Source organism: Theropithecus gelada, chromosome 8 (genome assembly GCF_003255815.1).
Source record: "Theropithecus gelada isolate Dixy chromosome 8, Tgel_1.0, whole genome shotgun sequence".
In the NCBI taxonomy this organism is placed as follows: Eukaryota; Metazoa; Chordata; class Mammalia; order Primates; family Cercopithecidae; genus Theropithecus; species Theropithecus gelada.
The window spans coordinates 14661163-14805341 of record NC_037676.1 but is presented as its reverse complement, the minus strand read 5'-3'; the positions used below and the strand labels follow the sequence as shown (position 1 = coordinate 14805341).

Sequence of the window (144179 nt, the reverse complement as noted above, 5' to 3'; positions counted from 1 at the left end):
GGGTTTTACCTGGACATAATTGTTCCCCCCCGACTTTGACCCCTTGACATTTTTCTCTTGGGAGGCACCTTTTTTTTTTTTTTTGGGAGATGGAGTCTCACTCTGTCGCCCAGGCTGGAGTGCAGTGGCGTGATCTTGGCTCACTGCAAGCTCCGCCTCCCGGGTTCACACCATACTCCTGCCTCAGTCTCCCAAGTAGCTGGGACTACAGGCGCCTGCCACCATGCCCGGCTAATTTTTTGTATTTTTAGTAGAGACGGGGTTTCACCGCGTTAGCCAGGATAGTCTTGATCTCCTGACCTCGTGATCCGCCCATCTCGGCCTCCCAGAGTGCTGGGATTACAGGTGTGAGCCACTGTGCCCAGCCTGGAAGGCTCCTTTTAGGGACTCTGATGTAGGTGCACTGATGGTTTTACCATTCGGGAAATGATTGATTCTAGACAATTATTTTTGGAGAAGTCCACTTGCGGTGGAAATTATCTTTCTAAAATAATTTCTCAAATTATTACTATTATTTTACAAGTTTTAATAATATCTAGTTGCCCATGGGGTATTATCTTAATATGTTACGTGTTATAAACACGTCATTTCACACACTAATGATTCTTTTAACTTTCACCACTGGCCCCGCAATCAACCCTAAGTTTAATCACATGAGTTTTGCATGCTTCACAGTTTTGCTCATTTTATTTCTCCTCTAAAGCTTTTTAAGGTAACATTAAGTGACCTCTTTTCTTTGAAGACTTCCATGACTTCAGACCCCAGGGAAAAATGAATCTCTTCCCCCATAGTTTCCCATAGCACCAACATTAGGGAAGGTGGCACTAGTGGCCATAGCCATATTATATGCACCAAGCACGGTATCTGGGCTAGTGGTACCATATGGTTTGGTTCTGTGTCCCCACCCAAATCTCATCTTGTAGCTCCCATAATTCCCACATGTTGTAGGAGGGACTCAGTGGGAGATGACCGAATAATGGGGGGCGGATCTTTCCCCTGTTGTTCTTGTGACAGTGAAGGGGTCTCCTGAGATCTGATGGTTTTAAAAACGGGAATTTCTCTGCACAAGCCCTCTCTTTGCCTGCTGCCATCCACGTAAGATGTGAATTTCTCCTCTTTGCCTTCTGCCGTGATTGTGAGGCCTCCCCAGCCATGTGGAACAGTAAGTCCAATAAACCTCTTTCTTTTGTAAATTGCCCAGTCTCGGGTATGTCTTTATCAGCAGCATGAAAACAGACTAATACACGGTATCAGCCTTGTGATAGCATTAATCCTCAGGCCCACACTGTGTGAAGCAGATATTGTTTCTACCACCATACAGTGAAAGAAATGGACACCCAGAAAGGCAATGTGTATTCTAAAAGTTAAAAGCTATTTTAAGAGGGGCAGCTATGATTCACCATCACTTTTGACATATTTTGCACCCTGTTTTTTAATGCAGTTTCATCTGATTATATTTTATTAAGATCATTTTTTCCAGTTGCCTTAGTAGGCCCATTGAATGTTTGTGAGTGCAAAGAGATTCATATATTTATATTTGAAATATTTAAAGTTCTAAATTATCTCTCATGCACAGAGGAGGTTCAGCCCGAGGCCCTGCAGCCAGCTCCACCAGCATCACCCTCATCCTGCTCAGGCTAAAGCTAAAAGTGCAACTTCTACTACCTCTCATCTCCCTCCAGCCCTGTGACCTGTGAGCCTCAGGGGTACCCGTTATTGGCTGGGACAGAGTAGAATAAAGGTGGCCTGGGCCTAGGGTGAGAACTGCCTGAACCAGGATGTGGGGCTGGGAGCCAAGTCTTTTTCCATCTTTCCAACTTCCCTTTTTAAACAGGTTTTCCAGGCAGTTCTAAATGCCTCCCAAACAACCGCCATCTGGGCTGAGACAAGGGCAGAAACATGATGATCTTGGGAGATGGCCAGCTTAGATACCTGCATTGGGGAATTTGGGGTGGTTGGATGTAAACGACATGGTTATCCTCTCTCTGACCACTCTTAACACCTCCCCACTCGTCTTCATTTTCCTCACCCAGTCCTCCCCATCCTACTGCCTGGGGAGATACACTTCTGCGCACCGTTATTTTCTTTTGGTTCAACAGGTTGCTAAATGGTTCCATAACTGTCTCACAAAAACATCTTTTTAAGTCCTTATGTTTCCAAGCTTGTGAACTTTCTAAGACTTGGGACACAGGAAAGGAACCCCTGGTGACCAGGTCTGGAAGTGTCACTAAACTTAGCTAGATGCTGATTATAGGTACTGGGTTTTAGTCATCTTTTTACAGTCCTTGAAAAGTATTAAGGGCTGAATGATTGTTAAATAAATTTTAATGAGATAAATTATGCTTTCCATTTTAATCATCATTAATAGAGAAGTTGTTTTATCCCCAGGGACGCATACATAGCAGATTCATAATTTCAGAGATGTTTAATAGTCACTTAAAAATTCACATGCTGCTCCTTCTGACTCATAGGTCTTGTACATTGCTGTTATATTTTGGTCATGTTCTTCCTGTTTTTCCTTTTTATTTTCTTTTGTATATTTTTGCCAACAGGAGAGTTAATTGGCATTGCTCAAATGACTTCTCCAGATTACCAAAGATGTCCCGGTACTTATGCAATATATATACAGATATATAGGTTTGTTCCACTTAAAAATACTACTCATTCTTAAACATACAATTCCACAGATTCTTCACAAAACCACTTGCTATTGAGGAATTCATTCATTCATTTAGTCATTTTACAAATACTGAGCACCTGTTCTATGCTAACCACTGAATGTACAGCAGTAAACAAAACACTGTTCTTATTGATCTTTATTCCCCAGACCCCCTTACAATCCATTCTCCTCAGAACATCAAAGATGATATCTTAAAAACATATATTGGAGAATGGAGAATGTTATTCCCATGTTTCAACTCTCCAATGCCTTTCTAATACATTAATCTAGGCTCCCCTATCTTCTAGGCTCTTGCTGATCTCTGGTTTGTTTTTGTTTTTTTTGTTTTTGTTTTTGTTTTTTTTTTTTTTAAGACAGGGTCTCACTCTGTCACCAAGGCTGGAGTGCAGTGGAACCATCATGGCTCACTGCAGCCTCCACTTCCTGAGCTCAAGTGATCCTCCCACCTCAACCTCCCAAGTAGCTGGGACTAAAGGGAGTAACCACTATGCGTGGCTAATGTTTGTATTTTTTATAGAGATGGGGTCTGGCCATGTTTCCCAGGCTGGTCTCGAACTCAAATGATCCTCCCACCTCAGGCTCCTAAAGTTCTGGGTTTACAGGCATGAGCCATCGCACCTGGCCATTGGGTCATTTTTAATCTCTGCTGCCATTTTCTCACCACTTTCCAGACACTCTGGTCTTTTTGCCCTTTAATACACCAAGCTTGTTCCTGTCTCAGTCCCTTTGTATGTGAAGTTCCTCGGTCTGGAGATGTTTCTCCCAAACTGTCACAGTGCCCCAAGTCTCAACTATAAAGTTACCTCCTCAGAGATGCAATACCTAATCTACCTTTCACAAATTGTCCTTCACCCATACCTTAGTCCCCTCAGTCACTTGGTAACATATATTTTTGTTGAAATGGCATCTCATTCTGTTGCCCAGGCTGGAGTGCAGTAGCACAATCTTGGCTCACTGCAGCCATGACCACCTGGGCTCATGTGATCTTCCCACCTAAACCTCCTGAGTAGCTTGGACAACAGGTACAGGCCACCATGCCTGGCTAATTGTTTTAATTATCTGTAGAGATGGAGTCTTGCTATGTTGCCCAGGCTGGTCTCAAACTCCTGGGCTCAACTGAGCCTCCTGCCTTGGTGGTAACATATCTTATATTCTGCATAGCAATCACATGTACATGAAAGTCTCTTAAAAATGATGAATACCTTATAGTCTCTTCTACAGAGAACTTATTTCTAAGTTCAAACAAGGAAATCTGTGACAGTGGTTTGGAGTTAAGCAAAAAATTGCGTTTTCTGAATCAATAAATGCTGAGTTGATATCATCACATGGAGATGAGAATAAGGACACCTTTTACCAAAAATATGCTATAACTCCACAGCTGTAATTTCAGGAAATGCCTGTATTAGTTCATTTTCACACTGCTATAAAGAACTGCCCAAGATTGGGAAATTTATAAAGGAAAGAGGTTTAATTGACTCACAATTGAGCATGGCTGGAGAGGCCTCGGGAAATTTACAATCATGGCGGAAAGCAAAGGGGAAACCAAGCACCTTTTTCACAGGCAACAGGAAGGAGAATGAACCCAGGAGGAACTACCACACACTTATAAAACCACCAGGTCTTGTCAGAACTCACTCAATATCACAGTAACAGCATGGGGGAAACCACCCGCATGATTCAGTTAACCTCTACCTGGTCTCTCCCTTGACTTGTGGGAATTAAGGAAATTACAATTCAAGGTGAGATTTTGGGTGAGGACACAGCCAAGCCCTATCAATGACACTTTATATAGTTCAATGATTTCAGCTTTGTTTTTCCCATGTCGGTTACTCTGAATATGGGGTTCCTTTTATCCTTTTAGTTGAGGTGTTTTGCTGTCTTTGACTTGAGCTAGTAAATGCTTGTTTCATAATTACTTGCGGATATCTATGTGTGTGTCAGTGGACATTTAAAAAATTTTTAATGTGCAACTCAATGTGTATTTGAAAAGACATTATTTAACTTCAAAAATGCAGAGAATCCTGCTGAAGATCTCTGGTAACCACTTAATGCTATCTGTTATGGTTTATTAAGGAGATAGATCCTGAGGGGAGGCAGTGGAAATACTCAAAGGCACGTAATGTGCTAAGACTAAAAGCGACAACAGTTTTACTGGTTTCCTCAGGAGGATATTACGTTTTGGAGTTAGTTGCCCTTGGTTATGTACTTTTTTTCTTTATGTTTGTAATCTTCAACTTATGGAATACTATGTTTTTTTCTCAAAATGCTTTGCCTACTTGTAAGGAGTTAGTTACAGATAATTCATATCTTTCAATCTAATTGTGTTTCTAACCTTTTTTTCTTGGATAGTGGCCTTTATATTTTAAAGAATTGCCTAAAAAGTAAAATAATATATCTAAAAAATATCAAAATGTTTGGTAGGTTATTTCTGAAAACTGATTATGCTTGAGAACTGGTGGAAAGTTTGGGGGGGGGTTCATTTGCCTTTTAAAAAATCTCTATATCCTTTAAAATTTCCAGGTAAATTTTTATATTGGCTATATTAATATGCTAGGGCTGTGAAAATGAGGCACCACAATCTGAGTTACTTATATAACGAAAATTTATCGTCTCACAATGCTACAGGCTATAAGTCAAAAATCAAGATCTTGGGGCTGGGTTGTTTCCTTCTAAGGGCTGTGAGGGAAGGAAGGATCTTTTCCAGACCCTTCTCCTTAGTCTGTAGATAGGTGTCTTCTCATCTCCCCGCTATGTGTGTCTGTCTTCAAATTGTCCCTTTTGATAAAGATGCCAGTTATATCAGATTAGAGGTCACCCTACTCACCTCATTTGAACTTGCGAACCTCTGTAAAGACCCTATGTCCAAATAAGGTCACATTCTGAGTTACTAGGAGTTAGGACAATTCAACCCATCACATTGGCTTATTACAAAATTCTAATTTGTCACATCAACTGACTTTTTAAAAATGATGAATGTGTTCATGCTATTTTGAATATGTTCCAAATTAATTCATGTTTTATCTCCTACATAGTCTCAGTATGGAAGTGGAAACAAAATTCCTGCTGACACACTGATGTTTCTCAATGGTCTTGTATAGGAAGCAGGTTCTCTGAAATCGAAGCTATGTGACGTGAGAAGTGGAGTCGGGGAGACATTAAGTTGTCCTTTCCTTTGCTCAAGTAGTTTCACCTCCTCACCCTTTATCTCTTTCTGTAGTTATCATGTTTGTTTTCATATAATGTCTTTCCTAGCTACATGAGCTATAAAAATTTATTAACTAAATCTCATAAAAATTTTCTTATCAGTGACAAAGTCAATGTGTGAAGATTTGACATCACATTCCTTTAAACATCAATTGACAGGGTTACGCTTTGTCTTCTTCATCACAAACCAAGAAAAGTTCTTCAATTTGTCAGAAGGCAGAGCCAGCAGTTTTAGATCTGGCAGTTGGGATTTACCTCAAGTCATCTTACACTCCTTTTCAGGTTTTAACTATTTCCCAGAAGAACCTAATGGAAACAACTCATTTTATTGTTAATATTTTATGTATTATTTATATATCATATTTATATATTTGATATGTTATCTAAAATAACATGTTGCATATAATATATGTTATATTAATATGTTATTTTATACATAAACTATTTTAACATATATATGTTATCCTAATAGGTAACTTTTTTTCTGGAAGGTTCATCCTCCATCAACACTGAACATTCAATTTGTGATTTAAAGGCATTATTTCGGTCTCTATATTTTGTCCATTTAGGAATCTTTTCTGCTTTCTTTTCTTAGTTTATTCTCTTATGTTTCAATATTTTTAACAAAAATAATAAATTTTATTTACAAATGTAAAGGATAATTACTGGTGAAAATTAATCCTACGAATAAAATAAGAAAGAAGAAAGTTAAGATTTATTTTAAACCTACAATGCAAGGCAAATATTGTAAACATTTGGGTCAACATAATTTCAGATATTAGCTACATATCCATCTACCTGTATCTCTACCTATGTATCTACAAAAATTGTAATGGTTATGAACCCTCTTTTATAATAATAAGTAGGCTTTTTTCACTATATGCCAAGAAAATGTTACATGCCAATAAGTGTACACACATACACAACACATGTACATATAGTTATATATTTTTAAGAATCCATAATATGTATACACACATATATGTAAAGATATATATGAACACAGAGACATATATTGCCTTTTTAATGACTGGATATTTTATTTTTATTATGTTAACTTTGAAATATGTAATAATTATGTTATAATGAATATAATAGAGTTTAATAATAAATCATCTATATGCCCAAAACACTCCTAAAAAATAAATTATTATTCATAATGCCCCAAATTGGGAAGCATCCAAAATTTTCTTCAACAGGTGAATGGATAAACAAACTGTGGTCACTCATATAATGGAATATTATTTCGTGATAAAAGCCAATGAGCTATCAAGTCACAAAAAGACGTGGGGGAACTGTAAATGCATATTGCTTAGTAAGAAAAGCCGATCTGTTTACACACTGTATTATTTTAATTTTATGTCATTCTAGAAAAGACAAAACTATGGAGAATATTTTAAAAATCAGGAGTTAATAAGGGGTTGGAAGGAAAGGGGAGCGATAAATAAATGGACTACAAATAATTTTTAGGGCAGTGAAATGCTTCTGCATAATATAATGATGGTGCATGTCATGGGACAGTGTGAAAACTCACACAAGGTAGAGAGTGAAACCTACTCTAAATTGTAAACTTTAGTTTATAATAATATATGAATATTGGCTAATCAGCTGTACCGCACGTACCACGTAAAGCAAGATACTAACAATAGGGAAAAACGGGAATGGGAGGGTGCCGATAAGAGGCTTTAGTACTTTCTGCTCAATATTCTGTAAATCTAAAACTGTTCTGAAAAATAATCTGTTTTGAGACAAGTTCTCATTCTGTTGCCCTGAATACCTTTAGTTATCCCATCCTGTGCAATCAATACACGCCAGTACAGTTTTATGTCTAGAAAATCTGATTTTGTGCTATAAACAATTATATCCATTTTTAACAATTTCTAGTTTTAATATTAGTAATATCTAACATTTATTAAATACTTATGTATGAGATATTGTTCTAGATAACTTTTAGTTATTAATACATTTGATCCTCAAAACAACATTTCATGCAGGTAAAAAAAAGTTGTTTTATTATTACCAATTTTCACATAAGGAAATACAAGTCCAGATGTCATAAGAAGTTTATTCGTCCAGTTTACACTTGTTAGTTGAGATATGAACCACAGCACTTGGGCTCTAAGGTCTATGTACTACCCCTCCATTCTCTGGTGCCTAATATGATGTGGTAGCAGAATTTTAAAAATTTGTCTCCACCTAAAATTACAAAAATATCTGTACATAATTTTTCTCCTATCCTCACATCTTCCATATTAAATTATTGTTTGTAGTTTCTTAAATTTGTATATATTCTATTACCAACTTATTTTATCTTTATCTTTTGCTCTACAGAGAAAACCTTCCTCTATCCCGTAATCGTTTTTTTATTAAGTTAATTCTGCTTTTTACTCAAGACTCTCCCTTTTCCATAGCAGACATTCCATAATGTCCCATTATATGTTTCAGTGGCGAAAACTGCACACCTGTGTCATAGCACACATAATGGTGGGGTTTAATTTTCTTTTTTCCCTATTTTCTCCTAATGCATATTTTACCTCTAAAATGTAAACTCCTGAGGTCAGGATTATGCCTTACTTTTTGCGTCTAAAGGGTCCAGCAAAATTTCTGGGACATAGTACTTGTTCAATAAATATGTGTTAACCGTGAGTATGCCAGGGTTTACATTTCTATTTAAATAATTCTGCCTCTTTTTGACAAGTATTATGGGTTTTCTTGTTATTTGGTCATTTATTATCCCTGCCTCAATCAGATACTACCACCTGTTTATGTTAATTTTTCTTTGTACAATAGCAACCACCAAACCATCAATAGTCATTTGTTTTTTAGTTTAAATAAATGTGGCATGAAATACTATATAAAAATAATTAACCTAAGAGGATTAAACAAACAAACAAAAATCAGACATAAACTTGTATTTAGTGGATGTTAAAAACTTACTGTTTTTAAAGAGGAAAAAAATAAATTCCAAAGGCCCTACTTTAATGAGAATGCTGGGTTTCCTCTTCTTCTCTGGACTTTAAGATATGTCTCTTTTATCTCATTCCAAAAGTATGCACTCTGAATTTCCTAAAGAATATTGCAAATGATCTCTTCTTTAAGAAGGAAGATGAGAATCTTAATGAACACAACTAGGTTGGTCTATTAATTATGCTGGCCTTAGAATGCTAGGCCTTGAATTAATGAGTTGAGGGATCAGGTTGAACTGGCTTTAGTCAAACATGAAATCCTTAGGAAGCCAAATAAATTCTGAGCTGGTTTAAGAGTCAATAACCCAGAGATTTTAGACCCTGTTGTCTTATGTAACATCCTTGCAATAGATGGATTGTTTAGCACGTAGTAGCCCCAGTTATGGGTAGAACTGGTCTTACTACATTCATTTAGCCTTGATAGAACCCAATCCTAGTACTTACTGACTTTGACTATAATGGAAGCCACATATTGGCAGAGAGAGCACAGCCAAGTCATGTACAAGAGGGACCATGAGCATCATTTGGACCAATAAGAAAAACATACTTAATTGTAAGCGTTTCTCATGCCCTAGCCAAGTGAGAGAACAGTGCCACCTCCTCTGCTTTATTAATAGACCGCATTGCCTCATTGTAATACGATGTAACCATATAGTAGGATCCATTCTTACCAATTCAGTAAATTTATATTAAATATTTATTACTTTAAAAAGTTTTTCTTACTGTCTTTCCCAAGTGTCAGCACTGACCCCTAAATCAATGCAGAATATATTCCAGCAGTGCTTGTTCTCTGGACACTCAATCCAGATTTCACTAGGTCATGTCAGTATGCTGGCCTTATGGGAAGGAGAAAACCAAGGCATTAAATATCCCTGCCCATTAGATCTAGCAGTATTGAAGCTGCTTCCCTCAGGAAGTACAAGATGAAGGATTCCATGACACAGCTCAACTCTCACCTGCAAAAATTCTATGATCCAAAGTACTTTTTTTTCTCCTGAAGTAGTCCTAAAGTCTGGGACTCCACTGGCTTTCTCCACAAGCTTCAGTTCTACGTCTCTGTTGGATCTCTTTCTTTTGTCTTTTTTTTTTTTTTTTTTTTGAGATGAAGTCTCACTCTGTTGCCCAGGCTGGACTGCAGTGGCGTGATCTCAGCTCGCTGCAACCTCCACCTCCCAGGTTCAAGCGATTATCCTGTCTCACCCACCCAAGAAGCTGGGATTGCAGGCACGTACCACCATCCCTGGCTAATTTTTTGTATTTTTAGTAGAGACAGGGTTTCATCATGTTGACCAGGCTGTTCTCAAACTCCTGACCTCAAGTGACCCACCTGCCTCGGCCTCCCAAAATGTTGGGATTACAGGCATGAGCCATAGCGCCTGCCCCAGATCTCTTTCAAGAGCACTTCCTTCCCTTAAACTAGTGGGTCCAGATCTTTGACTCTTGGTTTCCCTCTGCAACTCATCCATCCAGACAGTTCCTTGGCACCACTGTCAAAACACTGTGGTCGTGCACATTTCTGGATCTTCAGGGCAGAATAATCCTGAAGTTTTTGTAACTGTTCCAAGGAAGGAGTTCTGGAAAACATGACTATAATTTTGAGACTGGGATGAAATTAAGTGAGCTTTCCTGATAGGAATCCATACAAGTCTTTAATGGCAGCTTTCTTTCCTGAGCCTTTTTCCCCTCAACATCAGACTTTTGTAAGGACTTATTATACCCAAGACCTGTGCTAAGCACTCTATAGGAAAGGATCTGATGAACTCCTTCGGAAACACTATGTGACCAATTTGTTAATATCTCTGTTTTAAAGATGAGGAAACTGATGCTTATAAATAGAGTGTCTCTATTTTGTTTCAAATTCTTATTCAGCCTTTAAACTTAACCCTCAAGAGGTTAAGATTTTAAAATAGAAACTTTTTTTCCAATGGGATGCTTCAAAATACCAAATTAGCTGTGAAAAATTTAAAAATATCATCATCATAAGAGAATTATGGATCATAGGGTATATTTTATGATGCATTTGTTTTATTTCAGCTTCTGCCTCAGCAAATATATCTCGATTACAATAAACAAACTTGAAGGTGAATTAATAAAAGTTTACTTGATTACTATGTAGGAGAAGGGATGGGTATAATTATTTGCCTCGATGATACAAATTTAGACAAAAAGAGAGGTAAGAGGTCTGAACTTATTAACTACTCTTCATGCTCACGTTCAACCAGTATTAATCCCAGTAACTACCATCTGTTCTTCTTCCAGTCAATGCCTGTCGATTAGGAGAAGCTGCAGATTCAGCCCAGGAGTATTTTCATGTTAGATATGGTTGCGTGATGACTGGCAGAAAATGCTATAGAGTGAGGTAAAAAGATTATGATTCTCCTCTACTTACCAAGGTGTCCCACAGTGACAAACCTAGTGATCAGGAAACCCAGACTCCCTTACCATCACCTCAATTTTGTTTGACCATTTCATAGCCTGACAAGCATCAAAACATGGACTCCCATACATTGGAAAAGTAGCTGGATCTTCCTCCAGTGTTGTAAAGGCCACTGTGGTCAAAGTTTTCAATCAGAATTACTAAGATTGACCGAGACAGGAGGCTCACTGAAGACCAGGAGTTCGAGGCCAGCCTGGACAACGTAGCAAGACCCTGTCTCTAGAGAAAAAATAAAAATTAATTACTAAGATCATACTTACTGGAAAACTGGTTCTCAATCGTCATTGAAAAGAAGTCCTTGTTATTTTAAATGCTTCTGTATCTTCCGTTGAATTTAGTGAGACTTACCTTCTCATTTCTTCTACATTAATATAACCTAAAATAGTCCCTGTTCTTGATTTCAAGTCAGTTGAAATTCAGCATTCTATAGGCAGGAAATGTGGATTGATTGCCTGGCCTCATTTAATGTGGGAAACATATCGATTTGCTTAGATTTACTCATTTATTCTTAACATACGCTATATTTTCTTAAAGCTAAAAAAATTACTGAATACCAATTTTGACTCAATTGAGAAAATAACAGAGTAAATCATGCTGCAAATTTCCATTTTAATAAAAGTCTGAAGGAGAAAATCAGCATTCATTTCCCCCCTCAGATGACTTCATTCTTTCAGATCAGTTCTTTCAATCACCAACTATTTGTTATTAATGATAATGGGAAGGGAATGCATATAAAGTATACAATTCTATACAAGATTGTTGTTTTCTGTGAACATGAATTAATATTACATCATTTATTTTTATTTGATTCTTCATATTTAGACCATCACACTAATAGTTTTCATGCAGAATCAATCAAACAGGCAATAGGCACTCTAGTCTAATAACTACATTTAGGTGTACTTTGGTCTGAATAACATGTTTATGAAATTCTTAAGAGATTTCTCTAGATCTTTTTTTTAAAGAAATCTTTACAAAACTATAGAAGCACACACAAAATAGGGAAAGATACTATTGTAAAAAGGTTGAGGGCAGGATTGTACAATTCTAGGATAAGGATTTTTTTTTTTTTTTTTTTTAGACAGAGTCTTGTTCTGTTGCCTAGGCTGAAGTGCAGTGGTGTTATCCAAGCTCACTGCAACATCCACCTCCTGGGTTCAAGTGATTCTCCTGCCTCAGCCTCCGAAGTAGTTGGGATTACAGGCACGTGCCACCACGCCCTGCCAATTTTTATATTTTTAGTAGAGATGGGATTTCACCATGTTGGCCAGAGTGGTCTCGAACTCCTGACCTCGAGTGATCTGCCCGCCTCGGCCTCCCAAATTGTTAGGATTATAGGTGTCAGCCACCACAACCAGCCAGGACATTTTAAAAGAGGGGATTATTAGTGGGTAAAAGACCTGGTGTTAAAGAGCAGTTCTCAGCCACAACATTTGAAAACAGAACAAAGAATATACAGCATTAACAACTGCCTTTCCTCCCCACCATATCCCAGTTTCTCCCACTGTCTGCTGAGTTGCTTGCGGGTTCCACGATAGTCTCTGCTTTAACCACTCATGCTTCTCCCTGCACTTCAGGCTGAAAATTCTCTTAAGACAATAAGTAGAGGCAAACCTGGGGCTCATCTTCTAGGTTCCCCTCTCTGAGGAATCACTGTCTTGTGCCGCCTTGTGTCAGATGTTTGAAAATCATTGTCATATATTTTACCCAGTTACATGGTTGTTTCAGGCAAGAGGGTAAATTCAGTCTCTATTACCCCATCATGACTATAAATCAAAGTTGTATTTGTTTTATTAAAACTCTAATTTTAAAAACAGACAAAATTTAAATTTCTATTGATAGTTTATATGCAGATCAAAATTGGCCATCTCCATTGCTCCTTACATCCTACGCTGTGTCAGGAGTCATCTTGAGATAAAAGCCTAAGTTTCTTAATGCAAGAGGTTTGGCAATGACATCATTTCCCTTTCAGTATATAAAGTTAACATAACTGGCCAGGCACAGTGGCTCATGCTTGTAATCCCAGCACTGTGGGAGTCCGAGGTGGGGGAATCACCTGAGGTCAGGAGTTCGAGACCAGCCCATCCAATATGGTGAAACTCTGTCTCTATTAAAAATACAAAATTAGCTGGGTGTGGTGGCAGTTGCCTGTAATCCCAGCTACTCAGGAGGCTGAGGCAGGAGAATCGCTTGAACCCAGGAGGCAGAGGTTGCAGTGAGTTGAGATCATGCCATTGTACTCCAGTCTGGGCAACAAGAGTGAAACTCTGTCTCAAAAAAAAAAAAAAAAGAAAGAAAAAAAAGTAACAGGTAATGTAACATTTCTAAATAAGGAGATCTACAGTTTCTATTATCTAGAGTTAAGCACATTGAATGGTCAAATATTCAAAAAACATTTACCAAGACAAGTCACATGTTGAAGATAACTAAGAACAAGAGAATAATGAGTAAATTATTTATCTGTCATGTGATAAAGACTGTGAATTCTTCATCAGCCACATTATCAGGCAATAATGATGATCTAATTGAATATGAGATGTTGCAAAAAAGTTTAACGATTGAGTATCCTGAAATATGCATTTACATTTATTATTTTGAAAAATGAATTGCATTATAAATGGGTTCCTTGAGATATTAGAAATAGTACTTTGAAAACACCATGATTAGCATGACATTTTAACAAATACAACAGAAAGGCTGGTAAAACAGAACAAGAGCCCAGAGAAAGACCCATGTGTAGAGGGTCATTTGATTTTTTGACACAGATTACACTGCAATGCTGTTGAGATGGGAATGTCTTTTTAGTAAGTGGTGCAAGGTTAATTAGATATCTACATAGGAAAGAGCAAATCAAACCTCTGTGGTACAATGCACAAAAGTCAGTTCTAGCAATGTTGTAGATCTAACATTAAAGTGAAAAATAAAGCTTTTGGAGGAAACCATAAAAGAATACCCTCAAGACCTTGGTAGAAGCAAAGATTTCTTCAAAAGGGATAAACTTAAAGAGAGTTGAGAGATAAAAGCCAACTACCATCTTAAAAGAAGATATTTACTATCTATTTTTGAGAAAGGATTCATACAGAATATAGAACAATCTCCTATAAATGCAAAAGATAAAGTGTCAACCCAGTAGAAAAATGGACAAAAACCCCAAACAGCATTTTATAAATTATGATATCCAAAAGCCAAAAAAACATATAAAATGATTCTAAAATGTATTAGTCATCAGGGAAATGTGAATTAAAGCCTCATACGTAACATATTGACTAAAATGAAACAGACAGGAAACACTAAGTAAGAACGAGGAGTACCTAAAAAAAAAAAAATTTCCCTGCTAGTGTGAGTATAACTTGGTATCAACATTTTGGAAGGGAGATTATTATCTAAAACCTGAAAATGTGCGTGCCTTGTTATCTGTGAATTCACTCTTTCATAATCACCTTAAAAATGTGAATATTAATATGCATCTGTACATAGTGGGAACATACTAAAACACATATGCAAGAATGTTCATAGAAACATCTTTTAAATTAACCCAATGTGAAAAGCAACCTAGAAGTTAATTTACAGTGAAATGGACAAATTAACTTGTATTCATACAATGGAATACTACATAGCAGTTGCTATTGTTGAATGAACTACAACAGAATGTCTCAGTAATTCAACTAACTCACCATAGGTTCTTCAAGAAAATTCAAAAAGTAAATGAATGAATGAATGAATAATTCATAACTCGTTCATAATTACTTAAATAGAATGAGTAGTCAGAATTGTGTTTTGTGGTACTTATTTTTATAGAGTATTTTTTTATTCTCGAACTTTGATATTAATGTGCTGCAAACAATGTTTTCTCATGCTTGCTCACTTTTCAAAAAATTACACCCTTTATAAAACATAGAATCTGTTGTGCACGTATGTGAACCTTGAAAACGTCATCTTTATTAAGGAATTCTTCAAGCATTTTGAATGCATTCTTTTATGCAACAAGTTGATTGTTCCCTAAGCCCACATGATGTGCCACATAAGTAGCGTATAAGAATAATTCTCGGCTGGGCATGGTGGCTCACATCTATAATCCTAGCACTTTGGGAGGCCGAGGTGGGTGGATCACTTGAGGCCAGGAGTTCAATACCAGCCTGGCCAACATGGTGAAACCCCATCTTTACTACAAATGCAAAAATTAGCCAGGCATGGTAGTGCATGCCTGTAATCCCAGTTACTTGGGAGGCTGAGGCAGGAGAATCGCTTGAACCCAGGAGGCAGAGGTTTCAGTGAGCCATGATCGCGCGCCACTGCACTCTAGCCTGAGTGAGACTCCATCTCAAAAAATCATAATTCTTAGAAACTTTTATTTTTGTGATATGCATTCAGAAAGAAAACGCAATAACCCACTAGGGCTTTAGTCAAACATTTTCTAGAATGAAGAATTTTTTTTTTTTCTTATAGCCTTAACCAAAAATTCAACTAGAATTTCTCAAAAACTTACTTATACTTGTGTATGTAGACACAATTCAGGATGGTCCTAAAATCATCTAATTAAGCACCTGCAAAGTGTATTTTCTATTAATATTTCCTGGTACTAAGGGATGATGTTGTATGACACATAAAGCCAAAGGTAAATATCTGGAGTCTTACATTCACTTCAGAAACACATGTAAATATATAGAATCTACACTGTATTCACCACCTTTGGGGGTATGAAAAGGGGAAGAAAAGAAGGAAGAAATGGAGACACTGTAGAGCTCATAGGTTTAAGGGGTTGTTTTAAGATCCTATTTTAAAGTACTTCATAAAAGGGAGATTAAAGTTCAGGATAGATTCATTTCCTATTAATACGGACAGGCCCACATAAAACTTCACAAATAGGCTAGGGCTTAGGAAAAATTTCATAATAAAATTTTCCTTCGCTATCTATATATGACCTTGTAAAATTACTTCTCCCTTCTTCTTCCCTCAGGCACCTGACATCCTCTTGCTATCTAACTCATCTATCCCGTCTTCACAGAAGCCATGTAGGGGAGAGTTAAGGTCTCTCTTGCCCAAGGTCCTGAATTTCCTGCTGATGCCTCACATGGATTGCTGCTGCTTTATCCATTCATCCTATAGCTTGCCCCAAACACCCTCCTGTGCCCCATACTGTTGGTGATGGAGAATCATTTACGATGCATCTACTGCTTAGCAATACTCTGCAGAATGTCTTCTGCGCTCTGATGTCAGTCTGGAATGGAGCTCCATCTGTTTCCCAGTATTCAAGGTATCCTCTCAGTTTTTCATGTTCCAAGTTCTTAGCTCTCTTACAGCGGTCATTGATTTTTCCCCCACTTCTGTTTGTACTTATTTGTATCTGGTGTCAGAGGGGGAGACTTCAGCAGTGATCCGTCTGCTATCTTGAATTCAAAGTGTTGTCTGTGCTCCTTGAAAAAGACACAACTAAAAAAGTGGCAAGGTGTAGCGGTTGTGAAAACACCCCTTTCAGATCTGTGACTACAAGAAGTGGAATGACTGAGGCCCAAATTCTCTGTTAGTCACATTCACCCGCGTTCACGCAGCGTATGGACTCCCAGCCAATGACAGTGACATGGAGGCTTGCTGCTCCAGAAAGATGCAGGGCACCTCTGACCTGCAACTATTGCCTGATGTTTTCCACAATGACTTTGCTGAACTTTATTTACAATATCACTAATATCTAAGATGCTCCCATACAGCCTTCCTTTTCTGTCTCCTCTGGGATCCCTCCTCCAGCCTCTTCTGGCTCCCCTCCCATTTTTTCTCACTGGCATTTTCCTACTACATTTCTTGTGTAATTTATCCTGTTTCTGTATCTGCTTATCAAGAACTTGGAGAAACACACAAAGACATGAATACATATATACACATATGTTATGTATGAAAGCTGAGAGGAATCTAGCATGGAAGTTTGCTGTATTTTGAGCACAGGAACAGGCTGAGGAGTTGGGTAGGGAGTAGTGGGGACCAAAGGTTCACCTACCTAGTGGACAGATAAGCCAGGCTTCTCTACGGCATAAAACTGAAGGCTGAGGAAGAACTCCACTTACGTGAAACCTAAAACACATGGGAACTACTGCCCAGACTGTAGCTCCATAGAAATGCTTAGCTACAGTGGATGGGAGAGCAACGGCAACACCTCAAACAGAAGCAAACTCAAATCCCACCCTGGCTCAGTGGCGGATGAATCCACTGTCATTGCAATTGGGATTCTGTGACTACCAGGATAAGATCTGAGTTTAGACTGTACTTCTTGATGACTTGTAGGGAACCACGAGATTTCTAGACAAAAGAGATCAGTAGAAAAAGACAGAGGACTCACATTTGTATTAAAATATGCTTTTAAGCTAAAGTTACAAATCATATTAGGAAAACTGACAGCAAGGAAGACACAATATCAAAAATAAGAAGGTAAGTTTATTCAAAATGAATTTTTTTCTGAAAGCACAATGCCAAATAACTTTAAAATAAATATGCTTTGCATTTTTAGAAAGAAAAGAAAAACATCTGTAAAAATTTAAAAAAATGAAAAAATTATACTAAATACAGGTGTTATATATTTATTTACTCTATAATTTTTAAGGAGATAGGTAAATATAAAAAAGCATTAAGATTGTACAGAAGATAGACATAGCAGTTCCAATATACATCTGAGAATAGTTTCAGGAATGGAGAACAGTATTTGAAGAGTTAATGTTAAAGATTTCCAGAATGATAGGAGTCTTGCAGGAACTCACCGAGGAATGAGAAGGATTAAAAAAAATCACGCTGAGACATATCATAGACATATCTATGAAACATCAAGAATAAAGAGAGACTGTTAAAAGCTCTCAAGGACAAGTGAGATTACCAAAAAAACAAAAACCAAAAAGCTCAATGATTGAAATATATCTTATTATTATGACACAATCTTCTAGAATACAAGAGATTAGCTTATTCTATGAAGTAACAATATAAGTTAGAATGTTTCCATAAAAATTATCATTCAAGAGTCATTGTGAGTAAAGCATTTATGAATATTTAAGAAAAACTAAAGTATTCGAACACTTAGAGAATGTGCTTTCAGCAATAAGTAAAGTAAGTCTGGAGGGAAGGAGTAAAATGCAAGAAGCAAGTGTGAGGGATAATACCATATAAAATATAAATCAGATGGTACAAAATATAGAGTATGTAAAATTTCATATAAACTATATTTATATTCTGCTTGTTTATTTTTTATGTTAAAAATGATATGACTTCAAATTTTATACAGACATTACAAGAAGGGAATGATAAATAGATAACTAAAGAAAATCCATGTATTTTCTTGTGTAGCAATATAGTAGTGATACCAAAAATAGAAACTTTTCTTTAAAAATACAGTATTAAGCATTATGAGTTACTGCTAGATGAAGAAAAATGCAAAACTTCCAAATCAAGAAAGGGCAAAAAGGGACAATTTAGAAAAAACTGCTTACCTTCTTTCTTTTATGATTTTTTCCTTTCCTTGAGTCAAACTCTTCACTTCCCATCACTTTAAAGGCTCCCAGAACTGGGGATGAGTGGAGAAGTGTTACGGTCTCAATGTTGGCATATCCCCTCAAAATTCATATGTTAAAACCCACTCTAAGGTTGTGGTATGAAGAGGTGGGGCTTTGGGAGGTGGTCAGGTTATGAGGCTAGAGCCCTCATGAGTGGGATTAGCACCTTTAGAGCTGAAAGAGATTGGCTGTCCCTTCTACCATGTTGAGGACACAGCTAGAAGGCTCTGTCTCTGAAGCAGAGAGCTCTCACCAAACACTGAATCTTCAGGCACTTTAATCTTCCTAGCCTCCAGACCCATGAACAATAAATTTCCACTATTTACAAATTACCCAATCAAAGATATTTTGTTATAACAACCTGAATGAACTAAGACCTAAGATGGGGAGGGAGGCAGAATCCATTCCTATCGTTGCAATTTTACTAATATTTGGGTTTTAAAACCAGAAATAAAAATAAAATAAATTTAAAAGATTTGATGTGAAATTCTAGAGTCCACTTTAAATGTTTACCTAGCAAGGGAATTGATTTTACAAAGGAGTAGACACAATGTAAGACATCCTTAGAAAGGAAGGAAAAGTCTGTAATAAACAGGTATCTGAGCAGAAATCGGAGCTTGACAATTGTATGACATCAAGGTAGACTGGGGACAATGCAACTTCAGAAGCTAGGGAATTGAAACCTGACTTTTGTCTTTTAACCTATGTGCACACATCTGCAAAATGTTGAGCAAATGCTATAGTGGTACCATGGGAAACTGTCAATATTGATATAGCCTATGGATAAAGGGAACTCACAATTTAAAAACAGACTAAGCAAACCAACTTCACTATGTCAAAGAATTCCAATTACAATCATTTTTAAGAACTGCCCCATGTGAATATCTATTTGTCATGCCTCTCACTAAGATTATCATCAAATCTACATCTTTTAATTTAATTATAATTTGTTTGATTTTTTAAAACCATGTGGTCTTTTTTAGCTTCTTGGTCATGCTATCTCAGATCATAACTTATAAAATGATACCATCTTACTGGAGAGTTCAATCAATCAGAGCAATGTGTTTAATTAAAGTTTTCTTTCTATTTTTCTGTCTTACTTTAGAAGAAAATTGTCTATAGATTTCTTCCTGTAGATTTTCATTATTATACCTTAATTACTGCCATATTTTCAGAGCATGTACAGCCTGTTACCTGGATAAAAAAGCAATTCACTGTCTTCTAGACTCACCTACTTTAAATATAGACAGTCCTTGCTTTGCATGGTAGTATGGGACAATAAAATAATTGAAGTTGAACATGTGATAAGTAAACTTGGTCATAAAAAAATGGAGATTGTCCCATTAACTTTAAAATGTTTTTTACAAACATTAAAAATCCTTTTACTCTCCACTATAAATGTATAAAAAAGTTAAAAAATAGTAGTTTAATACACTGTAATTTAAAACATTAGAAACTGAGGACTTAAATGTTTTACTTGCTCGTAAAAAAAGTTAGGAGTAATTTGAAAGTGTTTTCATTGTATAATATATAGTATAGAGAAACACTTTTATCATGTTTTAGCAATTTGTCATACTCTTTTCTAAGTCTACTTTAAACAGTGTATCCTTTTGCCTTCCAGTTGTGAAATATCCCTCAGTTTCTTTAATGTGAAGTTTTTGTCAGCATCAGTTCCTCTCGAATGTCTTAATTCTTTTTGTTACAACCACTTTACTAATTTTTGTTATATTTGACTTCACTATGGTCCTCTAGCCACATATCTATAGTCTCTTGAAATATGACAGTTTTTATATTCCCATCGTCAGTTACTTCTCCTAGAACTTCGTTTGCATTTTGTTTGAACTTTGCTTCTAGCATTATCACTTTTTGTTTCCTGGCTACATTTTTATCTTTCTTGGGCAGGTTCCTCTCTCGGTATTCATTTTAGTAAAATGTCATGTGGGTTTATCACTGGACAGCAAGGAGGAAATATAACTACATGCTTTGCTGTCTGTACATGAAATTAACAACATATGTTCTGTGACCAATCAACAAAATACTTTGAAAGAAGTGAACATATATTATTTAATACAGTGACTGTGGACTAAAGAGTTTCTATCAAAGTTGTGCCTTATGAAATTACTCACAGTTGAATACACTATGGTAACTGAAATGTGAACCATGCTGTTGAGGAAGTAACATTTAACTAAATGCTGATACATGAGAACCGTTCATATGAGAATCGTTCAAAGTGAAGATGACTGGTACAAGAACACTATTAGGTTACAAGTTTAAGGATAGAAAACAGTTTTCCATATCAGGACACACACAAATGCACACTGGCTAATATCAATATTAACAAGAATAAGAGAGCTCTTTCACAATAATATGATAAATTCAGGACATAACATAATAAATACATAAAAAACTAAAATGAGAGATACAAAGTACATGAAGCAATCGTGTTATAGCTGGAAGAAGAAATACTGAAATCCAGTATTGATGGAGATTTCAATATCCTCTTTCAATGATTACAGAATGAAATAGATAGAAAATTGTTAGGAACACTCAAACTATGAAAAAGCTAGACCTAGTTGATATCTATAGAGCACTTTCACCCAATGACAGCAGAATATACATTTTTTAAAAATTTGCCCAGAACGTGTATCAAATGTGGGGCCATAAAAGAAGTCTCAATACCTTTAAATTAGAAAGTACTGAAATCATAAAAATATGTTTTCTAATAACAATAAGATTGAATTTAAAAACAAAAATGAAAGATATCACTAAAATTCCCAAATATTTACAAATTAAACAGCATAACTTTGCATAATCCATAGATTAAAGAGAATATTATGTCTAAAATTTGAAAATATATTGAATTTAATAAAAATAATAACACAAACATCAAAAAAATTGAAGAATGCAGCTAAATTGCCCTTAGAAACAAATGTGTATCATTAAACATTAGAAAAGAAGAAGAAACTTATTCCAAAAAATGTAGAAAAAAGTAATACAGATAAGACTAGAAATCAATGAAACTGAAACAGAAAAAATAGAGGTGCCTTTGTTTTGTGCTGCTATAATGGGATTCCTGACACTGGGTAATTTGTAATGAACACAAATTTACTGGGTCACAGTTTTGAAGTCTAGGAAGTTCAAGATCAAGGGGCCAGAAGCTGGCACAGTCTTCTTGCTGTATTATCCCATGATATCCCATCGTATGTCTGTTTTGTGCTGCTAGAACAGAGTACCTGAGACTGAGTAATTTAAAAAGAACAGAATTTCGTTCTTACAGTTCTGGAGGCTGGGAAGTCCAAGATCAAAAAGCCGCACCTGGTGGGGGCCTTCTTGCTGTGTCATCCTATGGTGGAAAGCAAAAGGGAAAAATACCATGTGCAAGAGGGAACAAGAGAGGGCTGAACTCACTTTTATAACAAGCCCACTCTTGCAATGAACCCACTCACACAGTAACGACATTAATCCATCCATGAGGGTGGAATCCTCATGACATGATAACCTCTTAAAGGTCCTACCTCTCAACACTATAGCATTAAGGATTAAGTTTTCAATACTGAAACCTTCCAGAACACATTCAAGCCACAGCAAGAGGAAATCAATAAAACCAAAAGCTTGTTTGACTACTCTAGCCAAACTAATCTGTATAAAAAGTGGAAACATAAAATATCAATGAGAGAGAAGACATCCCTCAATATTCTAAAGGCTTTAAAAAATAATTAGAGAATATCATGCCAATATATTTGAATGCTTAGAAAACAGTAAATTTCATGGAAGACACAAACTAACAAGATTCATACCACTAAAACCATATAACCTGAAAGGCTCTATTTCTATCATAAATATTTAGTTTCCAGTTAAAGCTTTTCCGCAAAGTAAATTCATTACAGGTATCTACACCGTTGAATTCTATCAAATATTTTAGTAGGAAATATACCAATAGAGGTCAAACTATGTCCGAAAATACAAATGGAGAAGACAATTGCCATCTCATTCAATGAAGTCAACATTATTCTGATACCAGAACCAGAAAAATACATTACAAAAAAGGTAAACTACAGGTTAATAGTCGTCATAAAACTTATTACAAAAATTCTCAACAAAACATTAGCAAAATTTAATCTAGACATAAAAATAACATCATGACTCAATGGAACCTACCTATGAGTGCATGCTTGATTTAAATTTCAAAATTAGACAATATGATTAACAGATTAAAGGTGAAAACCATATTTTCATTTCAATAAATGTGAAAAAAAGCTAAACAGATTTATGATAAGAATTCTAGGCAAAATTGGAATGCACAGGAAAAATTTCCTTGTTTATAAAAGGTAATTACAAAAAAGAAAGAAACCTATAGCTAAGGCCAGATTTAATAGTGGAACACTTAATTCTTTACCCCTAAGTTTGTTAGCAAAGCTAAGTTTTTCATTCTCACAACTTCTATTAAATACCACACTATAGATCATGTGTAGCAAGTGGAAAAATAAAGTGATAAAATGGATATTAGAAAGAAGAAGTATGATTATATATAGAATACATAATTTCTTATAGAAAAACTTAGGAAATCTGTGCAAAAATCACTGAACTTTTATGTCAGCAAGGTTATGAGAGTCAAGGTCAATATACAAATATCAAATGTATTTCTATATACTAGCAATGAATGATGTGAAACTAATGAGAAAAAACACTTTTTACAGTACGTCAAAAAGAAAAAATTAAAGGAAAATGTTAAAAAATTTAAAAGAGGAAAAATTAAACAAAGGCTGCACCAAACCTTTCAACTGAAAACTGTAAAGCATTGCTGAGAGAAACTTCAAAAGACCTATATAATGTGTGAGCTATACCATGCTCATCGAGCAGGACACTTAATATTGTTAAGATGCTATTTCCCCCAATAAGTCTATAGATTTTACAAAATCTAAATCAAAGTTCCAGTAAGCATTTTATAAAATTGGCAAGTTTATTCTAAAATGTATATGAAAAAGCAAAGTATTAATAACTAAAATATGCAACTCATGCTTAAAAACCAACAACAAATTTTGCAGAAAACATAACTGTTATAATAAGATTAAAAAAATGAGTGTCATAGTCTGCTCAGGCCAACATAACAAATTACCATAGGTTCAATATCTTAACCAAGAGAAAGTTATACCTCACGTTTTTGGAGGCTAGAATTCCAAGACCAGGATACCAGCATGGTTAGGTTCTAATGACAACTTTCTTCCTGGCTTACAGACAACTATATTCTCGCTGTATTCTCACGTGGCAGCGAAAGAGAGATGAAGAGAGATCTCTGATCTCTCTTCTTATAAGGGTATCAGTCCCAACATAAGGGCCCCATCCCCTGACCCCATCTAAACCTATTACCTCGCAAAGTCTCCATCTCCAGATACTGTCATATTGGGGATTAGAGTTAGGGCTATAACACATAAACTTTGGGGGAGACATAATTCAGTCCATAGCAGTAAGCTAAAGTTAATCATAATCTGTATATTAGAAATGTGTACATTAGAAACTTCATTAGCAAAAGTGAATGGTGTTTATTGCATCATTGTTTTAAACAATATTTTCATGATCTATGAAAAGGATATTTTGCAGCCTAGTTATTTTGAGAAGCATATGTCTTAATATTCATTTGTTCATTTATTTATCTATTTAAACATGTATTCAACATCACTGAGAGATCCTATGGTGTTGATTTAAGGGCCCAGTCTCTGGAGGTGAGCACACAGGGCCTGAATCCCGTATCTGCCACCTAATAGCTGAGTGACCTTGAATAAGCTTTATTAATCTCTCTCTGCCTCAGTTTACTAATTTATACAATGAAAGTGATAATGGCACCTATCTCAAAACTGTTATGAGTATTAATTGCCACAGAGTGTCAGATATGTATTAGATTAACTAAAAAAATTAATTCATATTATTAAGTAGTTATGAGCATATACTATAGGCCAGTAATACTATGTGACTGCACATTAACAAAAACACAACTTGAAGCAAAAAAAATTTTGATGACAATTCCTTATCCAAGTTTTTCTTCTCATCATTTTTCACCACTTGAGTTGCTCATTTATATCTAGATGTTTTTAATATCTTGTGACTGTCAAATATGGACCAGATTTTTAAAAGTTTTATAATACGTGGCAGGATGTATTGCAAGTAGTTTCCAGAATTGGTAAGAGAAAACAAACATATCAAATTTCCTTATATTTTAAACATGCATTTGAAAAACTTGTAGCAGATATTTACTGACTTCATATATTTTGGTCCTAAAATTTTTATCGTAATGTCATTGAGTATTTTTCTTTTTCTTTTGAGGTTTCTTGATTATATTTTTTTGTTGTGGAAAAAAAGGCACTGTGGTTCATGTCTGTAATCCCAGCACTTTGGGAGTCCGAGGCAGGCAGATCACTTGAGGCCAGGAGTTTGAGACCAGCCTGGTCAACATGGGAAAACCTCGTGTCTACTAAAAATACAAAAATTAGCTGGGCATGGTGGCAGGCACCTGTAATACAACCTATTTGGGAGGCTGAGGCAGGAGAATTAGGAGAATTGCTTGAACCTGGGAGGCGGAGGTTGCAGTGAGCCAGATTGTGCCATTACACTTTAGCATGGGTGACAAGAGCAAAACTCCATCTCACACACACACACACAAAAGCGTTCCGTGATGCATACATGCTGACATTTCCTTCCACCGCATTTTGTTGACGTTTTTTACTTTACATTTTAATTCATCTAAAATTTGTTTTGATTTAAGTGGTGAGGTATGGTTTTGACTTTGCTATTTTCAATATATGGCTAGCTATTTGTTATCATGTTACTAAAACATCAATATTTCTTCTTTCTTTCTAAAATGGAAAGATGTTTCTATTGTTTAACTATAACAAATGGAGAAGAATGACAACACTTACCGAGATGGGAAAATGCAAAAGAATAAGAATATTTTGAAAGAAGGAGTAGAAATGATATATTTTGAAAATGTTTTATTAAAGATACTATTAATCATACAAGTAAAGTTGTCCAGTTAAATGTTCTGGAGGTTACATTAAAATTTTAAAACTTTGTCAATGGGAAAAGATGAATTGGATTAAAAGGTGATTAATTAGACTGGGCGTGGTGGCTCACGCCTGTAATCCCAGCACTTTGGGAGGCTGAGGCAGGCAGATCATGAGGTAAGGAGATCGAGACTATTCTGGCTAACACGATGAAACTTTGTGAAACCCCGTCTCCACTAAAAATACCAAAAAAAAAAAAAATTAGCTGGGCATAGTGGCAGGCACCTGCAGTCCCAGCTACTTGGGAGACTGAGGCAGGAGAATGGCATGAACCCAGAATCCAGGAGGCAGAGCTTGCAGTGAGCCAAGATCGCGCCACCGTACTCCAGCCTGGGCAACAGAGCGAGGCTGTGTCTCAAAAAAAAAAAAAAAAAGTGATAATTAGTCACTGGACTTTGTTATAAGGGTAAGAGTAATTTCAGTGCAGTTTTAAGAACAAGTCTGTTTAGGAAACAACCCAATGCCCATAACTGGTAAATGGATAAGCAAAATGTAGTGCATTTGATGCAGGAGAGGCAAACCCCCACATTGGGCCTTAGCTTGAGAGGGTTCCTGGCTTCACCCAGGAAAGAATTAAAGGGCAGGTCAGTGTTAAACAGCAACTGTTATTGAAGTAGCAGTCAGTATACAGCATCAGCAGAGGCATTGCTCCTTGCAGAGTAGGGCTGCCCCATAGGCAATGTGCCCAGAGCAGAATCTCAGAGGCAATTCTGCAGTCATATTTATACCCACTTTTAATTATAAGCAAATTAAGGTGTAGATTATGCAGAGACTTCCAGAAAAAGTATGGTAACTTCCTAGTCATTGGGTTATTGATATGGAAAGGGACAGTAATTTTCAGGTGTTGCCATGGCAATTGCAAACTGACATGACACACTGGTAGGCATGTCTTATGGAAAGCTATTCCTTCCCTGGCCCTGTTTCAGCTAGTACTCAATCTGGTCCAGTGTCCAAACCTCATCTCTGGAGTCAGGTCCCACCTCCTGAGTAGAATTCTGCTTTCTATCTCATTTTCCTACACTGGAACACTATATAACAATAAAAAGGAGTGTATTACGGATATTTGTTTCAACATGAATAATTTCTTTTTAGTTTTGCTAAGTGAAAAAGAAAGATGAAAAAATACTACATAGTTTATAATTTGTTTATATAAAATACCCAGAGAGGGACTTCCTGATTGGAGCTGCCAGCCACTCTGGTCGATGCTCTGTGGCCAATAGAGATTTTAAAATTTCCTGGGACAGAGCTCCTAGAGGGAGGAGAGGGCCACCATCTTTGCTGTTTTGGCAATTTAGCCATACCAGCTTCTTGGCTTTGGAGAGCCCAATCTGACCAAGGGCAGGGCAGTACACGTTACAACAGAGTTGCTCTGTGAAATTATGGCTAGATTGCTTCTTTCAGCTGAACCCTGATCCCATTTCTTCTAACTAGGTGAGACCTCCCAACTGGGCTCTCCATCCACCTCCTACAGGTGTGTTTGGGCTGGCAACAGGTCCATACCTTGGTGGGATGGAGTTCCCAAAGAAGGAGGCAGGCTGCCATCTTTGTTGTTTCACAGGCTTCGTTGGTGATACCTGTAGGTACTGGAAAACCCAAGGCAAATTGTGTCTGGAGCTCACCACTAGCAAACCACAGTAGCCCTATGGTAAAGTGGCCTGACTGTTAAAAGAAATAAAAATGCTATCCAAAGGAAAGCAACCTCAAAGATTGAAGGTAGATAAGTTCACAAAGATGAGAAAGAATGAGCACAAAAATGCCAAAAACTCAAAAAGGCAGAGTGCCCTCTTTCCTCCAAATGACTGCAACACCTCCCCAGCAAGGGTTTGCAACTGGACTGAGGCTGAGATGGCTGTAATGATAGAAATAGACTTCAGAATGTGGATAAAAATGAACTTTGCTGAGCTAAAGGAGCACAATGATTTAAACCCAATGAAAGGAGGCTAAAAATTATGATAAAACAATGCAGAAGCTGACAGCCAAAATAGCCAATATAGAGAAGAACATAACTGACCTGATGGAACTCAAAAACGCACTATAAGAACTTCATAATGCAATCACAAGTATCAACAACAGAATAGACCAAGCAAAGGAGAGAATCTCAGAACTTGAAGACTTTCTGAAATAAGACAGGCAGACGAGAATAGAGACAAGAATAGAGAAAAAAGAATGAAAAGAAATGAACAAAACCTCCAAGAAATATGAAATTATGTAAAGAGACCGACTCTACAACAGCCTGGGATACCTGGAAGAAATGAGGAGAATGGAATCAATTTGGAAAACATATTTCAAGATATCATCAAGAACTTCCCTAACCTAGCTGTACAGGTCAACATTCAAATTCAGGAAATGTGGAGAACCCCAGTAAAATACTCCATGAGAAGATCATCCCCAAGACACATAATCATCAAATTCTTCAGGATCAAAATGAAAGAAAAAATGTTAAGGGCAGTCAGAGAGAAAGGCCAGGTCACCTATGAAATGGAAGCCCATAAGCAAAGGAAAAATAAGATCTTTTTCAGACAAGCAAATGCTGAGGGAATTTGTCACCACCAGACCTGCCTTACAAAAGCTCCTGAAGGAAGCACTAAATATGGAAGGGAAAAAGTATTACCAGCCACTACAAAAACACTCTGAAGTACACAGACCAGTGATACTATAGAGAAACCACATGAACAAGTCTACCAAATAGCCAACTAGCATCATGATGACAGGATCAAATCCACACATATCAATACTAACCTTAAATGTAAATGAGCTAAAAGCCCCAATTAAAATATAGTGTTGCAAGCTGGATAAAGAATCAAGACCCAGGCCAGGCATGGTGGCTCACACCTGTAATCCCAGCACTTTGGGAGGCCGAGGTGGGCAGATCATGAGGTCAGGAGATCAAGACCATCCTGGCTAACAGGGTGAAACCCCATCTCTATTAAAAATACAAAAAACGTAGCCGGGCGTGGTGGCAGGTGCCAGTAGTCCCAGCTACTGGGGAGGCTGAGGCAGGAGAATGGCGTGAACCCGGAACCTGGGAGGCAGAGCTTACACTGAGTCGAGATGGCGCCACTGCACTCCAGCCTGGGCAACAGAGCGAGACTCTGTCTCAAAAAAAAAAAAAAAAAAAAGCATCAAGATCCATTGGTATTCTGTCTTTAGGAGACCCATCTCATATGCAAAGATACATATAGACTCAAAATAAAGGGATGGAGGAAAATTTACCAAGCAATGGCAAACAGAAAAAAAAAGGATTGCAATCCTAATTTCTGACAAAACAGACATTAAGCCAACAAAGATTAAGAAAGACAAAGAAGGGGTCAATTCAACAAGAAGACCTAACTATACTAAATATATATGCACCCAACACAGGAGCACCCAGACTTATAAAGCAAATCCTTGGAGCTCTTCAAAGAGACGTAGACTGCCACATAATAACAGTGGAGGACTTTAATATCCCACTGACAATATTAGACCGATCATCAAGATAGAAGATTTCCAACGATATTCAGGACCTGAATTCAGCTCTGGAGCATATGGACCTAATAAATATTTACAGAATTCTCCACCCAAAACAACAAAATATACATTCTTCTCATTGCCACATGGACATACTCTAAAATAGATCACATAATTGGAGGTAGAATACTCCTCAGCAAATGCAAAAGAACTGAAATTATAAGTCTCTCAGACCACAGCACAATCAAAATAGAACTCAAGAATAAAAAATTCACTCAAAACCATAAAACTACATGGAAATTGAACAACCCACTCCTAAATAACTTTTGGGTAAATAATGAAATTAAGGCAGAAATCAAGAAGTTATTTGAAACTAATGAGAACAAAGAAACAAAGAAACCTAGTTGCCATGGATTTTTCAGTGCCTGGAAGTATTACCAATGAAGCCTGTGAAACAGCAAACATGGCAGCCTGTCCTTTCCTCTGGGAACTCCATCTTAGCAGGGTATGGACCTGTTGCCAGCCTGAACATACCTGTAGGAGGTGGCTGGAGACCCAAGTTGGAAGGTCTCACACAGTCGAGAGGAACGGGATTGGGGGCTTGCTGAAACAAGCAATCTAGCCACAATTTCATAGAGCAACCGTGCTGTGCTGGGTACCATTCTGCTCCTGGTCAGCTTGGGTGCTCTGATGCCTGGATGCTGGCATGTACCAGAATCTCTGGGACACAGCTAGGGCAGGGTGAAGATAAAAATTTACAGTACTAAATGCTGACATCAAAAAGCTAGAAAGATGTCAAGTTAACTATCTAAGTTCACAACTAAAAGTACTAGAGAACCAAGAGCAAACAAAACCTAAAGCTTTCAGAAGACAACAAATAACCAAAATCAGAGCTGAAGTGAAAGAGATGGAGACATGAAACACGATTCCAAAGATCAACGAATTCAGGAGCTGATTTTTTTAAGAAAATAATAACAAAATAGATTGCTAGCTAGCCTAAGAAAAAGGGAGAAGATTCAAATAAACACAATCAGAAATGATAAAGGGGATATTACCACTCACCCTACAGAAATACAAACAACAATCAGAAAATACTTGAAACACTTCCTATGCACATAAACTAGAAAACCTAGAAGAAATGGATAAATTCTTGGACACATATATCCTCCCAAGGCAGAACCAGGAAGAAATGGAAACCCTGAACAGACCAATAATGAGTTCTGAAATTGAGGCATTAATAAATAGGCTATCAGCCAAAAAATGTCCATGGTCAGGTGGATTCCCAGCTGAATTCTACCGTATGTACAAAGAAGAACTGGTACTATTACTACTGAAACTATTCCAAAAAGTTGAAAAGGAGGGATTCCTCCCTAACTCATTCTATGAGGCCTGCATCATCTTAAATGCATCTTAAAACCTGGTAGAGATACAACAAAAAAGACAACTTCAGAGATACAGCAAGAAAAGTCAACTTCAGAGATCCAGCAAAAAAAGACAACCTCAGGCTAATATCCTTACTGAATACGAATGCAAAAATCCTCAACAAAGTACTGGCAACCCAATCCAAAAGTACACTAAACAGCTTATCCACCATGAACAAGTAGGCTTCATCTCTGGGATGCAAGGTTGGTTCAACATACAGAAATCAATAAAAGTGATCCATCACATAACAGAAGTAATGATAAAAAGCACTTGTCATCTCAATGGATGCAAAAAAAGGGCTTTTGATAAAATTCATCCCTTCATGTTAAAAACTTTCAATAAACTAGGTATCAAAGGAACATACCTCAAAATAATAAGAGCCATATATGAAAAACCAACAGCCAATATCATACTGAATAGGCAAAAGCTGGAAGCATTCCCCTTGAAAACAGGCATGAGACAAAGATGCCGTTTCTCACCACTCCTTTCAACACAGTATCAGAAGTTCTGACCAGGGCAATCAAGCAAGAGAAAGAAATAAAGGTATTCAAATAGGAAGAGAGGAAGTCAAACTATCCTTGTTTGCAGATAACATGATCCTATATCTAGAAAACCCCATCATCTCATCTCAGCCCCAAAGCTGCTTAAGCTGATAAGCAACTTCAGCAAAGTCTCAGAATACAAAATCAATGTAAGAAACTCGCTAGCATTCCTATACACCAACAACAGTCAAACTCAGATCCAAATCATGAATTAACTCACATTCACAATTGCCACAAAAAGAATAAAATACCTAGGAACACAGCTAACAAGGGAAGTGAAGGACTTCTATAAGGAGAACTACAAACCACTACTCAAATAAATCATAGATGATACAAACAAATAGAAAAACATTCCATGCTCATGTATAGGAAAAATCAATATTGTGAAAATGGCCATATTGCCCAAAGCAATTTATAGATTCAAGTTATTCCCTTTAAACTACCATTGACATTCTTCACAGAAATAGAAAAAAAATCATTTTAAAATTTATTTAAAATTTATTCAAGGTAATTCTAAGCAAAAAGAATAAAGCTAGAGACATCACAATACCTGACCTAAACTATTTAACAGGGCTACAGTAACCAAAACAGCATGGTACTGGTATAAGAACAAACACGTAAACCAATGGAACAGAATAGAGAACACAGAAATACAACTACACACCTACAACTATCTGGTCTTCAAGAAAACTGACAAAAATAAGCAATGGGAAAATAAATGGTGCTGTGATAACTGGCAAGTCATGTGCAGAAAATTGAAACTGGACCCCTTTCTTACATTATGTACAAAAATTACATGAAGACAGCTTAAAGACTTAAATGTAAAACTCAAAACTATAAAAAAAAACCTAGAAACAAACCTAGGCAATACCGTTTAGGACATAGATATGGTCAAAGATTTCATGAGGAAGATTCCAAAACCAATTGCGAAAAAAGCAAAAATTGACAAATGGGATCTAATTAAACTAAGGAGCTTCTGCACAGCAAAATAAACTATCATCAGAGTGAACAGACAACCTACAGGATGGGAAAACAATTTTTGCAAACTATGCATCTGACAAAGGTCTAATATCAAGCATCTATGAGGAACTTAAACAATAAAAAAAAAAAAGCAAGAAGAAAACCAAACAACCCCATTAAGGAGGGCATAAAGGACATGAACAGACACTTCTCAAAAGAAGACATGTGTAGCCAACATCATACAAAAAAACAGATCAACATCACTGATTATTTGAAATACAAATAAAAACCACAATGAGATACCATCTCACACCAGTCAGAATGACTACTACTAAAAAGTAAAAAAATAACAGATGCTGGCAAGGTTTTGGAGAAAAAGGAACACTTTTACACTGTTGGTGGGAGTATAAATTAGTTAAACTATTGTAGAGGACGCTGTGGCAATTCCTCAAAGACCTAGAGACAGAAATAACATTCAACCCAAAGATTCCATTACTGAGTATATACTGAAAGGAATATAAATTATTCAGTTATAAAGACATATGCACACGTATGTTCATTGCAACACTATTCCCAGAGGACATTATCCTTAGCAAACTAATGCAGGAACAGAAAACCAAATACTACATGTTCTCACTTATAAATGGGAGCTAAATGATGAGAACACGTGGACACATAGAGGGAAGCAACACACACTGGGGCCCACTGGAGAATGGAGGATAAGAGGAGAGAGAGGATCAGGAAAGACAACTAGGAGATATTAGGCTTAATACATGGATGATGAAATGATCTGTACAACAAACCCCCAGGACACAAGTTTACCTCTGTAACAAACTTGCACATGTATCCCTGAACTTAAAATAAAACTTTAAAAAAAAAAACCAGAAAGGACAAATCTATAGAGACAGAAAATTGACTATTGGTTGCTGGGAATGAGAATTAACTGTAAACCAGCAGTTAGAGTTACAGAGAGGTAACAGAAATGTTCTAAAACTAGATTGTGGTGATGGTTACACAATACAGTAAATTTATTAAAAATCAGATAAATATTTAAAATGGGAATTTTCTAGTATGTAATTTATATCTAATAAGTATGGGTTTTTAAAAAGTATATGATTACAGAAACTGGAGTATGACTATAAAGACTGCTCTTAAAGAATTATTATGGTTGTAAGTTGGGTGTGGTGGCTCACACCTGTAATCCCAGCACTTTGGGAGGCGGAGGCGGGCGGATCACGAGGTCAGGAGACCGAGACCTTCTGGCTAACACAGTGAAACCCTGTCTCTACTGGAAATACAGAAAATTAGCTGGGCATGGTGGCAGGTGCCTGTAGTCCCAGCTACTCGGGAAGCTGAGGCAGGAGAATGGCGTGAACCCAGGAGGCGGAGCTGGCAGTGAGCTGAGATCGCGCCACTGCACTCCAGCCTGGGCGTCAGAGCGAGACTCCATTTCAAAATAAATAAATAAATAAAAGAATTATTATGGTTGTAAAGGCAAATAGAGAAATAAGGGATTTGTAGAATTTATGTTCTCAGTGGTATAGATTTTTGTTTTGTTTTAGTTAGTTATGAGAAGTTTTACAACTTTTACCTTATGTCCCCTTCAGTTAGGGCATTTTGTAGGGGCACAGGTATTTTTCTAATTATACATATCTCAGGGTTCTTGAATTTCTGCCTTTGTGAAAATATCTGTCTCCTTTACAACTAGTAACAACTAGGAAGAGTAAAAAAATCATTGAGTCACAGTAATTTCACTGGGGACTCCGAAGACATTACTGTTATTTTAGCGTTAAAGGGGAAGTGGAAAATTTGTTAAGGGGAAAGTAAAACTCTTTAATACGTGACTTGATTTTTCAACTGGGTATCCTATAGGATTGCTACTTTTATAGTTAATTACCATTACCAGTAATTAACTATGTTGATCTTCATTGACATTCATTTTTTATTCAATACTTCCTCTGGAAATGAACATTACAAACTATAGATTTCTATTTTTAATTTCAAAAGACTGAATGTTTTGGCCATTTGATTTGTTCTATTGTTTTACTTGTTAGGATACTAATTATGTCTATGTTGTGTATAGTTTTAACTCCTTGCTCTTCACTCACTTATTTTGACCAAATTCTTCTTCCTGTGATTAACTGTGCTATCTGTGGAATGTGTTCATATTTCTCCTCTGTTCTAGAATAGCCTTGATTTTTAAATCATTTTCTCATTGATTTATGGCAGATTACTATTTGTTGTTTAAAATAACTCTCCTCTTTGAGGTTTTATGTCTCTTGTTTGAGCTTTTGTTTCAGCTAACAGGTTTTCTTTAATTTATTTGATTTGTTGGAGTAATGCTTATTCATAATATTCACCCATTTTCTCATGAATTTTTTACATATTCATTTGCCATTTGTTTCCATGGTTCTATCAGTGCTTTTTCTTGTAGTCCTCACATGCATCCATGTTGAACGCCTTCCAGATATAACTTATCATTGAATGGGGGATTTTTATATTAAATATTTATTAAAAGATGGAATGAAGCAGGGGTCAGGAGAGTGAAGTGCCCTTTATATCTCATATGCTTCATTCTGTGTTCTCTAAATTTAACAACAATCAGTTTAGGTATCACTTTGCATTAGTTTAGTTTTACTAAACCTCCGTGGCTTTAACTAAAGCTCTGTCTTTCCATGTGTCTTAGTACAATTTTTTTTTTTTTTTTTTTGGCTGTAAGAGAATATCACAAATTGGGTAACTTATAAATAATAGAAGTTCATTTCGCTCACAGTTCTGGAGCTGGGAAGTCCAAGACTATGGTACTGACACCTGGCAAGGGTCATTCCACAGCGGAAGTATCGCATGGCAAGAAAACATGTGAGAGACAAAGAGAAAAGTGGGGCTAAACTTCCATGGTAACAGCATTAATTCATTCATGGGGATAGAGCCTTCATGACTTAATCATTTCTGAAAGGCTCCACTTGTTAACAATGGTACACTGGCAATTAAATTCTAACGTGAGATCTGGAGGAGACATTCAAATCACAGCACTATATTTATTCTTTTTATTTTGTGGGGTATCTTCCACAGACCCTGCTCGACGGATGACATGAGTACTCAGACATAGGTATGCAGTATAAGAGCAACTAGGTGACTGCCGAGCTCCAGTGGCCAGAGAGCAGCAGCCCCAGTAGCAGCAGCCACGAGAGCTTGCTTTTTATTCAGTGCAGGCACAATGCCGAAAATCTGGAGCCCACACAACCTGTAGGTAATTAACATTCATTGTTCCCCTTTCAGGGAATGTCATGCCCTCGGGATGATCAAAGGTCAGTTCATGGTCAACATAAGTTAACAAACCTGTTTAAGATAAATCCCCACAATACTCCCTTGTACCTGCTCCTTGCCCTCTGCCTCAGGGTTATAGAACAACTGCCTTCAATTATTCTTCCCCGGGGCTTTGCAGAACCTTCCCACCTTTAGGAGGTTTGCATCCTCTCTCTGTAGTTTTTCCCAACACTCTAACTGATCCCTCACATTATTTTTTATTTATTTTATTCTTTTAATTAAGAAAGTCTCTCTCTGTCACCTAGGCTGGAGTGCAGTGGCATGATCATGACTCACTGCAGCCTTCCACTCCTGGGCTCAAGCAATCCTCCTGCCTCAGGCTCCCAAGTAGGTGGAACTGTAGGTGTACATCACCACACCTGGCAATTTTTTTTTTTTTTCAGTAGAAATCAGGACTTGCTATGTTACTCAGGTTATTGTTTATTATTTTTATTCCTTGCAAGATCGAGGAGACTGTGTTGTTTATATTATAGTTTTGGTCCCATAGTCTCCATTATCCTATTCCAGCAGCCTGCTTTACATAAAAATTATTCCTCTGTTTCTCACGTTTCAAGTTAGTAATACAAAATAAAGATCTAACATGTGGCAAGCAGCATAACTACTCAGTCAGATTCTTTTTTCCAAGTGAGGGAATTCTGATGGAGCTCATGATATGATGTCTATTTTGGGGTAACTTTCTGAGTTAGTAATTGTGTGTGCCTTCTCTCCATCAAGGAAAAATTTTACTAAAATTCACAATCCTATCTTTAGAGATTGTAATTAGGAGCTATGATTGTTTTCTTATTTTGTCAAAGGTGCAGTCATCATTTTATGAAGTTGTTTTCCCTTGATTTTCAGAAGGAGAGAGATTACTTTTTCCAACATTTTGTATTTGAACGACTTAAAGTTTTGTAAATGTTAAATTTAAAATACTTTCAGGAAATTGAAAGGTGAAAATATCCAGAAAAAAATATGTATGTGAATTTCAACTTATACGGTCAAAGTAGTGTGTGAACTCTGGACCCAGAGACATGAATGAAGGCCTTTTTTATGGAAGTGCTTTTAAGAATCACGAAATCCCTGAACTTGCATAGGTAGAGAGCATTTTGTGAAAAGTAAAGCAAAAAATAAACCAAAAAATAGTTAATGAAATTGGCTGAGAAAGAAGATTCAATGGTATGGGAGAGAAACAAGTTAAAGGAGGAGAAATTTTTAATAAGTGATTTTAGGCTCAGTGGTGACTTTAGAACGTTTTCTCTGATGATAAGGATGAAGGCACATTGCAATTGATTGAGAAATCATGCGGTGGTAAGAATGAAAAGGAAAAGGAATGAAATAGATTGAGGAGAATGTCAACTAAAGACATTTTAATTTTAAAATATTTATTTGCTTTTATGAAGACATTTTCATAAACCAAGGAGAAGGTGCTGGAAGAAGTAGAAAACGGAAAAAAAAAAATCAAAAAAGAAAGCACAGTTGATTGGAAAGACTTATGAGGCTACAGAAAGGTAGAATTCAGGTCAGAAGGGAATATGTTTTTATCTCTGAACAGCAGGGGTTGTAGGGATAAAGTCACCCTCTGGCATTAGTGGCAAGCCTGACGAAAGCGTATCTAGGGAAGTGTGCATGTTTGAGTCCATATCTGGAGGAAAGTCAAGTTTCTTCATCTCGTTTTTCTCAGGAAGGCATGAAATTTGATATTTTGCTGAGTGTAAAGGAAAAGGGAAGTTCAATTGGAGCTTGAAGAGATTACTAAATAGCTTAGATTAGATACTGAAGGGATAAATAACAAGTAAAGATATTGGCCTGTTAAGGGGCCTTAATCACATTGGAAATAATAAATTTGTAGTGCAGACCCTGTAGCATCTCACATGTCCTTCACTGGCAGCTCTGGAGTAGAAACCAAAAGTTACATCACAGGTTTGATGAAAATTGGAGATTTGAAGGACAGCACACTCAAAAGATAATGAAAAGTTTGGTGAACCTGTGATCAAGTAGTTCTAATTGTTAAACTTTGCCTCCTGGATTGTCAGGAAGAAGAGGAACCAACACTTGGAGAAAATTTAAAGACCAAGTGGTGGATTGCCTACAAGGTATAATAATTTATAATTGGTCTTAGGTAAACTTCTGACAAATTCTTTCATTCTCAATTCCAACTACTGAATCTTAATCTGTGTCCCATGTTGTCCGTCAAACATTTTTAAATGAAGATATACCCTCTGAAATATTATAGGACCACATTTTAAAACTTTATGCATTTATGTCTAGAATGTGTACACCTGAGTGGTTGTTTTTTAAAATGACAGCGTGACAATTATTTATGAATAGCATTCCCAAATCAGAGGAATTCATATGCAAATATAGTTAAGTTGCACATAGGTATCCCAGATTTTTGAAAGGCATCAGTGAAATGTGAAAAAAGCAATTTAGAAGTTTCCAGCCCTTTAAGACTTAAATGACTACTTGAAATGTGATATTGAAACAAGAGTACAGCTGGATTACTTAGGTTTAAGAGTATTTGAGCCAGGTGCAGTGGCTCAAACTTCTAATCCCAGGACTTTGGGAGGCCAAGGTGGGTAGAAAGCTTGAGCCCCGGCGTTTGAGACCATGCTGGGCAACATACGGAGACCATATCTCTACAAATTACAAAAATTAGCTGGACTGAGTGGAACACGCCTGTGGTCCCAGCTATTTAGGAGGCTGAGGCAGGAGAATCACTTGAGCCCAGGAGGATGAGGCTGCGGCGAGCAGAAATAGCACTACTGCACTCCAGACTGAAATACAGTAAGATCATGTTTAAAAAATACATATATAAAAGAATAGTTGAGGGTAAAGATAACTAATCATGAGAAGGACCATTTATTTTATGTCGAATAATGAAAAGTTTTCACTCTTTTCATTCCAAAGTTGAAACTTCTATATCTTAATGCTGATAATCATGCTACTGTATTTAAAATCATTGTTAAACAGTTCTTATTCCATCTGGAAAGACTATAAAATGTGTATGTTATAATGTCAGTATTATATATATTTTTTGTTTATGGATGGTACAATTGTGTTGTTCCCCTGTCTATGACTCTGCTTAGATTGGTGTGCATGCCAAATCTGGTTACTTCTTACGCTCTGATTTAAGAAACTTTATATTTATTTCTGAGAGTGATGCACATCATTATGTCAAATTTAGAATACACGGCTATTAACTTTATTGCTCCCTAGCTCAAAGTCAGCAGTTTTTCAGTTTGTTGGATTTACAACCCACCCTTGTAAGACTTGAGATGACTACATTCATCAGACAACAGAAGGAATCAATATTATTAAAAAATGGATGGCAGGAAAAGAAAATTCACCTCTAGAACAGAGGTTGGGTTAACCGTTAAAATACTTCCCTTAAACATCTTATTTCTCTCTTTTAAAATCTAACAAGAATACAAAGTATATTCTTATGCTTCTAAGCTACATTCATGGCTTATGATAGGAGTTAAAATTGGATACAGTTTGATTCTATTTGTGCTCCACTCAGAAAAGTTTTCAAAAATTATGTGTCTGATAGCTCAACAGAAACTTAAAATACTAAGAATATTCTATTTTTGGAAAGACTAAGAGTTTACTAGCTTCAACCCTGATACAGATGTTACCTCATAGTAATTATAACCATTTTTGCTTACCTCCTGATTTATTAACATTGACATTTTGTCAATTTGAAGACTCTGTAGTTCTAGCTGAGCTTATTCTCAGCATCATCTAAAATTTTAGTGTCAAAAGATTACCAAATGATTATTTAGTCAGAATCTATTTCAAAATTGTGCAATTTTAAACAAGATAATTCACTTTTTTTGTTTAGAATGTATTTTTTCACATGTACTATAGATCCTATGGTGACAAACTATTAAATAATTTAGTGACTTTTTTATATATCCAGAAAGTATTGGGGTTTTTTTTGTTTGTTTTTTGTTTTTTTGAAGAAAATGTTTTGAGTGAATATCAGAGACCCACATTTACCTGGCTTACTCCAGAACCACAATATGTGACTTTTTCACAGCAAACGCTACATTTCTGAAAACTTTTATTTTCCTCCTAATATTTTAATGATTTCTTTCCTGAATCCTCATAGTAGCCTTCTCAGATTTAATTATTGCATTCTTTTCACAGCCTTATTTCTAAATCAAATGTTCTCCAACTCGCTGTCTTTACATGCTTACTTCCCTGCTTTCATTCTGTCCTTCTCAGCTACAGCAATTCTGCCTGTGATGTAAGCGTCCATAACTAGCCATGTTTGCTCTGACCAAATTATCAGTCACCTCTTCATAGCTTTTCCTGTGTCAACTAACCTGGCATTAACCATATAGGTATTAATTATGTAGAAATAGATATAATAATAGCATACATATTTGTGTACTATTTTAGTTTGCTAAGGGCCTTTATATGTTTTCTAATTTGATTGTCACAAATGAATGAACACAGTCAGGGCTGCATGCATGAACAAATTAACTAATGGATGTCATTAATATCTGGAAAGCAATAAATATATGCTAATCATTTAGGAAACTTTTTTTCACATAAGCTCCAATCGTGTATAGTTCAACCTAATACATTCTGAATCTATTACTGTTCAAAAGGAAAACAGTGTTAGGAAAATTACAAGGTCCAGTCTCTACCCTCAATTTCTAAATGAGAGGAAAAGTCATGCTGTTAGACTTGGATTTAAACTTACCAAGTCACCTAGGAACTCTCATAATTAGGGAAATAGATTGTTTTTCTTCCCTGAAATGAAATTTCCCTTTCTAGCAGTAATGCCCACATGGATTTTTACCAAAAATCATAAGGTTTAAAAATCTATACCGAAAACAGTCTGTACTATCTTTTTCCTTTTTTTAAGATGGAGTTTCAATCTTGTCGCCCAGGCTAGAGTGCAGTGGCTCAATCTCGGCTCACTGCAACCTCTACAATTCTCCTGCCTCACCCTCCCATGTAACTGGGATTACAGGTACTCATCACCACGCCTGGCTAATTTTTGTATTTTAAGTAGAGACGGGGTTTCACCATGTTGGCCACGCTGGTCTCGAACTCCTGACCTCAGGTAATCTACCCACCTTCGTCTCCCAAAGTGTGTACTACCTTTTATCTTTAATTAACATTTGTAATTTAACATTTGTTAAAATATTTTTTGTGCTATTATCTAAGTTTTTAATTGTATGTGTCCTGAGTCCCTTTTCCTTATCAGCTCCTGAGGATTACATTCTTTTCAGAGTTCGTGTTCAATAAAATGGAGAAAATATTTAGAAGTTTCTCTGTGTATGGCTGAATAATAGAGTCTCATTGATGATGGTGCAATGATGATGGTGTGTGATCCGTTAGGTTCTCTCTAGCTAAGTGATGTTCCTATACACCAACTTCACAGCATGTGTCATCTAAATTTCTTTCTCAGCTAAATTGCAAATTAGTACATATTCTGAACCTTCAGGTGATTTTTTCAAGTAGTCAAGCCTCAAACACCAACAGTGTATAGTACCTTTTCTTGAACTGATGTGCCTTCTCATGATCTTTGGATTCTGTCACTAGAGAAGGGTTTAAAAGTAAGCTTCTTTCTCAGGCATGCAAATTACAGGGCAGATGGTTAAGGGCACCTCATTATGCTATCTTTGGAAAAGAGAAGGAGAATGGTGACCCATAGAATTCATAATAGGTGAAACAAATTAAGCAATAACTTGCCAGGCAAAAAAAAAAAAAAAAAAAAAATCAAATAAAGTGAGTGTCATAAGTAGAAGCAATTTTATTCCACACACAGTGAGGGTTACACAGGGATATAGAAAAGAGAAGGGTTATAAAAAACATAAACATTGTCTTCTCATGTGGCTTTTCAAATCTCTAGGGAAAAAATAAAACATTTAATAAGGGATAGGGGAGAATCTGACTATCATTTGTGGAAGAAAAACTAGACCCTTCCTGTGCATTAACCAAGATAAGAAATACAAATGCACTAGAATACATGCTAATTCAATTTTGTTACCTAATTTTGACATGTGATATCAATACAGAAAGGTAAATGAAGTGGTGTGTACAGTTTAAGAAATTTTTGTGAAATAAACAACTGTGGAACCACTCAGATCCAGAAATAGATCAGCAGAAATAGTTGTTCTCCCAGAAACTCATCATCTGCTCTTCCCCAGTTACAGAACCATCCCTTCGCAGGCGGTAACTACTGGCATGACTTTTGTGATAAGCACGTACTTCAGTGTTTCTTTGGCTTTATCACATCTATGCATCGCTAAACAGTTTTACTTTCAACAGCATGTGTTTTGTAAGCATTGCTTCTTTTTTTTCAAAATTATAGCTGGGAGATTGAGTTACACTGTTTTCTACATCTTTATTTTGCACATTTTCATTGCTGAGTAATATCCCATTAAAACAATACACTGAAACAGTAATCCTCAAAGTGTGGTCTGCTGATCTCTTGTGTTCTCAAATCTTTTTCAGGGGGTCCACAGGTCAGAACTGTTTTTATTATAATACTATAATGCTATTTGACTTTTTTGTTTCATTTGCATGGATGTTGCAAAGTAAAAAGCAGGTAACATTGCTTGTGACTTAACATGAATCAATGCAGTGGCAATAAACTGTCACAGTAGCCACTGTGCAATAGTTTAAATTGTGAACTAAACTCATGACTTTTTCATGAAATGCTGTTTTTACTAAAATAATTGCTCACGGTTGCCTGTAATCCCAGCACTTTAGGAGGTCAAGGCAGTTGGATAACTTAAGCCCAGGAGTTCAAGACCAGTTTAGGTAACATGGCAAAACCCTGTCTCTACAAACAAAGAAAACAAAAATTAACCAGGCACAGTGGTGCATACCCGTAGTTCCAGCTACTTGAGAGGCCGTGGCAGAAGGATCCCCTGAGTCCAGGGAGGTTGAGGCTACAGTGAGCCATGGTCATGCCACTGCACTCCAGTCTGGGCGATAGAGTAAGACCGCAAACGAAAATGATAGATAGATAGATAGATAAATAGATAGCTAGATACACACACGCACACACACACATATAGGTTCTCAAGTCTAAACAAGCATATATAGCATATAGATATAATATACATATAATTCCTAATGAGATCAATCATTGTATGAATCAGTGTACTACAATATATTTTAATTTTATTCTTAAGTGGTAGTTGGGTTGTTTCCAATAAGGTTGTAATGAACATTTCTTTGAAGATTGTGGTACATATTTCTTGGTACATATGTGCAAAAATTTCTTTGAGGTACTTACCTAGATGCAAAATTACTGAATTACTATATCTTCTATTACTAGGTAATTATTTTTAGAAATATTTTATATAGTCTGGATACTAGGCCTTTTCACATTAGGCATATTACAAGTATTTTCTGTCACTCTGTTTTTTTCTTTTAATTTTTCTTACTAAAACATTGTTTATATGATACTGAATTAGAAAAGATCCTTTCAAAAAAAAAAAAAAAAAAAAACACGAAATAAAACCATAGAAGATTGATAGATCTGAGTTCAAAGATTTTTTAAAAAATTTTATTATTAAAAAACAACAAAAAAAAAAAAAACAAAAACAAAAAAAAAAAAAAAAAAAAGGAAATAAGAGTCAAAATCTTTGGCTTACAAATTCTCATAAAAGTAACGAGGAAAAAGAAAAACTAGCCTGATTGATGAGATTATACATGGGAAAGCTATTCACAAAATAAACATAGATGACAAATGCACTAAGAAAATAAGATTAACTGTACTTATAATCAGATGAATGTGTAAAACATATCAAAAAGAAAAGAAAATTAACCGCCCTGGTGACTCACACCTGTAATCCCAGCACTTTGGGAGGCCAAGGCAGGAGGGTTTCTTGAGGCTAGGAGTTTGAGACTAGCCTAGGCAAAATAGCAAGACCCCATCTCTACAAAAAATTTTTTAAAAAAATTAGTTAGGTGTGGTGGCGCTTGCCTATAGTACCAGCCACCCAAGTGGCTGAAGCAGGAGGATTGCTTGAGGCCAGGAGCTTGAGGCTGCAGTGAGCCAAGATCTTGCCACTGCACTCCATCCAGGACAACAAAATGTGACCCTGTCTCAAAAAAACATAATTTAAAACTTTTAAAGAAAGAAAAGAAAAATGGTGAAAGCAATCTCATTAATCTGACAATGTTAAAAATAACAGACCAAACTTGAGAACAACAAAGCTTTAAGGAACCAGCTATTTACTTCTATGAATTGCTAATGCAAGGGTAAATGGGCATAATTCTTCTAGAATGGTTCTTATCACCATTTGATTCAGGTGTTTTGAGAAGCTTAAATGTATTTTTAGAATAAAATTATTTTATTCAGTCCTATGATAGATGCACCAATAACATTTCCACAACTTTGTTTTACTAAATAACAAAAAAAAATGACTTGAGTTCCTGTGATTTATGAACAAAAGAGTATTCTTTTTCACAGTCTATGAATCTCATAAAGTTGATTCATTTTAAAGACATTTCAAAACATTTCTGAGAGTTCCTTAAAACTCATTTATTTTTTAACACTACTGAAGAGAAGTAAATGTTGGTGTTATAATTTCAAATTTCAATACCTTAATTTACTGTTTACAATTTTACAATACATTTATAGAGGGAATACTAAAGGTCAAGCATGATTTATATATATATTTTTTAATGAACTCAATTCTAAGAGGTTCTTTTCCAATCCCGATTTTACTTTTCAGATGTCACACAATTAGTAAATTCCAGGGTTAAGATTCTTCATTGTTATTCATATAAAAACTTTGTGTATAAAAATGAATGAATTATAAAATATAAAAATGTTTGGGCCGGGCGCGGTGGCTCAAGCCTGTAATCCCAGCACTTTGGGAGGCCGAGACGGGCGGATCACGAGGTCAAGAGATCGAGACCATCCTGGCTAACACGGTGAAACCCCATCTCTACTAAAAAATACAAAAAAAAACTAGCCGGGCGAGGTGGCGGGCGCCTGTAGTCCCAGCTACTCGGGAGGCTGAGGCGGGAGAATGGCGTGAACCCGGGAGGCGGAGCTTGCAGTGAGCTGAGATCCGGCCACTGCACTCCAGCCCGGGCGACAGAGCGAGACTCCGTCTCAAAAAAAAAAAAAAAAAAAAAAGTTTGGTTCCTGGAAAATACTGAAATGCTACAATGCGTTTCTTATGTAAATAACACTGTTTCTTTATTGAAATACTTTTTTACTAGCTGATTGTAGAGGCCCTACCTTGCTCATGTTTCATGTTATATGAATATAACCAGGGATTTGGATGCAAGGAGTTTATTTACAGATGTAAATATAATCATGTCAGTAACCAGTTTTCTAACAATTCTCCTTAATCTGCCTTAGCTAGTAGTTATTTTACAAATTTAAGAAATGCAGTGTTTTTGTTATAGATTTTGAAGTCAGCCTGGAATATTTGATACACTAGTCTCCACTACTGTAAAACAAAATAAAATGAACAAATAAACACAAATCTCTTCCATATGCTGTAAAAACAGCCAGAGAAGACTCTTAGATCGTTTCATGTGAAGTGCTGTGTAAATTCGCTGTAAGCATTATGACAGACGGGAAAGAACTAATTTACATTTTGAAAAAGCTTCTGCCTTGCAAAGGAATTTTCTTACGATAATTTGTATTCATATCTAAATCATAAAAGGCTCAAGATTAAGCACTTTAATTGCCATTTATAGTGCAAAGAAAAATGCAATCGAGCCATTTATGTTCCATTTTCTTTTATTTTTCTGAATCATCATCTTCTTTGAACAATTATTCCAAAGGTAATGTTTTCTTTCTGTCCTTTGTAGGGTATCCTGCACTTTGGCTGATGATTAAAAACTTGCCATTTCCCTTCATCCTCATTACCGTACTCATTGTTCTCTTTAGTTGGGAGCTTTTTGGATGTCATCCTTGTCCTGCAGAGAGCTGCAGGATTCCATCAGATCTGTTCGGGCACCTGAGCCTAATTAAGGAAGTTCTAACTTCTCTTTTTATCATAGCTTTGGTAAATGAGGATGTTTACAGCTAAGTGTCTTAGAATTGAGTGAATACTTTAAAATGGGTCAGTGCTAAAGATCATAAAGCATATCACGTATCCACATTACATATCTGATAAAGAGAAATAGAGCATGACCCATTTTCATGTAAGAATCTGTTTATTCGTAGCGCCCATGATGTGGTAGAGATTGCATGCCATGTATAGAGTTACCGTTGGAATAGTGTAAAGTGCTATGTTGTGAACTATAACAACTGAATTGAAAAAGGAAACAAACAAAGACAGACAGAAACAGTCCTGAACAATGGAAATTAATGAAGAGTGATTGGTATTCTTTTGATCCTCTGGTTTCTCTATGTCGGATTCCCTTTGGTGACATTAAGTATGATTAGTATTATAGTTGTAAGAACTCTGGCTAATGTAAGCAACAGAGAAATGTGCTGGAAGAATATCTGATCCCTTAGAGAATCAATGGGGAGGCTGAAGAGCCCAGCTAGAGAAAAGGGCATGCAGGAAGCAAAGGATGCTAAGCACACAAGCCCAGAGCCTCCTCCAGTTAAGGAGGCTGCTAATTGCATGAGTAACACAGGATGTGTGATAACCAATCTTCTGCTGGACTCTCATTCTGGTCATTGCTATGAGTTGTTATTACTATTATTTTAACATCTTCATATTGTTTTTTTCAAGACTCAAAATCCAAGCAGGATTAAGTAATTGACTTGACCTAGGTCACAGCCTACACTGCAGTTATGGAGGAACAGAGAGAGAGTCCCTGGTGCTGTCAGCCTTGTGATGGAGAAATGGACCCTGTTCTCCAAAAGGCATTTGCAAGGAGGGATTTAAAACTGGAAGGATCTCAAATGGATTTTGTTTGTTGATTTGTCTGTTTATTTTTGTTTTTGTTTTTGTTTTTTTTGAGACGGAGTCTCACTCTGTTGCCCAGGCTAGAGTGCAGTGGTGCGATCTCAGCTCACTGCAAGCTCCACTTCCTGGGTTCCCGCCATTCTCCTGCCTCAGCCTCCTGAGTAGCTGGGACTACAGGTGCCCGCCACTGTGCCTGGCTAATTTTTTTGTTGTTGTTGTTTTAGTAGAGACGGGGGATCTCACCATGTTAGCCAGGATGGTCTCGATCTCCTGACCTCGTGATCTGCCTGCCTCAGCTTCCCAAAGTGCTGGGATTACAGGCGTGAGCCACCGCCCCCGGCCATATGTTGTTTAGTCGAAAGACTATGGCCCACATCAGTCATCACTGTCATATCCACAGATAATAGAATGCTGAAAAGAAGCTAACTGAAAAACAACCTGGGTTCTATTCAAATTCAGTTCTTAGCCTTGTGTGACTTTCTCTAAGCCTGGGTGTCCTCAGTTTTAAACTGGGGTGATATTGTTTTGCCCAGAATATCTCATTGCATTGTAAAGAGTGAAATGAGATAATTTATGCAAAGTTTCTTTCCATTTCTTTTCGTTCAAAAAATGTGTTAATAGTCTATCTGTGTGAGCAAAATACAAAAAAAAAAAAAAAGGAAGAAAGAAGTTAATAGTAACTATTTATTTGCTAAGAAATATATAAATGTGAGGTATGAGGTATTAGCAACATTTTTATTTACAAATATATTGAAAATATACATATTTATTTTTCATTGTTTGAAAGTTAAGACAAATGGATGAAAAAGAAAAAACAGTGCTATGATAAATATGAAACAATTAGGAGAGCAGAAAATTAATGTTGAGGTACTCCCCTGCACTGGGGATCTTTCTCCCAATCCAGCCATTCATTTTTGTGTGTGAGGGAGTTGACATTCTTATAAAACCCCAACTGTAAAAAGAAGTGACTGGTCTAATGATGGCTCTTTCATCGAACGTGACCCATCAGAACTAATTCCTAAAACTTTTAAACTTGGAACCATCTATAAAATGTGCTCCTGGTCAGAAGCAATACTGCGTGGTATGCATCGTTGTTGAATATATATTCAGTGTGTCCGCTCATTGTGGTGCTGGGGGCATCACTGAAGCAGGAAAGGAAAGTCCACCTCTTTAGCCGGTGCTTTTTCCATAGAGGATTAAACATGCCTCCCTGGAAAAGATCAGGTGTAATCAATGTGCTGCCAGATGACTGGCTGGGCCATCTCAGGAGTTTTCAGTATTTGTCTCTGCTATTTGCCTATTAGAAACTCAGGAGTACCAGTATCCAGACCAGCTTACTGAGTTTTCAGCCTCTGCTATTTGCATATTGGAAACTCAGGAGCACCAGTATCCAGATCAGCTTGTTGAGAAAAGCCTACGTCGTTCAGCCCATGAACCACTTCAGTCTTCTCTGCGTGGCCATTTCCCATATGCGATGGCTATGGCAAAAGCTGACTGACTTTACCAGATAGGTCACCTTGTCAACCACATTATTGACTCTACATAGTGTATGCTGTCTCGTGGACATTGGCACAGAAAATGGATGTTTTCAAACTGTTGCCCATTTTAAGAGTTTCAGCCACATATCATTCCCCCAGAAACACAATTTTGCAACATTAACATTTGATGGTGACCCTGATGTGACCAGTTCTCCCAGAGATACAATATTGTTTTTGGATTACCATCCTGGTGGGAAGGGGTCATTTCAGTGGCTTCCATTTGGCCCTTCTACCATAAGAGTTTTCACTCCATAGATCAGGAAACGAATATGGATGCTGCCAATAATTCAATATATATCTTCTTAGTTCGCAGTTTATATCTGTAGAAATAACCGCCAGTTGGGTCTACAGTTCTGTTGGACTTACTAGGCAGTTGGGTCAAGACTTTCCACAGTGCTCAGGATGGTCAGAGTTCTGAGCTTCTATTAATAAGCCCCAGTATGTAGCTTTGTTTTATCCCCGAGGGGCCCTCTAGACATGGCTTCAAGGAAGGTTTTATAATATAGCCCTTGTTATGAGCTGAAACATGGCCCCCAAATCCTAGCCCTGAACACCTCAGGATGTGACTGAGTGTATTTGAAGATGATACCTTTAATGAAGTAATTAAGCTAAAATGAAGCCATTTTATTCATCATCCAATCTGACTAGTGTCCTTATAAGAAGAGGAAATTTGAACACATTAAAAAAACACACCAGGGGCACTCATGCAGCACAGAGTGACAACCACATGAAGAAACAGAAAGAATGCAGGAATTTGCAAACCGAGGAGAAGGGGTCTCAGGGGAAGCCAGAGCTGCTGACACCTTGCTCTCGGTCTTTGAGACTCCGGAATTGTGAGATATAAATTTCTGATTTTTAAGCCATTCAGCCTGAGGTATTTTGTTGTGGCACTCAAGCAAATTAATACAATTCTGCTGCTATAATAAAGCAGCACTAACTTAGTGGCTTAAAATAACACAAATGAATTATCTTACATTTCTGCAGGTTACATGTCCAAATGTGTCACCCTGGGCTAAAATCAAGTTGTCAACATGACTGCATTCCTTTCTGGATACTCTAGGAGAAAATCTATTTCTCTGCCTTTTCCAGCTTCTAGAGGCCACCCATATTCTTTGGTCTGTGGTCTTCTTTCTTCCATCATCAAAGTCCACAACCTTGCATCTTTCTGGTCATTCTTCCGTCATCACATTATTTTCTCTGAATCTCCTCTGCCTCCCTCTACTGCTCTTAAAGATCCTTGTGGCTGAATTGGACTCACTTGTATAATCCAGAATAACATCCTTATTTTGATGTCATCTGAACGAGCCCATTGTAACCATAATTCCACATGTAATCTTAATTTTCCTTTGCCCTATAATATAATATTATTCTGGGAGTTCAGATATGGACACCTTTGTGAGGAGGGCATTAGTCTCTGTACCCCAGTCCTAATAGCCAAATTGCTGGGCTGCTTCTCTAGGGGCTGATCATTGAAGAAGTAGTGGATTTTTGAACTGATGTAGTTTTCAAAATAGGATGTTATGAATCTCCACAATAATGACAATTGGGTTTCTACTCAGCAGACTTGAAAATTTTTGGATTATATAAGCCAAATAACTCATTAAGAGGTCACCCAACCTTCCTAGACCATAAATATTTATTTCATGTTTAGATAATTAATATGGAGGATTCATTCTTCTCCGCCTCACAAATATCCTGCTAGCCTGCCAGTCTGCCAAACCTAATCAGGAACCAGAGGTCAGGAGAGTCATTTGATTCTGTCCAAAAAGATCATCCTTTTGGAGGAAACAGGAGGGTGAAGAGTGGATCTGGAGTGATAAATGAGAAAGGTTCTATCCCTCAACAGAGACCAGGAGACAGAAATCTTATCCTTCCTAATGACTACTTTTCAAAGGAATGGCTTTCAGGTCCTTACAAAAAAATACTCCCAAGTCATTGAAGAAGACACTCCTAGGTGATAGGAAACATATATACATATGAAAAGGACAGAGAAAGAATTCGACACTGTAAGCCCTTTTTTAGAAAATGTTCTATTAAAGGAGACCGGGGACTTATTGTCAGGTACTGGCTAGAACAAACAGTAAATTCAGTGACAGTCCTGAGCTATCCTAGGCAGGAACTCAAAACGGGGTTGGGTGGTCCCAGAGATATGGCCTTGAGCTACTGGAAGCCATGTTCAAGTTTGATGATTGTTTTTTGAAGAGTAGATAATAGAAAACAAAACAAGTTTGGTGACACCTCTCAGTGCAGGCACTTGAGTGGAGTGTCCCTATCAATCATTTTTACGGTTCTCATCACCAGGTTAGAATTTGCCAATGAGTGGTTCTCCCAAGTGATTTGGGGAGCAAAAGAGAAAAACACATGTATTCTCGGATTGCAGGAAGACAAACAGCAAATGACAGGTTTGAGCTTTGGAGGCGCAAACCAAAAAGTATCGGAGACTGGTCTCAATTAATTTAGATGTTTATTTTGCCAAGGTTAAGGACATTCCTGGAAAAAAAGAACACAGAGTCACAGAAACCATCTAGTCTGTGACTTTCTCCATAGTTGATTTTGAGAACTTCCATATTTAAAGGGGAAAAGCTGGCTGGAGGAGAAAGAGGGAGGGTATGGCAATCCACATCTTGCAAGAGAAATGGAGCAGGTAGGGGAATAATCAATCATATACATTCCTCTCTCACTCAGTAAATCTATAGTTTGCATAAGATAAGGTGAACATAAAATAGCTACCTGTGGAGGTATTTAACCTTTTATCTCTAGCTATCTGCTTAGGAACAAAATGAATGGCAGTTTCTTGCATGATTCAGCTTTCAACTTAATTGCTTTTTTCTTTTGCCAAAATTAATTGGGTTCCTGAGTTCCTATTTCCCTTTCACAAAGGCCATCCTGGAGCTTTAAGCAGTAGTTTATGGAGATATTTTGAGGGGAACTGAAGATGTGTAGAATAAGCAATTATGTATGTTTATGAAGGCAACGTGAGCCATGTGGCTTAGAACATCACGGAACATACATTCTAGTTCATGCTCTGTCGCTAGCCAGGTAACCCTAGATAATTTATTGAAGAGTCTTTAAATTTTCTCATTGCAAAATGAAGAGGATTTGCTATGAGAATAAAAGACAATGGAGCATTGGAAATTGCTATAAAGTCAATGGTATCCACCTTGCAATAATCCTTTTGGCTACAGCATAAATTCTGTTCTCTCATTTGGGCCCCTAGGCTGACATTCCATCATGATTTCACAGACTTCTGGGTAAGAATTTGCTTAATGCATTTTTCTCTGGCTTAAATTAATTGACACTTTTACAACTTTGAAACTCATTTAAACGACACGGATCTTTCCTAAAATTCTGAAGCCATACTTCCCTAAACACAGCGCAGTGTGCATTACTGTTCTTAAAATAGCACATAAAAGTGATCTCATATTCACTTTTGTTTCCTTGCATTTTTGTGTCTTCTTAGTTAAGACATCATCACGAGGAAAGGGTGAATTGTCAAATGTTGCTTGCAGGAGACAGCTGATCTTGCAAGGAAATTAGTCATTCGTATTTTGGGCATATGTTATCCATTCTACTTCCCTAACTGTCTAAGGACAGTGTGACTTTTAGGGTCTTAGATATGCTTACTTGCCTTTTAGTGTGAGGTTGTATATTAATCTAGCTAGGAACTAGGTTGCGTCTAACATTGCCTGTAGATGCAGCTGTCAGAAGCTGAAATTACCTGTAGGGTCTCTTTGTTGCCTCTACTGTATTTAGGTTCCCCTACAAACTTCTCTTTCAAAAAAATCCTTGCATCTCTTTCAGCTGTCATCCACTGTTATCACACTGGAGCTCTGTTGACGGAGGGGTGAGATGTGGGGGCGGGGGGAAACATTCTACAGTCTTATGATTAAATCTCAGTCTTTTAGTAGGCCCTTGTCCCTGGACTATGACCTTCATGAGCATTTCTAAACTTCTTTTTTTTTCATTTTTCTCCGTCAAGTCGAACTGGAACTGGAAGACTAGAGGGAGTGAGAGCTGAATGGTTGCCCTTCAGCTGCCTAGCTAAGATAACGCTCTGATAAACTCTTTTCGCTGGGAGTAGGCCTTTGTTACAGGAAATGCTCTATGTATATTTTAAAATCATTAGATTTCCCCTCTCTCTGCCAGGGACATCAGGTAATGTTTTTTGGTATATACTGAGAACCAGGTGGTATTCCGGGAAGTAAAGCCTGTAAGTGTTTAGGGGCTCCTGTAAGACTGCAGCCTCCAGGAGGCTCCAGTGCTCACACTGGTCCATACTCGGCCTCTTGCCAAATTTCTGCGTAGGTGTTCCTGCCAGTTTGTGGTTCCACCAGCATCTGCTGCAGGTGATCTGATCTCTGCTGTGATGCTCTGTAATCTCCTCTTTCTCCCGGTTTCAGGCCAGTGGTTTCCTTGAGACCTCAGTCTCTGATGGGTCCAAGACGTCATTGATTTTTAGTTTCTCCACCCATTTTCGTGGTGTCGAGATATGAGTGATGACTTCCAAGCTCTTTAGATGTTGAAGCTGGAACTAGAGGTCTTCCACGCACTTTCTTTAAAAAATAGACAGTACAGCATTGTGCAGTGTTTCTCAAAAGGAAATAAATATATTGATCTCTACACCTTATTAAGTGTTGATATATTATTTTATTATAATTTTATGTTAAAATAGAGAAATACAAATTTAGACCTAAACACCATGAGCCTACAGTTCTTAACCAAGTTTTTGAAATATAATGCATATGTTAAATTTTAAAATCTCACCAAAATATTAAAATTTTAACTAACACCACCAATTTAAGACTGTGTGGGTGAGCCAAAATATTATTATATGTTTAATAGAAGGAAGATACTATTTAATTCTGATATTATCCTTGGTCTGTTTCTGTTTTTTGACTTCAATAATTCTCATATAGGAAAGTTCTGTTTAATAAGGCTATATAAAATGTTACTGGTAACTTCACAGTTTTCTACTTATGATTATCAAACAAAAAGCTCTACCAATATGCAATTTTTCAATGTCAATTTTAATAAAGTATGTTTTGATAATTCTGTAAATGCTTTATAATCCCAAAGCAATATGTGTCCATTGCAGCATTATTAAAATCTTTATTATTGCTTTGAATTAAGAACATGAAAAATTTTATCTCTGAACCTTTATCATATGTATATCATACAATAAATAAGTAATAATATATTAACTATATATTATGATTAACAACCTGTTGTAACTTTAGACATACAAAAATACCTCTTAGCCACATGCGGTGGCTCATGCCTATAATCCCAGCACTTTGGGAGGCCAAGGCAGGTGGATCACAAGGTCAAGAGATCGAGATCATCCTAGCAAACATGGTGAAACTCCATCTCTAGTAAAAATGCAAGAATTAGCTGGGTTTGGTGGCACGCACCTGTAGTCCCAGCTACTTGGGAGGCTGAGGCAGGAGAATCACTTGAACCCTGGAGGCGGAGGTTGCAGTGAGCCGAGATCCGCCACTGCACTACAGTTTGGTGACAAAGCAAGACTCCATCTCAAAAAAAAAAAACAAAAAAACAAAAAAAACCTCTTAATGAGTATAAAATGTTAAATCTTCTTTTGAGTTCAGTATACCTCTACCACAATGAGCCCTAGGACATCTGAATCAATTCTTTCGAGCCATTTGTCTATTTGATTTTGAATCTCTATTTGGTCACTGGACATAATCTTACATATACCTCATTCTAGACACATATATCCATAAGCAACAAAAATGCAGTAATTGGGATCCATCACAATAATTATTAATAAAGTAACTATCCGCATGATCTGGAATTTGCCCATATTTGGGTTTGTTTTCAGTATACCAGTTTTTATGGAGATTTTATAGTCCCCTAATAATACATATACTACTTCAGATTAAGAAAAAACTATATTTTGCCAAATTTTATAATCAGACTGGGTTTAAATACCAGCTCTGATGACTCATAACTCTATGATCTTGAGAAACTTAACATCTCTAAACGTTAACTTCTCAATTAGGGAAGTGATATGACAAAGTTGCTGTGAAGTCAAATGAAAGAATGAATGCAAAGTCCCAACCCCTTACACATTACCTCTGTTCTCAATCAATCATTGGCTTGAACTGAACATTTCTTACATGGTTCCCTGCTAAAGGTGTTTTTACATAGAGTAAGACCTAATAGATAATATTGTGTTATATAATCTATAATTATTATATATAAAACTATATAAAAATATATAGTACCTATTTAGACTTACGGAAAGGGAAAATTTTTAATGAAAAATTAGATTGTCTGAAGAGTGTGGAAATCATCACGTAGGGAAGTGATTAGCATTGTGGATATATACCAAACAATATTACAGAGACATATTAGAAATAAAGCACACTGACAGAAAGAAACCTCATTAGGATAGAATTCTGGAAAGTTGGTGTCTTCGCTTGCTATTCCCAGAGTCTGACTTTTCTAATCATGTAGTATTGTCAGGGATGTCTACATTTTAAACTTCAGATTTTGTCAAAAAAATAAAAACCCAAAAGGACTATATTTTAAGATAAGAAGCATATACAAATAATGATAAAGGAAAGAGTGTGAGTTTTGTAGTCTCCAGTTTCGTGTCAGTAACAATTTGATGAGGAATAGCCAATAGCATTTACGCTGCTCCAGGCTGGATCAATTGTGATCCCACTTCTTGTCTTAAAGCTGCCTGGTTAGAAATTATGCAGCTTGCTTTGATGCCTGTCTTACTACTACTATTAGCCTTTTAGTGGTTACCTTAAGAATGACTGAAGAATACTGTTACTTTGCATCTCTCAAAGGCCATGCCCTGTTCCTGCATGCTTGCTTTCAGACATATTGTCTTCTGAAGGATGGTGCCCATGGGCACGGCAATTTGGGACATCTTTTGGTAGGAAGCATGATTTCTCCTGTTTGGAAACAAAGAAGTGGCTATGGAATATAAACTAAACACCTTCTCCCAGAAGTTATCAGTTGTAAAAGTTAACTCATTAATATAGTGTTGGACGTTTTTACCTGAGTCATACTTGAACTTCTTGAATGTGAGTCAATAACTGAGTTGAATTGTATAAAACCCTGATGGGTGGCAGAAGGGAAAGAACATCCCTTTCATCTGATCCCATGCCTGAGATTCCTTCCCTCTGCTATACTACTGGAAATTAACAACTTGTCTGGTGCCTTAAAAATTAATCCTGTTATCATTATAGAGAGAACAGAAGTGAGTGTTTTTAGGTTATTACTTGTACTTAGAAAGACATCATATTCTTTCTTCATGTGTTTTGTGTTTGAGGCTAGGGATAAAGGTACAGGAAAAAGGATTTAAGAAAAAAACCCAAATCACTAAACATGGACTCTTCTTTTTGTTTTTTGTTTTTTGTTTTTTTTTGAGATGGAGTCTCACTCACTCTGTTGCCCAGGCTGGCATGCAGTGGTGTGATCTCTGTTCACTGCAACCTCCACCTCCTGGGTTCAAGCAATTCTTCGGCCTCAGCCTCCTGAGTAGCTAGGATTACAGGTGCATGCCACCATGCCTGGCTAATTTTTGTATTTTTAGTAGAGATGGGTTTCACTATGTTGGCCAGGCTGGTCTAGAACTCCTAACCTCAAGTGATCCAGCCATGTCGGCCATCCAAAGTGCTGGGATTACAGGCGTGAGCCACCACACCCGGCCAAACATGGAGTCTTTACTCAACATTATAGTAACATGAAAGGGGAGATCATGAGAATTAATGAATGTTTTAGAAGGCGTGGATTACTTATAAAAAAGGAAAGACCAGGCCGGGCTCAGTGACTCACGCCTGTAATCCTAGCACTTTGGGAGGCTGAGGCGGGTAGATCACGAGGTAAGAGGATCAAGACCATCCTGACCAACATGGCTAAACCCCATCTCTACTAAAATACAAAAAATTAGCTGTGCGTGGTGGCACATGCCTGTAGAACCTGGGAGGCGGAGGTTGCATTGAGCTGAGATCGAGCCACTGCACTCCAGCCTGGCGACAGAGCAAGATTCCGTCTCCAAAAAAATAAAAAAATAAAAAAAAAGAAAGCTCAATCTGCCATAACTTATGTGCTTGTTTCAACAACCCTTGTTTCTTTTTCTTTTCACTTCTCTTTTTTTTTTTTTTTAAGCGGCCTAAATGGGGTGAAGAGTGAGTTATCTGACAAATTTAGATTTTGCAAACCTGTGCATTGATGAGAGTGCTATTGAAACACATTAACAAAGATTTTCAACACACGAATGTGTCATTTCCTTTCTTCATGTACCAGATGCTGAAATACTACGAGATAAAGATTTTAGGTTTCAGTTGTAGAGAGAGAAAAGTGGATAAATCAGTGCTGCTTTCTTTAGGACCAAAGGTAAAAAAAAGGCTTATTTTAACGTTTTATTCCAGAATTGTTTCTATTGATTGTTATGTGTCTGCTCTATGTCTGTATGTATATGTGTGTGATATATATTTCTGTGTGTGTGTGTGTATGTATATATATGATGAATGATTTCTAGAATGCTTTATTCTATCAGCAGTAATTTGGTTTTTTGTGTTTTTTTTTTGAGATAATCAAAAAATAGAGATTTCTGCTAAATTTTCCGTGAGTGAAAAACATATGTGTTCACAAATACACATGAAATACACTAAATACTTTGTAGTTTGAACTGTCAAGGTGTTTTTTTTCCCATATAATTAAGCATATTTTGTTTAAAATATTGACTTTATTCAAAGTATAATTTGATATATTTCAGATATTCTCCTTTCATAACTTTTCATGGAACATGTTTGGCTTTTTAATGCCTTTTATTATCTTTCCTTGATTATATAGCAAATATTGGCTGGGTATCTACTATATGCACTTCATTGAACTAGATGTGGGGAAAGGATACAAAAAATAAAATATAGTTCTTTTTGTGTTCAGGAATCTTATGATTTAAAACATCCCCAACTAGGCATAATGTAATTTGAGCACCTTAAGTAATATGAAAGAGCTATAGATAATTAATATGAAAATATAGGCGAGGCCAAAATTACTTCTATGGGAAAAAAATCTATCAGAAATAAATCTTCATGGAGATGCTAGAAATCCTATTAATCTTGAAGAATAAGTAAGATTCACACAGCATACAATGGGAGGTTGGCGTTTGCATTGACCAGGTAAATATAGTTATAGAAAAACCATAGAACTGAGATTATGAATGTTTTATGCAGTGATTAGCAGTTTTCTGCAGTGGGTAAGAGCTGATCTTCTAGGAGTAGACTGCCTGTGTTCAAATGCCAGCTCCCCCGCTCCCTAGCCGCGTAACATTGACTAGTTACTTACACATTTCAAGTCTTAGTTCCCTACCCTGTAAAATGGAGAAAATACTACTGTGTACCTCATGAACACACTGTGAGAACAAAATAAGAAAAGCTCATATTTTTTTTAAAACGGCATTTTAAAATAACAGTGATTCATATATTGATGGTTTTTTGTGTATCAGGCAATTTACAAAAATATTTTTAATGCTCACAATAATTCTTTAAACTTATATTGTGATCATATTTTACATATCTAAAGAAACTTCAGTTCAAATAAGTTAAAATATTTGCCTAAGGTCACACAGCTAAATGATGTCACAGTCAATACTCAGATCTAGATTTCAGATTCAAAAGTTGGTGCTCTTTCTTCTTTGCTACCAAGGATGAATATCAGTGACCTCAGGCGCAATATAAATATTTCCATTTCTTACTAAAATCCTTCTTACACACAGGTTCCTTAAGCTGATCCTTAAGCATAAAACTGTTAGTTTCACAAATAATCTTAACTTAATTTCCATGTTATATACACATTCAACTGCTGTTACAAAACTCAAAGTTTTTATTTTATATAATAAAGAGGATCACAAGGTTATTATTTATTCCAAATCTTGAAGATAAAGTTGACCTTAAGAATATGATGAAAAAACTAAATAGGGAAAAATCTTGGAAAAATGAATACATGTCAAGTATGAAAAGACAGATGGTAAATATGTATTAAATATGAAGAACTTATTCACATGCACAGCTAAAAGCAACCTGTGGGGATGTGTAAGCAGTGAATATGAATAGATAATAACCCAAGAAGAAAAATATATGACAAACAATTACAGTGAAGTCTCTCTCTTAACATTAATAATACAAAATAAAAATGAAAACCACTTTTAGTATTATTTAACTCTTATCACAATCTAAATGATTCTAAAATAAGCTTTATTATTCAATGGTAGTGAATTTTGCTTGAAACTGCCATATTCATATATAAGTCTGGAATATTTATAAATTTATGCAATCTTTTTAAAGATCACTAAGACAGTAGAGCCCAAGAAGTTCAAAATAGTTTTCCTTTCACCTTTGAGTTTCACATATGGTGAATTATCCTAAAGAAATGTTTTAAAAGAAGACTAAATTATGAAAATAATGACCAGGTGTGGTGGCTCACGCCTGTAATCCCAGCACTTTTGGAGGCCGAGGCGGGTGGATCACCTGATGAACATGGTGAAAAATACAAAAATCAGCTGGGCATGGTGGCAAATGCCTATAATCCCAGCTACTCGGGAGGCTGAGGCAGGACAATCACTTGAACCCAGGAGACAGGGGTTTCATTGAGCTGAGATCGCACCATTAAACTCTAGTCTGGGTGACAAAGCGAGAATCCATCTGAAAAAAAAAAAAAGGAAATATTTATAACATCATTATTTGTATCAGTGAAGCATTGCCACCTGACAAAAGGAAAAAAAAGTTTAAAAGAAAAAAATTATATTTTAGAAAAATGACTATATAAATAAGATTATATATATACACATACACATATATACACACACACACACACACATATATATATGTTGAATTACTATGTAGCAAAGACTTGGAACCAGCCCAAATGTCCCTCAGTGATTGAATAAAGAAAATGTGGCACATATACATCATGGAATACTATGCAGCCATAAAAAAAGAAGAGCTCATGTTCTTTGCAGGGACATGGATAACGCCGGAAACCATCATTCTCGGCAAACTAACACAGGAACAGAAAAACAAACACTGCATGTTGTCACTCATAAGTGAGAGTTGAACAATGAGAACACATGGACACAGGGAGGGGAGCATCACACACCGGGGCCTGTCAGTGGGTGGGAGGCAAGGGGAGAGATAACATTAGGACAAATACCGAATGCATGCGGGGCTTAAAACCTGGATGATGGGCTGATGGGTGCAGCAAACCACCATGGCACATGTATACCAGTGTAGCAAACCTGCACAATCTGCACGTGTATCCCAGAACTTAAAGAATAATAAAAAAATTTCAAGTTTGAAAAATTCATTTGAAATATTAAAATAATGTGATGATTTTAAGGAAAATGCATAATACCAAATGATATCTGCATGACAACATGAACTATGTTACATGTGTACATATATCCAAAGACTTCAGTTTCATTTAAAAAATTAAGGGTTTTTTTTCTTTTATTAGGGTGATGAGGTGACAGAAATTTTATCCTAACATGTCTATAATATTATGATAATGTTTTATAAGAAAAACAAGAAAAAGTAAGTGTATGGTTCCAAACAAATTAACCTTGAAGTTCTTTCATTATGAATTTCCTGTAAACTTTTCATCCACTTGATAAAAAGCTGATATTACAGAAATGTGTTTCACTTCTCGTGAGCACGTGCTTTTAATAGATTACACAAACGCAAAGGATTTCACAATCCTTTATCAGTACATTGACATTTAATAGGAAAAGTCACTTTATGTGAAGCTACTGTTTTTCCTAACTTTGGAACTGATATGAAAAGGCACACGTGGACAGTGTGAGTCGTTCACTGCCTGCTAATGAAGGCTCATGCATGTATGTATGTTCAGGTTACTAAAAAATTACAATGATTATAGCCAGAGTAAGGAGCTGAAATAATCTGGTAATTTTAATAATAAATGTTTTTGAAGCAAAGTGGCTTCACTGAGGGTAATATTTTTTGTTTCAGTTTGCTAGTTACATGCAGTGCAGAGAGAAATATTTTATTTTCCAATGTGTAACAGAAGAATTTTTAAACTTCCCACTTTAGTGAACCACAAAGTTTTCTTGAGGCATAACCCAAGATATAAAATCCAGTCATCTTGAAAAAGATCCTGCCTTTCATTTCATTTATTAATGTAATTTTAAATACTGCATTATGTATGTAATGAGTACCTTCAGGAACTCTCTGATTCCTGAACCAAAGAGATCGAAACTCCATATCATGGATCTGGCTTGGATGAGAGAAGACACATGATAGATAAGACAAATAAGGAAAATATGTTTTGGGGGAAAGAAAATGAAGCCAGGATAGGGAAGACAAGGCCCCAAGGGGTTGTAGGTTGAAACTGGATGTTCAGGAACAGTCTGCTTCCTTACTTGCTTTTTCTTTCTTCTTTCTTTTTTCTTTTCTTTTTTTTTTTTTTTTTTTTGAGACAGTTTTATTCTTGTTGCCCAGGCTGGAATGCAGTGGCCTGATGTTGGCTCACTGCTACCTCTGCCTCCAAGGTTCAAGCGATTCTTCTGTCTCAGCCTCCTGAGTGGCTGGTATTACAGGTGCCCACCACCAGACTCAGCTAATTTTTTGTATTTTTAGTAGAGACGGGGTTTCATCATGTTGGCCAGGATGGTCTCAAACTCCTGACTTCAGGTGATCCACCCACCTCGGCCTCCCAAAGTGCAGGGATTACAGGTGGTCTGTTTTATTGAGTCAGACTTTAGTGAAGGCCTGAGTGAGACAAGAAGGCATTCAGGGGCTTTGAGCATGGGAGTGACTCAACCTGCCTTACTTTTTAAGAGGATTCTTTTGGAAACTGTGCGGAGAATTAATTCAAGAGTATAAGAATGAAAGTCAGGGTGCTATTAACATCAACGCTCAATAGCTCATGCCTATAATCCCAGAAATTTGGGAGGCTGAGGTGGGAAGATTGCTTGAGGCTAAAGAGTTTGAGATCAGCCTAGGCAACATAGCAAGACTGCATCTCTAGAAAAAAAATAAACAGGTAACTGAGCATGGTGTCATGCACCTGTAGACCCAGCTACTCAGGAGGCTGAGGCGGAAGAATCACTTGAACCCAGAAGGTCAAGGTTGCAGTGATGTGATCACATGGCTGCACTGCAGCCTGGGCACGAGAGCAAGACCTTATCTCAAACAAAAAAAAATTGTCACGGTGAAAAGAGTGATGGGGCTTGGACAGGATGCTAGCAAGGAAGTGACAAGAAGCCCTCAGTTTCTGCATAGTATTTGAAAACAAAGCAACAGGATCGGATGAGAGATGGGAAGTAGTGGATGAGAAAAGTCGAGGAACAAGGAAGACCTCTAGGTTTGGACCATGTTAGAATTCTAAGCAGAAATGTTGTTAGGCAGTGGCATATATGGGTCTGGAATTGAGAGGCGAGGTATGGGCAAGAGATAAAGATCTAAGAGTCATCAGTCTTCCAGATTATATTTAAAGCAAAGAGGCTAGTGAGATCACCAAGGGAGTGAAAATAGAAAGAGAGAAAACAGAACAGAAACTGGGCCCTCGCTCACTCTGCTATTGAGATACTGGGGAGAAGAGGAGGAATATCCAGAAATAAATAAAACTCCCCTGGATGTGCTATCTCAGTGCAATCGTCAGTATCTCTCTTCTCAACAGAAAACCATGAGCATGAACAACTTTCATTTATGCATTCAGGGACTTTCATTTTTATACATTTACTGCTGCCAATCTTGCAAGGTTTTATTTCTGCTTCTACCACACAGGAAAAAACAACTTAAATTCTATGTGGCAGGTTATGGATTTCTTGCAGGACACGAACTTCTTTGTTCTTTTCCATGACCCTGACTGCTTCTTGTTTTTCTCCTGCAATGTCAAAAAGTTCTTCCTTGTCTTTTGTACTGAGTCTTCTTCCTCTACTCACCCATTGAATATCATGGTTTTCAAGTTTATGTCTCTGGTGTTTTTTTTCTGAAAAAAAGGTATCTTCTACTGTTTGATTTTTTCCTCCTATTCTTTGTTAAAGTGCTATGGTTTAGATGCTATTAATTTGTCCTCTCTTTTAATGCCCTGGGATTTTCCTCCTAATTGTCTGCACCATTGCTGCTACCCAAGATGCCTGGCTGGGGTAGATAAAAATAAGCTGAAGTCCAAAAATTGGAATAGAATGGAAGGAATGGATCCAAGGAAATCAGGAGTTTTTGTGCAATCAGATGTGGGTCTTATACATGAGAATGTTCTAGAAAATAAGCTCTGGCTTCAGATTTGAGTGACTGTGCTTTGCTGGCATATGCCTAACTGTATCATGTATTCTCCACTACATAGTAAGTAAATAATAATAGTACGTGGGTATCATAATAAATAGATGATGTAAATGGATGATATACCCACAATGAAAATCCTGGAAAAATAAAAGGTAGGCTGCTATAGAAAATCCACCTTGTAGCTGGTTGTATTATGTAAAACAAAAGCTGATTCTGAGACTGAGATCTGTGTTGGCTCTATTCACTCCATCAGCACACAGGCAGTAGTTCAAGCCATGGAAGCAGATGAGATTCTTGGAGAGACTGTACAGACTAAGAAAAAAGGCAGTAACATCAGAAAATGCCACAAATCCTATGACTGCATTATCTCTGATGAACATGATCTTTTTTTTTCTGGAAAACATATATACCAACATTTCATGCAGTTCATGATAAACCAATCGCTTTTGAACGCTGGCCCCAGAAAGCAAACAGGCTTCCCATGGTGCACAATTGTAGCGGTAGGGAATATTGTTCATTCCTCATTCCGCCGAGTATGCTTTAGTGCGCACCTCCCTTCTGGTCCACTACACTTGTCAGGGACATTTTATAGACCAAATATTGTCAGTTAGTCTAAACCGCTCATAGACATGCACTAGAGAGTTTTCCTTTTTCAGAGTTTAAATAAATCTTCCCAGGTTAACCACAGTTTAAAATACAGTAGTCCACAAAATGTTTATTATCACCTCTGTATGCTAAAAAAAGATAAACCAAAGGTTAGAGACTTAAAGAAAAACAAAATCAAGCTTCATCTCTAGTTCAAAGTGAAAGGGAGAAAAGCAAAATGTTTAATAAACAATATATATTGTGTCACTAATAATATTAATCCAGGTCACTACTGCCAAAGCAAAGAATACTTTTTTTTAAAAACTTCATTTGTATAGATAGTGATTCAGTGTTATATTTTGGGTAGGTCGTGAAAGCCAGATCAATTTATGTGATCAGAAAAATAAAGGAAGAAATTGATGAGTCAGATGCTACCAGGTACTTGCCTCTCCAGCCTCTTCTTTTTGAACCTCCTTTGTACCTGTCTGGAGAAAAAGAATAAAGAGTGTACTACCAACCTAACCAAGGTTATTATAGTCTGGTTGTTTAAAATACCATTTTTTTCTCCTTTTGTCTTTTTCCCACTTTCCAAGGTACTCAAGAAAATTGAACAGATGTAATAGATCAAATTAAAACACTTTATTTCCTGAAAGCCTTTTTTGTCTATTGTGATGTGCACTATCCCTCTCCTTTCATGGGAGAGACAGGAAGTTACCTGAATCTAGGCTGAAAAGGTTATGTGAAAAGAAAGTATAATAAAAGGGACACTTGGCTTTTTAAATCTTTGTTTTCTGTTAACCTAGGTAGGGCATATTAGAAACAAATATGTAAAGGAGAAAACTAAAAGGTGTCTTTATGAAAAATTAAAACTGCTTGCAGTTCCATGTTGTTCATACCTTCATGCTTTTTAACATGATATTTTCCATCCTGGAATGACCGTACCCCAGATTCTGCTCATTGTCAAAACCCTGATTCATTGTCATCTTTTCTGTATTCCTACCTTGATTACCCACTTCCCCAAAAGAGGTAATCACTCCCTTTTGTACTATGCCTGTGCCTTATATATATATAAAAATATATAATAATTATGTTATTATATTAAATATATATTATATAATAATATAAATATATTATATGATATGTTGCCAATTATATGATATATAAAATATATATAATATATTTGCCAATATATACTATATTAACATAATATAAATTAAATATAATTATACATATTATGTATTTATATTATATAATATATAATTGGCAAATATATAGTATTATATATAATATAACTGGCAAATACATAATATATGTTATATTAATAAATAATATATTTACTATAGCATATATTTTATAACATTTATGTATTATATATTTGTGAATTATATAATATATTGTATATTAACATATATAATATATAATATATATAATATAATATATAATTTATATATAAATATGTATTATATGTTATAAATGTAATTATATATAATGAATATTTATATAGTTATTCATATATTTATATATTCTATTTATTCAGTATGTTGTATTTATTCAGTATATTCAATATTCAGTATATTCTATGTTCCGGGTTGCTTTAGACTCTAGTGACATAATGTGGACAAAATCAGACATGGTCCCTACTCATTCAGAGTTCACAGTGTAAAGATATTTATCAGATCCTAAGGCTTCAGCTTTTTTCACAAACGTTATTACCTGGTAGATAGAATAATCTGAGATGTTTCTTTTGCATTTCAGTAAAAATGGAGCCAGAATATCTCAAATGCGAGGATCAAAGCCATAATCAAACACGTGGAGAAGGGGCCAGTAGGTAACCTAAAAGGAAACCATTTCTGGTTATAGACACGCACTAAGTAATAATGTTTCAGTCAACACAGGACCATATATATGATGGTGGCCCCATAAGATTATAATGGAGCTGAAAAATTCTATCACCTATTGACCTCAAAGCTGTTCTAAGGGAATAGCACATTGCATTACTCACATATCTGTGGTGATGCTGATGTAAACAAGCCTACTGCTCTGCCAGTCATTTAAAAGTATAGCACCTACAGTTACGTAAGTATGTAATACTTGATAACAAATGTTAATGGTTTATGTATTTACCACATTACACTTTTTAATCATTATTTTAGTGTGCACTCTTCCTACTTATAAAAAAAGATTCAACCGTAAAACAGCCTCAGGCAGGTCCTTTAGGAGGTCTTCTAGAAGAACACATTGATATCATAGGAGATGACAGCTCCATGCCTGTTATTGTTTCTGAAGATCTTTCAGTGGGAGAAGATATGGAGGGAAAGACAGTGTCATTGATGAGCCTGACCTTGTGTAGGCCTAGGCTAATGTGTGTGTTTGTGTCTTAGTTATCAACAAAAAAAGTTAAAGAAGTAGAAACATTAAAAAAATAAAGGTTAAAATAGCTTATAGGATAAAGCAGTTTAGAAAGAAACTATTTGTGTACAGCTGTACAATTTATGGTTTAAGCTAAGTGTTATTACAAAAGAGTCAAAAAGTTGTTTTAAAAAAGTGTATAAAGTATAAACGGTACTGTAAACTAGGGCTAATTTATTATTGAGGAAATAAAATTGTTTATACATTTAGTGTAGCTGAAGTGTGCAATGTTTATAAAGTCTACAGTGTTTCACATTCACTCACCACTCACTCACCCAAAGCACCTTCCAGTCCTGCAAGTTTCATTTATCCTAATTGCCCTGTACAGGTGCACAACTTTGTATCTTTTATACCATATTTTGACTGCATTTCTCTACGTGTAGATATGTTAGAAACACACATACTTCCCATCGTGTTCCAACCTGCCTACAGGATTCAGCACAGTATAACATGCTTTATAGGTGTGTAACCTAGAAGCAATAGGCCAGACCATCTAGGTTTGTGTAAGTGCACTCTATGATGTTCATACAGCAATGAAATTGACTAGCAATGCATTTCTCAGAATGTATCTTTGTCCTTAAGTGACACATGTCTGTACATACCAGGTATACATGAACACAATTTTTGCGAATCCATCTCTTACAAACTGAGTTCAACGTTAAAAAGCACTAGTACATAGTTCCAATTGCCTTAGACTATAGTGTTTTCTTTCTTCTACTTTTTAAAAATTATATTTTAAGTTCTGGGATACATGTGCAGAATGTGCAGGTTTGTTACATAGGTATACACATGCCATGGTGGTTTGCTGCACCCATCAACCCATCATTTACATTAGGTGTTTCTCTTAATCCTATCCATCCCTTTGCCTCCCACCCGCTGACAGGCCCTAGTGTGTGATGTTCCCCTCCCGGGGTCCATGTTTTCTCATTGTTCAGCTCCTACTTAGGAGTGAGAACATGCGATGTTTTGTTTTCTGTTCCTGTGTTAGTTTGCTGAGAATTATGGTTTCCAGCTTCATGCATGTCCCTGCAAAGGACATGAACTCAGTCATTTTTATGGCTACATAGCATTCCATGGTGTATATGTGCCACATTTTCTTTATCCAGTCTATCATTGATGGGCATTTGGATTGGTTCCAAGAATGGCGATCATTAAAAAGTCAAGAAACAACAGATGCTGGAGAGGATATGGAGAAATAGGAATGCTTTTACACTGTCGGTGGGAGTGTAAATTAGTTCAATCATTGTGGGAGACAGTGTGGCGGTTCCTCAAGGATTTAGAACCAGAAATACCATTTGACCCAGCAATCGCATTACTGGGTATATACCCAAAGGATTATAAATCATTCAACTACAGTTTTAAAGTGAATTTTGCTAAGTTTTATTGTCATCTCAGTTTTTTTAAATTATTTGGATTTTTTCTTCATCTGTTTTGCTTGGTGAGTAAAACTGCTATTTAAATCTAATAGGGTAAATTTAAAGGGAGGAAATAGAGAGGAGTGTGAATCTAAATAATCCAGTTTGGCTTCTTACAGTAGTTCATTTTCCCAGATAATTGTTTATTTATTTTGCTTTGCCTCTCCCTGAGAAAGGAGATTTGGGTTCTGTGCCTACCTCCCTTCATTCCCTTCCGCCACAGTGGTCATATCCATTAAAGAACACAGTCCTTGGTCAGATCAACATAGGATTCATGAAAACCAACTCTCAGAAAGGAGGAATATGCAAAGATTGTCATTGCAAACTGCCAAATAAAGAATATCCTTAGTGATGTTTTCAAAATATATTGACAGGAGTTGAGTCATATCCTTACATGTCACTGCCTCTCCCCACAGTGGGATGAACACTTGCATCTGAATGATCGCCTTTCATTTCCTGGGCTAGATTTGAGTTTGCTGTCCTGACGCTGCCGGTGCACTCAGTTAGAACTGTGCTGTGCTAAGTCCATTACTCAGCATTCAAGAAAATAAGAAATGATCAGAAGATATTGGCTTTAGGCTAAATCTATCAAAATCACGTGAACTAAACTGTGTCCAACAAAAGAAGTCATATAATGTCTTTTTATGGAAAAGATTCTTAAAATGTGATCCTCGGACCAATTGCATCACCTCTTGAGAATTTGTTGGAATTGTAAATTCTTGAGCCCTCACCCCAAATATCAGAAACTCTGGGGATGAGGCCCATCAGTCTCTTGTTATCAAACCTTTGCAATGTTTCTGATACATGTTAAAGAGACACAGGAACATTTTTGTTGTTGTTGTTGTTAAGCTACTTAGTATGCACATAAAATTTAGATTATGCTGAAAAAGGTACAAGGACATATTTGTATGGCTGCCAATGTAAAATGAGAAAAGGCCTGGAAAGTGAAAGAGAGAGAGAGAAGAGAGAGAGAGAAAGGAAAGAGAGGGGAGAGGGAGAGGGAGAAAGGGAGAGAGACAGAGAGGAAGAGAGAGACCGGGTGCTATGGCCCACACCTGTAATCTCAGCACTTTGGGAGGTTGACTTGAGGTCAGGAGTTCAAGATCAGCCTGGCCAACATGGTAGCAGAGAGCTGAAATTGTACCACTGCACTCCAGCCTGGGCAACAGAGTGAGACTCCATCTCAAAACAAACAAGCAAACAAACAAACAAATAAATAAATAAATACTTTTTTTTGAGACAGAGTTTCTCGCTTCTTACCCAGGCTGGAGTACAATGGCACAATCTCGGCTCACTGGAAGCTCTGCCTCCCGAGTACACGCGATTTTCCTGCCTCAGCCTCCCGAATAGCTGGGATTACAGGTGCCTGCCACCACACCTGGCTAGTTTTTTTGTATTTTTAGTGGAGATGGGGTTTCACCACATTGGCCAGGCTGGTCTCGAACTCCTGACCTCAGGAGATTCACCTGCTTCAGCCTCCCAAAGTGCTGGGATTATAGGTGTGAGCTGCTGTGCCCGGCCAATAAAGAATTTTTTTAAACAGCCAGGAAATATGTATTTTTTCCAAATATGCAAAACTATTTGTTTTAAGGGAAATTGTTTTTTCAGTGAATAGAGTAATTAAAATAATACTAAGGAAATTCCTTATTTGGCAGTTTGCAATGACAATTTGTGTGTACATCATTTCTGAGAATTAGTTTTCCTGAATCCTTTTTTTTTTTTTTTTTTTTTTTAGGTTATATGTGAATAACGTACAAGTCTGTTACATATGTATACATGTGCCATGTTGGTGTGCTGTACCCATTAACTCGTCATTTACATTAGGTATATCTCCTAATGCTATTCTTCCCCACTCCTCCCACCCTATGATAGGCCACAGTGTGTGATGTTCCCTATCCTGTGTCTAAGTGTTCTCATTGTTCAGTTCCCACCTGTGAGTGAGAACATGCAGTGTTTGGTTTTCTGTCCTTGCGATAGTTTGCTCAGAATGATGGTTTCCAGCTTCATCCATGTCCCTGCAAAGGACATGAACTCATCCTTTTTTATGGCTGCATAGTATTCCATGGGGTATATGTGCCACATTTTCTTAATCCAGTCTATCACTGATGGACATTTGGATTGGTTCCAAGTCTTTGCTATTGTGAGTAGTTCCACAATAAACATACGTGTGCAAATGTCTTTATAGCAGCATGATTTATAATCCTTTGGGTATATACCCAGTAATGAGATGTTTGGGTCAAATGGTATTTCTAGTTCTAGATCCTTGAGGAGTCGCCACACTGTCTTCCACAATGGTTGAACTAGTTTACAATCCCACCAACAGTGTAAAAGCATTCCTATTTCTCCACATCCTCTCCAGCACCTGTTGCTTCCTGAATTTTTAACAATCTCCATTCTAACTGGAGTGAGATGGTATCTCATTGTGGTTTTGATTTGCATCTCTCTGATGACCAGTGATGATGTGCCCATCTGACAAAGGGCTAATATCCAGAATCTACAAAGAACTTAAACAAATTTACAAGAAAAAAAACAAACAACCCCATCAAAAAGTGGGTGAAGGATATGAACAGACACTTCTCAAAAGAAGACATTTATGCAGCCAACAGATACATGAAAAAATGCTCACCATCACTGGTTTTCCTGAATCCTATGTTGATATGGACAAGGACTATGATCTCTAATGGATTTAAACACTGTGGAGGAAGAGGATGGAGGAAGGCAGGCATAGTGCTCAAATCCTCTCTTTTCTCAGGTAGAGGCAAATTAAAATAATTATCTGGGAAAATTGACTTTTGTGAGAAGTGAAATCAGGTTATTCAGATCCAGACGTTTCTTTTGTTTCCTTCCTTTTACCCTATTAAATTACTGGTTAAATCATTTTACAAGTTATTTTCTGTCACTTGTAAAAAGTTTTTCAGCTAAGAAAGAAGAGCTACCTCTTTTCCCACACTCAATAAACACACCTTTAAAAATAGAGATGCACATTTGCACACAGAAAGATACATGAGAGGGTTCCACATACATCTGTCTTTTTACATGCAAGTTAAAACTTATGGGTAACTTTAATATATTGCTGTATATGACAGATATACAAATTTAACAAAATATGGTTTTTTGCTAAAATTAAATGTTATTTATTATAGATTGTGTCACAGAATGTAGATTCCATTTCAAACTGAAATTTCAGTTTAAAACACTATGCAAAAGAGCCTTAGCCATTTCATGTGGAATTAATATATTTTTCCATTTTGTTTCACAGTACTATGGAGCAGTGGGATCGCTTTCGTGATCAACAGGAGGACGTTGATAGCTGCTCTGAATCTGTGAAATTTGATGCTCGCTCAATGACAGCTTTGCTTCCTCCTAGTAAGTGGAGGGGGATGGGCTGCCCATGGAGGTCATTCTTAGAGTTATTGACAATATATAAAATTATAGTCTTGAGACTTACCTTAAATGTATATGGATGTTAAAATAACACTTATTTGACAAATAGGGGTGTTCTTGAGACAGAATAAAAATAAGCTTAAATAAAAGTAAGGCAGTATTATATGAAATTAAATTAATCTACAACACTGATTGAGCCCTCTGACTTCCCAGCTATAATTAGGTCCTGGAGATAAATATGATCCTAGCACCGTGAACTAATATTTGAAAATCATGGGTAGTAGGTGCCTGTATTTGTTTTCTAGAGTTATTGTAACAAATGGCTGCAAATTGGGAGGCTTAAAACAACAGAAATTTATTCACTCACAGTTCTGAGACCCAGAAGTCTAAAATGCAGGTGTCAGACCATGTGCCCTTTTGAAGACTCTAGGGAAGAATCTTCCTGTGTCTCCTCCCAGCTTCTAGGGGCTCCTGGCAGTCCTTAGTGTTCCTTGCCTTTGTAGCTGCACCACTCTCATCTCTCCCTCCTTCTTCATGTGGTCTTCTCTGTGTAGCCATTTGTTCTTTTCTTACAAAGACGTCAGTCTTTAGATTAGGGTTCACCCTAATCCAGTATCACTTCATTTTAACTTGATTACATCTCCAAAGACCCTATTTCCAAATAAACTCACTTTCACAGGTACCTGTGGTTAAAACTTCAACATATCTTTTGCGGGCACACAATTCAACCCCGTATAGCAGTGGTGAAACACGTTTGCACAGGTTATGACAACAGCTCAAAAGTAGCAATACTCAGCTGTATCTCAACAGGATCATTTAAGGTGTCAGGAGGAGTTACTTATAATTCTGCTAAACCTAAAAGTATAAATACATATCGCTAAGGGGATGGGTGGAGGCGGAAAAGACAGAGAAGACATTTCAGTGTGAAGAAGCAGCATATACAAAGTTAAAGGCTCATATATGAGTTCTTGCATAGCAAACCTGAAATACAGGCCTCAACTCCAGGGTGACAGTGGATCTTGTGTTCTGTGTAAAGGGTGGATGGGAGGATGTGGCACAAGCGAGACACATACAAGTAAAGATAATAGTGAGGGCTGTTACGCACAGAAATAATGAGTGTTTGAAGAAGGAGGAGAGAGTCATTGGGAGCAGAGAAAAAGCAATCGAAATGTTTGAGAGCTATTTAAAAGGTAGAATTTACATTTGTGATGGTAATTTAGAGATGAAGAAAATGACTCCTACTTTTCAGGCTTAATCAACCTGGCGGGTGGACCATACCTCAACTTGCTTCTATTATGGGTTCTTTTTCTTTTTTCCTTCAATCTTTTCTTTCCTTTCCTTTTCTGTCTTGTCTTTTTTTTGTTTTGTTTTGTTTTTTTGTTTTTTCTTTTTGAGACAGGATCTCACTTTTTCGCCTAGGCTGGAGTGCAGTGGTGTGATAACAGCCTGTTGCAGCCTCAACCTCTCGGGCTCAAGCAATTCTCCCACCTCAGCCTCCTAAGTAGCTTGGATTACAGGGACATGCTACCACGACTGGCTACTTTTTATATTTCTTGTAGAGACAGGGTTTCTCCACATGGCCCAGGCTGGTCTCAAACTCCTAGGCTCAAGCCATCCTCCCGCCTCGGCCTCCCAAAGTGCTGGGATTACAGGCTTGAACCACTGCATCCAGCTCTTTTCTTTTCTTTACTTTTTAAAAACTTTCTTGGCCGGGCACAGTGGCTCAGGCCTGTAATCCCAACACTTTGGGAGGCCTAGGTGGGCAGATCACCAGATCTGGAGATCCAGACCATCCTGGTTAACACGGTGAAACCGCGACTCCACTAAAACTACAAAAACTTAGCCGGGCGAGGTGGCGGGTGCCTGTAGTCCCAGCTACTCCAGAGGCTGAGGCAGGAGAATGGCGTGAACCCGGGAGGCAGAGCTTGCAGTGAGCCGAGACCATGCCACTGCACTCCAGCCTGGGCGACAGAGCGAGACTCCGTCTCAAAAAAAAAAAAAAGTTCTCTTCTTTTCTTTTCGATACCTTAACCTTGTTTGTTGCAACCTGAAAGTAAAATTTACTTTTTTTCTTAATTGATCAATGAAAGCAATGACCATAGAAAATAAATTTTTAATGACCATTGTATTCACCTAATCAGAGAAAGGACTTCCTCATCTACTATTTCCCCTCTATATTGATTTGTCTCTACTACAATTAATATCCCATTATATAAATCACAGTGCCATACAAGTGCATATGAATAAAAGGTTGCTGTTATTAATATGTTCTGAAATATAGAGAAGGTGGGCTTCATTGATCCATTCTAAAGATTAGTCAAAATGTGAATCACTTGGTTTATTTCATTTTTCTTAAATATTGTTTACATTGTATTCAAATCATAAGAGGTATCCAAATACAAAACTACTGAGAAGGAATTGGACAATAAAATTATTTTAACATTGTAGTCATTGAAAATAAATATTTCCCTTATCTGATTTTAAAATATTAAAAATTACATAGTTACTTTAGAAAATTTTATTGTCATCCAGAATATCTTCCCATGTGAACACTGAATAAAATTTATATTTGTATATGTAAGTGTCAATATTCAAATTTACCAACTGATTCCAAAAAATCAGACAAGCACAACTTGTAGAGCATGGTAACTTTCTTGTGGATATTTAGTGAGTGGATAAGTCAATCAAGGGTCTATAATAATACCTGGATTGGCTTTTCCTGTGACTGTCCCTTTGCTTTCTACTGCATAAATGTGGACCATTTTTTCTTGTTTTTTATTCCAATAGGCTTGGTAGTAACAATGTAATTGGAGATTAAAACAATTTTAATTATGGAAGAAGATAACACTTTCTAACAGTAGGCTGGGCTTTTTTGTTTTATTAGATCCTAAAAACAGCCCTCCCCTTCAAGAGAAACTGAAGTCCTTCAAAGCTGCACTGATTGCCCTTTACCTCCTTGTGTTTGCAGTTCTCATCCCTCTCATTGGAATAGTGGCAGGTAACGTAATCCAGAGTTCTGAAATTTAGTAACTCATCCCGTGAATTATTCATTGCCACAGCGAAAAAGAAGCATTCAGTCTTTTATATATGGTACATTCATAAAGAAAACACTATATTACAAAGAGTCCTTCAAATTTATTAAATTAAAAAACAGATTCTGCAAAGTTAAGTAGAAAGAATAGTTTTTAAATTAGAAAAAACAAAATAGAATGAAAATAAGAAGTGCAAGATAAAAATACAGATTTGTAAAAGTAAAATGAAAAGGACTAAACTCTTTCAAAAATATATTATCCTTTAGAGTCCTCTCTTTCTAATGTGGGTGACAAATTTCCAAAGTATTTGTTTTACCAATGTGAAGAAATAACGTGATCATTTACATTAACAATGGCTGTAATATAACAAACAAACCTGTTGTCCAGGAGAAGCTCTTCTATTCTTAGTACTGAGAGTAGAAAAAATATTTCTGTCAGTTTTTAAAGAGAGGAGACCTTGTAGAATAATGGCATACAACTTAGTGAAATCCAGTTTATATGACCATACTTTTCACAGGGATATTATTTAAAATATCTCTAAAAATAACTTGATAGCATCCTCTCAAAGAAAAAATATAGAACGTGTTACTTGGGCTCAAAATGATGTTCTTGAGGTACATATTTCTTTGGAGAGGCTGACTTGAACTAGAGTTAGATTTGACTGTTTCTACAAGGATAGATAGCTTGTATACACCTTAAGCACATATGTAAATATTATTCCCCTTGTAGCATTTTGGATGGATTTGGTGTATTTTGATCGGCATTTGAATTTATATGCCTTATAGCTCTCCTCTTCTCTATATGACTGATAAAATGTCTGCCCATATGCTCTAATAAGAGATATGCGGGGAATAAGATACATTTTTATGTGCATACTAAGCAGCTTAACAACAACAACAAAAAAGTTTCTAAAGACCAGGCCAAACTTCCTCTGCTACAGGGCAGTCTAAGGAAATATTCCAAGACAGAGCAAAAATTTCACTAAGAAAGAAATGATAAAAACAATAATATACCCTTACAATTAACCTCTGTATAGATACTGTAATTATTCTCATTATCTACATAAGAAAATTCAGACAGCTCAGTATTGGAGCTGGAGTTCCCATCCAAGACTTCTGAACCCTAACCTCTGGTCTATTGTCTACCAGTTTAATTAAGTTTTTATAAAACAATATGGTTGGCCAACAAAAAACAAAAAAGTCACCTCAAGAAAATATTTCCCACAGGTAACAATTAACTTCTTTTTGACCGTTAAAAATGAACTAAAACAAAAATACAACCATAACAACCAAACCAACCAACCAAACTATTGTTGTCTGAGTAAAAGGGCATGTTAATGTTTGGCATTAAACAGTCAATTTCCTCATAATCAAGGTTATCTGTATGTTTGTTTATGTCTATGCTTATCTGTAATTTGAAATGCTTAACTAAAGGATGCTTCATTGTTGGGATTATTGCCTATAAGCCAATTAGAATTTGAGTACATTTCATCACTTTTATGCAAATCACTGCCTGCAGAGCCAAGACCAGGGACTGCAGCTTCTGATAGGCTCATGCAGAATGCAGACAGGAGTCGGAAAATAATTCAAGGTTCTAACCAAGTTCAAAGTCCCTGAGCTATTAGAAAATACTACCAAGTCAACAGATTTGTTCTGGAGTTTACAATGATTGAACTAGTCTGTTTACTAAAACTACAATAGGTACCTACTAAAATTGACTAGATGCTAAGAATGTTCAAATTTTATAAGTTCACATCAGTACCGGATTCACCAGAATTTGGAAAAGGCTTCACTATGTTTATTATGTATTAATAAGAAATAATTGACAATCCACTTACAACTTTAATTAAGTTGTAGATCAGTACATTTTTCTAAAAGAAACGGAAAAGCAATATATATCTCTATTGGCATAAAAAATTACAAATGTAGACAAAATAGATCCCTAAAATGATAGAAGTTTGGCAACTATGAATTGATGGGTGAAATAGAATATTATATATAAAACTCTAAATATGAAGTGAATTATATATTGAGGGTTATTTTCTTAATTATAAGGTTTATTCCATTTACAACCTTTCCTTAAAGAAGCTGCTGAAACACTATCAGTGTGACAACATAATACTGTGTCAGAACAATAAGGAAAAATCAAGAATTTAGGTTTATATATGTATAAATTGTTACTGAAATACTAAAAATTCTTTAGCTGAAAACAATATCCATTGGGGGTAGGAAAAGATAATTCCAATATGAAAGAGTAGATATGATCTATAGAATCAAATATAACCCTGTCCTTAGGTTTTTGCACAGACCATAAAATTCTGTCTCCTTTCATATGTGAAACAGAAAAGTCACAAAATGCCATCTCTCCAATAAAAATAAGTGAACTTTTGAAATATAAACCCTGGCATTCTTTACCTAGATATACGACAAAAAGTTAACATTTTAATGAAAAATTAGTTTTCACTCAGGGTTTGATGAAACAGGCAATTTGTGTTTTTAGATCTGTTAATAAAATGTAGCATTTACTGTCAACTCATGTTTAACTTGTTGTCAAATTTAAAATAGTTGGTCATGTGACCTTAGTCAAATTGGGGCTTCTCTTTCCATATTGTGAAAAATATTAGCTTTAGTGATAAATCCTATTTCCAATGAAAGTAAAACTATATGGCTGAGTAATAAGGGCAATGTGCATAGTAAAATAAAGCATAGAGATAACTGTGTTCATGGTAACATCCAACTCCAGAAAAATATTTTTATCACAACAATGCTAATTCCCCATAGTCAATCAATATTGGGCATATAGGTACTTGAATCACACATCTTGAATCGAAATATTAATAATAGCAAAAATCTGAAACTTATCAAATGCTTATTACATGCCAGGAAGTCGTCTAAGTATTTTACATATAGTTCATTTAATTATTTGGACACTGACTGTTAGTACCCCATTTACACAGATGGTGAAATAGAGGCAATGACAGATTAAGTAACTTGTCCAATGCCATAGTTTATAAAGTGCAGAGCCAGAACTGCTAATCTAGGCAGTTCTGTTCTAGAATCTAAATTCTTAACTGCTACTTCAAAAGAAATAATAATCAAAAAAGGACAATGCTAGAGGAAAATTTTGAAGTAATTTTGAAAAAAATGTTTATTTGGGCTTCTGATTGTTACAGTCAAATTCCATTCCTGATTGTTCTTTTATTCCCAGAGTTACTCAAGCAGTGCTTTCCGTATAGTATATAATAATTAAATCATAGAATTAACGAATGCATGGACGAGGCTGTCAACCCAAAACTTGCTCCCCACAATGAATTTAGTAAATGTGATGAAATACAGTTAAGAAATACACTTTTATTTCCAAGCTATTGATAAGAAATACAGAATAACATACTCAATACAAATTCTATTGTAGATCACATCAAAATATTGTCACACACATTTTGTTATTTCAGATAAGCTAATATTAAATTAATAAAACCAGGAAAAATATGGTATCATATATTTTTTGAAATTAGAATTTAATTACATATTTAGGATGACACTCTTAATCTAATAATAGCTACAGTAGTAATGCTCATCAAACAGCTTCTTTTTTTTTTTTTTTTTTTTTGAGACGGAGTCTAGCTCTGTCAGCCAGGCTGGAGTGCAGTGGCAGGATCTCGGCTCACTGCAACCTCCACCTCCCAGGCTCAAGCAATTCTCCTGCCTCAGATCTAGAGTAGATGGGATTATAGGTGTGTGCCACCACGCCCAGCTAATTTTTACATTCTTAGTAGAGACAGGATTTCACCATGTTCGCCAGGCTAGTCTCGAACTCCTGACCTCAGGTGATCCAACCACAGCCTCTTTAAGCAAAGGTAGTAAATACGGTGGATATAACTGATAGATAGTATCTCTCATTTAGAAGGCACTGTAGAGGAATAGATATGCCTGTTTCATTTGTGCTCAGCACCATTGTTGAGGTAATTGTTACTTTTACAAATTGAGAAAACCAAAGCAAGAAGAGGGATAAGTAACTTGTTCGGAGTAGCCTAGTTGGTAACGGAGTAGTGTAGGAAGATTCTAGAATCAGGGAACTAGATTCTGTGTAAACACCAAGCTCTCATTTATGGAACAAAACCCTTGAGTTAGGGGTAGAACTAAATGTTTTTCTTGTGTTGTTTAATTCTCAAAAATCTATAAAAATTGTACTGTCATCATATCACTTTTATTAAGAAAATTGATAGACTCAGGTGGAGCTGCATATATTTTTTAGCAATATGAAATTATTCTTTTTATTGTTCCATAATTGTCAAATGTGGAAAATCTTATACATCCAATCTAATATGAATATGAGTAACATACATGTCAGTAAAAGGTATAAACAGATACATATATAGAAATACAGGAAAACAGAAAACCTCAACCATCACTGAATAGTGGTAAGATTGTGTTTAACATTTTCCTCATTGTCTATAATTAAGAATTTGTTTTGTTTTGAGATGGAATCTCGCTCTGTTGCCCAGGCTGGAGTACAGTGGCATGATCTCAGCTCACTGCAACCTCTGCCTCCCAGGTTCATACGATTCTCCTGCCTCAGCCTCCTGAGTACATGGGACTGTAGGTGCCCGCCACCACGCCCAGCTAATTTTTGTATTTTTAATAGAGACAGGGTTTCATCATGTTGGCCAGGATGGTCTTGATCTCCTGACCTCGTGATCCACCAGCTTCAGTCTCCCAAAGTGCTGGGATTATAGGCATAAGCCAATGCACGCCGCCTATTTTTGTATAAAAAGTTAATGTTTATGCCTTTTATTTTTTGAAACTATAAAACATATTGCTTTAGATTATTTCAGAATGATAATTAGCTTGTTTAGAGAACACATGCCCATTTGGGGATATCTATCAGCAACTCGCTATGTTCCTAAAATACTGTTTTGGAATGCAATTTTTTTAATTTGGTAAATAATTAATCACAAGATTGTTCATCAAAACATTGACTATATTACTGAAAACAGAGGCAAACTAAATGCAGCTGTTTTCTAAAATAAATCTGGCAGATCCATGCATATAATACAATGGAGTTTCTTAAACTATTTTTGTAGAACAATATTAAATATTAATAATAGGAAAAAGTACTTATGATAGAGCATTACATTAAAAAGTGGTGTCCAGATTATTTTAAAATGTCACATTTTAAGATTAATAATATGATAAGGTTTGAGATATATACACCAAAATCCTAGAGTTTAAGCTAGGATGAGAGATTCATGGTAAATTGTTTTTTCATATGATCTATATTTTCTAAATTTTCTGCTGTGAATATATATTTTATAATAGTTAAAAAGAAGTGTTATGAGAATAGTACCTTTATAAAGAGAAAAAAAAGTATTTGCCCAACTTCCTGCTCTACCAACTGTGAACTAGGTCTGTGTTAACTGAAAATGACACTTTTCTGGCAGCTCAAGTGAAAGAATGAAGATAAACCAACAATTTATCCATACTGTTCATGATACCGGTATTTTACCACATGTTGCTTTTGTCATCCTCATGATCATCATTATCATTGTTAACTTATTCAACATGCTTACTTCAGAAACTGGATTAAGCATTAGTTCACTTTATTCTAACAACAGTTCTGTAGATACATTGCCTTTCATAATCTGTAGAATTGTTTTGAATTGGCAAAACCAAAATCAGTGGCCAAGAAGATTCGTATAAGCAGCAATTCAGAAAGCATGATATAATCCTGGAATCATCGTAACATAAAATAGGAAAGGGAGAATGTGTGCTTCTCAGCAATATACTTAGCGTAGTTCACACATTGTAGATGAAAAGTGAATACTTGATTTAGCCTAGCATTCAAAATGTTGGAATGGAATGGAATAAAACGAACGGAAGGGAATGATATGGGATGGGATAGTGTGTGCATTTAAGGATCAGACCATGACTGGTTTATTTTTACTTAAATATACAGCTCAGCTTCTGAAGTGGGAAACGAAAAATTGCTCCGTTGGTTCTACTAATGCAGACGATATAACTCAAAGTCTCACAGGAAAAGGAAATGACAGTGAAGCGGAAACGAGATTTCAAGAAGTCTTTATGGAACACATGAGCAACATGGAGAAGAGAATCCAGCACATTTCAGACATGGAAGCCAATCTCATAGATGCAGAGCATTTCCAAAACTTCAGCATGGCAACTGATCAAAGATTTAATGACATTCTTCTCCAGCTAAGTACCTTGTTTTCCTCAGTCCAGGGACATGGGAATACAATAGATGAAATCTCCAAGTCCTTAATAAGTTTGAATACCACACTGCTTGATTTGCAGCTCAACATAGAAAAGCTGAATGGCAAAATCCAAGAGAACACCTTCAAACAACAAGAGGTAAGAGTTTGTGACGGCAGGGTCACGTGCTGGCACTGAATCTATCCAAGTCTCTTCTCCTTAGGCGGTACAGGAAAGCAAAAGTTGCAAACCCTGTTTCATTATCCTGTTTACCCTGATTTCTGTGGTGAACTTATCAAAAGATTTTAAATGAATGTTAAGGGATTTAAAATGGATTAGCTGTCTCCAAACTCTTAGAAAAAGGGGGAAATTTTCCCATTGACTATAGACTCCCTTTACATATTTTATAAATACTGTTAAAATGTCTTTTTAGACTGCCTAAACCGATCATAATTTTTAGAGTATCTTAGCAGATCTTGGGACGTGAACACTCTGTATGTGTGAATTTTGCAACAGACCCATTTGATGTGCTTAGATTTTTTTGACTTGTAAGTTTCACTCAGAACTTTTGAACTTGTACATGGTCCTCAACTTAAGGTGTCAGAAGACAATGGTATTACAGTTTGTGTATGGGGAGTCTGTTGGTGAACCTCATCCCAATGCCTTGATATTCCGTTTCTATTCCATGTCACTTCTAAAATCTATCAGTGTTTCCTACATTGTTAATAAGTAAGTATATCAAAGAGTATTGGGATATTAAAGTCTTGGGCTATCAAAAGATTAGAGAAAGTGTACAAAGAAGAAACTGTCCATAGTTTTGATGATACAAAAAAGAGAGGAAGCTAAAATGTTAGTTATCGGGATAGACATTGATTAAGTTGGGGGGAAAGAAGAGTGGAGAAGAAATACTATTGATGTAAAAATAGGGTCAGAAGAGCACTGAGATGAGGTAAGGAGAGAGGGAAGCTGGATGAGATGGAAAAAGAAGGATACATTCGATTCTGGCAGTGCATTAAATCCTGGAGGACCATGGAGTGCTTTTGTTTGTTTCTTTGTTTTTGAGATGGAATCTCACTCTGTTGCCCAGGCTGGAGTGCAACGGCATGATCTTGGCTCACTGCAACCTCTGCCTCCCAGGTTCAAGTGATTCTCGTGCCTCAACATCCCATGTAGCTGGGATCAAAGGCACGTGCCACCACATCTGGCTAATTTTTGTATTTTTAGTAGAGATGGGGTTTGTACCATGTTGGTCAGGCTGGTCTCAAACTCCTAGCCTCAGGTGATCTACCCATCTTGGCTTCCCAAAGTGCTGGGATTACAGGCATGAGCCACAGTGTCTGGCTGACTGTGGTATGCTTTTGAACCCACATATGTGAGAAATTGAAAGCAAATTGGAAACCATTTGGAAGTTGGTAGAAATTTTGAACCTGTTTGAAGTGATAGTTAATGGAAACAATCAAAATCTGGTGATCAGTGAGCTGTTCAAGTTTGCGTAGACACGTTTTGGAGGGAATTCCAGCATTAGAAAAGGAAATACAAGGGAATGGTGAAACTTTGAAAGCTATATACATCTTTAGAAACAGTAGTCACTCACAGAGACTTAGGAACTAGGTCAGTGCCAGTGTGTGTGTGTGTATGTGTACTCCTGTGTACACTGAAAAACAATGTTGGGACTGTCATCCCCATTGCTTGAATAATTTTATTGATCTTTGAATGTTTAGCTCAATGTAGGAATAAATTAAATGAATGCCTGAATTTGTAAATGTCATTTGAGGAAATGGCTTATAAGTGACACCAGCATAACACTTATTAAGGACACACCAAACATTAATTTGAAAGAAAAAGGAAGAACATTGGCAGCAAATGAAAAACAGGGGTGGCATCTATCATCTCCATCGATAGAGGTCAAAAGGACTGTATGACTACAAAATTAAATGCCTGTTTCTAGGAGGGTGACTGGTGGTAGCGTGTGGAGGGAGTGCATGGATGCTGTATAGGATTTTTTGAAATTAAACACACTTTTCCTCCTCCCAGGGAAAATAATTTCCAGTGAAATTTGACAAATGTAAGCACCATATGCAGTTTTCAAAGAAGGGAATAAGAAGGTAGCCTCACCGGCTGGCCGCAGTGCTTCACGCCTGTAATCTCAGCAGTTTGGGAGGCTAAGGTGGGCATACCACGAGGTCAGGAGTTTGAGGCCAGTCTGGCCAACATAGTGAAACCCCATCTCTACAAAAAAAAAAAAAAAAAAATTAACCCAGTGTGGTGGTGTGCACCTGTAATCCCAGCTACTTGGGAGAACCACTTGAACCCAGGAGTCGGAGGTTGCAGTGAGCCGAGATCATGCCATTGCACTACAGCCTGGGTGACAGTGCGAGACTCCATCTCAAAAAGATAAAAATAAAAAGTAGCCTCAGCTTTTCGGTATGATGAAAAAGCTGAGTGATTCCTGGTTTCTAGGAAGCAAAATCACTTTCTAGTCCCTTAACACTTTATGCTGAACGTCTAGAACTACCTGACATACTTGCAGCAATTTTTAGCCACCTAAATTAAGTCAAGCGTATTTATCATGGTGGTGTGCTCTACAAACATCCATGCTCACCATTTCACCTTTATTGTGATGATGGTATGTACAGAAAATGTCAAATGGTCAGGGAAGGAGGAGGTGCAGGACAGAGAAATTCTAATCTAGAATAAGGTTTCGTTTGGAAGAAGGCACAGTTAGAGCAGTGAAAGCTGATAAGCCTCTCTGCTTACGTATAGTGTCATTGAAGAGGCAAATCTAGATGCACATTCATTTATTTTTAAAGGTCTTACTTCCTGACCATCTTGATCCTCTCGCCTCAGCTTGTCTAGTCCAGTCCAGCTCAGGAGAGTGTAATTTTCTCTTTACATCTGGATTAAAGAGAAATATACCACGGGCTTATTTCCATGTGCAAATGGGAAATGAGTATCAACTTTAGAACATAGGAGTAATTAATACAATGATAAAGCATACAATGAAGACAGAAAATGGGATTCAAGTAGAACAGAGAGACAAAAATTATTACCAGAATAGATGAGAAGATTTGGTTCGTCAAAAAGAGAAAGCCCAACACCAAAAGAGAAAACCAAGCAAAGGGTCTAAAAGAAAAATTAATTAATATTAATTGTCAGAAATTGAATGACTGGATGCTTTAACCTCATTATAATTTGAAAAACAAGTTAAATAATAATGATTTACTATGTACCTACTCTTATTATGCAAATTTAAATATATTAATGGTACCCAGTATTTAGCTGCAAAACGTGGGCACTGACACGCAGTAAGAGGAAGAAAAATGGTCGCATATATTTAGAGAGAAGTACAGCAATGGTTGAAAAAAAATACTGTTTAATGTTTAGTCCCTTTGGTCAAATCCGCTTCCAGGAAGATGTTCTATAGAAGTACTTACATCAATATATAAATACATTTAAAATGACGTTCATGGCAGCATTGTTTAAAGTTGTAGAAAAGTGCACAGCTGAAAACACTATGAATAGGAATCCTAAATAAATTTTGAGAAATAGATTCAATTCCACTAAATTACTGAAAATGTCAGTCTCTAAAGTATTTTAATAGATAAATATCCTTAATATATTATTGAGTAAAATATAAAAGCATATTCCAGGATATAGGAAGATCCTCTCTCTTTTTCACACTCTAAGTCTATGAATGCATATGTATAAATAAACACAAAATATATATATATCTGAAGACACAAAATACTAATGCCTCAAATACAGAGGCAATGCAAATTGAAGGGAAAGCACTGTTAATATGCGAGTTTGGGGTTTATTGGGTATGAAAATCTATTGTCAATGTTCATCACCACTGAGGCTTATGACATTAAACTTTGCTTATTACTATAAAACAATTTCCCATATAAATCTATCAAATTTATGGAATTTGAATATGTTGCCACTCTAAGTACAGTATGAAGATGTTTTACTTCAGATAAATTAAAACCTTATGATGTTTATTTAATTTTGTTGGCATTTTGACATCTCTATATATGGGAATAGAAACGTATCATAGATAGATTAAATTGATTTTTTGAAAGAGGTTGTGATTATAAACATTCAGCCATTCAGTCAAAAGAGGAAATGTTTCACAATTAAAGAATTACTACTTCCAAAACAGTTTTCTAATCTCCATATTTTTATTCCATAAAATTCCTGTCATATGTTTTTAAAAACCTGAACTCCGAGGGTTTCTTGAACTTTCATATTTGATAATTATGTATGTAAAAGGTTGTGAATGCCTACTTGTGTCTTACAGGAAATCAGTAAATTAGAGGAGCGTGTTTACAATGTATCAGCAGAAATTATGGCTATGAAAGAAGAACAAGTGCATTTGGAACAGGAAATAAAAGGAGAAGTGAAAGTACTGAATAACATCACCAATGATCTCAGACTGAAAGACTGGGAACATTCTCAGACCTTGAGAAATATCACTTTAATTCAAGGTAAAACATCTTGTCATTCCTCCAGAAAATGACATATATTAAAATATACTGATACATGCAGAGATTTGATATTTGAAATCCTGTGGTTTGAAATAAATAGTTTTTGAGCATATATTTACTGCAGATACCCAGAGGAAAGAATATTAAAATCAGATCAAGACAGGGTACAATAACCAGTAGCCGAGTGTCATTTAAATAGAAAGGGATAAGCCAAATATATCTTAAGGTCTAATGATTTGCTCATTGTTAAAAACTACCTCGTAAGTACTGAATACAAGTTTTCTGTAATTACAAGTTTCTTCACATGTTTACAAACCAAGCTTGTTAATATTGTTTTTTCAAAACTTTCAGTCTTTTTTACTTCTTACCTGACTGTATTATTAATTAAAAGGATCCTTTGAACTCTCCAAAATAATGATGGATTTGTCCATTTCTTCTGCAGCACCCTTTAGTGAAAAACGGTGAACTAAATCTTGCCTATATATGCATATAGAATATATAAGAATTTTTCTCTCTACCAATATTACCAAAGATATATATATATATATGCACTTTCAGTTTTGGCTTTACATTTTAGATATTTTAGTTTTAGCTTTACATTATAGATTTTTTTCTATATTTTGATTTCAACAATTTGCAGGTATTTTTCTATATTTTCACTGCAACCTTTTGCCTTTTGTTATCCTTTATTTTAGGTTTGTCTCTTGTAATGAACACTTACCTTTTCTTTTTAAAAAATATATAATCTGACCATCTCTTTTGACTGTATTTATTTCCACTCTCTTATTTTGTGCTCTGGTTTTCTCCAGTTTATTTTATGTTTCTTTTGCTTTCCTTTATTGCCACTTTTGGCCATGAAGATTTTTCTCTTGGTGAATTTTTCTCTCTACCAAAGTTACCAAAAAGGTTTTAGAAACTTTGTAGTATTTTTGTAATTTTTATTGATTGTTGACCTTAACATTTATCTTGAAGTCTATAGTTGATCAGTATCTTAACGTTCATCCTAAAATACACAAGGAACTGAAACTGCTTTGATTATCCTCTTCCCTAGTTTCCTGCTAATATTTTTGTATAGCTCATTCTACATTAGTTTTTTAATCGAGAACTTAGTCAATATTATTTTTCTTTTTTTATACAGACAATATTTTGGAGCCCTAATTAGGGAAAAGTAGTCAGGCTGGTAGGACCAGGGAAAGCAAAAAGAGAAAGAAGAGAAGCTATAAATCTGCCTTTCTTCATGGTCCAGAACATGTAGGTCCTTCCTGCATGAAACTTATCACCAGATACCTGCAAGTTAATCCACTGTAACCTCGGCTTATCAGTACCGCACAAGCTCTCTTCAGCATATGGTATAAACACTATTCTATAAAATCTTCAGCAAACCTTTGTTTCCTGGCAATCAGTTTCTCTTCTGTTGGCCTGCTCATTGCCTCCTTGCAACGTATTTTCCTGCTTTTGCTAATAAATCTGTCTTTCTTTATCTATAACCATCTTGGTTAATTATTTAACTCTGCACCACTGGCTCAGATAGTCATCACTCACCCACAACAAATATTTATTTAAATTTGCCCATGAATTTACCAATTGTTCTCCCTTCTACATGCACCTCAGTCATTTCTTCTGGGATTATTTTGCTTCTGCATGAAGTATATCTTTTGGAAGTTCATTTAGTGAAAGTAAATTGGTAATGAAACCTTCTGATTTCATTTTCTCTATTTTGTTTTGATCTTTGAAATTGTTGTACTACATACACACTTCTTAGGTTGACAGTTATTTTGATTACTTCCATCAGTGTGCTGAAAATATTGGTCCCCCGGCTTCAAGCTTTTCTTATGGTTCTTAAAATGACTGCCACCAATCGGTTTGTCATTCTTTATGTCTTTCATATCTGCAGTTTTACTTATCTGTGTTTTTGTATTGATAATTTATCCATTTAACATTGGTTGTACTTCTTATATTAGTAGATTTATGTCTATCAGTTTGTGAATATAACCAGCTTCATTCACTTTGACTGTTGCTTCTTCACAATTCTTTCTCTCCTTTCCTCTGTAACTCACATAAAATTCATATTGGATGTTCTCATTCCAGCTTCTATGTCTGTTAAGCTCTATTTCATGATTTTAACATTTTGTCTCATTTTATATCATTAGCAACTAGAAAAATAGAACTAAGAACTTCATGTGATTTCATTTCAAATACATTAGTTTGAGAAAATTAAGAAGCCTAATAATCAAGTGGTGACAATGAAAAAAAAATAAAAACAAGTCCCAGAAAACGATATATAATTTTTATTTCTAATGCTTATAGTTAGTAAAATTAAATAATGTAAATTTACGGACACACAAATATGTAATAGAATGGTTGTTTTAAAATTTAAGAAAATGATAAACACAAAATTCAGGGTAATGTTTATCTGTGAAAAGGAAATAGATGAATGACAAGGGGGAACATCTAGGTAGATACCGATTTCTTGGATTGTGATGTTGCAAGGATATTCTCATTATTGTTGTATTTTATAGCTTGCTTATACAGAATACATATCACATATAGTATTTATCATAGTGAAACAGATGATAAAGAAAAATTTGAATTAATCAGATTTTTCTCTAACAATTAGATACCTCCACTTTGGATTTCAAATAAATGTCCAAAGCTTTACAAATTCAAAATGAAATCCTCGCTTCTTAACTAGCCACCCCCATCCGCCTCCCCAAATCTGTTGCATTTTCAGTCTTTTTGATGGTTTTGTCATTTTCCAACTACCTGCTCACTCCATGATCTTGAAAGCTGTCTTTGACTTCCCCGCTGTCATTCTCTATGTAATCCATTTGTAAATCCTACTAATTCTTGTTTCATACAATATCTCAAATCAAACTTCTTCTTATTCTCTATTACTACTCTCATTCAAGCAACCATATCCCAGTCTGGAATCCATTTCTCAGTTGCTTTCCCCTGCCTCTGCTCTTAGTCCATTCTAAATAGAGCAAACAAACAACAATGCTATTTAAGAAAACCCACACAAATTACTAGATGTGTGTGGTTGTGTGGTTTCTCTCTTTACACTAGATGTGTCTTTTCTCTCTCGTGCTTAAATCCTCCAATATCTTCTCATTAGTCTTGGGATGAAATTTAAACTTCTACTTGGTCTTTCACCTGTCTACTTCTCTGCCCTAATTTTCTAAATCTTCCCTCTGTCATCCTTCAGCCTTGCTTGGAAATGTGGAAGAATTTAGTGCCATGAACAAGTAAAAGTTAATAAAGAGAAAGTGCTTGTTTCATTTCATGCTGTCCATAATGAACATTAGACATTTTCTCTTTCTCTTGAAATGTTCTTCTCTACATCCCTACTCCTTCTTGGCTCCACTTGAAGTTACCTCCTCTACCTTCCACCATTCTCACTCTAACCTCCCCCATCTCTCTCTACCATGATTTCCTTTAATCTCCCCATAGTGTTTACCACTATATGAAATTATGTCATCTGTACATTTGCTTACTTGTTTAGCTTGTATCTTCTCCAGTAGAATGTGAGCTCTGTGAGGTTAAGTCTTCTCCTTCTTGTCTACCTCTGCATTCCCAATGCCTGTCAGAGTGCCTGGAATATAGTGGGAGAGCAATTATATATGTGTTGAGTGAATAAGTGAAACTCACACTTTCTTCTTAGCAAGTTACACTCTGTTATAGCAGTGTCATTCTTCCTGGTTTGCAAGCTATCAATTTTAATTATTTTATGTCTCCCAAGACCACTATTAGTTCTCACCATTCTGTATTCTCTATTCCCTTGTCATTTCTTTATATCCTCATATAAATTATTCTTATCACTTCTTTGCCAGAGTTGCAGTTGTTTCCTGCCCAGACTGTAATACTTTTTGCACCCTTGTAGAATACAGCTTTCCTAATGCAAGTCTTAGATTGCATGAAGACTCTCTGTTGCCCCCTCATTAGACATACTGTTTTGCCTGTAGTACTCAAGATCTTCTTCAGTGTGTCTCTTAACTAATCTTTAATGTTTCATTCCCTTCCTTGTCTTTTTTGTATATCAAATATTTCAACTAATTTGACTGTGATTCTAATGCACCCAGTACTTTGTGCATGCTGCCTCATGTATTTTCCTTTATTTGAAATATTTTCTCTTCGATTTGTATTCGAAAATATCTTATTTATCATTCAAAGTCCATTTAAGATGCTTCCTCTCACATGAAACCTTTGCTGGTTCTACCAATAGTAAGACCCAGCTGACATTTATTTCTGTCTTAATACAGAACATTAAGTATTCTCTCACAAGAGAATTCTTAATGTGATAGTTAAGTTTAAAAGTATCTCATATTCTCTTCCAGAACAGTGTTAACTCTTCCTGGACACAAGTTACTTCAATTAGAAACTATTCTTTATATCTCTTATAGCACCTAGCCATAAAATATATATTAATTAAATTATAACTTAAGAAGCATATTTTAGAAATTAATGAGTGCTTTATCCTTTATCATGTGTTGATTGTAGGATGAGTGTAATTACTTTGTGTTCTCTCTTCCCTTGTATTAATAATCACTAAATAATTATACAGTTAAAAGAGACAAAGATTTTTAATACATTTCTCAAGTAGTTATAATAATTAGACTCTTAAAGCACTACATACAATTTCATTGTGGAAATGGTGAAGTAGAGTTTGGTGGAGAGTTGGGGATAACATGATTTAAAGAAGCAAAGATGAACTCTAGAGAAAGTTATTTAAGAGAAATGAAATATAATATGGCTCTGTGGTGAGAATAGCTAACATTTTGTTTACTTGGAAAGATTTTAGATATATTGGCTTCCTAGGATATAAGAGCACCAAAAAAGAAATATTGAAATTTATAGTAGAGAAAATGAAAAAGCAACTGAGGACATTTGAATTTGGAGTTTTGTACAATTAATTACTGAGATTTTAACAGCTGGACTGTAGGCTCATGCCTGTAATCCCAGCACTTAGGGAGGCTGAGACAATGTAATCCCAGCACTTTGGGAGGCTGAGACAGTGTAATCCCAGCACTTTGGGAGGCTGAGACAGTGTAATCCCAGCACTTTGGGAGACTGAGACAAGAGGGCCATTTGAGCCCAGGAGTTCAAGAGCAGCCTAAGCAAAGTAGCAAGACCCCATCTCTGAAAACAACAACAACAACAACAAAAACCGAACACTTAACAAAAGGAAAAAACCTGAATTGTGAGTTTATCTAACCACTGTGTAAAGAAAAAACTCAGCTCAGGAATAATGGAAGAAAAGATACGGAAAACGAAGTCAATTAAATTTAGAACATGGTAGCATAGGATGTCAGGAAAGAAATGAAATGTTCTAGTTCTGATTTTACCCGACTAGCTTTAAGACCCTGAGCAAGTCACTCTCTGACCCTCTATAAATATGTTTAGTTAAACAATATTTAAAGTGTCTTCCAGATTAAACATATCTAAATCAATGAGAATGAAAACTAGAAAAAAAAGATGCAGGTTTAGGCAGCAATAGACTAGAAGATGTGGCGGATTTTTATGATGATCTGAATATGAGACAAGATTGAAAACAAAGTAGAAAATTAATGCTTGTAATGAATAAAAACTAGAGAAGCATAGCTCTGGAAACTTAGTCAGATATTATTAGTGCTATGTTTTCTGAGGATTTTAAATGATATGATATGCCTGGGTTTGCTTTTCTAGTAAATTGGGTAATTTTGATCTATGATATTGATGATTATCACAGTATTCTTATTATATATCAGTACTTTTTTGTGGTTATATAGAAATCTTAATTTTCCTTTTTAAGAAATGATCATGGAGGAAGCTAAATAGTAGATTTTGTGCATGTGTTTTATAAAGGTAATTCTTTATGGCAGATTATTATGATAGTATTTATGAATTATTCCTATAACTATAATTGAAAATATTAAAGATGAAAAATAATGTAAATTCTATGGCTTATTGAACTTGAGTAAATCATATAGTTTGGCCAATATTAACCCAGTTTTTTTGACATATATCAGCAAGGGAGCTGACAGGTAGCATTTTGTCCATTTATTGATGCCACGAGGCAGTTATTATGTCGATATGGAACAAAATTTTGAAAAGACTGAATGGAAACTACGAACAAAGAAGGTGACTACAAGAGACTCTGAGTCTTTATTCTTTTTTCCATAATATGGCAGAATAGATTACTGCGTTTCCTTAATTTGATGGAGACATTGCAAAACAGATTCTTATCAAAAAGAAGAAGAAAGCCAACACTGAGGGAAATAGAGAAGAAATAGACAAAACACATTCAGACCAGATAAAAAAGCTCTAGCAATAGTCCAGCCGTGTGACGGTGAAGATGTGAGCTACAATGGGAATGGAGAGGAGGTTAGTTTTGGAAGGTGGCAAGGTAGTGGATATTGTTCTGAAAAGTTCTGCATCAGAAACTAAGAGCAAAGTGGTATATAATTTGTTATTTTATTCCCCCAATGTATCTAAAAGACACCTAAAACATTTACTGAGATCTTTCCAACATTTTGTTAGAAACAGTAAAAGAGCTATAACTACATACAAAAATGAAACATAATAAGTAAGATTAATGTTACGTGAAGAATAGAATAACAATAAAAATGTACATTCAACACGCCTAGTTAGAACTCTAACAAAAAGCTTTACCTGTTTTTCTTATTCTAGAATTCGAATACTGGGTATCAGTATTTTTATATAAAATCACAGAGAGGGATCTTTAACTCCAAATTTTGTAAAATAACAGATGTATTTGCTGTGATTGAACTAATACTCCAAAATTAAAGCTGTATGCAGTTCTCATAATTACATGTAGCATAATTGAAAGGATAATTAGTAATTAGGAGAGATCCTTCTATCTCTTACCTACCAAAGAAATGGTGAGAAGTCCATCTCAGAGGCTAAGAGGCTAGATCTATTCTCTGTGTCCGTTGTTTCTTTTTGTTTCATGTTCTAGTTTTTCCTGGAATGTCTGAGTCTTGCTTTGGATCCTTAGTTACTAAACTGAAATCTTTGCTTGTGCACTTTTTTCCAAACACCATCGTTGAATACTATCACTGTGCTTCCCTTCACTTAGTTCAACAAAATTCAGGTTGCAAATTGAATGTCTGTCCTGCTTGCCCCCCTCCCCTCTGATTCATCACTATGTAGTGATGAATGGATGCAGCTGTGTTCATGGTTATGCAGGTTAAACCCCTTTTCTTGGGAAGTACTACATTCTTCTGCAGAGAATAGGGAGCACATACAAATTCCCTTAGATATAGAAACCTGGCATTTCTTGTGCAGTACTAAATATATGTCTCACAACAATTAAGCTATACCTTAGATTATAAGCTATACCCTGGTTAATTTCTAAAAGCCCGGTAATATGTTGTTTGCATGACGATTATGTGGAGAAAAATACACATACACACTTAGGAAAGAAGTGTTAAAGATCTTTAGTTAAAATAATACAACTACGAATTATATTTTTCCTCATGGCTTTTCTAGGCTTTTATGTTTCCTATAAGTAGAGTTGCTTTTATTATAAAAATACAATTAAATGTGTGTCCAATGCTGCATATGAAGAGAAAGGGGCATTCTATTGAGAAGAGTAATGATGTCTTGAGCCTCTAAAACCCAAATTGTACCTTGAAAATGGGACATACCAGAGGAATAGACAGAAGTAGAGTCAATGATGTCAAAATAAGCAACAAAAAAATGGACAAAATATACTTATTCATGAGATAATCTTTATTTATTTATGTGGCCCCCTCTTAGTTTTCTTCAGGTATTATACCTCCCAGCTGATTAAAATTTGTAAACAAGTGCATTCTAACCAGGGATGCTGTATACAATTGTATGTTTTCCTTGGACCATGTATGTGACCAGACAGTAACAAATGAAAATGTTTCCTTTAAAATATCACTATTTCCCTATTCTGTGGTGAATCTGTGGAATAATGTTTCTGTTTCTTTCTTTTGGTGTTGAAAAAGAAACTAAGTGTTCTTCTTTAAATAAAGAAGAGAATATTTGTCCTCTGTACTCCATATGGAACATGGTATGTAGGTAGGATTACCTCTGAGTTCTAAAGACAAGCTAGGTATAATCATTTTAAAGACATGATGACCAGGTATCTATTTTGCTGGACACAGAAAATACAAATGACTAAATCGGTGTTGTTTAATCACAGCTCAGGAGAGCCACCTGACAAAAATGATGAGAGCGAAGTTTTCCTAGCAGTGTCTCCATATTGTTTATAGTATCTATACCAATGTAGGAATTTGACTTAGGATTTTACTTGAAAAAAGAATTCCTCTACTCATTTTAGTCTTCCTGCCTTTCTTCATACCTTTCCTACTCCCTAAGAATTATCTTCCTTCCCCTTCTCTTCGTTCTTGAAAATACCCCTCATTATCCTACTTTCTCAATGAAGACTTCAACCATCACCATGCACGCCAATCTCCAGCTCACTGACAAATATCTGAGTTTATGGTCAGTTCCAACAAAGTGCTTCTGGTTGTCTCCTGTGTGTGAATTTTCCTTTCCCTTGAGGGTATCACAAATGTCTTTTAAGTTCTTACTTACAGATTTTCCATATAGTAGTTAACTGCATATTATATCTAACTCAAAGTTTAAGTGCCTAGGATGTGTACAACGCTAATGTGAGTTTGTGCCAGCCTGCTGTCTTTTCTCTGCCCCCAGGTTCTCAGAACATAGAAAAGCGTGAGGCACACTCACATTTAATATATTGTTAGGTTGTTTGTTTTGAGGCAATGTCATCCTTGTTAGCATAAGGCATTATATTACTGAATAGCAGAATACTCCTCCATTCATGAAGTTTGGTCTTATACATTTTCTGTATTATTGCACAATAAATAAAAGACCTTGGATTTCCTTATATAAGTATATTGACAGACGACTAACCTATTTTTCCTATGCTTTATAACTATGATCAATAACTGTAATTTTTTTAAAGGTCCTCCTGGACCTCCAGGTGAAAAAGGAGATCGAGGTCCAACTGGAGAAAGTGGTCCACGAGGATTTCCAGGTCCAGTAGGTATGGCAATTATAGCTAATCGTATACTGTGAAGATAGATGATATACATCCAGGTACATGTGTAGGGGAGGATCACTATTTTATTTATATCCTGCAGAGGGTGTGTGTGTGTGTGTGTGTGTGTGAATGTTGGTGGGGGGTAGTAACTGTTGTAGTAGCCTAATCATATCATATATTGAATGATAAGCATTACTCATGATTTTTGAAGAAAATAAGTGCTTTAACCAGAGTAGCCAAATGGAATTGTTCATAAGTCTCGAGAGTGACATGTATATAATAGACAGCAAACAGTATAAAGCAGACCCAACCTTAGATCATATGTGAAGGGGAGTACAAAAATTATCTTTGCATTGAATATATCATCTTCACATTTGCAAGCTATCTCATTTTTAAGACATAAAAACTCATACTAGTAGTGAGTTATGAATCACAAGCAAATTGGACTGTATTTCTTATGTAGTATTTGGAATATATCTGTTTAAACTAATGAAATCTGAATGTAAATATTGGCTAAAATATGGATGACATTTACCTTTGCTGACAGTCATTCTCTGTGCTTTACTAAGAGCAAAACTGTTTCAAATTGTTTTCCTCTAAGTTATAATATTGAAAGAAATATGTTGGAAAAAGACAATAGGAGACACAGAAGAGAGAACATGGACTTTCTTTGCTTGAAAAAATAAAAAAGATAATAACATGATTGTCATGTGAGCCTTGGCTAGAAATCAAATATCCTGCATGCTGTTTGATGATAGGAAGTATATTGTAAGGTCTAATTATAACTAGAATGGCTTGTGTTACCAGAAAATGTCTAAATACCACGTACTTCATCTTATTTTTCTGTCTTTTGATTATATAAAAGGTTCTTCTTTCTGATCGATGTATTGACTAGCCCTGGTCACATCAGAAAAATAATTTTTGACAATGAAAAGCATGAACTTGATACCTACCTAAGCAGATATATGTATACGTATGTACATATATAGTGTGTGTTGTGTATGTGGCATATTATATGGGAAGATAGATGATACATCCAGGTACATGTGTTTTATATTATGTATATAAAATAGCAATCCCCCCCATATATATAATATGCCAGGTCAGATGGTATTGGCATTGGTGTGCTTTTGAATGCCTTGCCAGGAAAGAACTTTTATTCAGGAAAGTGTTTCTACTTGACTAATGCTAAGCAGATACTAACAATGTTGCATTAATGTCATAAGCAGGGGAAATAATCAGTATTAAATCTGCTGCCAGACTACTGTTGTCAAGGGTCTGTTAGCTCCTCCATACAAACTGCAATTGTCAGAGCTCTATGACTCAACCATAAAAGTTCAGTCTGGGCTACAGCTTGCCATACAATGCTTCATCTTGGGAAAATCTTCTGCAGCTGTTTCTGAACTATGAATATATGAAATAGAAGGATTTGTAAATTTCAGCTTGTGTCTTTGATTTTGTTTTTTTTTTATTGTAAATTTACAATTTGTCATGGTTTAAATTTACAGGGTAAAAAGTGATGTCATAATTGGTTGCTTTTGGTACTGCTCATTTACACAAATAGGCATTACCCAGTTCCTCATAAAAGACAGGTCGAGTTCCTGGGGTAATCAAATGACTCTTTTAGGGTATCAGGTTACCATTTAGTTTGGTGCACTGCAAGAAAAGTATTCAAAATATCAGGCATCTTTCCTAATGAATTATTCCCTGATTACTTGCTACATTCTGTTCATTTCTCCACCAGATTGTCTAACTGCCTCATATTTGATACTGAAATCAGGAAGCAAAGAGTATATGATGGACAATCATAGTAATTCTACTTTCTAAATTGAACAGGTTTATCACGTCCCCATCTGTACATCCATTTGAGCCTACTAAACTCAGCTTGACCAAATCAAACTCATCTAGACTCATAATCATGATGCAAATATCTGCAAAACCCAAATGGCTGTCCTAGTAGCCTCAAATAACTAATACATTAAATATCGTAGAATTATGACTGATATACTGCGGTGGATATTATGTTTACATATGCTTTATTCCCCAAATAAGAACAAATTTACTTTAGAGGACTATTTCCCTGAAAGCATGTTAGGGAGAACGCCCTATCACTTTTCACTCAAAAAATATGTGCTGACCACTTTCTGCAGGCCTGGTTTTCTACAATATCCTGTAGAGTATGTGTAAACAGTTACAGAATCTCTGAATTCACAGAGCTTCCAGGATGATAAGTAATAATATAAGTGAGGCAAATGTCATGATCAAGGATGTTTGATCTCACGTGCATTCCTTTTAAGGGGCTCATTTTAGAGTTGTTTTCCCATGACAACAATGTTTTGAAGGAGAAACAACTTTCTTTTCTAAAGGAATCTCTGGGTGGGCCATCTAAGGAGCTGTTTATGTCCATGTGATCAATAACAAGGTAGCTTGACCTGTAGGCATGGAAGGGGCTACCTACGTGAGATGCCCTGGGAGAGAAGTGAAGGCTCCTCTGGCTGCAAACTTTTCATCATCAACCAATACTATTTACTTTCCTTACATAGTCTGAATTTTCTACCATAGGAATGGTGCCTCCAGAAGAGAATATAAAGCTGATCTTAACCATGGATATTGGAAGAGAGAACCACATTTTATTAATGTTTATATCCACATATATCTTTACCCTGGCCCACCCCTTCCCATAGGCTGTGGCCCAAGAAGGCCTCTCCCTCAGGCTTCAACAAGGACAGGATTCCTACATATACACCTGAGTAAGGAACGTTGCCTGGTTCCAGGCTGTCGCTCTACGCCTGAGTGTTGAAAGTAGATTTCTTCCGGAGGTAACAAATGGTGCCAGTGAATCAAACAGTGTCACTGCTAACTGTGTATATATCGTTAAATAAAACTAAATTTAGAAGCCTTTACAACAGTGTCACTGCTAACTGTGTACATATCGTTAAATAAAACTAAATTTAGAAGCCTTTACAACAGGCTGGTGAAAATAATGAGGATGAGGAGGAGGGAGAGGAGAACAAGAAAAGGTAACATTTACAAAGTATTCATGACATGCCAGGCACTTTTCCAAGTGGTTTACATGTACGACCTCTTTTAATTATCACATCAGCCTGATGATGCGGAGACAAATAATACACCCATTTTACAGGTGCAATGCACAGGGAGGTTAAATGACTTGCTCGAGGTCAGTCAGCAACTAGTAAGTGGCAAAGACGGTATTTGAACCCCAGTGGGCATGAGTGCAGAGTCCATGCCCTTAACCAGTCTGCTACATTGCAGAAAGGAGCCAGAACAGAGCAGGACACCTAGGATGTGTGAATAATTATCAGACCAGCTTTATGTAAGTGATTTGATCACTGGGATCTTATGGAACTGTCTGTAAAATGATGGATTCTGATTGGATGATGTCTAATGTCTCTTGGAACATCCCATGGCTGAGATTCCATGTAATTGTACTTACATTGTCCATGAGTTAGAAGTAGGTGCCAGACCCTTTCCCACTGCCACAGATTATTGTAGAAAATTAGTTAATTGCCTCCTGAAAGCCTCAGGGAATCTGATCGTATGCAATAAATCTCAACAGCGGTGCTTATATTTTGGGGACAACATTTTCAAACATCATTAAACAAACAAGTCACATAACTCCATAGGCCATATAGAGTCTGCTTAACCATCTCCCAGAACAGAGCTCTATGACTGCCTGATTTCTATGAAAGTATCTCATATGCTTCATTTACAGATTTATTTGCTCACCCATTGAAAATGTACTTGATTTGTAGTTGAACAACCTTGATTTTTAGTTGAACAGCTGTGTTCTGAGCATCACTGTAAGGTACTTGAGAAGTCAGCATTGGAGGGGCTTCTCTGATGCTCCTGTCTAAAGCAGGCACCGTGGCATTCTCTATTCCATTACCCAGTTTTTCTAAAATTATAACCCCCAAATTACCGTCTTTCTTTGCTACCTTTCTCACTCTCTGTCTCTCATTGTTTCTCCACTCTGGAAGATCTGTTTGGATAAGGTTATTTTTAACACCAGGAATGTACTGAGACTGTTACAATATATATTTCTTGAATTAATGAAGGAAATAGTAAAAGTGGAGGTTACTTGTGAATGACACTCTATAAAGAGTAGGGGAATGTTTTCAAATTTTTTAAACTGGCAGAATTTACTGTCAGTGTTTCTATTTATAATTTGAATGACAGGTCTCAGTAACCACAAGTACGGAAGTCTCACTACCTTGCTTACATAGTGAAGGAAGGTATAAATATTAATCAGCGTGTACTGAGAACACATGTTAGGTCTTTGTTACGCTGTGTACTATGAAATTCAGCCAATATATGCTACTTCGTAATTAAATTGAGTTGAAATGTCCTGACTTTACTAATATTTCTGTACATAGTTTATCACTTTATTGCTTTGGGAGCAATCGTTCTAAACATAGTTTATCACTTTATTGCTTTGGAAGTTTGCTTAATTTCTGCTGGAATCAAAGCTTTATACTGGATTAATTAATATTTCTTACTATTAAGAGTAATATACTTCTTAAATTGAGCGCTTCTTAGAGGGAAGTTAGCCCCGTTTTAAGTGTCTCTATTAATAAACCTCAAGAAAAGATTTTTAAAATGTATTTAATATATATAAGCCCTGTCTTCTGGAACTTATGAACTAAAAGTAATATTCCAAAATGCTGGTATTGGGAAAAGATGTGTAATCAGTTTCTTACAATGTGCCTCCCCAAGGGATCAAGTGAAACTGGGTGAATGAGATCTCTCTGAATTGATAATGACACAAAATAAGATGCCAAAACTGTTACAATAGTTTATCAAGAACCACTGAACTCTAGGATAAAATATTTTATTTCACAGGAATATAACATTTTCTTTTGTATGCAGTTGTTATGATCACCATAGTAATATTGGGTAAAAAAAATAGCCATTTTCAGTTTTAATTTAAGCATATAAAACCCTAGATTTGTTTCAGTATATAGTACATACTCGTAAGTAAATCTGTGTATCGTGTGTGTGTGTGTGTGTTTATGTTTATTTACAATGGGATTACAATGAAATATGTAAGAAGAGGTCCATGATAGATAAAGTAATATATTTCAGAGCCAAGACAGCAATTTATTTTATAAACACTCATTGATACTTTACATTGCTTGAGTTGTATTTTTTTCTAAGGCGAATCTTAAGAATTCAATTTTCAGCTTATACATTTTAAAGTTGTCATTTCAGCTACAGCAAAATCCTGCCATTTGATGATTACTGGTTGACTACATAAGTCTTCTGGTTAAAACTCCAAGAGCTATTTTTTTCTAATGTGCTTTTATTTCTACTAACAATTTGTTATTTTTTGAATAGCTACAATGTGCTGAATATACTAAGGTTTATATTTATTGCTTATATTATCTTTCAATGTCAAACAATACGTTTTAGGAAAGATAATATTCCTTCATTTGGAGATTCTCTAATTTCATATTCACTTATAAAACTAGATGTTTTCATTATACTCTCAAGTCTGTATGAAAATGAATTATTACGTCCTTTTTTTCTTCATTCATAATGTAGGTCCTCCAGGTCTTAAAGGTGATCGGGGAGCAATTGGCTTTCCTGGAAGTCGAGGACTCCCAGGATATGCTGGAAGGCCAGGTATTATGATAATGTGTATTTTCTTTATAGAATATGTAGAAGAAATGCCAAGTAATTTATATATATACATAATGTTATATATGTAGTATATATATTTTTAAATTCTTGGATGATAAAAAGTGGTCATTGTGTGAATACTAGTATTCACATTTTGTGGTCTAAAAATGATTTCTGAAATCACATTTTTGAAACTGACTTCTGTTCACCTGAGGAAAGTTTCTATATCCCAAAGGAAAATCATTTTAAAAACCACACAGGATTTATAAACTTTTCACAATAATAAATCATCATGAACAATGATATCCATCTTTGAACAAAGATAGTTGAAAGACTGGCAAAGAAAAAAAAAAGAAGCAAAGTATAAATACCCATTTAACCACAACCGGCCAGACTTTGTGAAGTTACAGTTAGCAAAATACAGAGAAGTCTGAAATCCTATCCTCTGCAAAATAAATTGTCTGCTATTATCTACTAGTGCTTAATCATCAGGGTTGTTCAGCATTTTGAAATGTACACGCATGATGATATTATTTCCATCAGCTCTGCCAGTAGCCTAAGCTTGAATTGCAAACTTTGAACAGCAATTTTAGAAAGAGCTAGGCTTACTGTCTCCTAATTTCAAAGTGAATAATCATCAAGAGAATAGAGTCGGACCGAGTGCAGAGGTGAGCACCTGTAGCCCCAGCTATCTGAGACGCTGAGGTGGGAGGATTGCTTAGCTCAGGAGTTTGAGACGAGCATGAGCAATATAGTGAGGCTCTGTCTCTACAAAATAAGAAAAAGAAATAAAAGGAATAGGGTCCCTATCACTGAGGTATTTTAAAAATACATTTTATTTTTAGAACAGTTTTACATTTATAGAAAAACTGCACAGAAAGCATAGCGAGTTCCCATAAACCACCCATGCACACATGGTTTCCTCTACTATGAACATCTTGCATTAGTGTGGTACATATGTAACCATTAATAAACCAACATTGATATATCATTATTAACCAAAATCTATCATGTACATTAGTGGCCACTCTTTGTGTTGTACATTCAATGTGTTTCAGCAGAGATATAATGTCATTACAGTATTAGACGGAAGAGTTTCACTGCCCGAAAGGTCCCCTGTGCTCCACCAACTCTATTCCTCCCCACCATCATCTCTTGGTAGCCACTCATCTTTTGACTGACTCCGTAGTTGTGCCTTTTCCAGAATGTCATATAGTTGGAATCATACAGTATGTAGCCTTGTCAGATGGACTTCTTTCACTTAGCAATATGAATGTAAGGTTTCTCTATATCTTTTCATGGTCTGATTGCTCATTTCTTTCTTTTTTTTTTTTTTATTTAAGATGGAGTCTTGCTCTGTCACCCAGGCTGGAGTGGAGTGGCATCATCTCGGCTCACTGCAAACTCTGCCTCCCGGGTTCATGCCATTCTCCTGCCTCAGCCTCCCAAGTAGCTGGGACTACAGGTTCCCACCACCATGCCTGGCTAATTTTTTGTATTTTTAGTAGAGACAGGGTTTCACCCTATTAGCCAGGACGGTCTCGATCTCCTAACCTTGTGATCCGCCCGCCTCGGCCTCCCAAAGTGCTGGGATTACAGGCATGAGCCACTGTGCCTGGTTGCTCATTTCTTTGTATTATTCAATAGTTTTCCATTTTATGGATTTACCACAATTTGTTTATCCATTCATCTATTAAAGGACATTTTGGTTGCTTTGAAGTTTTAGGCTGGGCGTGGTGGCTCACACCTGTAATCCTAGAACTTTTGGAGGCCAAGGCAGGCAGATTACTGAGGTGGGTGGATAATTTGAGATCAGCAGTTTGAGACCAGCCTGGCCAACATAGTGAAACCCTGTCTCTACCAAAAAATACAAAAATTAGCCAGGCATGGTGGTACATGCCTGTAATGCTAGCTATTCAGGAGGCTGAGGTGTGAGGATCACTTGAACCTGGGAGGCAGAGGTTACAGTGAGCCGAGATCATGCCACTGCACTCCAGTCTGAGTGACAGAGTGAGACCGTGACTCAAAAAAAAAAAAAAAAGTTTTAGAAATTTTGCATAAAACAGCTATAAACATTAATGTGCTGGCTTTTGTGTGGACACAAGTTTACCTAGGAGTGTGATTGCTGGATTGCTGGATCAAATGGTAAACATATGTTTAGCTTTGGAGAGGATTATTTCATTCATTCACCCAGTCCACACAACTTGATGAGGGGTCACTGTGTGCTGGAGATAAATACAGCACAGCTGCTGTTCTTAAGGAGCTGGAGACAGAAAAAAATGCATAAGCAATTAGCTATAATGCCATGTGGTAAGTAAACAGCCTTGGTGAGGTTGGGCAAAATGCTGCATGGAAGTAGAGAGTATAGAGTGATTAATTCCATACCGTAAGAAAATGTGTTACATAGAAAGTAGTGTTTGTTAGTGCCAGACTAAAAGAGGCCTAGAATTTCTTTAGGTTTGTATTTCTCAAACTATAGGAGGCATTGGAATCACCATGAGGATGTGTTAAAACAGCTTACAGGACTCCACCCCAGAGTTTCTGATGTGGTAGGTCTGGGATTGGGCTTGCATCCTCACCAATTTCCAGGTGAAGGTGATGCTATTGGTCCAGGGACTATATTTTGAAAGCTGTTATGTTTAGGTGGGAAAAAACAGCAGAGAAAAAGTAATCAAGCACAAAGAAAAACAAGGGCAGAGGTAATAAGTCCCTTGACAAAACATATCCTTAGGACATCACTTCTTATTAAAAGACACCAATCTGGTAGAGATGTGAGCAGCAGTGCCGGGTGCTGCTCTGGTTGTACTGCAGACTAAAAGAAGGAACAATACAGTCTCTCCTCTATAAGAGTCTGAAGAAGGTGGTAAAATTAGAAATAAGTCCAATAATTGTCAAAAATGAAATATGTAAAAACAGGTCCATGATAGATAAAGTAATGTATTTCAGAGCTAAGACACTGATTTATGTTATAAACACTCTTTGATACTTCACATTGCTTGAGTTGTAGTTTTTTAACAGCCTGGACTATGTGAATGACATCAAAAACGTTATCAGATTCTGAAGCAAAAAGTTCAAAAAGAACTTCCTCCATCTATATTCTTCTATTCTCCCTCCCACACTCCTTTTCTTCCCACCTTGCCCTTTCCTTCTACATTGATTAAGTACACACTGCTCATAAGGTTACAGTGCTAGAAACAGGGAAATGGAAAGTAAATAAGACAGTCTACAACTGAAAAGATACACAAAGACCTGACATATTTACTTCAGAAAGTTTGGAGGATTTAATTGAAGTCAAACCTTGCATATCTTCAAAATCCATAGAAGGCTCTGTTCTACCTTGTTCAACAAAGTAGAACTTTCAGCATGCAAATAACGTGCTTCTGTCCATTTTGCCTCTTGAAGTTCATTCAAAGCCTGATTGTCTCCCTCAGAGTAAGTTATGGTCATTTTCAGGATTATCTAAAATATTAGACATACATATCATTTATTAATTCAACACATTTACTGAACATTTTCTCTGTGTGATTCATGGAGCTATCTACAGATGGTTGAACACATGAGTCTGAAGTTTTGAGGAGAGGCCAGAGATTAAAAGACAAAGTTTAGCTATGATCATATAAATATTCTTCAGAACCCCTGATTTTGGTAATATTTTATGGGTAGAGAGTAGGAAGGTACAAAGAGAAGAGGCTTAGCATAAAGCTTTAAGTAGTTCCAGAAGTACAGGCTGAGATGAACAAAGTAGCAAATGGAAGAGAAGTAGCCCAACTGAAGAAGAAAACGCAGAGAATAGAGCATGAAAAAAGACAAAAACAGAGAGAGTTTCAAAGGTGGTCAAGTAAGGTGAAGTCTACTAAAAGCTCTTTGCAACTGCTGCTTCGGGGATGTCGCCATTGTTCAGAGCAGATTCTGTGGGGTGGGATGATAACCAGATTAGGGTATGTGGAGGAGGGAATGGTTGATAAGGGTTGGAGATGGGCTACAGCCAACTCTTGAGCTGCCTTGCTATGCAGAGGAGGAGGAAGAGACTCACTTTTAGTTAGTTTTGTTTGTTTCATTGTTTTTTCTTTGTAGGAGGGATCTGAGTACCATTTACATGCTTATGGAAAGATAAAATAGAGGAGGAGTGGCTGAAGACAGAGAAAAGCAAAGCAAAAGATAGTGTAGGGTTAATGAGAGGGTATAAGGTGAGGAATTCAGGGACCAGGAAGAAGCACTAGGCTTAGGAGAGAGGATGATCACATTTCAAAATAACTTAAAAAAACGAGGGGTGGAGAGGTGGGCTACAGCTGCAGAAAATTTGGTTACTATAATTAAGGCATGTATGCAAAAACATCTAACCTAGTATCTGGCTCATAGAAGAGGCACTTAAAAATGCTTGGCATCATGATGATGTTATTGAAGACACCTCCTCTTACATTCTTTCAAGTTAGACTATCCTCTTACATATGACCTGGTTCTTATTTTTAAATGGCTTTTAGAAATATAAGTTACCTTTTTTAAAAGAGTAATACATAGGACAGGAGATAGTTAACTCTAGGTTTGGACCAAGCCCTTGCATTCATTTTTTGCCAGAGGTATCATTCTGAGGGGCCAGTACATTCCTCTCCTTTAGAAAGGATATTTTTGATGTTTTCAAGTGTGAAAAAAAATTTCCAAATATCATCGGTAAGCAAATCTCTGAATCATGTTAAAATGATACAAAACATTTGTTTATTTATAAGGAGATAAGGCATTTCATTTTACCATCTTTAAGAGGAAAAGTCACAGTGGTGTAAGAACAAAAGCAAAATAAAAACATGAAAGTAATTTTTTATTTATCATGGAATCTGAGAGCTACAAGGGCCTTTCGTGGGTCAGTGCTCTGGCTTAAGTATGTCTGTTCTGAAATATCTAAGACAAGTTGCTGTGTGAAAAGGCTTCTAAGAACAATACATAGTTTCTTTCTCTTTTCTCATTGTGAAGATAATGTTGAAATAATGAAATTAAGCTTGCTTATTATGTTCTCTTTTATGAAAAGAATTAGAACTGATCAGTTACACTTTGTTTTAACTCCTCCCTTCCCAAGTTTTTAACAGTTTTTTAGACCTTTTTCCTCTTGGACAATCTGAAAATTTGGTACTATATTTTATTAAAGCATGCTCTCAAAAAATAGGAAAGGTTTTGGGTGCTTTGTGGTAACAATGATTTTTGCCAATTTAACAGTACCTGAAACAACTCAGTTACAATTAAGAAATGAATATAATGATATGAAGTATAATCACATTATGCAAAGCAATTAGAGAATTAGAAATTTGGTATTATGACCCTGATATAAAATGGTTGGCATTTCATTAAATCTTCAAAATACAGTTTCAATTGGGAATAATTTTTACTCTTTAAGTGCCTCAAGTCTCATGCTACTAATTATATACATTATATTATATATATGTATTTTTTTAAATTGGTAAATTAGGATCCAAAAATCTTCTCTAAGAAATACATAATGACACGTGTTCAAAATAAAGCACAGATGAAGATAATGTAAACTAGAGAAATCAAAAATACATATAAACACTAAAATTATATATAATTGTACCATAAAAAATGAACTGAGATGAAAAAGGTTTTCTCTCATTCCCTGAGAATAAAATCACAGAGAGAAGATTCCAGCTAAGCTTTAGGAGGTGAAGAATAGAAATAAGAAGAACTAGATCTTTTATGTGTATCTTTTATGGGCAAAATGCGTAATGAACAGGCAACTCTACAATGGAAAGCATTATTTTTTTATTTCCTAGAAGAATAAACTTTAGCTCAGAAAGATTTAAAGACTTGTCCCAAGTCACATACCCAGTAAGTGGCAGAGCAAAATAACTCAACACAAGGGTTTCTAAATTATTACTATTATTCTCTCGAAGTCTATGATTGTTAAACTACATCCCCTGAGCTCTAGGATGAAAAGGTTGAAGGTTCTCAATTTTGCTGGAGGGAATCAAAAACATTAACAAAGATTTTGACTTAGAGACAGAGAGCACTCGGATCAGTTCTACATTTGTGTCAAGACAATAATTAACAAGATCTGATTGTATCTGATGGCTGTTGGAAGAAAAATCACTAAGCAGGAACAGCACCAAACTTATGAGATGAAATATCTTTTTGATACTAAAGAAAGATCTGCAGACCCCTTTAAAAATCAACAGTGGGTGAAGTAGCAACCCCTTGGCAAAGACCAAGATCTAGCAATGTTTCCGCATCCATTTGAAGCCCTGACCCTTGTATAAAATATTTGTACCACACCCCTGTATAAATGGATGAGATTTCTCCAAACTAAAGGTGATCATCCTAGAGATGAGAATGCTCCAAGGATCTTCCTACCTTCTCCATGACTAAGGATCTCAACACTCCCAGAAATTCCTTGGCAGCCCAGTTTTGGGGGATGGTACACTCTAAAGAAATGAAAACCATAAATTGTAATGTGAATAGAAGAATGGGATGTGGGAGCTGATGGAAGGCACTGGACTTCCTGGGGGTGTGAGTAAGACCAGTCAAAGGAAGACGAGAAAAGGACGATGAATAAGTACAAAACAAGCTCCTTATTCTTCAGATTTGCTTGATTTACGAAAATGGGGCATTTAGGGCCTTGTAAAAATTTGAAATATCACAATACTGGGTTCAGAATGGAGCTTCCTAAGTAATAACTATTATTATTAATGTCAATGCTATTAAACATTTCAATATCTGTCAGTTCTTATACATTTATATTTTAATTACCTTGTGACGATCTGTCTGCAGTTAAAGCAAACATTGTGAATTGCCCTGATTAAAAACAAATATTTTTTTTTTTCTTTTCTCAAGGAAATTCTGGACCAAAAGGCCAGAAAGGGGAAAAGGGGAGTGGAAACACACTAAGTAAGTATATAGTATTTTGTTTTCTGTGTGAATTCTTGTAATAAGTAAGTCTATGATACTAGAGATCTGGGTTTGAGGCAAATGTTGGGAACTTCAGCACAGATCCAGAGAGACTGTATGGAAGCCAAACATAATTTTCTACAAATAAGCATGCTAATTGGGGTAAAACAAATACATTCTATTATACAACTCTTTCAATCTCATTATCCGTTTGTCTTTTGTTTTTCTGATGAACACTATTTTCTAAATATTCCACATAGAAAATTGTTCAATTTTCAAGTCAATTTCTATCCACTGAGGGAAAATCAAGCTTATGAGTAGAAACAATTACAACCTCCTTCCTTACTAAATGAACCCTTAAATATAAGAATTTGAACAGTTTAAGAACCCTGAAAAATTAACACTCTGATGGCTGGGGCTTTTTGTTTTGTTTATTTTACTAAAAACTTGAAATGTGGTATTCCATGTTCTAAACCTTTAAACCTGCAACAGAATAGATTTCACAAGAATATTTGTCCATCTAATGCTGACCTCATGTTACAATATAAACAATCTGCTAATTGGACCTTAAAAACTGAGTATTAGATGAGATGTCTTCTATTTGCCATGCTGTAAGTCAATTGTTGTGTCTAGGCTCAATGTATACTGATATGATGAAAGGATTATGAAGAGGAATGTGGAACACCCACTTAACTTCTCAGAATCAAAAGGCTCCCTGTTCTGTATTCCCAGTAGGAACTACATGTGATGGGTGTGTGTCTATGTGTCCATGGGATAGCTGATACAAACAGGGTGATCATAGTTAATCATCAGGGGTCTGTTTTAGACAGATAATGGCAAATCCTTTTATGTACCAAAATCTAGCAGTTTTTAGTCGTAATCATTATCTAGAAATATACAGTACCAATTTCTCTGTCTTACAAAACCTAATTATTTTAACCTAGTACTGTGTAGGTATGCCATATTTAGGCAAAGTAGGGCGTGGTGGTGAATATCAGCCATTAGAATAGTCATTAGTGTAATCATGATGCTTTCAAAGTACAACAGAGTATTGTGTTTTTTCTGAGTACTTTAGTGTTACTTAATGAGTATTATTATTATATTAAAACAAAGAAACATGTCTGTCTTCTCTCCATTGTATCCATTTGTTCTTTAAAGTGGTCACTTTTGCCTGCTGTATACTTTTTTCGTTTGGTGTTTTTTGTTTGTTTGTTTGTTTTGAGATGGAGTCTCACTCTGTCACCAGGCTGGAGTGCAGTGGCACCATCTTGGCTCACTGCAACCTCCACCTCCTGGGTTCAAATGATTCTTCTCCTGCCTCAGCCTCCTGAGTAGCTGGGACTATAGGTGCACACCACCAGGCCCAGCTAATTTTTGTTATTTAGTAGAGACAGAGTTTCACCATGTTGGCCAGGCTAGTCTCAATCTCCTGACCTTGTGATCTGCCCACCTCGGCCTCCCACAGTGCTGGGATTACAGGCATGAGCCACTGTGCCCGGCCCACCTGCTGTATATGTTTTACTCGACTTACTTCTTTCTTTCTCCTTTTCACTCCATTTACTTTCAGCTAAGCTCCTCCTGAAAAGTTCTTCTTCTTATCCTTATGTTTATCTTTATCTCTGCCTTTATTTTATCTTTTGTTTTTCTTTATCTCCTTTTCCTGAGGCTTTCTCTGAGCTTCTTAACATTGACTCTAGTCAAGCTTTGCAAATAAGAAGCTATTTTTTAATTTTTAGTCTGCAAATAGCACCCCACTGTCTTCCATCACCTAAGGTTATCAAATGCTTTGAACATTTTCTTCAGATATGTTCAGAAATGTTTTCAGTTACAGATATTTTAATGGCTATTTTGGAGTTTATGTACATACTTTCTTTGAGGAAGCAGTAAGAGCGATGCTTGTATACAGCCTCTGAATTCTCCACCAGGTCCTCCCTCCTCATATGGAGTATATAACAACTGCATAATGCTTAAAAAAGAATGATACACATAAACATCTAATGTGGTATATTCTGCTTTTTGCTGATGTTAATATGTCAGTCATCTGTCCATATTAAATATGGCTCTATCTCTTTTCTCTCAATGGCTACACCTTATTCTATTACTCAGCTATACCGTAATTACCATAATATAGCCATTCACCCCTCTCGTCCTGAACACTAAATGATTTTTGTTTGCTTTGGTCAGACTTTAATAAGCAATGCTATATTCAACATTCCAACATATAATCTTGTGGGAATACTTTTTAATAGGGAATTTGCTAGAAGTAGAATCAATGGTTCAAAGGTTATATTCATTTTACCATTTGATGAATTCTTGTAAATGGCTGCTAAAAGCTTGTACCAACCTATTCTGTATGAAAGTACCTGATTCCCCACATCTTTAGTTCCTTCTGGTAGGTGAAAATGTATATTCAGTTTTTTAATATGCATTTTTAAAATTTTTTCAGGCTTTCTTTAAATATGATTAAAAATACTAATTAATTTCCTCTTTCATACATGTGTCAGGACCAGTACAACTCACTGATCACATGAGGGCGGGGCCCTTTTAAGATCAGGTGGGTTGGGCGGGACGTCCTCTGCTACCATCTCATTAAAAGGCCCTTCGCCTCTGGACAAGTCATCTGCACAACTGACTTCCAAGATCCTTTTGTGACTCCTCCAAATGACCTTGGTTCCTGTGTTGTACCTGACTTCCACGTGGCCTCCTCTCCTGCTCCCTGGTGCTGTTTGGGTCTCTGCTCCCACGCTCATACCTCTACTTACTCCAGTTACGCCACCATCACTCCTCTCCCCTATCACCCCCAACCTAGACACCTCTCATGCATGGACTGGAGGGCTGCTCTAACCAGTCCTCAGTTCTCTGTCACCCGTTCACCTTGAGTCTTGAACCCAATTTAGTTTATTGAGTTCTAGGAGAACTGCTGTGTTCTCACCCTAACGTGGAAGAGTGATGTTTCAGTCAAGCAAAATGATTCCTACCATATCGTGTAACACTTACGTGAGGCTCTGTCCTAAATATCTCAGTTACCAATATGTGGTTTGGTAGCATTTCTCATCATGCTTTGCTCACGTGCAATGAGACTACAACTAGGATGTGAATTTTAAGTATCCTATCTAAAATTCATACAATGATAGGAAAAATCCATTGGTTTTTCATTTGATTTTTACTGCGGACTCAGCTCAATCTTAAATGAATGCTGGTCTTTTTCCAACGCATTTTTGATCTAAGTAAAGCCTGTGAGTCAAGGGCTTTTTTTTTTTTTCTTTTTCTTTTTTTAAGAGACAGAGTCTTGCTCTGTTTCACAGTCTGGACTACACCCATTCACCTAGAGTCTAGAACCCAATTTAATTTATTGGGTTCTAGGAGAACTGTCACAGGTACTGATAATATGCAAGTTCTTTCTATTCAAACATTATTCTCAACCAGAGATAGGGATGTCAGAAGAAAATCCATTCACTCATTAATTCATTAATTCACATGTCCATTGTGTACCTCCATGAGCTGGACATAACCTAATAAGGGAGATGCTCTCTCTGGTTTTGCAGAGCTAATTGTCCCTGAGAGATGTAGACAAATGAACAAGCAATTACAATACATGTAAGCTATACTGGGGGAAGAATAGGGCTGGATAGGTATGCAGAGGAGATAAAGAGTTTTTAATTCCTTAGAATATTTTTTTAAAAATTGATTCTGGGCCGGGCGCAGTGGCTCAAGCCTGTAATCCCAGCACTTTGGGAGGCCGAGACGGGCGGATCACGAGGTCAGAAGATGGAGACCATCCTGGCTAACACGGTGAAACCCCGTCTCTACTAAAAAATACAAAAAACTAGCTGGGCGCAGTGGCGGGCGCCTGTAGTCCCAGCTACTCGGGAGGCTGAGGCCGGAGAATGGCGTGAACCCGGGAGGCGGATCTTGTAGTGAGCTGAGATCCGGCCACTGCACTCCAGCCTGGGCGACAGAGCAAGACTCCGTCTCAAAAAAAAAAAAAAAAAAAAAATTGATTCTGAGTTTACCTTCTCATCTTCCTATTTTCCAAATTACAGTGCGTGTATGTGTATATATACATATATATGTATATTTTATATATATAAAAGTTTTGAAGTGAAGTCGAACTTGGGCGATTTATCCAACCCATTTAAACCAAAAATAAAACTTATATTACCTGGTCATTTCAAACAAAAACATTTTGATCATGAAAAAGAATACCAATATTCTTTTGTTGTAAAAAGCTCTTATGGGATTCCATGTTATATTTTTGGTTTCTCTCTAGTGATCAACAGACCACATTTTCACAACTCTTCTTTCCTTTAAGACCCAAGATTCATACAATTCAGATTCTAGTAGAACTCTAGATAGTATGCCTATGGGTATCTCAGCATTTTGATTTCCACATTTGTGTAATGAACATGTTAACACCTACCTCACAGGGTTGTTGTGAGGATCAAGTAAGATACTGTGTGTGTGAAGATGCTCTATGAAATCATAAAGTACTTTAAAGATGTAAGGTATGCTTCGCAGTGATCTCTCTGAACTGGAATAGCTTTTCCTCGCTGGTATAATGCAGACATTTTTAATTTGTAATCAGAGTAGGAGAGAAAGCAAAATGAAAATGCAAGACGCTGAATAAATGTCATGGCAAAAAGAGAGATGCTAGAGAAAAAGAGAAGATTTTATATTAGACAGAGCAACGCAAGTGTGACCAGATCGCAAATCAATGAGTTTGTCTGAGTCGAGCAGAAGAACATTAGTTATAAATAAGCGACTAAACAGAGTACACGCCAGAGGCCAGAAGCTGTCACCAGAGGTCAGAACAAAATGTCAGGCTAATAAAACAAGAGTCCAGGCTCTGAAGGACAAAGCATGGGCCCAAGACACTGCTGATGAGAAAATTCCGAGAAAGGTTGAAACAAGTTAGAGTTGTCAATGGTACTCTGGTTTCATGCCTACATGACATTAAAATCTCCAGAAGTAAAAGGTAGAGGAGGATTAGCCGCTTGTTCAGATACTCCCAAATATTAGCAGGCTAGCAACATTGAATAGCCAGTTTACGCAAACATCTAGAGATAAGTTGTATCTCTTTTTCCTTGGTTTAATTTGATGAGACCTCCTGTCCCATTCTGCACTGGAAGTCAGTAGAGTATGAGCAGGTTTCTTCAGCAGACCTTGGTCCACATCAGGCACAGGATGGCCTCAGTCCCAGAGATGCTGGGACACCATTCCAGGGATTCAGTTAAAAAGTCATCTGATATCCTAGACTAAATATAGATTTTTCAGTGTGAAAAACTAATCCAAACTTTTCAAATTAGGGAAGAAAGGCTTCTCTTCTCTCTTTAGACAAAAAAATGGATGCTGAATGCTCTGTTCAAATTATTGGCACAAATGGCACAAATTTTATCAACTTTAAAAATGTATAATGGAGAGAAAAGAAGCCTGCAATAAGCTCTAATGCTAGTCATAGTGAATTGTCTGCTGTGTTCTCACCTTAACTTGGAAGAGTGATGTTTTAGTCAAGCAAAATGATTCCTACCATAAAACATAACACTTGTGTGAGGCTCTGTCCTAAGTATCTCAATTACTGAGGACTCAGCTCAATCTTAAATGAACACTAGTCTTTTTACAAAGCATTTTTGATCAAAGTAAAGCCTGTGAGGCAAGGGCTTTTTTTTTTTTTTTTTTCCTTTATCTTTTTTTTAAGAGACAGAGTCTTTCTCTGTTGCACAGGCTGGACTACAGTGGCACCTCCATAGCTCACTGCAGCTTTGAGCTCCTGGGCTTAAATGATCCTCCCACCTCTGCCTCCTGAGTAGCTAGGACTTCAGGCACACACCACTATGCTTGGCTATTTAAAAAAGAAAAAAAAAAGAGAGATGGGATCTCACTGTATTGCCAAGGCTGATCTCAAACTATTGGCCTCAAGCAATCCTCCTGCCTCATCCTCCCAAAATCTTGGGATTACAGGTGTGAGCCACCACACCCAACCCAACAGGGTTTTTGGTGCATTCTACATTAATCCTCAGAAGAGCATTTGGGTGAAGGACTGCTATCCCAGTTTCTAGAATTATAAGCTGAGGCTTACTGCTAATTAGTGGAAGAACAGAAACTCAAAGCCAGGTCTTTAAATCTCCAAAGTCCTGATGACTCCATTCAGTATTCCCACACTAGTGTTATGTATTTTTATATATAAATATCACAGATATGTCATGTGGAGAGTGTGCAAAGAGAAAGATACAAAGAGATAGGTAGAGAGAGAGAAAGGCAGAAAAGGAAGAAATTTGTAATGAGCGGTTTGGTTTTCTAGAATGGGCCTAGTAATTTGAAGAGCTAAAGAGATAAAAATTCTTACAGCAGATCAAATTCCAAATAAGCATTCTCAATTATTCTTTGTTTATGTTTCCACCTTCATAACTACTCCAGCTATTGCCTCTAGTCTCCCTTCTAAGGATATTACTCAGAAACATAGTTTTCCCGGAATGCTCACAAAGCTTCCATTATCACTAATGAGAGCTACTTATGTGCGCCTGGGGAAGCGCTACCTGTTAATATTCTATCTTTATTTTGGTAATGGGCTCAGCCTTAACATTTTTCACTATTATTTGGCCGCTGCAATGTCTCTCTTTTCTATTGTGTCCCTTTTTTAACTCCATAATGTACTTTCTTAGTAGCACTAGTTATGAGTTAGCAGAACTGAGTGTACCTGCGTAGGGATGGTTCCAGGTTTCTTAGGTAAATGCTGCTCATCCTTGACAGTTACATGGTGTTTCTGTGGATTCACAAATTAGCGTTGGCTCACACCTGTAATCCCAGTACTTTGGGAGGCCAAGGTGGGCAGATCACAAGGTCGAGAGATTGAGACCATCCTGGCCAACATGGTGAAACCCTGTCTCTGCTAAAAATACAAAAATTAGCTGGGTGTGGTGGTGCAAGCTTGTAGTCCCAAATACTTGGGAGGCTGAGGCAGGAGAATCGCTTGAACCTGGGAGGCAGAGGTTGTGGGGACCCGAGATCATACCACTGTACTCCAGCCTGGAGACAGAGCAAGACTGCTTCTCAAAAGAAAAAAAAAAATGCAGCATTCCATTAACAATAGATGTGTTCCTTAATAGAGTGTATAGCTAATACAGGCATACTGTGGACATATTGTGGGTTTAGTTCTAGACCATGGCAAAAAAAAAAAAGCAATTATCACAATGAAACATGCCAGACAATTTTTTTTGGTTTCCCAGTGCATACAATACTTATATTTACACTACACTGGAGTCTATTAAGTGTGGCATAGCATTATGTCTTTAAAATAATGTACATTCTTTAATTTTAAAATACTTTGTTGCTAAAAAATGCTAACAATCATTTGAACCTTCCGGAAGTCGTAATCTTTTTCTGGTAGAGGCTCTTGCCTCAGTGTTGATGGCTGCTGACTGATCAGCGTGATGGTGGCTGAAGATTGGGGTGACTGTGGCAATTTCTTAAGATAACAGTGAAATATGCCACATTGATTGAGTCTTCTGTTCATGAGAAATTTCTCTGCTGCATGCAATGGATGCTGTTTGATAGCACTTACCCACTTTAGAACTTCTTTCAAAATTAAAATCAGTCCTCTCATATTCTACTGCTGCTTTAGCAACTAAATTTATATAATATTCTAAATCCTTTGTTGTCATCTCAACAATGTTCACAGTATCTTCCCCTCAGGAGTAGGTTTTATCTCAAGAAACCACTTTCTTTGCTCATCCATAAGAAGCAACCCCTAATCGGTTCAAGTTTTATCGATTGCAGCAATTCAGCCACATCCTCAGGCTCCACTTCTAATTCTAGTTCTCTGCTTCTCTTATTATTTATACCACATTTGTAGTGACTTTCTCCATTAAAGTCTTGAACCCCTCACAGTCGTTCATGAGGGTTGGAATCAACTTCTTCCAAATTCCAGTTAACCTCAATACTTTGACCTTCTCCCATGAATTATAAACTCTTTTAATGCCATATAGGATTGTGAAACCTTTCCGAAAAGTTTTCAATTTACTTTGCTCAGACACATCAGAGGAATCACTCTGTATGGCAGTTATAGCCTTACAAGATGTATTTCTTAAATAATAAGACTTGAAAGTAAAAAATAATCCTTGATCCATGGTCTACACAATGGATACTGTGTTAGCAGGCATGAAAACACCACCAGTCTTTTAGTCCATCTCCATCAGAGCTCTTGGGTGAGCAGGTGCACTGTCAATGAGCAGTAATATTTTAAAAGGATTTTTTTTTTTTTCTGAGCAATAAGTCTCAACAGTGAGATTAAAATATTCATGCTGTCAACAGACGTGCTGTCACCCAGGCCTCGTTGTCCTATTTCTAGAGCACAGGGAGAGGACATTTAGCTTACCTCTTAAGGGCCCTAAACTTGAGCATTTCCTTCAACTTAAAGTCACCAGCTGCATTAGCTCCCAACAAGGGAATTAGCCTATACTTTAAAGCTTTGAAGTCAAGCATGAACTTCTCCTCTCTAAGTATGAAAGTTATAGATGGCATCTTTTTCAACACAAGCTGTTTCATCTACATTGAAAATCTGTTGTTTAGTGTAGTCACCTTCACCAGTTTTCCTAACTAGATCTTTTGGACAATTTTCTAAAGCTTCTATATCCACATTTGCTAATTCACTTTGTACTTTTATGTTACAGAGATGACTTCTTTCCTTAAACCTTATGAACCAACCTTTGCTAGCTTCCAACGTTTCTCCTGAAGTTTCCTTACCTTTCTCAGCCTCCACAGAGTTGAAGAGAGGTAGAGCCTTGCTCTGGACTTGGATTTGTCTTAAGTGAATGTCATGGTTGTTTTGATCATATATGAAGGCCACTAACTAACTAAAACTATATCGGCAATAAGGTGGTTTGTTTTCTTATTATTTTTGTGATCACTGGTGTAGCACTTTTAATTGCTCTCAATAACTTTTTCTCACATTTACAACTTAGATATCTTTCATCCTTTCAGCCTATCTTGACTTTCAACATGCCTTTCTCGCTAAGCTTAATCGTATATAGCTTTTGGTTTAGATGAGAGATATGCAACTCTTCCATTCACTGGAACATTTAGAGGCCATTGTTAGGTTACTATTTGTCTACTTTCAATATTGTTGTGTCTCAGGGAATAGGGATGCCTGAGGAGACGAAGAGAGACAGTTGGTGCAGCCGTCAGAATATCCACAACATATATCGACTAAGTTTGCCATCTTTTATGGGCATGGTTTGTGGTTCCCCAAACTAATCACAATAGTAATCTCCAAGATCACTGATTGCCATAACAAATTCAAGGGGTCTTCAAAAGAATCATGGAAAATATGTACAATGAAAACACTACACTTGGGTTTCAAAAATTTTGCACTAAAACAAGCTAGCTTATTATAACATGTCTGAATAGAATCTAATTTGATGCACAAAGAACAATAAGGTATCTGTTTTTAAAAAGCCCCTATCAGAGCCACATAAATATTGCTAAAATGGAACCAAGAACACACATAAAATTTGTGATGAAACTTGTTTGGAAGAATGATGAAATCACTGATACTTTATGAAAAGTTTATAGGCACAGTGTCCCAAAGGAATTAGCAGTTTAGAAAAAAACAGAACTCAATTTTACAAAGGGATAAGAAAATGTTGAAGATGAAGCCTGCAGTAGCTGACTAGCCACATCAATTTGTAAGGAAAAAAAAAATTCATCTTGTTTGTGCCTTAATTGAAAAGAACTGAGACAGCAGAACAAGAGCCAACACCTCAGACATCCTAACTGGTTTGACTTGCACAACTGTGACTTAGAAATGAAGGTTGAGTAAAGTTTTTTCTAGATGGGTGCCAAAACTGTTGTGTCCAGATCAGCTGTAGACAAGAGCAGAGCTTTCAATGGAAATTTTAAATAAGTGGGGTCACGATCCTGAGGCATTTATTTGAAGAATTACAGAAGAAGGTAAAACATGGATTTACCAGTATAATCCTGAAGACAATGCATAATCAAAGCAATGGCTACCAAGAGGTAGAAGTGTTACAGTCAAAGCAAAAGTGGACCAGTCATGAACAAAGGTTCTCACAACAGGTTTTGAGGATGCTCAAGTGATTTTTCTTGTTGACTTCCTGGAGGGCCAAACAATGATAACCTAGGCTTACTATGAGAGTATTTTGAGAAAGTTGTCCAAAGTTTTAACAGCAAACTCAAAGGAAAGCTTCTCCAGAGAGTCTCCATCATGACAGTGTTCTTGCTCATTGCTCTCATCAAACTAGGACAATTTTGGGGAGAGTTTCAATGGAAAATCATCTTACAATCTTCATTTGGCTGCTTCTGACATCTTTTTGCTTCCCACTCTCAAAATATTTTTAAAGGACACCAATTTTTCTTCTTTTAATAATGAGAAGATGACAGCATTGATATAGTTAAATTCCTAAGATCCTCAGGTCTTTAGGGATGGACTAAATGGCTAGTATCATCACCTATAAAAGTGTCTTGAACTTGATGGAGCTTATGTTGAGAAATAAAGTTTATATTTTGTGTTTTTTACTTTTTAATTGCATTTTTCAACAAACTTTGTTTTAATCTCCCCATATTTTACTAATAATGAAAAGGTTTGCAAATCAATAAATGTGATTCACCACATAGAACTAAAAACAAAAACTACATGATGATCTCAATAGATACAGCAAACACTTCTGATAAAATTCAACACCTCTTCATGTTAGAAACTCTCAATACACTAGGTATTGAAGGAACATATCTCAAAATAATAAGAGCCATCTATGAAAAACCCACGGGCGACATCATATTAAATGGGCAAAAGCTGGAAACATTCCCCTTGAAAACCAACACAAGATAATGATGCCCTCTCCACTACTCCTGTTCAGCATGGTATTGGAAGTCCTGGCCAGAGCAATCAGGCAAGATAAAGAAATATAGTGCATCTACTTGGGGAGGCTGCGGTGGGAAGATCACCTAGGGTGAGGAGTTCCAGACCAGCCTGGCCAAATGGCAAAACCCTGTCTTTACTAAAAATACGAAAATTAGCCGATGTAGTGGTGGGTGCCTGTAGTCCCAGCTACCTGAGGGGCTGAGGCAGGAGAATCACTTGAACCTGGGAGGCAGGGGTTGCAGTGAGTCAAGATCATGCCACTGCACTCCAGCCTGGGTGACGGAGTGAGACTCCGTAACAAAAAAACAAACAAAAGGCCGGGCGCGGTGGCTCACGCCTGTAATCCCAGCACTTTGGGAGGCCGAGACGGGCGGATCACGAGGTCAGGAGATTCAGACCATCCTGGCTAACACAGTGAAACCCTGTCTCTACTAAAAATTACAAAAAACTAGCCAGGCGAGGTGGTGGGTGCCTGTAGTCCCAGCTACTCGGGAGGCTGAGGCAGGAGAATGGTGTGAACCCAGGAGGGCGGAGCTTGCAGTGAGCTGAGATCTGGCCACTGCACTCCAGCCTGGGCGACAGCGAGACTCCATCTCAAAAAAGAAAAACAAAAACAAACAAAAAAACACAACAAAACAACAACAACAACAACAAAACAATGAAAATAAAAGAAATATACGGCATCCAAATAGGAAGAGAAAAAGTCAGACTCTGTTTGCAGACAACGTGATTCTATATCCCCATAGTCTTGACCCAAAAGCTCTTTCAGCTGATAAACAACTTCAACAAAGTTTCAGGATACAAAATCAGCGTACGAAAATCACTAGCATTTCTGTATACCAATAACAGTCAAGCTGAGAGCCAAATCAGGAATGTAATCCCATTCACAATTGCCACAAAAAGAATAAAATTCCTAGGAATACAGCTAAAAAGGGAAGTGAAGGACTTCTACAAGGAGAACTACAAACTACTGCTCAAAGAAATCCTAGATGACACAAACAAATAGAAAAACATTCCATACTCATGGATAGGAAGAATCAGTATCATTAAAATGGCCACACTGCCCAAAGCAATGTATACATTCAGTGCTATTCCTCTTAAACTACCAATGACATTCTTCACATACTTAGGAAAAAAAAAAAACTATTTTAAACTGTATATGGAACCAAACAAGAGCCAAATAGCCAAGCCAATTTTAGGAAAAAGAACAAAGCTGGAGACATCATGGTACCTGACTTTGAACTATACTACAAGGGTACAGAACAAAAACAGCATGATACTAGTATAAAAACAGACACATACACCAACAGAACAGAATAGAGAACCCGAAACGTTGCCAACCACCTACAACCATCTGATCTTTCACAAAGCCAATAAAAGCAAGCAATAGGAAAAGGACTCCCTTTTTAATAAATGGTGCTGGGATCCCTGATTAGCCATATGCAGAAGATTGAAACTGAACTCGTTCCTTACACAATATACAAAAATCAACTCAAGATAGATTAAAGACTTTAAAGCCTAAAACTATAAAAACTCTGGAAGATAACCTACAAAATACCGTTCTGAGCATAGGACCTGGTAAAGATTTCATGATGAAGATGCCAAAAGCAATTGCATCAAAAATAAAATTTGACAAATGGGTCCTAATTAGAGAGCTTCTGCGCCCCCCCCGAAAAAAAAAAAAAAAAAAAAAACACTATCAACAGAGTAAACAGATACATAGAATGGGAGGAAATATTTGCAAACTATGTATGAAAAAATGTCAAATATCCAAAATCTATACGGAACTTAAATCAACAAGCAAAAAAAAAACCAAACATGATAAAAAATGGACAAAGGACAAGAACAGACAATTTTCAAAGGAAAACACACACATGGCCAGCAAGCATATGCAAAAATGTTCAACATTACTAATCATTAGAGAAATGCAAACCAAAAGCACAATGAGATACCATCTCATACCGGTTAGAATGGCTGTTTATTAAAAAGTCAAAAAATTACAGATGCTGTGCTGACAAGTCTGTGGAGAAAAGAGAATGCTTATCGTCTGCTCATGGAAATATAAATTAGTTCAGTCATTATGGAAAAGCACTTTGGTGATGTTTCAAAGAACTTAAAACAGAATTACCATTTGACCCAGCAATCCCATTACTGAGTATATACCTGAAGAATATAAATCGTTCTACCATAAAAACACATACTCGCATATGTTCATCACAGCACTATTCACAAGAGCAAAGACATGGAATCAACCTAAACGCCCATCATTCGTAGACTGGATAAAGAAAATGTGGTACATATACACCATGGAATACGGTGCAGCCATATAAAAGAATGAGTCATGTTCTTTGAAGGAATATGGATGGAGCTGGAGGCCATTATCCTTTGCAAACACACAGAGAAGCAGAAAACCAAATACCTCATGTTCTCACCTACAAGTGGGAACTAAACTTTGAGTAGATACTGACACAAAGAAGGGAACAACAGACAGTGGGGTCTACTTGAGGGTGGAGGGTGGGAGGAGGGTGAGGACTGAGAAGCTATCAGCTGCTGTGCTTATTACCTCGATGACAAAATAATCTGTGTACACCAAATTGCCATGACACGCAATTGACCTGTATAACCAACCTGCACAGGTATGCCTGAACCTAATATAAAAGTTTAAAAAAAGAAATAAATCGATTTGTCACCATGTTAATATACTTAAGGATAAAAAACAGTGATCATCTAGGTGCAGAAAAAAAAGCATTTGAAACAAAGGGAAAAGTTTGAAATACTGTGAGAATTTGCAAAATGTGACATAGAGACACAAAGTGAGCACAGGCTGTTGGAAAAATGAGACTGACAGATTTGCAGGACACAGAATTGCAACAAACTTTCAATTTGTAAAACATGCAGTGTCTGCGAAGTGCAATAAAGTGAAGACCGATAAAACCGGATATGCCTGTATGTTTTGTCGTTTGAAATAGGATTTAAATCAATGATGGATCCAGCAGTTAGCACTTGTCCTGCTTAGTCCCTATCGCGACTAACTCTCATAGCCTCACTCTCACCAGAACCAATTCGAAGGAAAAACATCAGCCCTGTTTTTCACAGCAACAAAAGTGGAAATTCATGCAATTATGTGCAGGAATGCAGATGAAGCAGAGACCCTACACACCACTTCCCTTTCCTCTATAACCTGGGTACCAAGTGGCTTTCCTGCCCTTTGAAGACGTGACTCCGGGATTCCTATTGTGTAGTACAAATTTAGCCTGATACTCACACAAGATTATTTATGTTGCTCAAATTAAAGCACTTTCCTTGTACAGGCTCACAGCCTATTATTTGCCCCCCTCAGCCTAGTGTCTCTGGAAATGTGCTGCCCTTAAAATGTAAATCTATTTTAGGGGGTTTTGGGGGATAGTCTCTTTCTGTTTCCCAGACTGGAGTGCAGTGGCATGATCTTGGCTCACTGCAATCTCCGCCTCCTGGGCTCAAGTGATCCTCCCGCCTCAGTCTCCCAAGTAGCTGCAACTACAGGCACACATCACCACACTCAGCTATTTTCTTTAAATTTTTGTAGGGAACAGGGTTTTGCTGTCTTGCCCAGTCTGGTCTCTAACTGCTAAACTCAAATGATCTACCTGTCTTGACCTCCCAAAATGCTGGGGTTACAGACGTGAACCACGGCACCCAACCTGAGGTGAATCTTAAGACCAAATTTCTTAGAACGACTCGGTTGGCTTGCTTCACCTGGAGTCTCCAAGAAATCCCGCCGTTACGGCTTAGCCTACAGACTCGTAATCCTTTCCTGGATGCTGTAGTTATTTTCGTGTTCTACTTCTTACTCACATCCTGCTTAATCCATGCCAAAGTAAAATATTTGACCCTCAAGTATTGTAAGGACCTATATAAAGGAATTTTAATGTGAATTATTTAGCAAAATGACCCATTTCCTAATGATGTTTTGTATAATTCTGCATTTTTATTTCCTAGAAAGCCCAAAAGACAAGTAAACTTCTTTGCATACAAATATTCAGTTTCTGTGTACAATATTTTCCCAAAAACTTCATGATTTACAACAAAATTTATTTGTCCCCTATAAAATGATTATCTGTTCTATTATAAAACATCTTCCACCTCAAACTCTTTCCTGTTACATTCTCACTTAATCCTGTTATCCAGTACATTACCTGCACCTAGAAATACTATTTCTGCATCAAAAAGATATGTACTTTATCAATCACAGAGCGTAAGCTAATGAACTATTATTATTATTATTAATGTATTAAAACATCTAATAGGCCCTTTGTAAATACTTGTGTCATTTTTAAATAAAAATCTAAGCCTTTAAAGTAGGTGTTTTAGGGACAAAGTCATTTTCAGAAAAGGGATTTTCAATGTGTTCAAATCACAACATAGCAAGTATGGCAGCTTAACTCCACCTATAAATTAGAGAAGAAGCTTGTATTTTTAAGTTTATATGCCCTGAAGTATGCTATTTCTCCTTTGCAAATAAAAACACACAACGTAAGTGAAAAAAGAAAACGTATTAGTCTGCTTGGGCTGTCAGAACAGAATACCGTAGATAACATAGCTTAAATTATAGACATTTATTTCCTCACAGTTCTGGACATTAAAAGCCCATGATCAAGCCTGGGGCAGGATTGGTTTCCCTGAGGCTTCTCTTTGGCTTGCAGATGGCCACCTCCTCATTGTGACTTCGTGAGGCAGTTTCTGTGTGAGCACTGAGCTCCTAGTGTCTTCATCTCTTCCTATAGGGCACCAGTCCTACCAAGTTAGGATTCTGCCCTTGTGACCTAATTTAACCTGAATTACCTCTATACAGCCTCTCTCTTTAAATACAGTCACGCTGGGGTTTAGGACTTCAACATGCAAATATTGGAGTGACACAATTCAGTACATAATAGGAAGGCATCAAGCACTGATCCTGTGTCTGTGGGCAGGATCTCTGCAGCACACGGCTGGAACTGTTTCAGAATGAATTCAGTTTTCTTTGTCTATCTTTCTGTAACTTTGTTCTTAAAGAGGGCCTGGATCGCACCATAAATAAATTTGATGCACTCTGATGTTTTTATAGTTATGAGAACAATTTCACTTTTCTTTATGGCTAGTATTGTGTATTTACATTCTAGTGATGTTCTTTTACATTATGTCTCATGAAATAATAAAAATTACCAGAATAATGCAGTTTAAATAGACAATAACCAATGGTGATGGGATCAATGACAAACAGGATGACCTGGGCAATCACTTCTAATATTCTTTGACAAATAATCACCATCGAAGTATTTGTAAGAACTGTTAAGTATAAAGTAAGAGAAAAAGTAAGAGAAACATCCTGAATCACAAAATAGAGTCTATTGGTTTATATATTTAAGAATTACAATTCCAACAGATGGCTTCAGGCGTAGCAGGATCCAGGTGTTCAAAGTAAATCATTCGGACTCAGTCTCACTCTTTCTCTCTTTCTCGTTAGATATGTTATATTTGTTGTAAAGTCAGCTCTTGCTGTGTGGCATTATCTTAACATCTAGCCATGGCCGAGAAAGAATGCCACATTTTTTCCTTCAAAATAACTTTTTCCATCTCTACTTTTGAACCTGAGCTTTCCCCTTGACAAGCTGTTGTGTGTAGAGATAAGATATACTCATTGCCTAACCCGGAGAGATAAATACCAAATGGTGGATAAGGCAAGATTTCCTTTAAGAATCTCAGAATGCAGGGTCCAGGGCACTAAAAAGTGGATCAAACTCACTAACTTATTCAATCATATTTAGAAATAGCCTTGCTGATTGCTTATTCAGCAGTGATGTATTAGTTAAATTATTCCATAATGCGAATGATTTGTAGCTCTCTAAGTGATCACATGTATTCTAGTATTGTTCTACAAGTTGGGCTCAGGATATGGTGAACATCAGAATGACCGTGAGGCTTTTATCATATAAAGATGCCTGGATATGACATACAGATACTCTGATTTCAGGGAGTTTGTGCTGTGGCCTCGATACATGTGATTCCCAAAAGTTCTCCTTGGGGATTCTGAAGCACAAAGTTGTTGAGAAACTGTTATTTAATATATGATACTTTTGTCCTCCCATCACCTATTTCCCATCTTTAGGCCAGAAATCTGAATTTCTAAGAAATAATAGTATCACTAATACCTACAATATGTAGAATGAACCAGACACTCTGAAAAGCACTTTCTATACCTCCTTTACTTAATCCCCACAAGGAATCTGTCACTCTGATGTCTTCCCCTTGAGGATTTAGAACCATTAAGTAAACTGTGCAAAATTACACCTATGGCCAGGTGCAGTGGTTTATGTCTGTAATCCCAGTACTTTGGGAGGCCAAAGTAAGCAAATCGCTTGAGCTCAGGAGTTGGAGACCAGCCTAGACTACATGGTGAAATCCCATGTCTTCAAAAAATACAGAACTATCTCCTCTTGACTCTGTCCCAGGATCTCCAAAATACTTGTCTCTCTGACTCTAGGAGTAACACAATCTGTCATGTTATTTTTCTAGAGAAATTTTCAAAAGAAATTTAACTCAGTTTCTGCAGGTATCTGACATTTGGGTTGTACATTTCATTGCTAAGTATCTCAGTAAGGTAATTATCTTAAATAAAGAATCAGTTATTTTCTTAAAGGAATTTTGCCATGTTGTGAGAACTTCCAGGTCAAAAGTGCAACCAGATATTTTTAAATTTCTGTGTTACATTTGCATCTCAAATATCATAACTTCCATTGTTATGGAATTTAACCTAATCCATAATAGACTCTATTTTGTGATTCATAACCTAATCCATTGGTTAGGATTTAACCTAAATCCTAATTCCAATAAACGATACAAAAAAGAAATCATGACTATGAGTAAAAAATAGGATAATAACTGTTATGCTCCTCAAAAGTCATTTCTAACTTCAGTTATTTCTTTCCAATGAGTAGTGGTAATTGACACATGCAAAGAAGACCTTACATATTCCCTGACTTTTCAAGTTTAAATGGTGTCTTTCCAACAGTGATTAATAGATTCATGGTATCTTTACTCTAACTTTTAAGGGTTGACTTGTATATGGAACACTTTAAATAATTTGTTCAGGGTTCTGGTATGGCTCTGTCAACATTGCTGTGAAAGTTTTCTTCTTTAAATAAACTATATTTCAAAAATAAAGAAAAAACACTTATCATAAATAGCTAATACATAGTCATGTGTACACCACTTGGACCTTTGAAATGTTCACATTTACCGTCTTGACTACAAGTATTTGTTTTTTAAGAAATATAATTTCGGCTGGGTGCAGGGGCTCCTACCTGTAATGGTATCACCTTGGGGGGCCAAGGCAGGAGGATCACTTGAGCTTAGGAGTTTGAGACTAGTCTGTGCAACGTAGTAAGACCCCTTCTCTACAAAAAATGTTTAAATTAGTTGGACGTGGTGGCATACGCCTGTAATCCCAGCTACTTGGGAGGCTGAGGCAGGAGGATCACTTGAGCCCAGGAGTTTGAGGCCGCAGTGAGCTATCATTGCACCATAACACTTCAATCTGGGAGGCACAGGGACACCTTGTCTCTAAAGAAAAATTTTTAAAAATGTTTAAGAGAAATATAATGTTATGAACAGAGTTGAAGTTCTAGTATGTCTACCTGTCTTCCTTTCCAGGGTAAACCTTCATCCTGGAGTTTGTTTCCTTCCATTCATGCTTTTGTGCATTTGCTATATATGTATGTACTATTCTTATGTCCCGGTTCTTTCCTAAAGAAAGGATTGGAACTTCTCTGAAACTAGATAACTCACTGTCATAGAAATGTAAATAACTGGGACATAAGAATAGTGAGATTGCCTTTAAAAAGTTAAACTATAGAATGAACATTCAATGAATCAGCAGAGATATGTCACATCATTTAACCTGACTGAATGTATTAACATATATAAAGAAAAATGTGTTAACAAAAGATCACTGGCCAGTCCCAGAAGCAAAATCTCACTGCTAGGTCTCATTGTAAATTAATAAATTAATTAAACTAAGAGTTCACTGCCAGTGATTTGGCTTCCCATGCAGATTGCCCAAGGGGAGAAAATGGCCTTGTCAAGCAGATTCAAATATTCCAGTTTTTGAGGCAATTACATTTCTCATTGTAAATTGAATTGACATTTAGTCCCAAGATTCTGTTTAACATTAGTCTGCCTCTAAGAGATAGATCTGCTCACTGAGCTGACAAAATCAGATTTTCCAATGTCTCAGGCTTCTCTGATCAGAGCCTCCCACCAAACCCTCATATTTGCAGAGGCTCTCGGTAGCCAGCCATATGCATTTTTTCCATAAAAACACTCATGTTTATGCCAGTTAAATCAGTCTTTCCTTCATGATTTTTCTGTTTCTACACATAGAAACTATATTCTATTCCCTCTAAAGACTTATGAAATATTAAATTCTGTTTCTTCTATGATTTGATATTTTAAGCATTTGCCAATTTAATCTCACTGGGTAATGCAATTCATGTATCAAGAGAAGCTCACCATTCATTCATTTACTCATTCATGCCATAACTCTTCATCAAGTGACTACTAAGTGACAACTTGCATTTTGTCAGATGCTGAAAAGATGACCGTAAGGGGTTTCTTTCAGTCTAATGGGGAAAACAAACAAGTTTCCTGTGGTTTGGTACAGCATCTGTAATAGTGCTATAAAGTAACCAATCTCAATCCAGATTGAGAGTGTAGAAATGAGAGGGGAAGTGGGAAGGGAAGAAGGAACATTTCAGACAGGAACCAAAGCCCCAGGAATAAAGGAGAGTGAGACTTACTTGAAAAATGTGAGTAGTTATGTAACTAAAGTAAAAAGACAAAGCAATGCAGGTAAGGAGAATTTCTCAAGGGTTAGATTGGAAAGGTGAACAGAGATTAATCATGACCTTATTTATTCCACAAGTCACTTGGCAAGAGTATTCTCATGAAGTCCTCTATCATTCTAGTCTACTATGTTTGTAATTCTATCAGGGATTCCCCAACTTGTTCTATAAAGAAACAGCAAATATTTGCATAAAAGCAGCAAGATTATTAAAATATCTTTTATGGAATGGACTTAATATATTTTGTCTGCTCAAAACTGTTTCAACATGGAGATGCCTCCCCATTCTCACTCTGGGAATGCCATGTTCATGCAAGTGACACTGCCTGTTTGTCCAGTCCACAGATGGGCATGTGGCCCAAACTAGGCCATTGAAAAACTTCCCTGGATATTTTAGAATCTATCACTAAGAAATAGGCTGTAAAATATCAAGTTAGGTGAGTGTTAGAACTGTCAGTCTGCCCCTGAGAAAGAGACAGTAACTGTCATCGAGAAAGAAACTGTAAAACATAAACTTAGGAGCTGTTAACAGACATGTTCTATCAAGTGAACAGGAGAGCAAAGATATCTAGCTTGCCACAACAAAAAGAAGAAGTAAGCAACCTACAGAAAGAAGCCTGGGTACAAGTTGGAGCCTCCTAAGCAGATTCGGGTCTTGGGTCGGCTATTCCAGATTCCTAACTATAATCTTATCCTTGGGTTCTATGAAACATCCAATGATCCTTAAAATACAGTATTATTTTGGTTTTGATGTAAGTTACTTTAGTTTCTGTTTTTTCACCAATTAAGAAGTAATAATACAGGGATTCGTTGTTTAGGCACATAGTCAATGCTTATCTGTGTTTATTTGATTTGGATCTAGAAAATGTCTACACAAATAAAGTTAAGAGGAAACAGCTATCCAGAAACACACACACACACACACACACACACACACACACGTGTGTCTTCTGAAATCTTTATATACAAGAAAAAAATACCCAAATGGAAAAAAAAAAGCCCTATCTGACTAAATATATTAGCTTGATGCCAAAGAAACCATAGACATGTTTTACATATCTATGACAATGAGTTAGCTAGTTTCAGAGAAGTTTCGATCCTTCAGTCTTACAGAGAAAATGCTATGATCAAGGTTCATGACAAAACAAACTTTTCTACATCACCAAAACAGAGCAGTTGAATGGCAGGTGAAGCCAACTCTCAAATGAGTCTACTGACATATTCAGACACTCTTCCTCTGTATTACTTCAGAGATGGTCAAGGATCAGCAATGTGTGGTCACCTATTAACAGTTGATTTATAATTGAACAATATTTCAGGTGACAGATATGGATCAGCATACCCAAACATATTTGGCCCTGAAGAATTTGAATACAGGTACCTACCCCCCCTCAGGATCCTTTGAGCATAGGGAATTTGGTAGAAATTTACAGTCAGCCATTCTCTTTGCAATAAATGAGATCAAAGGATTGTATCAGCAGCACCATCTGTTTCTGATACAATATGTCTCCTCTTCTAAATATATACTGCAATCATCTAGGTTAGTGGTTCTCAAAGTGTGGTCCCTGGACCAACAGCATTAGCTATTGGGAGCTTGTTCTGCTACATTTTATTGTTTGAGAACCACTGCTCCGGGACAAGCATGGCTCATTCATGACATTTTGGAAGGAATAAGAGGTAAACAATGGACAGTGAGAATGCTTACATACACTTGTTTGGACAACAGGACAATGATGCTTATATAATCAAATGTTCGAATATGCCTGAAATTTCATAGCATGCATGCATGATAAATATATTATGTTTAGATGTATTTGACTTGTATAAAAATAAACATTTGGATATCACACTAGTTAATAAAACATGACTCTAATATGTAAAGACTTCTCACAATCCATTCTTGGATTTTTCTTTCTCATTTTCTTTAGGCAATTACAAGAAATGATCGGGCCACTCAGGAATTTTACTAGTAAATGAAAGCTGAGATACCATAAAAACAAATTATTTTCATTTTTAAAAACGGTTTTAACTTATGCTTATTAAGTGAAGAAGGGCTTATCCACTCAGGCATGCTTACACTAATTCCGTATTTAGCACTGAATTATATTTTGGAAGAATCAAGAGAATAAATATAAGTGTATATATATAGTAACATGCCACCTTTTATGTTTCTGCATGGCTCAGGTCACTTAGTTTCATTACAGGAAATTGTCAGTAATCTAATAATTTTAAATGTTATTAAATTACTGTTAACACAGTAATAAGCATAAGTTAAAAACATTTGTTGGAATGATAATCCAATAACTTTTAATGTTATTAGATTACCATTCTAACAAAATGAATTCAAATTGGAGAAAAAAAAGTTACTGAATATTTCTTCAATTTATTAAGCTCCAAAAAGCCATACCCTAAAACTCTGTTTTCATATTAGAGAGATATTTTTGTTATAAACATTACATCTTGCTTTTTAATAATATAACATTCCTCAAACTTATATTTGAAAAGATATGTTTTGTTTAAATAGACTTACATTAATTTGTTTTATGATTATTAGAAAATATTGTTATTTTTATCTGGTATTAACTAAATTTTAAAAAACATTTTTTGTCTCTGCCTTTCATTCTGTTCTTTAACCAAATAATTTTCTAAACAAATACTTAGCAGAATAATACAGGCTGTTTAAAAGAATTTTCATACACCAAGTGAATTGCTCTTGTAATATTTGTTGTACTATTTTATTTAATCTGTCCCTAGGTCAAAGTGCATATATATTGGTTTTTAAAAATAGAAAAGAGCCATTTCATATTTATATAAATCTTTCTGTAGGAGGATCAAGAGTTTACAAAAGTTTATTGTACACATGGTCATTTTGATTAGACGCTATAGAACAAAATTACTTTCATAATTGTAAACAAAGTTTATTTCTTTGTTTTTACTATTTGAATCATTTCTCAAAATTCACAAAATTGTCTGATTTTTCATCTCGTTAATATTTTTTTCTGTAAAAGAAAAACACAAAAACTTTGGTACAGAATCCAGGAACCTCACTACAAGGAAAGTCTTTGCTATTTCTAAATGAATGTTGTCACTATAGCTCCCTTGTTTCCCTTGGTAAAAGATATGAAGTTTGGTCACCTATTTTTGTGTTTGTGATATTCTAAAATATCTGCTCCCCGACCTCCTACACCATTGAAAATCTCTGCATTATATGTTCATAAGTTTGTATGTTTTCATGTCAAGAAAATAATGAACCATTTAGTTATAATTTTTCAATGGTATGAAAGATCTATATGACAGTAAACTTGTATCTGTTAAAATTGAAAGTCGTTGGAATATAATCTTTGAAGTGTCCTCATATGTATATAACTTACATGTAAGGCAGATTGGATTTTGCTCTTCAACTGTTAAAACTGCAATATTTGCAGTTAAACTCTTTACCAATAGGTGGTGCTAGAAAGTTTAATATTTATTGCAGTAGTTTAACTTACTGGAAAAATGTGCTAAAATGTTTTTCTGTGTGTTGTAAAAAGGTGCTATAAAGCAGTGTGTACATAATTAGTCCTTGCTTGTCTGAATTTTTTTTTTTTTTAACAGCCTCATTTAAGAAAGTTCGACTGGTCGGTGGGAGCGGCCCTCACGAGGGGAGAGTGGAGATACTCCACAGCGGCCAGTGGGGTACAATTTGTGACGATCGCTGGGAAGTGCGTGTTGGACAGGTCATCTGTAGGAGTTTGGGATACCCGGGTGTTCAAGCCGTGCACAAGGCAGCTCATTTTGGACAAGGTAATTGAAAGAAAATCTTGTGGGGTTTGTTGTCGTTGTTGTTCCTGCTGTTTGAGATCAGTCTCATTCTGTCGCCCAGGATGCAATGCAGTGGCGCGATCTCGGCTCACTGCAACCTCTGCCTCCCGGGTTCAAGCAATTCTCCTCCCTCAGCGTCCCTAGTAGCTGGGACTACAGGTGCCCGCCACCACGCCCGGCTCATTTTTTGTATTTTTAGTAGAGACGGGGTTTCACCACGTTCGCCAGGATGGTCTCGATCTCCTGACCACGTAATCTGCGTGCCTCGGCCACCTACAGTGCGGGATTACAGGCGTGAGCCACCGATGCTTGGTCAGAAAGTTTTGTTTTTAAAAAAATGAAATGCAGGCATTTTCTAATGACACAGAACAAAGTAGTGACAGGAACATAGTCTAGGCTGGGTACAGTGGCTCACACTTACAGTCCCAGCACTTTGGGAGGCTGAAGCGGAAAGATCACTAGAATAAATGAGTTCAAGACCAGCGTGGACAGCATAGTAAGAGCCTATCTCCACCAATTTAAAAAAAAAAAAAAAAAAAAAAAAAAAGCCAGGCATGATAGCATGCACCTGCAGTCCTCACAGAGGCTGAGGTGGGAGGGTCGCTTGGGCTCAGGAGTTCCAGGTTACATGAGCTATGGTCATGCTGCTGCACTGCAGCCTGGGTGACAGAGCAAGGCCTGTCTCTGAAAAACAAATTTTTACAGAAAACTAGAAAAAGGTAAGATGAACTTCTCGAATGCCTAGAAGATATTACCAAGTGCTAATATACTATGATTTATTGAGTAATGACTATGTGCCAGGCATTGTGTTAAATACCTGCATAGTAATAACAATAGGTCACAATTACATCCTTTACTATTTTACCTAAAATGATTTTCATATTAGGCCGGGCATGGTGGCTCATACCTGTTATCCCAGCACTTTGGGGTGCTGAGGTGGGTGGATCACTTGAGGTCAGGAATTTGAGACCAGCCTGGCCAACATAGTGAAACCCCATCTCTACTAAAAATACAAAAATTAGCCAGGCATGGTGGTGCACGCCTGTAATCCCAGCTACTTGGGAGGCTGAGGCAGGAGAATCGCTTGAACCCAGGAGGTGGAGGTTGCAGTGAGCCAAGCTGTACTCCACCATGGGTGACAGAGTGATATTCTGTCTCAAAAAATATATATTATTATTATCATATTAGGTTTAAGAGATGGATTTAAGGTTCTAGAGTCTTCAGATCCCAGAAGGATAATTTAATTTTATGAAGAGAGGAGATGTCAGAAAACAGAGTGGTAATGTGCAGAACTTCTGTAGCCAGGTTCAGCCCCTGGCCCCAGTTTTTAACTTGCACCCTAAAGGTTTACATAGAAGAAACAAAGGAAATAAACAGCTTCAAATAGATCTCTGGAGTTTCCAAATTTTCTGTCCCTGTCCCCTATTTAGAACATTTTTCCCAGGTTGAAAAGTGTGGGTTTGAAATCATTCTTGCACCTATAAAATTTATCTCCAAAAGTAAAACAGTAAGATATTTTCAAGGTCAACAGCTAGATATTTGCTTTTGTTTTGTTTTTCTTTTTTGTTGTTTTAGAGAAGAGGAAAAAGAAAAAAAAAATCCTCAACTCTTCATCCCTAGAGAATTGAATGATGCCCTCAGTTATTTAACAAGACTGAGCTCCTAATTTGAGTTTCCACACTGTCTTTTGTTTTGTTTTTGTTTTTGTTTTTTTGATTTTGGAGACAGGTCTCCCTCTATCACCTAGGATGGAGTGCAGGGCGCAGTCTCGGCTCACTGCAACCTCTGCCTCCTGGGTTCAAGTGATTCTCCCTCCTCAGGCCCCTGAGAAGCTGTGACTGCCGGCATGCACCACCATGCCTGGCTAGTTTTTATATTTTTGGTGGCTATGGGGTTTCATCATGTTGACCAGGCTAGTCTCAAACTCCTTGGCTCAAACTATCTACCCACCTTGGCTTCCCAAAGTGCTGGGATTACAGTTGTGAGCCACCACACCCAGCCCACGTTTCCAAATTGTTTTGTGGGAACAGAATCCATTTCTATGATAACTAACATTCACAGAATGAAAGACCATTTATTTTAAATACATAATCACATAAAACATTTCAAGTGACTATTACCATCTATGAAGGGGACACCCAGAGTTCTAACAGAGGACATAACGATTATTATCCATGTTCTTAGTCACCTGGTAAATGACTGAAGATTCTTCAGCTTTAGAAATAAAAGCATGTGGATGTTTTAGATTCTCAAGATGTGCTTTTGTTGACAAATGAAGTATAAAAATTGCCAGTTATTTAGATAATATAATAAATGCAGACAAGCTCAGTATAAAAAAAGAAAAGTACCCTAAAATACCACTAGTCTGGATGAATTATTTTGATGCTTACATTATGCAGGATTTGACAACTCTGCCTTTAGCATTGTTTCTTTAAGACAGTGGTTCCCAACCTTTTTGGCACCATGGACCAGATTTATGGAAGACAATTTTTCTCTGGACCAGGGATGGGAGAAAGTTTGGGGATGATTCAAGCACATGACATTTATTGTGCACATTATTTCTGTGATTATTATACTGTAATATATAATGAAATGATTATATAAGTCATGTGATGTAGATTATACCACTCACTATGTGGAATCAGTGGGAGCTCTGAGCTTGCTTTCCTGTAACTAGACGGTCCCATCTGGGACTTATGGGAGACAGTGACACCCGAAGTGTGTTGCTTATGTTCAGTCTACTCCATAATCTCATTTTGGTTGCTGTTACTACAGAAAACCCTGCTTCACTAAGATAAGATGTTGGAAATGGAAGCAGCGTTTTCAGTGCTTTTGTGGCAGTTTCAGGATATTCTGCTTTAAAACTTTAATCCAGAAGGTATGGAGATTTGAAGTTGTCTCAAACATACTTTTAAAGGCACCAAATGCAGCTGTACAACTGAAGTACATCAACTCACTTTCCACTCTAAAGCCTGCCCTCAGATGCAGCTTGTCACTTGCCACTCACTGACAAGGTTTTGATATGAGTCTGCAAGCAATTGATTTATTATTGCCTCTGTGCCGTCACACTTCTCTGCTAATGTTAATCTTCATTTGCAGCCACTCCCCAGCTCTAGCATCACGGCTGCAGCCCCACCTCAGATCATCAGACATTAGATTCTCATAAGGAGCATGCAACCTACATCCCTCACATGTGTAATTGACAATACGGTTTGTGTTCCTATGAGAAGCTAATGCTGCCACTCATCTGACAGGAGGCGGCACTCAGGCAGTGATGTGAGTGATAGGGGGCGGCTGTAAATACAGATGAAGCTTTGTTCGCTCGCCTGCTGCTCACTTCCTGCTGTGCAGCCCTGTTTCTAACAGGCCATGGACCACTACTGGTCCATGGTCTGTGGGCTGGGGACCCTTGCTTTAAGAAACTAGCCCAGTAGTACAGCGGTTGAGGTGAGCCTTTTTCGTGGAGAGCACGAAATCAAATGAAGAGCAACAGTAGTAGTATACGTACTTTAATTCAAGGAAAACTAGTAAGTGCTGGCAAAATACAACCTGTGGTATGGAAGTGAACAAGACATCATCTGTAGCTTTATTTTTTCTCTGAGCATGAAGCTTTGCCGTGGACTTCAAAGATATTTTTCCACCGTAGTTACAAACATAGGTGAGAAACACATAGTTGGAAGACTATTGCCCTAAAATTGCATTAACTTTAAGGCTTAGTCTCACGAGTAAAATAGTATTTTCCTCAAAGCTTTTATTCATTCCTACTTATATCTCCATAAGATAGGGATTTCTGATCTAAAAATCAGAAAGAAAGGTAAAGGAAAAAAGGTAAGAAAGGAAGACAATAGGTATATTGAGATACTAAGAAGAGAATTTTTTTTTTTAAGTTTAAATAAGAATACAATGACAGAGTTTAGTCTCATGTGAAATTTACTTGACTATGTGAAGATAAGTCTCTCAAGTTTTCTTGACATAATTTTGTCTAAATTTTCAGGAGGCTGTTTGTTTATGGTAGTTGGTGATTCTGTACATTGTCCCAGAGTTTTATTATCATCAAACAATCCTTTTACATTTTTCAGCATCTAGTGAAGCAAACTGGAAAGATTAGGAGTTTTCTAACTTAAAACATTGCAAGTTTAAACTTTAGCTGTGGTTACTGTGTTTCAGAATTTCAATTTCCTTTCCAATAAAGTGAGAATAACACCGATCTGGTGGATTTGTCTTGAAGTCTAAGTTAACTAGCATATGGAAAGCACCACTACAAAATCTGACTCACAATGTTGTGTTGCGCAATACTGAAGGAGATCACTCCTAGCAGCAATACAAACTGTATAATCACACATTTATTTGCTATTATCTTTGAAAGAGTCAGATCACTATTACATTGTGTATTGACATCAGTGATATTCCAAGGATAACTCAAAGTAGATATCCCACTAATATGACTTAGATTTTGCTTGTTTGTTTGTTTTATAGACAGGGTCTTACTCTGTCACCTAGGCTGGTGTACAATGGTACAATCACAGCTTAATGCAGCCTCAAACTCCTGCACACTCACATGATCCTCCCACCTTCACCTCCAGAGTTTCTTGGGACCACAGGCATGCACCACATACCTGGCTAATTTTTTTTTTTAATCTTAATTTCTTATCGAGACAGGGCCTTGCTATGTTGCTCAGGTTCATTTAAAACTCCTAGCCTCAAGCAATCCTTCTGCCTCAGCCTCCCAAAGTACTGGAATGACAGGTGTGAGCCACTGCACCTGGTTTGACTTAGCTCTTGTTTCCACTCCCTGCCTAAAGTTCAGTACCAAACAACTAAAGAATAATTATGCGAATTTTAAAATAATAAAGCAAAATGAGCTGAGAGAAAAAAATAGAACCAATATTATTTGCTCTGAAGAAAATGATTTGAAAAGTAAGTTTTATGATCTACTTCGCTGGACATTGTATTTCAAGAGACAGGCTTACATTATTAACTGATTGGGGATTTGACATGGCTAACGAGGTTTTTATGGAAAGCTGTTTAAAACATTCCTCATTTTTTCACTCCTTCACCTTAAATTTACAGTTTCACTGTAAGAGAAAAAGAAAAAAGCAATTTTGAATGCAGAGCAGAGACAAGAGACTTAGAAAAATGAGTGGATGAGTAAAGAAGTGAAAGAGAAACATGCATTAATGTTTTAATTATTTATCATTCTCTTAGGAAAGTGAGAAGAATCAGGTTCATATCATATTGTACGTAATTACCAAAATTGAAACAAAAAGGAAAACAAGTTTTATTTATTTATTTATTTATTGAGATGGAGTTTTGCTCTTTTTGCCCAGGCTGGAGTGCAGTGGCGCAATCTCTGCTCACTGCAACCTCTGCCTCCCAGGTTCAAGCGATTCTCCTACCTCAGCCTCCCAAGGAGCTGGGATTACAGGCATGCTCCACCACACCCAGCTAATTTTTTGTGTATTTAGTAGAGACGGGGTTTCTCCATGGTGATCAGGCTGGTCTCGAACTCCTGACCTCACGAGATCTGCCCACCTCGGCCTCCCAGAGTGCTGGGATTACAGGAATGAGCCACCGTGCCCAGCCAGAAAACAACTTAAATGAATCCTCTTTATATAATCCCTCATTGCAGAAACAATATAATTTTTGGACAGTCTCCACATATTTTTTTTCTAGTTTTAAATAGCAAACCTGGCTTCGCAGATAGAATCCTTGTTAGTGTTAAGAACAATTAGTTTTGCAGTTGCCAGTAAAATGACTTACAGTAATAAAGTTTCAAGCATGCTCCTTTAAATAGGTTCTTTCATTTGGATGCACCTTTTTTCTAATCAGCCAAAACAAGTTTAATTAAGTAAGCACTGAGGGGCATCTACTGTTCATCAATGCACAGGGCAGCGAAAGGAGAGTGAGTACTTTTGGCCCTGTATCCAGGCTTTCCAAGCTCTTGTGCCTGTGGTCTCCCTGCAGCAAACTTGGATGAGCTTTATCAGGCAACAGTGGTACCTCCAAGAATTTGCTCCAGGTATATCTGAGCCTGTGTGGATGCTGGTGAAGGAAGTAAGATCTGGAGTAACTATTGCATCCTCTCCTGAGTTTAGAGTGCTGAAATTCCAAACCTGAAAACAGAAACAAAAGTAACATCTAAACATAAATGCCATTTAGAAGTTATTCTTAGCTAACTTTTCTTTGCTTTTTTATTACCACTATCATATACCATAATCAATTTTCTATGTGAAATTTTCAAAAAAAAAAAAAAAACATAAGCGTAAACAGAAGGCAATCAAAAAATACAACTCTATACCTCTGAACTATCCTTTGGGAGTAAAACTAATCTCAAAGATAAATAAATATATCAAAGGGTCACAAGTCAAATTTTTACATACTGCTCTTTGTGCGTCGAATGTTTTAAAATGTAAATGTTTGAATGTCAAATATTATGGAAAGTAATATAGGGCCGGTCCATAGAGCTGGGTAATTATAGAAAAATAGCTTTTTTTTTTCCATAGAGAAAATAAGTAGGGCTAGCAGAGGTCACCAAACTTGTACACATTTACGTAGTCATTATGTTGGTTGTGGGTGCATGGGGGTGGGAAGAAGGGTCAAGATTCATGCCTTAACCTGGCTCTCATACCATGCTTTCTCCGCCAGATGGAACATCCTTCCAAGTCCTTTATACTTAAGAACTTCATTTCCAAAGAGCTTGCTTCTTCAGAATCTTAGAATCATGAAATATTAAAGGTAGACAAAGTCTTAAAGCTATGATACCCTTACCCCTGTATTCTGCATATCATAAAATTGAGGAAAAATAAGTGGTTTCTCTATAAGCACAAAACTAGAATCCAAACTATATGCACTATTTACCCATTCATCTCTACTTTGATTCCCACAGTGTTTTCAACTTTAATTCACAATGTTTTTCTCAAAGCAGACACTGTTCACAAAACACTTCCCAACCAGGCTTAAAAGTGATAGAAATTTATGTCACTCAGCCATGACTAGATATAATGAAAATACACATTCAGACACTTTTAACTATTAATGATATTTGCTCCCCCATTTATCTATTCAGCAGCTGATCTCAAATCTCATCATTTTATAATATATCTGGGTGAGGTATGAAACTGATTATCTTTTATTTTTCATAGAAATGCTGGTAAGATTAAAGATACCCAAATACCCCAAAGAAATATCAGTATCTTTCCTTTTTTATAGAGGTTAAGAGGATGCCAGGCTCAGTGGCTCACCCCTGTAATCCCAGCACATTGGGAGGCTGAGGTGGGTGGATCCCAAGGTCAAGAGATCAAGACCATCCTGGCCAGCATGGTGAAACCCCGTCTCTACTAAAAATACAAGAATTAGCTGGGCATGGTGGTGCACACCTGTAATCCCAGCTACTCAGGAGGTTGAGGCAGGAGAATCATTTGAACCCAGGAGGCGGAGGTTGCAGTGAGCGGAGATCACGCCATTGGTCTACAGCCTGAGCGACGGAGGGAGGCTCTGTCTCAAAAAAAAAAAAAAAAGGATATATATATATCTTTTACATATATATAAAATCAATATCATATATCATATATATAAAATCAATATCAATCCCTACAACCCTCAAATTATAAAGGAAATCATAGATGTATATATGGCTAGGTATATAGGTGGAAAGATGAGAGAGAGAGAAAGAGAGAGAGGAAGAGGATTAGAGACTAAAAACATATCTAAGAAACACACATACCTTTTGTACAGCTTTCCACTGACTAGAAATAATAGTTCAGAGGCACAAAGAAAATAATAACAATGACAGCCCCAACAACGAAAATCCTTGAGTAACAGTTATTAGCTAAAGAAATAAAAACAAATTTGTTTTTTATCTCATTGGTTTATACAAGGATAAAATTTTATGAATTTTATACTATCTCTGCATTAATTTTTTAATGCAGAAAACAATTTGGAATGAGATGGAAAATATGTATTAAATAATTTTTTCCCCTGGGCTCAATAGTCTTGAATATATTAATGTAAAAATAAAACAACAAATCTTTGGAAATTACTTCTATAATTCTCTCTAGACATCTGTGTAACCAATACATATCACTAAGCTTTAAGTGTCATGATGTTCTGTTGCCTAGATCTATTCTTTGTAATTTTGAGAAAGTCATACACTCTTTCTGAGTCTCAGTTTATGTATATATGAAATGGAGATAATTACCATTATTTAACAAGGTTATTATAAAAAGTAAATTTAGAAATGTATGTGAAAAGACCTAGCATATTACCTTATACACAAGCGCTTAAAAAAATTTCACGGTGTCTGAAACTTTTCCACATAGCAAAAGACAGAGATACCAAATTCCACAATACATTTGTCACATCCGTGTGTCCTCAGAGGAAAAATAACCGGAATAAGAATCAGAGGCTCTAGATACGGTATTTGCTCTGGCATGATTGCATATGTGATCTCAGTTGCTTCACCTACCTAGAAGATAAGCCCTCCCAGGAAGTCAGTCCACAAGAGTGTGGACTTTGGTCTTGTTCACTCATGTAGGCACTCAAAGCAGATTTGCTAAATAAGTAAGTCTAACAATGAAGGAGGTTGCAGTAAGTCATTGATTAAAGGCAGTGGCTCAGGGTAGACATGGGGTGGGAATGCTATGTGACTTTGAGCACACACAGTTCCTTATCCTCGCTGATTTTCAGTTTCCTAAACAGTAAAATGACACAATAATGGCATTCAGTTTTTGAAATTTATTTGAGGATTCCATGGAATAATACATCAAATGTGTAAGTGTTTCCTACCACATAAAATTCTTAAAAGAGTGGACTTAAATTTTCATTATTACGACCACAACCTTGGTATTCTAACATTCATGAATTCCCTTACCACAGTTTCTAAAAACATGTGCTTACATGTCAGCACATTAATCAACTAAATAATGTTTTTCCTTTGCTGTTCATGTTGGGATGACCTTGCTGGTGCTGTAGACATTTGGAGAATTCCCACTCTCAATTTCCTTTTCCTGGATTGTACAAATTCTGCACTGCTGAAATCTAAATTCACTGACTAGACCTACAAAATATAATGCGAAAGCATCACAGTAGCCCAGGTTCAGAATTCATGGAGCCATTCTCACACTCTCCAAATTATGAGAGAGCCATGGCTTTCACCAAAAGTTTAATTTCTGTTTGTTTATACAATTTATAAATGACAATAAATATAATAGACACAATTTACAAATGTCTCAGTACTTTGGCTTCCTCCTATATTAACATGGGAATCGTCTTACTATTTGCGCAATTGTTTGTATTTGCATGTATTTTTAAGTAGCCCTTTGAGGCTTTCAAAAAGTTTTTAAAGACTTTATATACTTAAAAGGAAACACAGATATACAAACAAATATACATATACAAACATACTCACACATACAATCACAAACACAAAAGGGAACATGCCATGCCTAGTAAGATTAATTTGGGAACTAAAAAGTATCCCTGGCAAGGTTTCTGATTTTAAGATCATATTCCTTTACTCTTTTCCTTCTTCTGCCTTAAAATTTGAAGTCAAAAAAGCTCAATACTGTTATAAACACCTCACAAAATACTTGGGCTCTCCAACTTACTATTACCACTCTCATAATTGATAAGCTCATGAAAATCTTTGCTCTGTCATTTTCTTGCTGTTTGTTTGTGCTTGCAATTAGTAACATTCTTAATCCATGGTTTCCTTACAGGATGGTTTGTAGGCCCTTGGCTGATTAGATTAGTTCTACTTTAATTAAAAATAGATAATGTATTTGATAAACCAGGCACACATAAATTGAAATACATGGGAAGATAAGAAAAGGAGGAAGATGCTTCGATTAAGTTTTCCTTTTTCCAGTTTATCTTACATACAAATATACCCCTAAGATCTTTTGACATACATATACACTTGGATCATCAGGTTATTACATACACCCATGATTATTAAGGCTGAAACTTTCTTCTTTATTTTTAGATTAATAATAAAACTAATTTGTCAAATTCTTTAAAAAAATTCTTAATCTCTACTTTCACAGAACTGTGTAGGTACCTTTGTTATAGCTCTTGTTACTTTGCATTTTAGTAGTTTACAGGTTAACAGTATAAGTGTTCTGAAGCAGGAGATTAATGTTTGATTCCTACTAGAGAACACAGAACTTGCATACAGAAAATAATAGACACTTTTTTTGTGTAATTAGTGAAGGAATTAATGGCTTTGCCCCACACAAACAGAAACACTGAACTCTAAATTTACTAATGCAGTTGCACCTCATTATTGCAGGTACTGGTCCAATATGGCTGAATGAAGTGTATTGTTTTGGGAGAGAATCATCTATTGAAGAATGTAAAATTCGACAATGGGGGACAAGAGCCTGTTCACATTCTGAAGATGCTGGAGTCACTTGCACTTTATAATGCATCATATTTTCATTCACAACTATGAAATCGCTGCTCAAAAATGATTTTATTACCTTCTTCCTGTAAAATCCATTTAATGAATATTTAAGAGATTAAGAATATTGCCCAAATAATATTTTCAAATTACAGGATTAACATATTGAAAACCTTCATACTTACCATTTGTATCTATATTTAAACCATTTTAACTTCTATAGGTTTTTAAATGGAATTTTCTAATATAATGATTTATATGTTGAATTGAACATATTGAAGTTTATAGCTTCTAGATTACAAAGGCCAAGTGTAATAGAAATGCATAAGAATAATTGACTCCAATTCATAATACATTCACCAGGAGATTACAATTTTTTGCTCTTCTTGTCTTTGTAATCTATTTAGTTGATTTTAATTACTTTCTGAATAATAGAAGGATTCAGAAGATATCTTTTGTGCCTAGACTGCAAAATCTCCAATCCACACATATTATTTTAAAAGAAGGATGTTATCCAACTATTAAGATATCTCAGTGTGCAGTAACTTGTGTGTTAGACATCAATGTTAATGATATGTCTTGGCCATGATGGACTAGGGAGCTTATTTTTCTTGTCATGTATTGACAACTGCTTAATTGAATCATGAAGTAAATTGAAAGCAGAACATATGAGAAAACTGACCATCATAATATTTGTCCAGATAATTGGTGGATCAAAAATGCCACTTGTTAACAGGAAGCTTAGTTTGTTATGTGTTTTAAATTGAATAATTAGCTTGTTACAATTCTAGGACATGGTGTTTAAAATGTAAAGCTCATTACTCCATTTTAACAAACAGAATGCAAACATTTTGAGTGCAGAAGAAAGAGAAATTTCAGTTTTTTGGAGTCTTTTATGAAGTCAGTCAACATTTACAACCGGGGGTTGGGGGAGGGCCTCTTTAGTCCTAAAGGGACAATAATTCGGAGCATGCCCCAAAAAGTAGCTTAGCAAGTTTTTGTTGGTAGTCAACCCATCCCCAGGGCCACAGTGTAGAGTGTGAAAAGCTACCCTGAAAACAGTAATTCTACCCTGAAAGTGACTGTCTGCAGAAAGACCAATAGTTGATATTAAAGCCCAAATGAATTCAACCTCAGCCCTGAAAATAACAGAATTCTTCAAGTTTCCTATGACCAATTCACAAAAAAAATGTAACTGTAAACTAGTACTATTATAGAATTACTCTACTGTTCTTTCTTTAATAGTGGCAAATGAAAGCATAAGCTTAAACACTCTTTCATATTCTGAAGTCTCACCACACACAGTAACCAAGTGGTAGATTCACAACCCTCCAACTTAAAAAGGCAAAAACTTACCTTGGAATTGGAATTATTGTAAACAGCCTACTGAAAATGCACTTTTATCATGTAACATTCTTCTACTTGTTTAACATTGCTGATTTTCTCTGGCAGCATAATTTTGTGGTTAAGAGAATGAATTCTGAATGTACACTTTCTGTCTCAAACCCTGGCTGTACTTTCAGCTAGTTATTAATTCTTTGTGTTCAATTCCACTATCTAGGTATTTTCTTCAAAAGGTAAATACAATGGTTTTTGAAAGAATGATGTGCATTATTAGCCTGCTTGGGATGTCTGAGATCAGTGCCTATGGGTTGTTAATACTTTATTGCTGTCTGGTATATGTGTGCTGATTTATCACTTATGCATAGTTATATCTTTAATAAGTAATCTAAAAATCCTTTTTGTATTTGAGAGAATCTATGAAGTTCAGTCCAGTTTAGAAAAGAACCTAATAGCACCAATACAAATTGAGGACTTAATTTACTTTGGAATGTTGAATTGCATTCACTCCATTAAAAAAATAGAAATTTGTGATTTGGTTTTTTCGAAAAAATAGCTCAGCTGACCAGAATGAATGTATTCTACTTGTTGAGCCATCTAGCATCACATTAAATGCAAAATGCATATTTAAATAAAAGAAGAAGAAAAAAGAAAGAGCAAAGGGATGTAGAAAATGAAGAATAACCATTGATATCTAAGGGCCAAACATATTCCACCTAAATTATCTAAATAGCTTCAAATCAAAACTTTCCATTTTTTCAAAATGTATAGACCATCGTAGTTTGCACTCAAGTAAAGTATTATATTAAAGCATGTGCCTATTACAAATCATATACAGTTGACCCTTGAATCACACAGAGGTTGGGAGCACTCACCCCCTGCACAGTGAAAAATCCACATATAACTTTTGACTCCCCAAAAAGTTAGCCACTAAGAGCCCACGGGTGACCAGAATCCTTACCAATAACATAAATAGTCAATTAATACATTTTGTATTACTAATAATGTAGTCAATTAACACATTTTGTATTACTAATAATGTAGTCAATTAACACATTTTATATGCATGATGTACTGTATTATTACAATAGAGAAAAGAAAATATTAAGAAAATCATGAGGAAGAGAAATGTATTTACTATTAATCAAGTGGAAGTGAATCATCATAAATGTCTTCATCCTTTATTGTTGTTTTCATATTGAATAGGCTGAGAAGGAGAAAGATGGGATTTGGATTTGCTTTCTCAGGGGTCGTAGAGGTGGAGGACCCATATATAAGTGGAACAGTGCACAGTTCAAACTCAAATTGTTTAAGGGTCAACTGTAATAATATTTGCTATTAAGGGTAAAATGAAATATTTCTACCCTCAGTAATTTGTTTGATCAGGATGCCCAAAGCAATCACAGTCAAGACATAACCATCCTTGGGTTACAGTGATAAGCATTATTTACCCTCCAGAGTTGGAGAAGCTCAAGGCTGGTGAAGCTCAAGATCCCATGTTAACTAAATAAAATCAAGATTCTGGCAGACAGGAGGAAATAGTCAATGTTTATCAGGTAGACAATTAATAATGTTCCCTCAGAAAAGCAAAATTAGGAGACAATTATGTTGAGTTTTTTTTAATTCATTGAGACAGTATATAGGAATTTTAGGAACATCTGTTTGGCACTAGATGTGGCTTTGGCTTTCAATCACCCATATAACCATAATATAGCCTGATTTTTTTTCAACTATGCATTTTCTTTGCACTTTTTCTTTATTGAATGTTAGGTAATAGATTTTTAAATGTTTTTTCTTTAACCACACCAATCTTCTGATCACATAACATAGTGAAATATGTATTCCTTTCTGATATTTATCAGCTATTTTCCTTTGTAGAGTAATTTATATTTAAAACTCTTAGAATTTATATTTTTAAAATGTTAATATCTTAACAAGAACTGATTTTATGTATATGTTATTATTGAGTACATTTACTTAAACAGAAACAAAGAGCAATATTAACAAAATGGTGGAGTTGGCAGGTTCATGAACTCATTCCTTTAGAGAAATATCAAAAAATAAATAGAAACTGTTAGAATCAACTTTGTCAGGACTCTGAAAAAAAGTCAAAATTTTAGAGCAACTAAGCAAATGTTGAGTCAAGAAAAAGGCAACTTTGAAACAACAGTGAAGTTTGTGATGGTTTTACCTGCCTTCCCCCTACCTCCTCCTGGATGCAGCAATGCTTTTTGTCTTGAGGCAGTGGTAGGCAGTCTACATTCGTAGCTTGGGCCCTTGGTCCCTAGTTTCAGAGGAAGCAGAGATGACCTTCTTCACAAATGGTTATGTATGTCTGTTTTAATCTGTCTAAGACATTCCTTGAAGGACTGATGCAAAGCATTCATCTCTGTTTCACTTAATTTTGAATTCAGTTTGCTAAAGTAGTGACCATTGTTCAAAAACACTGTAAGCTGAAGTCACAACCCTCAAATGCGTGGGTCACAACATTATAGTTGAAACATGAAATAGAGAGCATAAGGCCTGGTAGCAAAAGCTGAAGAGAGTTTCTTTGGGAAATTAGGTTGTTTAAAAAGAAAATGAATGCAGGGAAATTTAGAAAGTCTCCTGCATGCCCAGGGCAAAACACATGCCTTGAAAAGAACCTAAGGTTTCACTTTGGGCTGATCTCCAGGCTTAGTGCAAATCTGGCTAAATGTTGAAGGCATGCCCAGGTTCAGAAACAATCTGCAATACTGAGGGAGATGGATTGTTGTTGGTTGTGTTTGCTTGTTGCAGATTTTGTATTTTATTTTTGTTTTTAGTGCTTGGCATTCAAAAACACTAGTTTAACACAAAGTAAGGAACACAGAGTTCAGTGATCCTCAACAATAAAGAACACAGTCTTGGTAAAAATCATTCAGGATAGTCACAAAACAAAAATAAGCAAAAGAAATTAAAAGAATGGTCACTGAGGAAGTACAGATGTTGTACCTACTTGACAAAGACATTAAAACAATTATCTTAAATATTCTTTAAAAAATAATGGACAATTAAAGGAATAAGAAAAACAATGTAGTAGCCATATTAGAATATCAATAAAGAGATACAAATTACAAAAAATAGAGCCAAACAGAAACAGCATCTGAAAGTACAATTACCAAAATGAAAATGTTATTAGAGGGCTTTAACAGCCGATTTCAACAAGCAAGAGAGTCAGTTCATCTGAAAATAGGACAATTAAATTGAGTCTGAGAAACAGATAGAAAAAAATAATGAAGAAAAGTAAAATGAGCTTAAGGGACATGTGGAACACCATCAAGTGGGCCAAAATATGCATTATGAGAGTCCCAGAGATAGAGAGAAAGTAGAAGAAAGAATATGTAAATAAATAACAAACAAAACTTCCCAAATTTGATGGTGGGCATAAATCTACAAGTCCAAGAATCTCAAAAACTCCAACACCAAGAGACCCACATAAAGACAAACTGGTCAAACTGCTGAAAGAAAAAGACAAAGAGAATCTTGAAAGTAGCAAGGGAGAAGCAACTTGTCATATACAATGGACCTGCAAAAAGATTAATAGCTGATTTCTCATCAACAGAAACCATAAGGCCAGAAG

At 36.4% G+C, this 144179-nt stretch overlaps 1 protein-coding gene across 3 annotated transcripts; it reads left to right on the top strand.

Annotated features, from left to right (window-relative positions):
* Positions 1-56084: 56084 nt before the first annotated feature.
* Positions 56085-139909, top strand: MSR1 (macrophage scavenger receptor 1). Of its 3 annotated transcripts, none has more exons than XM_025394517.1 (10): positions 56085-56315; positions 69890-69996; positions 72899-73012; positions 79002-79414; positions 83556-83742; positions 92699-92779; positions 98339-98419; positions 105251-105304; positions 128632-128820; positions 139127-139909. In XM_025394517.1, the coding sequence occupies exons 2-10, from the start codon at positions 69894-69896 to the stop codon at positions 139258-139260; spliced, it is 1356 nt and encodes a 451-aa protein (XP_025250302.1). In that variant the 5' UTR covers positions 56085-56315; positions 69890-69893; the 3' UTR covers positions 139261-139909. The 3 variants fall into 3 exon arrangements, with proteins under 3 accessions (XP_025250302.1, XP_025250303.1, XP_025250301.1); XM_025394516.1 differs by lacking the exon at positions 56085-56315 and adding an exon at positions 61573-61624 and having other exon boundaries at positions 69892-69996; XM_025394518.1 differs by lacking the exons at positions 128632-128820; positions 139127-139909 and adding an exon at positions 107809-108112.
* The last annotated feature ends 4270 nt before the right edge of the window (positions 139910-144179 follow it).

What these genes read in the sequence shown, in the direction of transcription:
- MSR1 (XM_025394516.1), top strand. Translation starts at nt 61,573, where the DNA reads ATGTGCTATCTCAGTGCAATCGTCAGTATCTCTCTTCTCAACAGAAAA. An exon ending in TCTTCTCAACAGAAAACCAT is followed by an intron (nt 61,625 to 69,891) that starts GAGCATGAACAA and finishes TGTTTCACAGTA; the next exon opens with CTATGGAGCAGTGGGATCGC. An exon ending in GGGGAGTGGAAACACACTAA is followed by an intron (nt 105,305 to 128,631) that starts GTAAGTATATAG and finishes TTTTTTTAACAG; the next exon opens with CCTCATTTAAGAAAGTTCGA.